At 37.9% G+C, this 144,179-nt stretch overlaps 1 protein-coding gene across 1 annotated transcript; it reads right to left on the reverse strand.

Moving 5' to 3' along the window:
* Positions 1–12,939: 12,939 nt before the first annotated feature.
* LOC309867508 (myocyte-specific enhancer factor 2A-like) lies at positions 12,940–111,638 on the reverse strand (the record flags this gene model as incomplete). Its single annotated transcript, XM_082736425.1, is given in 8 exon segments — positions 12,940–13,850; positions 13,852–13,989; positions 14,991–15,117; positions 37,202–37,261; positions 37,953–38,172; positions 40,583–40,717; positions 75,231–75,434; positions 111,585–111,638. Coding segments are annotated over 8 exon segments (1,155 nt in total). The 3' UTR covers positions 12,940–13,633.
* Positions 111,639–144,179: the final 32,541 nt, after the last annotated feature.

Consider the following 144,179-nt stretch of genomic DNA (forward strand, 5'->3'; position numbering starts at 1 on the left):
ATTTATTTATTTTTGAAAGATTTTATTTACCTGAGAGAGTGCATGTGCACAAGCAGGGAGAGGGGCAGAGGGAGAAGCAGGGTCCCCACTGAACACAGAGCCTGACACTGGGCTTGATCCCAACACCCTGAGCCAAAGTGAGCAGCTTAACTGACTGAGCCACCAAGGTGCCCCTCATGTTGCTTTTTAAATGAGCAAAGAAGCTTCCCTCTCCTGGCCTGTCTTCTACCATTCCTTGAAAGCCTTTTCCTGACATAAGCCAGGAGTTCTTAGCGGAAATGTGTGTCTTAAAAAGTTACAACCATTTGTATATGAGATGGGGTTTTAAAGTGTTTGCTTTCCCTAGCAGGAGATCAGGGTATCTGTCCCTGTGCTTTGGCAGGTTCCCCACTTCCCCATACCTGGTGCCTAGAGGGAGTGGCAGAGAAGACGATGGGATGACCTCCTAGTAGACTAATGTATCCATTTATTGAAGCAGTGTACTTGGAGCCCTGCACCAGCTGGGTGCTGGCTGGGGTGGTGCTGAGAGTTGAGGAAGGTTTGTCTGGAAGATATCAGCTGGGGGATGGTCACAGCTCCATGTAAGGCCTAGGCTGCCATGGCTGGAGTGTGGAGGGGAGAAGTGGAAGAAGAACTCAAGTTCCTGAACTGAGACAGTAGCCACTTGGGTTGGCAAGGCAGGAACCTGAGCTTGGCTATAGGAAGGACCCAAACAGATGTGAAGATTTCTCTTTGGGAAAAGACTGGGATGCAGTGCAGAATAAAAATAATCCTCATTTAAACCATGACACTTCCGAGATGCTAGATGATGCTCTAAGAGCTTTATCACCAACTCACTTCCTTACGGTGTCCTCGGGAGGTTGGCACTTACTCTTCCTGTTTTGTTAACGGAAAAATGAAGCTAAGATCATGTAACTTGCAAATGGGGATGTGGGAGTCCCACCCAGGCTAACTGGCTTGGGAACCTGGGGTCTTGAACCCCTTTGCTTGGGACTTTGCTGCTCTTTCCCTCCCAAAACAGGGTTTTAGGAGGAGGCAGAATTGAGAGAAGAGAAGCAAGAGAAGAACTGAGAAAATATCTTCTGGTCCCCAATGTGCTACTGGCCACACCTGTTAAGACATTAGATCCCTGCCTTCACCTGAGGGAGAACTGTGGAATCAGAATTTACCTGCCTATTTCCTGGGTGGTGCCAGTGAGCCAGGCTCCTTGACTCTGAGAAATAAACCTCATTTGTGTCAGTAAAGGAAACTTCCCCGAAACTTAGCCATTTCCCTGAAATACTTAACATCTTAGGACAAGGTTCCTCGAAGCTTATTTTCAGAGAGGAGGGCCAGTAAGGGCATAGGGAGTGGTGAGAGGGGGAAGGTACAGGATCCATTTTTGTCTGTTCTCCAGGAGCCACCTGGGTACGACAGCTTCTGAGGAGAGATGGGCCACTCTCCCTGCCCCCTGCGTGGTCAGGCCCCACAGCCCTGGGAAGGATTGGCATGGCGGTGATGTGCAGAACCTTCCTGGGCTCTGGGCCCTCTTCCATCCCTCCCTTTTTTCTGTAGGATTCCCAAGGGACAACTACAGCAGTGCTCTGGGGAGGGGCTCTGATCACAGGGAGACCTTCCCAGAACTTTAGGAAATACTGTTATTTTGAATCCCACTGGCCACCCCGAGTAAGGAACATGTGTTACCATTCATTCATTCATTCACAAACTTTCAGAGCACCTATTATATGCCAAAAGGCTATGTGAAAGCAAGGCATTGGCCCTGCCCTCAAGGTGCTTCTAATCTGGGGGGAAAGGTAAAATTTATATTAAGGGCGCTGATGTGGTAAAACGTGCTGGGCCTTGTGAGAAGGTAATAGATAAGAAGATTCATGGTGGATAAAACAAGAAAGATTTTCTAGAGAAGATGGCATTTCCTTAGGTGACACCTGAAGTCGGAGGCGGGGGAGCTATCTTTCGATATCCTGTCTTCATTTTCTTTTGATATACACTTAGAAATGGGATTGCCTGGTCATATGGTAGTTTTATTTTTAATTTTTCGAGGAACGTCCATGCCATTTTCCATAATGACTGAAACAACTTATGCTCCCACCAACAGAGCACAAGGGTTCTCTTTTCTCCACACCCTTACCCTTGTTCCCTCTTTTTGCTGAAGGTGAGATGATACCTCATTTTGGTTTTGATTTACGTTTTCCTGATGAGTAGTGATGTTGAGCATCTTTTCATGTACCCGTTTGTCATCCTTATGTCTTCTTTAGGAAAATGTCTACTTAGATCCTCTGCCCATTTTTAAATCAGATGGTTTGTTTTTATACTATTGAACTGTATGTGTTTTTATGTATTTTGGTTATTAACCCCTTATCAGCGATGTGGTTTGCGAATATCTTCTCCCATCCGTATTCCCATTTCTTCTCCCATTCCCATTCCCATTTCATTTTGTTGTTTCTTTTGCTTTTTAGTTTGATGTTGTCCCACTTGTTGATTGTGGCTTTTGATGTTTGTGCTTTATGTGTCAAATCCAAAAACTCATTGCCAAGACCAATTTTAAGGAGCTTTTTCCCTGTGTTTATTTGTAGAAGTTTTATGGTATCAGGTCTTATGTGTAAGTCTGATCCATTTTGAGTCAATTTTTGTGAACATGTAAGATAGAGACACACTGTCATTCTTCCACATGTGGTCATCCAGTTTTCCCCACAGATCTTCTTTCTGTCCTTTCCCCAGTATTCCTGGCTCCCTTGTCAATAGTTGTTGACTCTATATGCAGGAGGTTTTTGTTTTGTTTTGTTTTTTCCTTCGTCTGGGCTCTCAATTCTGTTCTGTTGACCTATGTGCCTATTATTTTGACTATGATGGCTTGGAGAATAGGTTGAAATCAGGAAATGTGATGCCTGCAGGTTTGTTCTTTCTCAGAATTGGTTTGGCTGTTCAAGGTCTTTTGTGGATCCATATAGACTTCAGGACTGTTTTTTCTATTTCTTTGAAAATGTCATGGGGATGTTTTTTTACAGTTTACACTGGATTTATAAATGGCTTTGGGTCGTATGGACATTTTAACAATGTCCTTTCCATCCGTGAACACAGGTTACTGTTACATTTCCTTGTGTCTTCTTCAGTTTCTTGCATCAAAGTCATAGTTTTCACCATATAAAAGTTTTACCTTTCTGGTTAGATTTATTCCTAAGTATTGTTTTAAATGCTAATATAAATAGGATTATTTTGCTTCTTTTTCAGATATTTTGTTGTTAATGCTAAAAACTGTTTTCTGTATGTTTATTTTGTATCCTGCAACTTTACTGAATTTGTCCATTCTGGCAGTTTTTTGGTTGTGTCTTTAGAATTTTGTGTATATAAGATCATATCATTCATAAGCAAAGGCAGTTTCCCTTCTTTTCTTATTTGGATGCCTTTTACTTTTTTTTTTTTTAAGATTTTATTTATTTATTTGACAGAGAGAGATTTCAAGTAGGCAGAGAGAGAGAGAGGAGGAAGCAGGCACCCTGCTGAGCCGAGAGCCCGATGCAGAGCTCGATCCCAGGACCTTGAGATCATGACCTGAGCCGAAGGCAGCGGCTTAACCCACTGAGCCACCCAGGTGCCCTGCCTTTTACTTTTTTTAACTGATTGGCTATGAGTGGTGACAGTAGGTATCATTGTGTTGTTCCTGACCTTAGAGGAAAAGCTTCCAGCTTTCACCATTACGATGTTGGCTATGGGTTTGTCATATGTGGCCTTTGTTGTGTTGAGGTGTCTTTCTCCTATACTTAATTAGTTGACCATTTTTATCATGAAAGGTTGTTGTATTTATAAAATGCCGTTTTTCCACCTGTTGATATGTCAGATGATTTTTTTTTCTCTTTCTGTTACTGTGTCTCACAGTCACCCATTGATTTGTGTGTGTCGAACTGCCTTGCATTCCAGGGACAGATCCCACTGGATGGTGAGTGGTTCTTTAATGTGTTGTGTGCTAATTAATTTGGTTTGCTAATATTTTGATGAGGATTTTTGCATCTATATTAATCAAGTATATTTGTTTGTAATTTTCTTGTCTTATAGGCTCCTTATCTGGCTTTGGTATCAGGCAATGCTGGCCATGTAAAATAAGTTTGGGAGTTCCTTCTCTTTAATTTTTGGATAGTTTGAGAAAGACCGTCACTGACTCTTCTTTAAATATTTGGTAGAATTTGCGACAATGTGGATGGAACTAGAGAGTATTATGCTTAGTGAAATAAGTCAATTGGAGAAAGACAACTATCACATGATCTCCCTGTTATGAGGAAGTGGTGATGCAACGTGAAGGGGTTTGGGAGGTAGGAAAAGAATAAATGAAACAAGATGGGATCAGGAGGGAGACAAACCATAAGAGACTCTTAATGTCACAAAACAAACTAAGGGTTGCTGTGGGTGAGGGAGGGAGAGGATGGTGGGGTTATGGACATTGGGGAGGGTATGTGCTATGGTGAGTGCTGTGAAGTGTGTAAACCTGGCAATTCACAGGCCTGTACCCCTGGGGCTAATAATATATCATATGTTTATAAAAAAATAAAAAAAATTATAATAAATATTTGGTAGAATTCATTAGTGAAAGTATCTGGTCCTATACGTTTCTGTGTTGGGAGGTAGGAAGTGTGTGTGTGTGTGTGTGTGTGTGTGTGTGTGTGTGTGTGTGTTGGGACGTTTTGATTACTGATTCAATCTCCTTACGTGATACTTGTCTGCTCAGATTTTCAAATTCTTCACATTTTTTTGAACAGCTCTTAGTTTCATTGATCTTTTTAGTTATTTTTCTTGTCTCTATTTCATCTATTTTTAAATTTGGGCTTAGTTCTTTCTCTAGTGCCTTGACCTGTAAATTGAGGTGGTTGATGTTTTCTTGTGTTTTGATGTAGGTATTTGTGAATTTTTCCTGTAGCAGTACCCTTTGATTCCCTTCTCATCTTATGTGTATCTGTTGCAGATTTTTTGTTTTTATAAACTTCCCTCTTAGAACTACTCTTGCAGCGTCCCATAGCTTTTTTTTTAAAAGATTTTATTTATTTGACACTCAGAGATCACAAGTAGGCAGAGAGGTAAGCAGAGAGAGAGGAGGAAGCAGGCTCCCCGCTGAGCAGAGAGCCTGATGCGGGACTCGATCCCAGGACCCTGAGACCATGACCTGAGCCGAAGGCAGAGGCTTTAACCCACTGAGCCACTCAGGCGCCCCAACGTCCCATAGCTTTTGATATGTTGTGCTTCTATTCCTATTTGTTTCAAGATACTTCTTGATTTTTCTTTTGATTTCTTCTTGGTCTATATTCAGGAGCATGTTTTGTAGTCTCCATATATTTGTTGTATTTCTAGCTTTCCTCCTGTTATTTATTAATTTCTGGTTCCATACCACTATAGTCAGAAAAGATACTTGGGTTTTTTTCAATCTTTTAAAATTTGCTAAGACTTTTTTTTTTTTTTTTTAATGACCTACATGTGATGTATTCTGGAAAATGTTCTGTATGGACTTGAGAAGAATGTGTATTCTGCTGCTGTTAGTTGGCCTGTTTATACGTGTTAGGTCCATTTGGTCTAAAGTATAGTTCAAGTGCAGTGCTTTCTCACCGGTTTTCTATCTAGATGATCTTGTGTTGGTAGGTAGGGTACTGAATTTCCTTTCTATTATTGTGTTATCTGTTTTTTCCTTCAAATCTGTTAGAATTTGCTTAATGTAATTCAGGTGCTCTAAAGTTGGGTGCATATAGTTGATGATTTTTGTATCTTGATGAATTGACCCCCTTATCATTCACTATGCAGTGACCATCTTTGTCACTTTAACTGTTTTTTGGCTTAATGTCAGTTTTGTCTGGTATTAGTATAACTACCCATGTTCTTTTGGCTTCTGTTTGCATGGGGTAGCTTTTGCCATTCCTTTGATTTTATGTGTGTCCTTAGAGCTGAGGTGAGTCCCTGGTAGCATATAATAGGGTATTATTTTTTTTAATCTTGGCAGTAAGTCTGCCTTTTGATTGGAGAATTTGGTCCCTTAACATTTACAGTAATTATTGGCGGTTAAGGACTTATGAATGCCACTTTATTATCTTCTGGCTGTATATAGTTCCATTTTCCTTTTCCTCTTGTTGCCTCCCTGTGTAAATAAGAGATTTTGGTATCAGTATACTTTGATTACCTTCTTATCTTATGTGTATCTGTTGTAGCTTTTTGTTTTGGAGTTCCCATGAGGTTTACATAACAAATCTTATAGCTATCAGTGTATTTTATGCTAATAATAATTTGATTGCATATTTTAAAAATCTATCCTTTTCTCCCCCATTTTATATTTTTGATGACACTATTTACATTGTTAATGGTGTATCCATTAACAAACTGTCAAAGCTATACCTAGGTTTCATACCTTTGGCTTTTAATCTTTAGGTGAATCTTTACCTAGCACAATGCCATATTAACAGTGTTAAGGTATTCTAAGTCTGACTCTACACCAGTGTGTCATATATTTCTATGTTTTCAAGCTACTAATTAGTGTCCTTTTGTTTCAGCTTGAGGAAATCCTTTTAGCATTTTTTTAATTTTTAAAAAAATTCTACTTAAAGTGGGCTCATTACTATTTTATGATCCAATATAAAATAAATACTATTTATTTTAACTTGGAAAGGAGCTCAACATAGGGCTTGAACTCACAACACTGAGATCAAGGCCCAAGCTGAGATCAAGTCAAACACTTAATCGACTAAGCCACCCAGGCACCCCCCACTTTGAGCATTTCTTGTGTAGTTTAGTGGCAAAAGCTTAGCAGCTTTTATTAGGGGAAGATTTTATTATTTATTTTTATATGTGTATTATTATTATTGTATGTTTATTGTTATTTAGCATTTCTTATAATGTAGTTTACTGGCAAGAGTTTAGCAGGTTTTGTTTTTTAGGGAAAAATTTTATTATTTCACTTTCATTTCTGATGGACAGCTTTGCTGGGTAAAGTATTTCGGCTGGCAGTTTTTCTCTCAGCACTTTAAATTTATCATCCCACTCTCTCTTTGCCTGTAAGTTGTCGGATGAGAAATCCTCTAAGAGCCTTATGGGGGTTTCCTTGTGTGAGAGAATTTTTTTTTTTCTCTTCTAGCTTTTAAAATTCTGTCTTTGATTTTTAGACCATTTCATTATTATATATCTTGGAGAACATTTTGGGTTGAAGGTTTATGGTGACCAAGCTTCATGAACTTGGATATCTAGTTCTCTTCCCATGTCTGAGAAATTCCCAGTCATTATTTCTTTAAATAAGCTTTTCATTCCTTTCTCCCTCTCTTCTGGGACTTTAGTAATATGTACATTGTTTCTTTTGATTGTGCCTTTTCATTATTTTTTTCTAATTGTTTAAATTCAACTGATCTGCCTTCTTGCTCACTGCCTCTCTCTTCTGTTCAACTACGCTGTTGAAACTATTGAATTCTACAGTTCATTGTATTCTTCAGCCCCCAAATTTGGTTCTTTTCTCTTTGTTTAGCTGCTCCTTTTGTTCTTGTATGGTTTCCCTCATACTGTTGAATCACTTATGTGTTCTCTTGTAGCTCTGAGCATTTGTACTACAATTATTTTGAATCCTGTGATGGGCAATACCTGCATCTCTGTTTCTTTGGGTCCCGTTACTGGACTCCCCTTTGGTAGAGACATGTTTCCCTCACGTCTTCCAGACTTTATGGATTGCTTTTGGTTAGAGAAGACTTTCACTTGCAGATGGGGGAGCGCGGATCGCCTCGTGACCAGGTCTAGTGGTGCGGGGCAACAGGTGCAGGAGTGTGCAGTAGCAGTAGGTTCAGTTGGGGCATGATGGCTCTCTGGCTCAAGCCACTGGGGTCCACACTGTTGGTAACAGTGTTCTTGGTGATCACTGCAGGTGTCTGCAGCACCTGTAAGGGCTATTGGGCTTCTCAGCCTCTAGAACCAGTTAGTAGCTAGGGACCAGAGCAGGCAGCATTAGTGGCTAGGGCCAGTGGTGTTCACACTTGACTGTGAGGGGCCAGCTATAGGCCCCTTGGTAGTGGCAGAGGTCACTTGCTGATAAAGTTGTCGTGATGGGGGCAGGGCAGGTAGCAAGGGCTAGGGCCAACTGGGGGCTCCCTGGCATTGGCAGAGGACCCGAGTGTCTGTGTGCTGCCCTAGAACTTGACCCTCTACCCCTGGGTGTGCATATTGCAGTGGAGGTCGGGGACAGGTGTCAGGCTGCAGAAAAGGAGGTGGAGGGCATGCAGGCCCTTGGCCAGAGGGACTCATTCTAGCTGCAAGTGGGCATGGTGGTGCTGGCCAGTAACGGAAGGCAGGGCTCCCCGGGGGCTGTGCTGGGGGCATGCACACTGGAGGAGCTAGTTACAGGTGGCCGTGCTGATGCTGGCCTGGACCGGAAGGCGGGCTTAGTAGTCCTGGAAGAGCGTCAGCTTCCTGGTTCTGATAGTGGAATGACAGTTATGTCAATGTTAACTGTCGGGAAGGTGGGTGCAGGATATATGGAAACGATGATTTCTGCAGCTTTTCTGTAAGTTAGAAGTAAGTTCAAAGTAAAGTTTAAAAAAAGCTTAAAAGGGGGAGTGGGGCGGGGTGGGGGGTAGTTTACAGTGAAACCAATTAGTACAACTGTGATTTTGATTTTCTTCCCCAGCTGCCTTCAGCTGCTTTGGTAGAGAGTGAGCAGGCAGATGATGTCAGGAAGTGACTGAAGTCTAAGCATTCTCTAAAGCTGCATGAGCTCCTGTCAGTCTGGGTCGTCTGGAAGCAGAAGCAGATGGGAGTTGGGAGTGCAGATGATTCCTTGCAGGAGGGAAGGGGCGTAGCCCAGCTGTGTGCAGTCATTGGCTGGGGGCTGGCTGAGAAGAGCGTGTCCTCAGCTCACACCCTGTGACAGCTGGGGCCCAGGGCTCACCTCTCCCACACTGGGCTCAGCGGTGTCTGCGGTGTGATGGCGCGAGTCCACGGGTCCCTGAGGAGCCCCTCTCCTTAATGTTCCAGGCACCTCTCCGGAACCCCCTTTCTGTGGAGGACAGGAAAACACAACCGGTTTCCTGGGTCCCATGCCTAGGTGGTGCTTTGACCCCTGCCGAGCGACTGGCCGGGCACATGAGAGCAGGCCGGGGCCACCGGGCTGGCGGAGAGATCCAAACGAAAACTCCTCTTCGAGGCAGGTGCCAGGCAGCATCAGCTTAAAAGCAGGCTCCAGGCTAGCGGAGGGCGCCCGTGGGAGCGAGCCTGGACATCGCGATGAATTGATTGTAAGCAGCTGCAGCTGTGATCAGACTATTTTTAGCCACGGGACTCAAGCAGCTTTCAAAACCTGCTAATAGGAGCCTCACTGGAGCCAGCGAGTAAAACCAGCACAAAAATTTAGCTTTTAATCTAACTGACAGCAGGAATGTGCTCCGTTACGAGCTGGCTTAAAAGGCAAATCCAAGGAAGAGAGCGCTTGCCACTGCCAAGTTTAAGATAAGTTTTCACACCTGTCATTTTTGAAATGAACTCATTCAGTAAATCTGTCCTCTGCTGCGGCTCGCTCAGTATTGGGTGTGCATTTTGGGTAGACCGAGTCGCTATCCTCAGAGCCTGTTTAGCAGTAACTCGCCCTCTGCCCCCGCCGGTATATCCTGCGGGCCCTGCGGCAGCGCCTGCGAGGGCCGGCCCCATCCACGCCGGCTGCAGTGACGGGCCAGGCTGGCCGAGCTGGGCCCTGGATCGCCCCCTGCCTCCTGCAGGGACCCGGGCAGCCCAGGAAGGGAAGCCTCAGGAGCAGCTGTGGGCGAGGCTGGTGAGCTGTGGCCGCAGCTTCCTTGACCAAGCCTCAAAGTAGGTAAAGGGGATCTCGGGCAGGAAGAGGCCTGTGAGGGGAAGGGACAGGAGTCGCATCTGGGGGCGGGGCCAGGGGACGACTGGCGGCAAACATGACAGAGTCTGGAGTACACAGCAAAAGCCAGTCTGTCTTTACTGTAGTGAGTGCAGGATACAAATAGTTTACAACAACCTCTAGCATTTTCTTAACCATTTGATAAAAAGTTCACTATAATATTTATTGTATAATGAAGAAAGAACAACACATTCAGGGAAAAATTGAGATTAACTTATTTTTCTTAAAAGGTTCATCTCAAGGATGGCAACAAAGTCCAGCTTGTGCCGCCAAACGGTTTTACATGATCAAACCGTGTACAGCTTCTTGTGTGAACTGTTGACTACAAACATTTACCAAATACATAAATCTCTTTTTAAAAAAGCCATTTTAAATATAGCAAAGCAGTGTCTTCTTGCACAGCAAAGTGAAGAAAGTTTCTACAGAGAAATAAAAGTTTTACATTTGTAAAATCTTTTTCACATTCTAATCATCTAGCTTCTTATGATCCAATGCCAGGAGTTTTCTGGTTCCTTATTTACTATGTATTTCTTGTGCGCATGATGGTTAATACAGAAAATAGGTTAATGCTTTATTAGTTGTCCTTACAGTTAAACGAAATGGTAAAACATATATTGTTCTTTTCGAACAAACCCGATTTAGTCTTTAACACAGTGGACATAATTAGGGCTCAAAAGATGGACCATCTGCAGACATACAATGGTGACTCTCACTCAAAGCAGGACGGTTTGCGCACTGAGGGAAGGGGAAGGACAGCTGTTGGAAACTGTACTTGAGCCAGTGCGGCGTCCTCTAAGCCTTTTTTTTTTTTTTTTTGTCTTTTAGTAATAAAATACTTCATCTGAAGGATAAAATTTTCTGGTAATGGTGTCATACAAAACACACGAGTCTAAAACGGTAAGAAAACTCAGTTCTAAAGAAACACCATTCGTGTCTTCCCCACTCTGAGTTGGTTTCCACCAGGAGATGTGCATGTGTATGTGGTGTTTGTATATGGAGTCTGGGTGAGGGTGTCTGTCAAGTCCACACGCTCCAGGTCACACTGGGCAGACAGGAAAAGGGTTAACAGTCAAATATTCACTTTCTGAAAACGGAATACATTGTTACTTGGTCAGTGTAATTGAAATACAAACTCCGAGCCTCGTGTAATAGTATTTTAGAAAACAGTAGTTGTACTGATTATAAACCTGCATAGAAAGAAAGACTATTGAGATACAGTCAGAAAAGCCATCTCATAAGGCACACAAGAAAATAGTAAATGCGAATGTGGTAACTCCTATTCCAATGTACAGCAGAAGTTCATGAACGTGCATGAAGAGTAAGGGAAGAATCACTTAACACTTTCAAAGCTATAAATGGTTTACAAAGTGGTAAGGATTATCTTGGAAATTCAGTGTCGGGAGACTGTCTTGTCTCAATCAGGTGTGACCTTAGGAAGAAACGTCCTGGTATGCAGTTCAGTAAAGTAAGTACGTTTGAAAGAGAAACTAATCCTTTCTGAACAAGAGCCCAAGGGCCATCCTGCTGAGAGGAGACAGCATGTCACCGTCCCTTTTTTTGGCCTCTCAAAATTTACTACCTGAACTGTTACTAAAACCGAATTCCATTTTGTAGCTGTGAACACCACAGGTTTCCCCTGTACCTAATACCTATGTGTCAGTCAGGAAGTCTGGCTGATGATTTGTCACAAATAGCATATGAGGAAAATGTCAGAAGCAAGGCAATTTAGGGGGAAAAGCAAAACCTAAGTAAAAAATTGTAGGTAGCTGCTCAACATTAAGTTTAAAATACAAAATAGCAGCAGTTTTTAAACCCTTATTTTGAGTTTCTCAGGAAAGGGAGTATTTAAAAATCTACGATGAAAGATATACAGGACTTTGAATTTTGTTTGTGGCACAAGCCCAGGAAACGGACGAACCTGCCCTCCAGCCCCGCTGTCTCGGTAAGAGGGAGGCCGCGCTCGGAGGCGGAGCGGGGCGCGGCCCGGGTTTCAGGAGGACGGCGCGCCGTGCCAGCCAGCGGTGTGCCCGTGAGAGAATTTCTCCCCACACCGAAGTGCCATTTCGATGCACAGAGAGCTCAGAATGGTAGTATTTTGTAACCAGCTGCATCATTCTATTTTAGAGGGGCCAGGAAGAAAGATCCCTTTCCCCACAAGTATTTTTCCCTAATCATTTACCACTTATAAAACCTTTGTGCTGGTCTCCTATTTTGCCATGTTCTCTAATATTAAATTAAGTCAGCTTTTTCTACTATATTTTTTTCCTCACAAAAGGCAAGTTTTAAATAATGCCTTAAATCTGTTACAACACATTTTATATTTATGCAAGATGAACTTAACACCAGTTTTTTTTTGCCACTTTGCTATTTATGTACACATATAAAATATATTATGGTATTCAACCCATACAGCACAAAGATTACAACGTAACATCACACATTCACCACGAGTGAGAGGAGAAACCCCTTTATATAATCTTCTGAAAAGACTGGGCTAATAATTAAAATCCAAAGTACAGTATATTTAACAAAATAGTAAATATTAAACAGTGAATACTTAATAAAGATCTCACCTTTTCCCCCCAAATTGGCGGCAATCCACAAAAATATACTTTTTAATCTGGTGACCATACAATACATAGGTACTTACATCAAAGGTGATAATATATTTAAGATGCTATATACACAAAAGAGTTTGGCTCGACTTTTAATTTACATATAGAATAATAAGTGTTCATGGCTTTTTTTCCCAAGGTTCTGCTTGCAAGATATTTTTGTTTTTTTCCCCTCTTAACATAAATCTAAAAAGTTAAAACAAGATAAAGCTATTCTCTTTAAAAAAAAGTTACAACATACAGCTTTGGCTTATATAAATAATTCATAGCAGAATGTGTTCAAAAGTAGTGAATACAATTTTATATATAGTCATCAATTCATAAGGGTGTTTTCTTTCATATAAAATATACATGAGCTAAAATCAGTTTCTTTAAGATATGAATGTAAAAAGAAACTTCTGACATAGTCCAATTATAGCTTAATATATTAATTTATTTTGTTAATGCTCTATATTTCTAGGCTAGTATTTTCTGAATATCTCATGCGTGTTTTCTACTCTCTCTCTTTTTTATTAGCTAAAGATCACTTCTTTGACCCAATACATTTTTTGCACGTGCAAAACAGTTATGTGTGGGGCTTTTTTGTTTTGTTTTAAAATATCAACAGCCCTTCCCATGCACCCCTCTGCAACAGAGACCCATGCCAGGCTGGGTAATTAATATAAATGACATTTTATGTACAGTATTGCTTTCTTGGTTCCTGCTTTTCTACTGCTCTGTTCTACAAAGCATTTTTCTTAAGTAACTACAGTCACTGCACAGTTAAATAAAACAAGTAGGGGCCCTCTAGGTTTCTGCAAGCTAGTGTGGGAGAATTATATATGGGTACACGTTTCTCTGCAAAAACTGGTTATCTTATGAAACAAGTAGTCCAAGGAAGTGCCAGACTAGAATCTGCCTACAGGGCGCTTTGTTTGCCACGGGACGTACATCTGCAGATCTACGAGGCAGGTAAGTGCCCGATTCTGTATGTAACACACACCCACACACACACACACACACACACACTCACACCCACATACATATATATATATAAAGGGATATATATGTATGTATGTACATATAAATATAGTTAACTCATGTCCTTATTTACCGATGTAGATATGTAGGGCAGTTCGCTGCGGGATCACGAAGTAGGAATACCAGCCCAGGAGCCTTAGGTCACCCATGCGTCCATCCTCATTCGCTTGACGGAAGGGCTTTCTCTGTCCTCCGTGGTGGGGGGTCGGCCAAGCACGATTGGAGAATGGAAGTCGCCCCGTGGATCCTCCCGGTCACTCCCATCATAGGAGCTGCTCGAGCTGCTCAGACTGTCCACAGGGGAGCGCCCCATTTCCTGCCAGGGCTGGGGGGGCTGGGGGGGCTGTGGCGGCCGCCGGCGGTGGCTGCTGCTGCTGGAAGCCTGATGGGGTCATTCGATCCCGGGGAAGTGAAATTGGTTCTGACTTAATGTTGGTGTTTTGGTTGGTATTAATGGATAAATTCGAACCCTGAGATAACTGCCCTCCAGCACTGAAGGAAAGACAAGATGTTAGAGGGTTGGTGAGTGCATCTGTGTGACCGGAGTGATACTGCAGCCTCCACCCAACAGAGCCTGTCCAAATGCCCAGACTGGTTTTAATGACCTCTCCATGGGAGGAAAACAAAACCGGGGTGGCTAGTTCTCCTGCCCAAGCCCTTGGTCCTTCTGCAGATAAAGGAGCCGAAACTGTGTGTCCGCTGCTGTGCGTGGACCAGAACGGGAGAGGAAGCCTTTGGCTTCCCCTCTGCTCCAGCCCTGGGAGAGGCACCGCTCACTGCTTGCACAGTACCTGCAAGGCCGTCACCTGACCCTGTCTTCCAGGGGAGGGCACCGCCTCAGACAGGCCACTCAGAGTAGCAGAGCCTGCATACAGGCTTCTCCCCCGAGCTGAGCGACCCTTTCAGCTCATGGTGTGTTCATTTAGGATGAACAGACCCCCAAGGGCCAATGGGTGAAGAAATGCAAGGAAAACCACCTTGGCTTTCTCCACGGACAGGACGGGAGGAACAGTAGGGGGTGGGCATCTTGTGTGTGGAGCCAGCTAGCTACTGGGTTTCATGTGGATGATCCCAGCCCACTGCCCACACCGTCCCTCACCGAGAAGAGTTCAACGCAGAGAACATTCGTTCTGGGCAGGGTGAGGGGACAGGCGTGAGAAAAGCTTACGGTGGGGCCCAGGGGTATCCAAAAGCCCTAGTAGCAGGGAGAATGTGGGGGCCGCCTGTGCCTCAGTACCCCTTGGTCACCATCTCCAGAGAAGAGAAGCCTTGCCTCCTGAATCTCTTCAGGGAATGCCTAGTTTGAGCAGGACCCAAGCTATTATCCAGAAGCACGTAAAGGAAATATTTTCTCCAAACACTTGTACCACATAAAGAAGAAGTCGTCCTAGGACCGTCATGTGACAGTCAACAGCACCAAAGACTGTAACTGATAGAAAAATAAAGTGCAAGGGCCGGGAGGAGAGATTTGGAGACAATTTCCCGTTACTCACACCAGAGAGCAGAGGGTGGCTTGTCCTAAATGGTGCTGCTGCCAGGCTGACATCTGTCCCAGAGACAGCATGCCCGGGGAGTTGAAGCCCTGCAGGGCGGACAGGTCTGGGCAAGTCAGTGAGTAATCTAGAACAAAGAGAGAAGTATCACTCGTGTGAGAGAGAGAAGGCCCAAGCACAAGCCGGTTACCCCAGCTGCAAGAAGCCAGGTACTTCCTAACTAAAACACACACGTCCACACCGACAACAGTTTTTCTTTCGGCAGGTCCTAGCTGCATTTGCTTGTCTGGGATTATCTCGATAAAGTCAGCCTCAACTCTGTGCTACGTGTTTACAGTCTCCTGTCTCACAAAAGGTTGAGATCCTTTCTCCAGACTTGTAAATAGAAATAATGGCAGGGCCATTGCTAAGGGACGTGCGCACGCAGCGGTCGCCTGACACGTGCGCACCGCTACCCCCTGGGAAAAGCAGCGACAGACCGGATGGAGCCTAGAGCAGCAGCTCTTCTCTTCCCGAGAAGAGGGGAGCAGGAAGGACACAGCAGCCCTCCTCGTGTGGGGCCAGCTCGGCGGCCAAGTGAAGGACGCCGGCACACAGCGGGTGAGCAGTGGTCGCTCGCGGCCGGGGCTGTCTGAGATCGCTGACTGCGCGCAACACAGCTTCAAGTTCATGAAAAAACTTATGTGTGACAAGAGTGTAACAGAGAATGTGGCTCATTTCCTCAGAAAGGCTCAGTCATAATCACTCTGGCCAAGACCCAGGACATTAGGTATCGTTCACACGTCGAGCTATTTCAGTTCTTCATTAACACTTGTTTTTTCCATTTACTTTCAAAGAGAGGTGGCAAAAACCCTTCTACTTTTAACTGTTTTTTCCCGTCTCAAGGGAGGTATTTAAGGAAGCCCATCTTCCTAGTGCATTAACATTCATAAAAAAAGGGACTCAGAGGAAAGAACGTAGCTGCTGCTTGGGATCCTGCCGGCCTCCACACTCTGCTCCCGCCACGCTCTCCGACCGCCTCAGCCACTCCCCGCCGAGGTGCGCAGGGGTCCCGCATGCACACCGGTGCCCCCTGCAGCCCCCAGCTCTTGACCTCTAGGTCCACCCAGCTACCTCCTTGGTATGTTCATTTGGATGAACCAAATGAACCCAAGCTTGAACTCCAAACCCCTCAAATCTGACACCCGACTGGAATCTTCTCCTCCAAACCTGCTCCTTATCTTAATAAATGGCACCGATATTCACCTCGGTCGTGCCAGAAACCTGTGGGTGTTCTTGATACTTCTCTCCGACTTCCAGCGCCAACCACCAAGGCCCGTCAGTTCTCTGTGTTGTCTCTCAAACCTGCCTGTTTCACCAGCTTTCCTGCCACCGCTCTCCTCTGAGCCATCAGGATCCACTACCTGGGCCACCATGCGAGCCTCCGGACGGTCTCCTAGCCCGCAGCCTTGCCCCAGGAACACTAGCCAAAGTGATCTTAAAGTAACAAATGGGCTCACGATACCTCTCTGCCTACACTTTCTGGCTTCCCTGTGCTCTCAACATCCAAAATCTTCAACATGGCCTAGAAATTGTGACTTACCTCTACAGTTTCCACCCTTCACAACCTGCGCCATCCCGATCCCGCCGTGCTCCCTTCTCCCCGGAACAATCTCCCTGCCCCGCCCCGCTGAGTCACGGGTGCCCCTCTAGCGAGGTTTCTCGTAGCTCTTAACACGACTGTGGTACCTGATTCTCACAGCGGTCTGTCCCAAGTTCCGCTGTGAACCGTACACTCCCGCGTGCCCAGCCCCACAGCTGCCACCCAGCGAGTGTTCAGCAGGCGTGTGCTGAATGGACACACGAGCAGGGCTGCGGAGGGACCTTATGAGGGGCATGACAGGACAAAGCACCGGGGCTCTTCCACATAAAAACTTGCACTTTTGGAAATGTTGATCCCACCTTCATCCCTTTCCTGATCATTTGGCACGAGTCTGACTCTGCACAGAAAGGCAGCTGCCAAACTACAGAAAGATGAAGGTGGACGTGTTTAAAAAGGGCAACGAGACAGAGTAAAAATAATGTTTTTTAAGATTAAGCTTCACACATGCTCTGAAAATGAGCACAGAGACTGAGTCACAGTTAAAAGAAGGAATGAGACTGAGGCCAAGTCTCAGTTTTTATGTTTTGGTAATTCCTTCTGGATTTTTAAAAAACAACTTCATGCTAATCCAACAGCATTTCTTAAGCACGCACAGTGGCACAGGGACATATCCTGGAAAACCCGTCATGAAAGCTCAAGAAACTGCTCTCGCTCCGAACCAGTTCAAGTGCCACCTTCCCCGCTGGAGCGCTTCTGAACCTTTCTGGTCGTGCTTTCCCCCTTCTTTCCTCACGCTCTCAGGTCTCAGAGCACAAACTACTAACCTCAGCCGCTTTGACCTCAGCTCCGGCCTGTATCCCGAGCTGGCACGAACCTGGGACAAAAGCTCTGTCCCTGGCATATGGGCGTGCCTACAGCTGGCGATCACCACCAGGACACAGAATTTCTATGAACATGTTATCTCTCGCTTCACTCTAAATTTGCACTTAATAGGTTTGGGCATTTTTTTCATATTGATTGTTAGAAAAGGTAGTGGACATTCTCCTAAGAGGCTTTCTTTTTTCAACAAAACCTTTTAAAATTCTGTTTTAAATGAACTACACAGCATTAAAGTGACAAGCAAATGTATCAATGGCTGCAGGGAGCGTCAGACAGCAGTGTGAAAGCACCGTGTTAAAGCATTTACTCTGAAGGCTAAAATTAGATGGTTTTTATTACAGTCTGCTTATAAGAATCCTGAAAGGATGAATACCCTGCACTGCAGTCTGAAAGCTGACAAGGTATCGCTTAACTATTTCCTTCTTTCCTTCTTCCTTTGAAGCATCAGGTGTTTGGCTCAGCGGGTAAGAAGGCGAAACCACACCTGCCAACTTTCTGCCTCTCCCCAGAACGGCTGATCTGGAAGAAACCTGCCACGTGCCGGGCCTCTGTGGACAGCCTGCGTGGCCCACGGCACCTCTCCGGTCACTCAGCAGTGCTGACTTTGCCTTACAGACCCCCGCAATAGGTGTTGTAAGATGAAACGTCTAAGTAAACATAAATGAGTGAGAAGCTCCTCTCAGAAGGGAGGAATGACTGACTGGCTCTGAGGAGAAACAAGAAATGTCCTGGTTTTGCTCCTGAGGCACAAGGGACAGAAACTAAAAAAGGTAGGTACACAGAGGAATACACCAGCTGCCCGGCGCAGCCACGCACGTGTCCTCTTCCGGAGTCCCGAGTCCAGGCGGAGGCCGTGCTCCCCCCAGCAGGTCAACACCTGCCAGCCTGGAGGACTGCAGCGAGACGCACCAGAGAAAATGCCAAGCGGCGCTCTCGTCCTGTCTGGTCACAGATTCTGGGAACAGCTCTCTGTTTCTTTGTCAGGGTAAGTAAAAGCGGACACTGGGAAATCATTCCACAATGTATTTTTTTGTACGTTTTTCAAAGCTAACCTTTGTCTTTTAATATGCCCAAATGTGACTCTAAAGAACTGGAGATGATTGATTTCAATCAATATACTTGTAAAAAAAAGAAAATCACAAAAGCACATGGTGATCACCAAACAAAGAAGTACGAGCCACAGAAGGCAAGAGAGCAGGCTTAACCAGTGTTGTAGGCGGTCGGCATGGCTGAGTACACGAGTCCCTGCAGAGGCAAGCTCAGGGTGGTCACAGACACGACTGGGGTAGCTAGAGGCTGAGTGGTGTGAGAACTGCTTATCCTTTGGGTATTCTGTGAGAGACTAGAAAAAAGGGTCATTATTTGAGTATTTATATTCAGCCTTAGTATTTTAAAAATAACATTCAATTTAAAAGTGACATTTTTCACAGTTTTATGATGTGAACGTCATTATGTCTTAAAGCAGTGATGATGTGAAAAAAAAACCTTAGAAATACTAATGTGAACTAAATATTTAATTTCAAGGGACATAGTTTTACATTAATTATTCATTTTCCCTTGTCTTTCATAGTGTTTATCGGTGGCAAGGATATATCCTTAAAACAGAAACCTGCACTCTGGGTGAGAATGCTTTGATGTGTTACCATAAATGAGGACTTGCTGGCACTAAAATACCACCAGGCTGCCCCAAATCAAACATCTAGGTTTTCGAGCTGAGGAGAGCCAAAAGTCTTTTGTATCCTGAGAGTGTAAGTAAGTTTAGGGATCGAAACCACTTGCACCGGCAGCATTCCCATGTTAGCGTGCTGTGAGGTCCTGGCTTCCTATAGTACAGTTTGCTTCCAGTTTTCCTGCCCTGCGCTCCTACAGTTGCTACACCCACACCCCCACACCCCATGCCCCCCACACCCCCCGGTGCCCCACGCCCATACAAGCTCAGCCTCCCCTACTGTCACCCCCCCCCCCCCAGTGACCTATTTCTTGGCAGCAGGTTCCAATACACATCCCTGCTCAGGCTCCCGACACTTCTGAAAGGAGAGGCTTTGCGTGGAGAGCTTGTAACTAGCGCACTTCTCATGAGACGGCGAATGGGGCAACACTAAATGCTCGCTGACCGACTCCATCTACACCATATCCTATCTGCACCGGGAGTGAAAAAACCCAACTACTGAATAATCAAGTCAGCCTGACATGGCCACTCTACGTTTCGGGGGTGACAGCACTTTCTCACGACAGGGGCTTCCGGGAATGCTCCAAAAGCAGGCTCAGATAAAGAGAACAGACTCCATGATCCATGGGTTCAGCACCCAAGAAGGCCAAAGCACAACTAGCCCAGGGCTTTTAATATAGAGACATCACCTACGTTTTTCTCCCCAATTCCCGACTCCCTAAGGTTGGGGGGGGGGAATCATTTCACTTTTCTGAACCTCTCTGTTTGCACAGTAGGGAAGACAGTGATCTTTGTGCTGCCGGCCTTGGGTACTACTGGGAAGCTCTAATGAGCCAAGAGGTGGGAAGTGCTCTGGTGACTGGAGTACCACCCAGATGTAAGACAGTATCCTTAAATGACTCTCCTGAGAAACCCTGTGGCCCACATTTCTATGTCACTTCAGATCCACAGGTGAGACCCCTGGAGCTACCACAAAGCGAGGTTGTTTAGAACAGCAAGGCTTCTCAAGGCATCTCAGCAGCCCGGCTCTCACCATGAGAGTCTTTCTTCACCTTGTGGTTTTCAAAGATTTAGAAATTTATCTTTGAGATTCTGTAACTGGGGAGTGAACTTTAAGTGGGTGGAAGTCAGTGTATGGTAAGTGGGAACACATGTTCATCTCAGCATCAAGTTAATAATTTTAATGAGTTTTTGAGGTAGAGATATACTTTGGACTTAATCTGGAAACTCAGAGTCAGACAGTAGGCGAAAGAACACAGCATGACCCAGTTTGGCCTAACTCTATCCATGCCAGGGCTTCAACTCCATGGCAATCTCCGGGCATGACCTCAAGAAGAGGTGGTGTGTATGTGTGTGTGTGTGTGTGTGTGTGTAACAGTGAATGCCAATATATCGGCAGGATGCATCAAAGCTCCGAATCTCCAAGGCATTGATTTTTCTGAGTAAGAGACTTGTGGGACCACTAGAGGGCAACATACTGCTACAGAATTGAAAGGAAACACTTGTGACAACTAACTTCTTAAGAGTAAACAGTCGAAGACAAATCATTTTATCTTTAATTATAAACTTCCATTTTCTAATTATTACCATATCACTAAATAAAGTATTTCCCCAGAAGAAAGTCTAAATCTGCACATGATATAATCCAACACCACAGTTGATGGCACACTAGTATATTTTAGTTTACTGAATACAAAACCACATCTCAAACTGTGAGTGATCACGAAGTTAAAGAATGATCTCTTAGTTTAAGGACAGAACACAGACAACCTTATCTAAAAAGACAGAAACTGTGCAAAACACACCAGCATGCATATATATGTAATAATAAAATATAAATAAAACCAACAGATGCCTTCCCCCCATGCTCTGATGCAATCTGAACCCTTGTCCATGCTACAAACTAAACATTTTGAAGTTTTTCTCCCTTAAGGTCACTAATTAGCAACTGACAGAATTTATATGATTTCTGTGAATTTTGGGTTTTAGTTCCCAAAGAAGAGATAAAAGTTATTTTTAGTCAAATTTATTTTCTAGAAGAGAAGCCAATAGAAATCATTTATTTTAGAAAAAAGAAATCATTTATTTTAGAAAAACTTTTAACAACAGAGTATGTCCTGATACAAAAAGGTAAATTTGTGTATATTAAATTACAGACATTCCTTTTAGCAAACAGGGAATCCCCCTTATGGTTCAGATCATCTCATGCAGTATGAAATAATTCCAACTCTGAAAAAAGTGACCTCACCAAAAATGATGTAATCTTTTTGAAAGAAAGAGAAATAACACAAGACCATGTGTTACAATCTGAGGAACTTTGAGGGTGAAGTCATTTTCTAAAAATATGTTAATAATTTGGGGAACTATATAAGGTATTTTATATCCTTCCTTAAAAAAAAATCTTTAGCAAGTGTCTTGTGATCATTGACAGCTATTGTTTTTAAAGGCTCTGTTCCAATGTTCCCTCCAACAAACAAAATGGGTCAAGATATACAACTATAAGCAGAAAAACGGGATGGACTCAGTAGTACTAGATTGGTTCCGTTATTAAAAGTGCTTGGATAGTGTTTAATAACAGCAAGAAAAACTGTGTAACAAAGGGAACACTGGTTAGATATAAACACTTAAGAGAATTCGTACTTTCCAGATCTTTTGCAACTTCCTTCAAGCAGAAACGCACACTCACCAATTGGAGTCACCAACTCCAATTCTTCTTCCTCCGACTGCACTCCGCACATGAGAGGGATACGGGAGTTACTAAGACTGTTGATACTCAAAAATAAAATATTTCCTTAGAAAAACACGTTATTCGGACACTAGCAGTTGCTTGGAACTCTAAAGAGATGATAAAATATAAGCAGTGAATACAAATATAAATTATTTATCGTATCTCCACTAGTAGCTGCTTTCAGAAGAAAGATTCTTCGGATTCTTGCAGGCCAGGCTTTAAAGCTGCCCCCCTCCCTGGCTTCGTCCACTCCTGTGTCGGCCTCACCCACATACCGCCGGGCTACCGCCACTGTGTTTAAACAGAGTTCCTCATCATGACACCAGTTTATACTTGAAACCCTGAGAGTACTTCGTCCTCGCATCCGTAGCCCACCTGGTCACACACGTCCATTATTTATCTCCTAGTTGTATGCTTTTTGGTCAGCAGGAATTATTTTGTTTTCTAATTTCCCACCGCAGCTAGCATAGTGTTACAAAACAAGAAGAACTCCAACAGTAGTTCATAACAGTCTTGGATAACACGGATTTGGATGCAAATACAGCTTTCGTGTGTATAATTTCGCTGCGGAAAAACAGTAACATGTATGAAGCTAATGAGACTGGAAGAGAACTGAACTGATAAATCACGTCCAGAAAAGAGATGAAGGACACATATTTGCTCTTCTCCTAAGCATTCAGAAAATACTAACATGCTAGAAATAATCTGCTAGCTAGTGCTTTCTTATTTTACTTGAAGGAGTCAAGTTTCTCTGTCAATCTACGGAAGTCTTTGTAAGCATCAGTGATGGAGGAGACCCGGATCCAAAAGCCAGCCAACCTGCAAACAAACGGTAACACAGGCAGGCTGGTTGCCAACTCTGAAAAACAAGCGCCCAGCCTACAGCTGCTGTCTCAAATGTGGGCGAGAGGCCCTTCAGCGGCAGAGTTACACAGATCTTCACAGGCCTCCAACCACAGGACCCGCATGCAAATACCGCAGGTAAGTGCTGTGTGGTTTCCACTTGCACCTGCCAGGCCAAGGGTGTAAAATAGTTTATATGGCAAATTCTGAGTCTTCTAAGAGCTGCTTCATGATCTCTGAAAGAAAGCCCAGACAGAGATAGTTCTGACCAGCAGCTGAAGTCCTCCATGCAGGTCTGCCCTTACCTTCTGCAGTTGACTGAGCCTTAAATGAAACTTTCTGTAGCCTCTCTGAAAGACAGGGGCAGGTGTTCGACATCCTGTTCCTAAACGGTGAGCCAAATGACTACCCTGAATGCCCACATGTTTTTCTTTTCGGGGTTACCTGTTACACCTGTGTGTATCTTTAACTCGGTATCCTGCAATAATTTTACCCCTAGAGAGCGGCTGTGAAGAGAGCGCACCATCACAGCACACACCCCAGCACCACCCCACCCGGGTCTGCCTCTCAAAGAAGCACGAGACAACTGTCAAACTGACAGAGGAACCAGCAATAACTGAGGCTACAGGACTTCACCTGGATTTCACCCGTCTTTCATTGATGTCCTTTTTCTACTCCAGGACTGGATGCTGCATCCCACATGCCCTTACCGGTCACATACCCTTCGTCTCCTCTGGTCTGTGACCGCTCCCTCCATCTTTCCTCATTTTGCATGACCTTAAAAACTGCAGAGTAGGGGCGCCTGGGTGGCTCAGTGGGTTAAGCCGCTGCCTTTGGCTCAGGTCATGATCTCGGGGTCCTGGGATTGAGTCCCGCATCGGGCTCTCTGCCCAGCAGGGAGTCTGCTTCCCTCTCTTTCTCTCTGCCTGCCTCTCAGTCTACTTGTGATTTCTCTCTGTCAAATAAATAAATAAAATCTTTGGATAAAAAAAAAACTGCAGAGTACTGGGTGGATATCTCATGGAACGTCCTGTAATTTGGGTCTTAAATTTTCTTGGATAGAGAGCATGGATTTTTGGAAGAGTACCAAAGAGGTGATGTGACCCTCTTAGCACATACCAGAAGGTATGTCAGTTCATTATTGGTGATGTTAAACTCGATTGCTGGTGAAAGTCGCGTCTTTGAGGACTCCCTACTACAAAATTACTATTGTTCCCTTTGTCAGTTATTTGGGGAGAGACATTTTGAGGCTATGCAAACACCCTGTTTTTCCTTAAACTTTCACTCACTCATTTTAGCATCCATTGACCCTGTCTGGCCATGATCTCTGTACTGTGGTAATGACAGTGATGATTTGCTATTTCTCCCATTCTTTCTACATGTAATAATTAGAACTCTTCTCTAAGGAAGAGCTGTTTCTTTCATCATTTTTATCAATAACAGACTTGGTATTTTGTATTCCTTGGGTACTAATCCAATACTATTGTTACTTATTTTGTTGCTTAAATTGTTCTAGTTTGGGCCACTGGAGCTCTTCAGAGAGGCTGGTTCCTGTAAGCATTTCACCTGCACTTCCTTATCCTCTGGCACCTCCGACTCATCCTGTATTTTCATTGCTCCCACTCTATAATCAATCATTTCTCCAAGGAATCCTGATTCCTTTTATTGGAGAATGTTTAGAAACGAAGATCTGAGTACTAGGTGTGTTCAGTTATCAGGTGCCATTACCTGAAGGGTCTGTCGGTAGAGCTAGGAAATATATGAGGTACACTATTCACGTGTATATACATTGATATTTCTCTATCTATGTTAAGAAAGTAAGTTCATACTGAAACTTCCAACAATAGCCCAGAAACACAGTGTTCACTGTAGCCTTCCTTCCCCAACCCCAACCACCTTGCTTATTTGTAAGTCACCCCCCCCCAACAATGAAAAACCTGGCTTTATCTACAATGTATTCACTGTTTGAGTGTTGTCTAACAAATGTACCCTCTTGAGCACAACGACTTCCTCATTTTTTTGTTTTCTCTATCTAGAGTTAAAACCGTTTCCAAAGTTACTGAGAGCTCCTTCCCCGTCCCCTTCCGGATCATCCTGTCACAGACTTGTACTACAGCCATATTCATGTGTCACAGTCTGTATTCCATCTGCAGTTCCCCTGGAATCCTGGTTGATTTTTAACCGCATATAGTAAAACCACTCTTTGTACAGTTTTATGAGTTTTAACAGAGGCATAGACTCATATGTACACCCACCAGCACAGGATCACTGAAGAGTTCCATCGCCTCAAAAATTCACCTCACATACCCTTTGCAGTCAACTCCTCTCTCCATCCCTGGCAACTACTGATCTGTTTTGCATTTTGCAGAATGAAATATAAATAGAATCAAATGCTATGTAGTCTTTTGGATCCAGCTTCTTTCACTTAGCAAAACTCATTTAAGATCATCTATACTGCTGTGAATAAGTGGCTCGTCCCTTTTTTTTGCTGAGCAGTACTCTTTGGATGTACCACAGTGTGTATATGCATCGATTCTTCTGTTGGAAGGACATCTAGGTTGTTCTCAGTTTTTGGCAACTGTGAAAAATACAGATTTCTATAAGCACAGTTCTCCGAGAGGACTGTTGGGTTGTATGACAAGTATATATTTAACTTTGTAAGACGTTGTGTTCTGTTTTCCCAAGTGGTGTGTGACTTTGCTCTAAGCATGAATATACGAGAGTTCTTGTTGCTCTGCATCCTTGTCAGAACTTGGCATTTTAGAATGCTGGGTTTTTGTTTTGTTTTTAAGTAGCCCTCATCGGGCCTTGAACTCGCCTTGAACTCTGATATCAGCGGGTCTTGAACTCTGATATCAAAACCTGAGCTGAAATCAAGAGCTGGACACTTAACCGACTGAGCCAACCAGGCACCCGAGTAAAGCTGACCCATGATGTTACATTTTTTCAGGTGTGCAACACAGCAGTTCCCCAACTCCATACAGTATGCTGTGCTCACAAGTGTAGCTTTTCCATCTGTCCCCATACAATGCTATCACAGTACCACTGATTTTATTTTTTAAATCTTAGCCATCCTAATAGATGTACAGTTGTATTATCATAGAAGCAGGTAGGTCCTTTACGAGTATGTGATTTGCAAACAGTTTCTCCTCATCTGTAGGCTGTCTTTTTATTCTCTGGGTAGGACCTTTTACAGAGTAAAACTTTTTGATAGTGAAACTATTTTGATAGCATCAATATATCAGAATTTTCTTTATGGATCGTGTTTTTGGTGTATTGTTTCTTCCAAAATTTTCTTCTAAAAGTTTCAGAGTTTTGTATTTTATGCTTGAGTCTATGATGCGTTTTTAGTTAATTTTTGAATAAGGTATGATTTGTATTTTGAGGTTTTATTTTTGCATATGGATGGTGAACTGTTCCAGGAGAGTCAGTTGGACCAGCTATCCTTTCTCGGCTGAACTGCTTTACTGCCTTTGTCAAAATACAACAGAATATATCTGTGTAGGTCTATTTTCTGGGCTCTCTGTTTTGTCCACTGGCGCCCACCTTTCTGCCAGTACCTCTTTCATTCTTGATATTGATAACCTGTGCCTTCTCTTTTAATTTGGTCAGCTTGGCCAGAAGTTTAGCAATCAAAAAACTAGGCTTTGCTTGATTGCTTTTCTCTATTGCTTTCATTTTAAATTTCATTTATTTCTGAATTTTTTCTTTTGATTGCTTTGGGTTAAGTTTTTGCTCTTCTTTCTTGAGTTTATGAGTTTTAACAAAAGTTTACTGATTTAGTACCTTCTCTTTTCTAATATAAACATCAAATGCTGTAAGTTTCCCTCTCTCATATACATACATATACACACACATACACACATACATATTTTATAATTTCTCCTAAGATTTCCTCTTTGACCCAGAGATTATTTAAAAGTGTGTTAATTTCTCAATATATAAGGATTTTTCCTTTCTGTTATGATTTCATTATGATCAGAGAATATAATCTAGTTGATTTTAACTCTTTGATATTTGTTGAGATTTACTTTATGGCACAGGTAATGGTCTATCTTGGTGAATGTTCCAAGGGCCCTTAAGAAAAATGTTATGCTCTGCTGTTGTGAAGTGTCCCATAAAAGTCTATTAGAGTACTGGTGAGGCTGGTTGAGTATTGCTCAGGTTGTCCAGATCCATACAGATTTTTCTGCCTGCTTGTTCTGCCGATTACGGAGAGAAGAATGTTTAAGTTTCCAGCTACAGTTGTGGATTTTTCTATTTCACCTTTTAGTTCCATCAGTTTTTGGCTTACAAATTTTGAAGGCAGGCTGTTACATGTGTATACATTAAAGATACTTATTTCTTGGAAAATGGACTGTGTGAAGTCCTTCTTTATTCTTGATAATATTCCTTATTGTGAAGCCCATATTGTCTAAAATTAATATTGCTACACTAGCCTTTTTGTGGTTAACATTTGCATAGTATGTTTTCTCTATCTGCTAACTTCTGCCTTTATATTTAAAGTAGGGTTTCTATAGACTGTGTATAGTATGACCTTCCTTTTTTTAAAATTAATTAATTTTTAAAATAAACATATAAAGGGGGTGCCTGGGTGGCTCAGTGAGTTAAAGCCTCTGTCTTCGGCTCAGGTCATGATCTCAGCGACCTGGGATCAAGCCCCGCATCGGCTTCTCTGCTCAGCAGGGAGCCTGCTTCCTCCTCTCTGCCTGCCTCTTGGCCTACTTGTGATCTCTGTCTGTCAAATAAATAAATAAAATCTTTAAAAATAAATAAATAAATAAATACACATATGATGTGTTTTTATCCCCAGGGGTACAGGTCTATGAATCGCCATGACCTTCCTTTTCTTAAACAATCTGACATTTTGTCTTTTAACTGATGTTTACGACCACATTCAGTGTGATTACTTGTATGGTTGGATTACAATCTACAATGTTGTTAGCTGTATTTATTTGCCTCATTGTCTCTTTGTTGTATTTTCCTGTTTTCTCCCATATCTTGGGCTATTCGAGCATTTTTTAATAATTCCATTTTATCTCCTCTATTGACTTTTTATACCTCTTTCATAAATTGTTTTCTGTAGTTGCACTAGGTTTTATAACATACATCTTTAGTTAACTAGAGTTTACCGTCAAGTAGATATCATATTAGGTGTAGAGTAAGGGCTTCGAACAGTGTGTTTACAACTTTGCTTCCTGTCTTTTGTTGTCCTACACTTTATTTCTACATGTATTATAAGCACCAAATTCATTCCCGCTATTTTTGCTTTAGAAAGTAGTGATCTTTTAGAACAATGAAAAAGAGAGATGCCTGGATTCCGGTTTCTAATACCAGTCTCCAATAATAAGGAACCAGGTTCCTTAGAGAAATGACTGATTCTGGAACTGGGGCAGGGAATATACAAGATGAGCCTGGAACACTTCATCATAACTGAAAAATTTTAAAGTAACCTTCATTATCCCCTCCCTGCCAAAAATAACCCCACAAGGATGAGGGTGTATTTTCAGAGGAACTGGAACCAAGTGAAAAGTCCTCGACAGCTAAAGCTGGAATATGAGCAACAGAATGAAACAGTATTTGTAGAACTATATGTTCGCAGAATTTAGTAGTATAAATATCCATAAGTCTGTATAAAAGTAAATCATTAAATAATAAAAGCAAACAGATAAATCACCTGTTCAGAAGAACTCCAAATAATTTATGTAGATATTCTGCCCTCAAGGAGGTAGAGCCCAATTCCCCACTCCTTAAGTATGGACCTTGCATAGGACTTCTTTCCAAAGAGGACAGTACGCAAAGGAAGAAGTGTAACTTTGCAGCACAGAAACCCATGCAACACTGCATCAGCAAGGTGACCAAGGTTGACAACAACAGTAATTACTCATAATGATACTATGTACCCTTTGTATGAGGTGATCAAAATGGCACACTTGAGTTGTGGCCTTCCTCCCTGAAACCCATAACCCCAGTCTAATCATGAGTAAAACGTGGGGAAAAAAGTCCCAATGGAAGGACATTCTACAAGATACCTTACTAGTACTTCTCAAAACTGTCAAGGTCATTAAAGCAAGGAAAGACTTAGAAACTATCACAGCCAAGAGGAGTCTGAGGAAACAGCCTACTAAGTGGGAAACAGCCTACTAAGTGTAATGTGGTGTCTTGGATGGGGTCCCAGAACACAAGCTATGTGGTTTAAAAACTAAAGAAATCTGAATAACGTACAAAAGTTCTGTGAATAATAATGTATCAATACTGACCTTTTAGTACTATGCAGTACTACCAGTACTATTGTACTATACTAATGCAAGATGTTAATAATCGGAGAAACTGGTATGAAGCATTAGGAGAACTTTCTGTACTATCTTTGTAATCTAAAATAAAAGGTTTATAAAATTTAGGGGAAAATAAATTGTGTTTTATTTTATCTTCATTTATTTCATTTCCATTGTTCTTTATTTCTCTGTGTTCTATATTTCTCTGTGTAGATCCAAGTTTTCGCTGGCATCACAGTCCCTTTGCAGAAGGACTTCCTTCAGCATTTTTTGCAGAACAGATCTCCCAGCAATAAATTCCCCAGATTTTTTTGTTTGAGAAAGTTTTTATTTCTCTTTCATTTCTGAAAGACAACTTTGCTGGATACAGAATTCCAGGTTGAGGGTTTCTTGTTTTGAATTTCAGCACCGCAGGTTACTCCACGGTTTTATAGCTTGCATAGGTTCTGAAGAGAAGTATGGTATATATTTTCTTTTTCCTTCTCTTTCCTCTGGCTGCCTTTAAGATTTTCTCCTTGTTGTCCTTTGCTTTTAGTAACCTGAAATGTGTGTGTATTTGTCCTACTTGGTGTTACTGTTTCTTCAAATATTTCTTCTGCTCTGTTCTCTCTCCCCTCTTTTTGGAATTCCAATGACAAATATGTTAAACCACCTGATAGAAGTCCACAGCTCTTGGAAGATTTGTTCTGCTCTTTGTTTTGCAGTTTGGGTTAACTTCACTGACCTACAGACCAATAGGTCTTTAGCGCTTGGTTGGAGTTCATTTAGTTAGGAATTGGGCTGAGTTGGAGCTCATGGGTGCAGTCATCACCCTTGGTGCCGCCACCATGGGCCCCGAATCCCTGCAGCAGGAAGTGAGGCTGGTTTGCCGGAAGTCGGTTTTTCTCCAGTGTGTGATCCATTCTCAGTCTGCAGCCTTCCCCTCTTGGTGCTGCGCCCCGGGCTGGGGCCTCTTGGGCATCTGCCATGCTCTTGGCGTTCACATTGTTCCTGCACCTCCGCCCTGGCTTCAAATGTTTTTCCTTTTCCATTTCTCAAGATACAATGGGAGGTCGCCAAAGGGCCTGGAGGGTGACACTTTCTGTCGTTCATCCCCTCACAGATGAACACTTCTGGTCCATAGGACAGAAAGGGGAGAAGGGTCCAGGCAGCACATTTTGTCCCTATTACAGGGGCTGCTCTTCCCTTTTCTCAGCCGTACATCATAGGGGAGACATCTTCAGGATGTTCCCAATCTCTTCTGTGAGCACCCAGTGGGGTTTGTGAAGAAAAAGCCTCCAAAAGAACTTGGACTTCACCTACATCAGAGTAGGTCAACTTTCAGTAGAGAAATGTACCTCGTATGCCAAGTCAGAGTGCCACTCTGGAAAATGTATACAATTTACAGCATGTACAAAACTGGCAGGTTTTACTTGAACAATAAAAGACTGAAAACAAATTATGTTTCAAGGAAAAACAAATGAATGCTTTAATTTACTATAATAAAATGTTATGACTGTGGAGGTACCAACCATATCAATATAGAAAGTTTAGAAACTAGAAAAGGAGAGAGAAAATTCCTATATCCACCATCCCAACATAACTATGATAATCAGTTTGGATTTCCCCTCCTTTTTATTTTCCACATGCATATTTTTTTGCATAGTTTTAAATTACAACTAAAAAGAAGTTCAGATGAAAATTTTCATTTACATAACTTTCATACTGTTGAATACATTGGTTTCTTCCTATTATTCATACTATAAATAAAGTTGCAGTGAATCTTTGCAAGTTCTAGTTCATTTCGTTAGGAGAGATTCCCAGGAATGGGATTTGTGGGCTCAGAGGCATGAACATTTTTATGACTACTGGGACATCTTTGCAAAATCTTTTCAGAAAGCTCATTACTAACTTACAATGCCATCATCAGTTTCCTCACACCTGCACTGGTTCTCCAGATCACAACACAAAGTGGTAATAGTTGGCAATTAGTGAGTTTGTGGTTTTCTTTTGTCATTTTTATTTAAATCTCCTGATACATCCTTTCCATTTTTCAAATACTAGTTGGGTTTCTTTTTTGAATTGTACATTTAGGTACATTAAAAAACCCACCTACTTATTAAATATTCCCCTTCCTCTTGCTTGTATTTTATTTTACTTCTTTACGGAATGAGAAAATCTTTTTATCTCCCTTAAGACAACTGGAGAAAAGTGGTTGCAAGCTCAGTGGCTTTTGCAGCTCACTGTGGAGGAGCCAGAGCTTTCCAGCTTTCTGCTCTGCCATCCTAGGCTTTTGCTGGTCTGTCCCCTTGACACAGTCGTGCTTCCTGATCTCAAGATGGGACTGTACATCCCGCTGCCACATGCAGACAATAGTGCCCAATGAACGGAGTCTTTGCCCAAAGACTGTTAAGTCTTTCTGAGAGTATGAATGTGTAATGTTTTCTCTCTAGATTTCAGGATAGTATAACACCTATACAATATACACTACATTCTCTTATCATTTGATTGATTGATTGATTGATTTTTAATATTTTATTTATTTATTTGACAAACAGAGATCACAAGTAGGCAGAGAGGCAGGCAGAGAGAAAGGGGGAGGCAGGTCTCCCACTGAGCAGAGAGCCAGAGGCAGGGCTCCCAGGACCCTGGGATCATGACTTGAGCTGAAGGCAGAGGCTTTAACCCACTGAGCCACCCAGGCGCCCCTCTCTTAGCATTTTAAAAGTACCTCCACACTTTGGTTTAGAATTCCTTTTAAAAATCAAATGTATCTATTTTAAAACTCATATTAACATACCACATAATACAAAATGGTACATAAAATAAAAACTTAACAATCAAGGCTTTAGCATAAATTTAAAATCTCCATGTATCCATTACATCAGGAAAAACAATACTGCCAAAACCCTGAAAAGGCTCTATAATTGGGCCCCCCGAACATTCCTGTTGTCCCACCTACCCAAAATAACCAGTATTATGACTATTACAGTGACTTGTTTTTCTTTACAGTTTTATCATCTATCTACACGCAATCTTAGCACATAATATTGCTTGGCTATTTTTCCAGCTTTATTTAGATAGAATAGAATAATTTTGTATTTGCATCCATTGTCTTTCATACATCATAGTCTGATGAAATTCAGCCACCATGCTAATTACTGCTATAGTTTCTTCCTTTTCATTCCAGTATAGAACTCCTTCACATAGACATACTATCACTTATTTATTTGTTCTACTGTTGACAGAAATTTGGATTATTTCTAGATGTTGCCTGTAACAGGCAATGCCATGCGCATTCCTTTATTTCCTGATGCTCATGGTACACATATGCATTTCTCTACAGTATATAAGGATGAATAAAAATGGTGGGTTGTAGAACCCATATATCTACTACTTTAGGAGACAATGTCAAAACAGCTGCATCAATTTGCACTGTAATCCTCAGGGAATGAGAGTTTGGAACTCTCACAATGAGAGTTATCAACACCTGGTATTATCAGCCTATTCTGCTTTGGCCATTCTGGCTGTTGTATGATGCTTTCTGTGATTTTAATTTTGCATTGCCTTGGTTACTGAGACTGAGTATCTTGTCACAGGCTTACTGGATACCCGGTAACTTCTTTTGTAAAATGTTCTCATGCACATTTTCAAAAATCAGATTTTTTTCATGATGACTTGTAAGTATTCTTGATAAAAAAGACCTCTGTGTGCTGTATGTATACAATCTACATTTTCTCACTGTCTTGCCTTTTTGTTCTCTTCATGGTGATTTTGATCAATAAAGATTCTTAATTTTACACAACCAAATCAATCCTTCTTTTACAGTTATGCTTCCTCTGATTTCCTATTTAACATGTCTTTCCCTATTCTAAGTTTGTCTCATGCTTAAAAACCTCAAAGATGCTTCTGCTTGCCTTATTACATGGGCCTGAAGCATCCTGTATTTTGGGAAGCAGGAGACTCAACAAAAATTAAAATAAGAACGAGGAGAACAGAGGCTCATCTATAAAAACATTATACATTTGAAAATTACAGTATCAGTAAAAATGTTCCAGTTTAAAGGTTAATTGAAACTATATGGAAGTGGTTCATGGCAAGCCTTTAAGCCTGGACTGAAAAATTAAAGTTATTATACAGATTATGTATAAAAAATTGATTTATTATACATAAAAAATGGTTGCTGGCTGAAATACTCTGTCACCAGAGAGCTTACCTCTATGTGATTAAATTCTCCAAAATTTGTTGATACTTTTTTTGTGGCCCAGCATGTGGTCAATTTTCAGTTTTATGTACACAAAGAACTTTTTTTTTTTTTTTTTTAAGTATAGAAGAACATATGGGGCACCTGGGTGGCCAGTCAAGTTAAGCGTCTGCCTTCAGCTCAGGTCATGATCCCAGGGTCCCGGGACTGAGTCCCACACTGGGCTCCCTGCTCAGCAAGGACTCTGCTTCTCCCTCTGCCCTGTCTTTCCTCTTCCCTCATGCTCTGACAAATAAACAAGCAAAATCTTAAAAAAGAGAAAAAAGGAACACAGTGTAAAGAACGTTTACTCTGTACTTTAAATGTAGATAACAACACTCTAGTGTATGGAAAGCAGATGGCGCAGATGTAGCTACTAGAAGGGCCTGTTAATCTCTGATTCACTCTACTTCTATGGTCTTGCCTTTTGGGGGCTTAACACAAAGTGTTAAAATACCCATGACAGATCATTTATTTTAGGGACAAAGTGACAGGAGCACACTGGACCCTCCCAATTTTTAAGGGCCCTGAACTTTGACTTCCCTGTCCCCCTAGGTCTCTGAGGCATCCTGCTCCACTGTGGAAGTGGCAACTACCACCTGCGGAAAAGCAGTCACTAATGCCAGGCTCACCCTCTTTGAGGATCTGTCTCCAACATTCCCTGGATCTTGAGCCAGGAATTCTTCATTATTTTGTAGGTTCTCAAGTGCTTTCAAGCAGATTTAAAAAATATTTTGCCTAGCATTTGTAGGTGTCTTCAGTGGAAGGGTTGGTCCCAATAATCAGGTCTACTATTATCACAGCACAAGCTTAATTGTCTTGTCTTTTTTTAAACCTCAATTTTAATTTCATTTATGGAAGGTTTCATTATCCAAAAGCTCTTTTCTATATATCATCTTAAGACCAGAAAGAAGATTTCCCAAAATGTTTTATGATACTAATTATGAAAGATGCTTTTTCATGAGGAAAAAAATGAAGGTTTCTATTATGAAATCACTTTGTGTAACCATATGTTACATACTAAGTTTAATGACTCACAAACAAATTAGCATTTTAAAGGCTCCAGTAAGTCCTACAGTGAAGAAAATTGCTTAGTTTTATTTAACACAAGGTTTACCAAACATTGATAAATCCTTCTTCTCATACAGTTCCAAGAAACATATCTGGAAAAATAGATTAGAAATCATTCTTTACTTTTAAATATTTTTTCCCTCTAAATTTCCCTGGGAATCTTAACTGTTTAATCTTTTCATTCATAAAGAGTATATCTGGTATAATAATGAGTTTAAACTACTTTTTCCAAACTACTAAACCAAAATGGCATCATTGTTGAAAATGAGCTAAAACATATTATCTGGCTCTTCCTCACAAAAATAACATTTTAAAAATACCCATGGCAGATCATTTATTTTAGGGACAATTTATAGTAAAAACACTTTAAACCCATGTATGCTCTAAGTATTTCACATAAATACATGCTTCCAGTTGGTATCTTAGTTGACATAAAAAGTCTACTCAGATCTAATTCTGTTAAAAAGCAGATATATATATATATATATATATATATATATATATATAGATAGATATAGATATAGATATATACATATATGCCATTTAGAATACAAGCCACACAAGTGGAGTAAGTAGCGTTACACACAGTCTAGGTAAAATTGGCATGTACGAGTATGAGTTAATGAAGAATCAGGACATACAATCTTGATGCATTATGAGATGCTGAGGTGTACCCTAAGAAGCAGGATTTATCTCTGTTTATACGTAATAATATAAACAGACTTTTAAATAACTCACTAAAGGGGTGCCTGGGGGGCTCAGTTGGTAAAATGTCTGCCTGTGGGTCAGGTTGTGATGCGGTTCTGGGACTGAGCCCCATGTCCAGCTCCCCAGTCAGCAGGTCAGCAAGGAGGCTCCTTGTTTCTCTCCTTCTGTCTCCTCTCTCTCCCCCAGCCCCCCATTCATGCAATGCTCTCTCTCTCTCAAATAAATAAAATCTTTAAGTTTCTCACTAAGCACTTACAATATTTTAATACTTACTTGAATTTTAAGTTTTAATAGAAATACATGTTCCCTAATCATGATTATTAACACTATTAACACTAAACACATTAGTTACCTAAGATGGGGGGAGGAAGGGCATGGGAATGGAACAGAGGTATAAAAGGGATTAATACACAGCAGACTGAGATGCTTTGTATGAAGTAATGACGATGTTCCATGATCCCAGGAGTAGGATTATGTAGTCCTCTAAACATAAAGGTCATGACAGGGAGAGGAGGCTTATAAAAAAAGAAAAATGAATGAAAACAACAACAACAACAAAAGAAAATGTATTTTGATGATGACAAAGTCTGAGTTTCAAATTACCAAAGGGAGCACAGAAAAACCAAGCAGCAGAGACAGAGTTTAGATTTACAGTTGCATGGCAGATAAGAAAAAATATTGATAAAAGCTTTTAGAAAGTGTAAAAAGTACAAAAAAAATGGGAATTGAAACACTTGTTTGACAGGAGTTAGAACCGTGTTTACAATATGCCAGAAGGATGAAGAAAAAAAAAAGAAGGAAAGTCAAGGGGAAAACACATTAGAAATCTTCGAAGAGTTAAACTCCATGGGGGAGGGGGGAACTATTTCGGAAATAAACCAAGAGGTACTTACAATTAACATTAAATGAAATAGAAATTCTCGAGTCTAGCCTTAGCTAAGCTAGGAAGTAGAAGGCAAAGTAAGATGGGCAGTACTGGGGGAGTACAAGCATATGGGAAGGTTTAACACAAAAAGAGTATGTATATGGGCATGCAAATAACTCAAATGAAGTTTAAATAAACTATAAATATTTGGAAATACACATATAAGTAAAGCAGCCTAATGTATAACTATTAATACTGTTATGAATTTTCCACAATTATGTTAAAAAAGATCCTACATTGGTCTTATATAATATTCCATCCAAAGCACAATTAATATGTGGCAGAATTAGGCATTTAACCTACCACTATGTTTTATAACTTGTCTCAGCAATATGTTTCTTTCTCATCACCTTAAATTAAGTTATTCAATTATCTCTGCAAATCTCTTGAGGCAGAAGCTCCTTACATTTTAATAGAATGAATGGGCTGAATACATACAAGTGTAAATTTTTCTTAGAAGTGTCTGTGTTCAGAAGTCTCCAGGAACACACGATATCTAAATCAGGGAGGAAAGTTTTTTTTTCCAGATACAATGATGATACAATGATGACAACTATGTTTATCACAGATTAAGAGACCAAGACCACTTAATGTGATGATAATCCAAAGGAATACAGTTATTCTTACAACTCTTTGACATATATGCCATGTTTCTGTAATGTTCAGTTCATAGTGTATCTTTGCCGGCACTCGGAGGTTGGGCAGACATATTTAAACATGTGTTTAAACTTGCTAGTCATCTTTGGGATCCTAAAGTAAAAAACAAAACAAAACTAACCCAATTTGGCTACAACTGTGACAAAATGTGGATGTTCTACAGGTAGCCACCAAAACAATGCTTTGAAGACAAACTTCTTAATAATCTTTGTAGCTCTAGAAGCAGGCCCACCATTTCTTTGTTATTGCAACCTCTCCAAAAACATTTCATGCTATTATAAAATGTATCATCTGCTAATGATCTAACTTTTGGCAAGAATAGATGATACAGAAATCTTCTCCTTAAGAAACTAGCTTGATGTAAAAACTGTATGAAGGCAATTGCATCTTTAGCAAAGAACAGTATCTGAAAGCACTTGAGGAAGCACTCAAGGCCAAGGTATAAAGAACAGAGCAGGGATGTTATTTAAAAATGTTAGGTATTAGTAAAAACACCCCTCAGAAGAAAATTAAGTCTACGAAGGGACATGTCTGTTCTAGTCATATACCCATTTTTCCCTTATCTGGTATAAGGCCTCATTTGAGGGACAATATTCCCTTTATCTCATATAGGGCAGATGCCTAGAAAGACAAACAGGAGTAATTCACGCACCCACTGGACTGCTTCCAGCTCCATTTGGCACTGTGAGGTCTGAAGTGCTCAACATCCCACCTAAAAATTTTGGAGAGGGAACAGAGAGGGCAGAGAATGAACATGAATTGGTTTTCCTTATCTGAACGAAGTAAACTGCACTCCTTTCCTAAAAAGCAAAAATAAAAACTAGCCCTAGACTGAATCTGGCATAACTGTGTAATATGATATAGTTAAATATACATATAAAAGCTCACCTATCAAGCTCTGGATACAAATGCTTTCCTGTATCAATATCAAAAAGTACAAATTCCTAAGAATGGGGTCAGTGCTAACAGTACTATTAAATTTGGGACTTAAAGAAGAGGAAACACTGTATTACAAAGAATAAAGTCATAAATGCTGATTTTTGCTGAATTCATGAACTCTAACTCCAGTCAGGTACATCTACTCTCTTATTTTTGACATGAGTGACTCACACTCGAACTTTAAGTCTTTGCTCATGATACCCTAATTAAATTTTCTGCCTGTCAAAGTATGGTTTCCCGTGAAAAGGAAAGTTATAGATGGGAGATTCTGTATATGGGTCCACTGTACCCAAGAGGATGCCACAGCGCCGCAGTAAATCCTCAAAAATATTCCTTAAAATGGAATCAATTATGTGGCAGTGACTCTCGCACATCATAGAAAATTAAAGGTAGCGAAATAAGAAACTGCTTATGTCAGCAATTCTTTTTCTTAAAGAACCAGCAGAAGAGAGACCACTACACACCTGTACTGCCGGTACTCGGCGGTCTCTGAGGGACTCCAGGGGATACATTTCTGTGCAGCGTGGCTTGAGGTGGAGACAGCATGCTTGAATCTGCTAATGTTGAGCTGGCGGCCAAAGATGGCGACACAAGTGAACTCCCTGGGTTAGTGTAGGACAAAGCATTAGGGCTGGTCACAGGGACTGTGACAGACATTGAGAAGTTTTGAGGTGGCAAACCAGGCTGTAAATAAAGAACAAGGAAGAGAAAACTGTTAGTTTCATTTTCATCAATATTAAATAAATAACTTACGAATTTTAATTTGGATAAGGTAACTCCACAGTTATTAAAAGTTGAGGACAGGGATAGTTTCTTACTAATCAACTGGTAGATTTAAGTTGCTTTCTTCAGAATTACATTTGAACATGAGTATGTCTGACATAAACTTTTCAATTTCCGTTTTATATATGAATACATATACACCACTATAAAGTGTGTGTGTGTGTGTGTGTGTATATATATATATATATATATATATATATATATATATATATATTTAAAACAGTCCTAGAAATGAAAATTAGATGTCAGAACCTGATATTAAAGTAGTGTTGTCAGATTTAGACATTACAAAATATATTGTTACCAAGTAAGCATAAAATTTGCATTTTAATAATCCAAACCAGTTTAGTAACATTACATTTCTATTGAGAGATTACAAATTTAACAAAAGGAGAAAATATGTACACAAATTATAAATTTAATACACCAAATGTGGGACATTATAAATCAGCCCTGGTTTAACTGACTGACATTCTTAATGGACAAAACTTAAAAAAAAAATCAAGTCATATATACAACACAATGCAATCTGAGTGTGATGAAATGCAAAGAAACCATCTAAACAATAAAATTAACCGCTGAAAACCTATCTTTAAATTGTATGAAGATTAAGTTATAATTATAAATGCTATCTTACTTCCCTCCTAAGTATTCCACACCCCCTTAAAACAGTATTTGTCATTTCTTCTTGTATTTCCTTCGTAGACCATATATAATATACTTGTTAACCATGAATATAACAGTTCTCTTTATAAAATCTCCATTATAGAGAAAGAAGAAAGCTTTCTTCTCTCCATATTTTAAAAGTGATTGCAAAGAGTGGTAACACTGCTAATTCAAAGTTGGAAGAACATAATTTATGTTCTCTATTCAATAGATTATTTCAGAAAGAAAATTATCATTCATTAACTGACATAAAACAATGGCTACATGACAAAAAATTTTTTTTTCAAAGGTAAAGCAATTTTATTTACACAATATTTTGCAGTTTAACATTTACTACAAAGTCACCAGCATCCATGTGAGGTCAGAAGGGATTTTATTTTATTTATGTTTTTAAAGAATAATAACTGTATTAGCACAAAAATACTTCCTTAAATCTATTTTTCATGAGCTTCTTATAGTAAAGGACTCCTTTGAAGAGATAATCCATGATGTATACTTCAAGGCATAGTTTTTAAGAGAATTAACTCTGACAATAAGATAAATATCAGAATCAGAACCAATTTGTTCCCTGAAGCCTACACTACAGATGCAGCTTTAGAAAATCAGATCCAAAATAGCTGTTTTAAGCAGCTCTTGCCAATGAGCTCCCCGTAAGAACTCTTTGAAGAACTATCAAAGAAGGATAACTCAAAAAACTACTGGTTTTCATGATGGTTAGATGTATGAGCATAGGAAAATTTTAAACCAAGTATTTGATTTGCAACCAGTTTAAAAACTTTGCTTCCTTAAATTAGTATCAAGCCAAGCCTCTCTTCCTCAATACCTACAATAAAAGAAAAGAAAAGTTTGGAGGTATTTTGCCAAATAGTTTTCGGACATTTACAAAGAACCAAAGAGTAAGTTACTACTATTACAGCAACTATACAAAATAATTAAAAATAATCCTGAAACATCAAATTTTGTAATAAATCTAATCACTTTATATCTTATAGTCTCAAGATCTATTAATGTACATGTAATATTTTTTAAGTCATGAGAGGGAAAGGGAAATCTTATATGAACCCTTTATATTTACGATCATGGAAATTTAAGAGCTAGAAGGGACCTTAAAAATTACGTAAGCCAGCTCATTCACTTTACTGATGAGAAAATTGGCATCTGAGAGGGATTTATGCACCCTGTCCAAAGGTATAGGAGACAGTAAGTAGAACTTAGATTAGGATGCCTTCTCTTCACTTCCTTGTTTAAGACACTGAACATGTATTATTATAAGACTCCAACAAATTTATTTTGAAGTTCTGTAAAACAAACAACAACAAAAAAACCCTAACGAAATTTCTTCCCCTTCTACTTATTGGTATCATCACCCACTGCGAAAATAAACAGGATGCATAGCCAATATCTTCATGCACAAGATAAAAGCAGAAACCATACTTTAGTACTCACTGCGATTTTATGATTCCGCATCATATTATCAAATTCCTCATTAATTTTTTTATATTTTTCTTCTGTATGTGGAGTTAGCACATAGGAAGTATCAGGGTCTGGGCTGTCGCACCCTCTGTGTTCCTTCTTGTTCAGAGCCTATATAATGAAGTTAACAAAAAGGATCAACAAATAAAAAGTAGAGGTAAAGTAAAAGTACTTTCAGGGCCTCGTTTGAAATAAAATCACTATCTTCATTTAGTTTGCTGAATCTGTCCTCCGAGAGTGGACTGTGCTCAAAGTAATCGTCAGCATCAGGACTCTCACAACCATTCAGGCCTTTCTTTCTTAAAGTCTGAAATACAATTGGAAAATTCACACACAAATGATACTAACTTGCCATGAGTTTTGTAAAATTTATTAAGAGAGCACAGACTGAATGAATTATTACAAGAGCCACTGAAATGGTTTTTAAATGATCACAAATGTACTCTAATCCTCCAAATAATGTAAACCTTAGGTATAAGCAAAATTAATGTTCCCAGTGCACATTAAGAAAAAAAAGGAATGTTAATTTATTTGGATTCTTTCTTCCCAAACTTCCTAGAGATACTAAATTACTCACGGCTCTGACATTTACAATCTGAATCTGATTACAGCCTGATCAACACATCTGATAGGGCCAATGAGTGTGCAAACTGACACAGAAATGTATCAAAATGATGCTCTGAGAAGCTATCATAGTACCTTTACAAAATGAACATTTCAGCAACTTCATCTACTGAAACTGCTTTCCACCTGAGTTTATCCTAGCCACCAGAAAGAATTAGCATCCTATCTCAGTAACCTCATTCCTAATTTGTTCTTAAATACTATCATTTTCCTACAAAACTTAAAGGCAAAAAACTCAAATACTTATTTACATTTGACAGCTATGACTCTTTTCTATGTAGAGTATACATATTATTAGTGACTTTATTAGTGACACTGAACATCTATTGGTGTAAGATTGCAACAAATTTATTTTGAAGTTCTATAAAACAAAACAAAAAAAAAACCCACTAATGAAATTTTCCCCCTTCTACTTACTTTTAAAGTTTGTAATAATATGTTAAACAGCATGTATCTTTCACCCCCTTGGCTACCTCTTCGTACAGAGCTCCTTCAGGGGTTGACCTAATCCACTGAACTGACTTTCTGGAAAACTTTGTGTTATGAAAGTATCTCCTAGACAATATGTTCACTTTTCCTTCTTATTTTGAGGTAAAAATATAATGAACTATTTGTTTTCTGATTTTTAATTTTTTTCACTAAAATCACCATGAAATGACTTGTTCAATATTTAAAAGAGTAGCTTTACAACCAAGGGCTTGACAATTTGTGGAATACTAATTTATTTCCAGAATGTCTAAATTTTTAAAAACCCCAATGGGTGTTTTTTTAAAGTAGAATTAGAGTTCAACATTTTAAATAGCTTTGAGGCTGGCTGATTTTCTAATCAACCACTGTGAAGTTTTGGGAAGTTAAAATTTTCCAAGTAAACTAATGAAGTTTATTTAATTGGGAAACAAAGTTTGATCAATAAATTAGTACTATGTTTGCTAATTTATTCTTTAATGATTATTTAAATTAGATTTAAGATGCACTTAATTAATTCATAGTAATCTTGATATCCTTTAAAATATAATTTACAATTATGAATGCTTATTTTATAAGCACTGAAAGAATGTAAACACACAACAGGTTAAGATAGGAAATTTTTTTCTTAGTTTCCCTGAAGTCAAATTATTTTAAAATCCTTTAGTCAATTTGATTTTTTTCATGCTTACAGAATCATAAACAATCCTAAGTGCTGATACGTTAACTTCTCCAATTACTTAGCATGCACTAGGAATCCCACATATAGTCTCTGAAACCCCCACTGTAACACAATCACTAAACATAAGCATAGAGCAAACACTACCTGTACTTCCCTAACACTGGCCCCGTGGCTCTACGTTCTATGGATATAACTGATCACATGAACTTTTATGTGTACTTAGCCATAAAAGGTCCAGTTATTTAGAACTAAGGGATGGAGACATGTATTCTCCTCCGCTCACTGTAGCAAGTTCTGCTTGCCAAAGCTCTGCAAGTTGCTATCAGCAATGAAGACGTTAACATTCAGAATATTGGAACACAATGAACTCTTATAACCTACACAGCCCTAGAAACAAAACAAATATAGTAAGTGCCTACACAGATTTCATCATGAACTTGTTGACTTATTCTAGCCTGAAATCTCCAGATATTTTCCCATCATATTCACGCATCTTAAGACTAGGAAATTCATAGTCATGCTTTCACTAATAGCGACCACCAACTATGTGCCTCTTTGAAGTCCTTTCAAATTACTGAAGAAAAAGAATATGGACTTTTAAAGTAATTACACAGAAGTTTTATTCTACAACAACAGGGTTAACCCTACTTGCACTCATAAAGAATAGTGTTCTGGTATCTCCAGCTCTGCAAGCCTTCACTTCAGATGGGGTTCCTGTCATTGTGAGGGAATTCAAGAGGCTCTATCAGCTCTGGAGATAACAAGCTCATGTACCTCTACTGGATACCCAACTTGCGTCTTCTTATCACCAGAACATGAAGAGTTGTTGTGAGGACCCAACTACCATAAAAAGACTTTTTCTGTCTTCTTTATCATTACCACAGAGCTTAATAGTAAAAGTCTCTCCTGTGTCACAGGTACTAACACATGGAATGCTGTCATCTATTAACAAGCTTAGGTGAGGCATATAAGAAACAGGCTAGCTTCAATTTTTTCACGTGCTTCAGGTCAGCCACAATAAAAACACTTGGTTAACGAAGAAAACAGTGTGAAAGGCTACCATTTTGAGGAATCTGTTGTTGTGTATTCCTTAAGAGTACTAGCACGGTGCACAGTCTATGGCTATTACAGATGATTATTATGGTCCATTCTGAAGTAAATAGTACTTCATAAAAAGTACTTTGCTATTGTACATCAACAGACAGTTTTCAGTGACATTATGGCAAACTCATGGGGAAAGTTCAATTGTGCCAAAATAATTTCAAGTTTCACAGGTATGTATCATGTAAGTTGACTGAAGTTGCTTTTCTTAAATAATTAAGTTATTAATTTAAGCTAACTTGATACAACCTGTTAGGTGTTCTTTTGTACCAGTGTTCTAAACATGTCTAATGATTCCAACTGCAAAGATTACTTAAATGAAATCCTAAAATGAATGCCCATATAATTTTCATCAGTGTGTTTCTATAAAAGAAATTTTATTTTTGGAGGGTTAGCTAAACACCTTTAAAAAACAAACATTTCTACTCCTCACAATAGATGTAAACAATATTATGATTTTAATGGCACTTCTTCTTATATTTTGGGCCAATTCGGTCAGGTACTTTCTGCATACTTGAACATACATTATAAAATGCAGATTTTAAATAATCAACGTCCTTAGCTAATATTTACCTTAAGTATTAGTTATCTAAGGACAGATTCTGAAAGCTTTTTAAATGGATCAAAAAAAAAAAAAAAAACCCCTCCTAAGTGTCTTTATGGAAAACTATGTATTGTTTAGGGCACATCCTTCCATGTCATCCGATTCTATGGGGTTTGTGCCTTTGAGCTATTTAACAACTCTGTAGAGATAGAAGTTAATTTGTTGAAACTGGTAATAATGGAAATTAATGTTTGTAGACATGCAAATAAATTCTGTCTGATGGTGGTTCAATTGACTTCTGTCACTACTGTGGAAGAGGTCAGGTCTTTTATTTTTTTGCACCTACGAAGAAAATTTATTTTGCCTTCTTGATGGGCTTATGTATTTGTCTAATCTTAGGATTTATCTATTAACCACTTGTAATTTTTTCCAGTTTCCTCAGTCACTAATGAGTTAAAATCTTTTTTTTTTTTTTTAAAGAGTGTGTGTGAGTGGGAAAGAGGAGCAGAGGGACAGAATTCTCAAGTGGTCTCTGCACTGAATGCGGAGGCCAATGCAGGGTGATCGAAGGACCCCCACGATCTCGATGTGAACCCAAACCAAGAGCTGGATGCTTAATGGACTGAGCACTCAGGTGCCCACGAGTTAAAGTCTTTGATTCATGTTCATTTTAGATTTGAGAGTCATGATTTTACTTTTGAAGAGTACTGTTTAACAGTAGTATAAAACTACCCTTGACTTATGTTTCACAGTAAATGTAAACTCAAGGGAGCTTCCCAGTAATTCTTGTTAGGATTTAGTATGTACTAAGCATTGGTTTTTAAAAGAAAAAACTAATGTGCTGCTAAATTTTTTGAAAATATTTGGTTAACTGATTAGTGATTTGTGTTAATTTATTATAGTATCAAAAATTAAGGAGAGATGATCAGAGAAGGCTTGTAACCTTTCAGTATTCTTCTTCAAGAAATAAAAGAGTAATCCTTAATTCTTGTGGTAATTCATAAATTAAATGCTATTCCTATCACAGTATTAAGAGTACAACAGTCTACAACAACATACCCACAATCTTCTGAGGCAGGGTTCCTCTCCATCTGAAGTAAGTGAGTTCTAAGGTGAAATTTGAGCTGCTAGAAGACTGGGTGGTGTTTTACATATATGAATTTCCAAGGGAGGGGCACCTGGGTGGCTCAGTTGGTTAAGCGTCTGCCTTCGGCTCAAGTCATGATCCCAGTGTCCTGGGTCAAGCCCTGCATTGGGCTCCTTGTTCAGCAGAAAGCCTGCTTCTCCCCCTCTCGCTCTACCTGAGGCTTCCCCTGCTTGTGCTCTCTCAAATAAACAAATAAAATCTTAAAACAAAAAACCAAAAAACCAAAAACAAAACTTCCAAGGGACAAGGGATCCCTGTATCACATCCACAGTTTCTGAGCTGGAAATGCCCAAATTAAACTTAAAAGAGGTGGGTCGTTTTTTTTTTTTTTTGTATTAATTAAATGAGTTTTAACTAAATGAAGAGGAACTTAAAAACTTCTATTGATTAAAGACCCTACCAATAGGAAGGCTCTGAAATTTAAAACATTTCCATCAATTTATGGAAAAAACAATGAAAATTACATCCTGGCTAGAACTTTCATTCAGGTTTATCTACCTTTGTTCTTTGACAAAGCTATATTACAACTCTGTAGGGATGGATGTTAATTAACTTGCAGAAAATGAATAATAACTGCAAATAACTCCTGTTCATAGAAATTGTTTCCTGTGGGATGTCACTGATTATCACCTTGTGGATACTGACCCGTTTTCTTGCATTTGTAAATTCACTTCAGCATTCTTTAACCACTATTACATGGTATTTTGAGTTCTTTGAACTGGCTGTAACATCTTACTGGTGTACTCATTCGTTAAATAAAATCTTTGATGCCTGTTCATTCTATAGTTGTAAGAGTAATGATTATGCTTTCTTTCACACCTAACCTAACATTTGGAAGACCTATAGTCTCAACTGCCTGTTGCACATTTTCATTTGGATATCTGGCTACTCTATTTCAATGGAACTCACTACCTCTCATTAAACAGATCCCCTCTTCAGACTTACCCTTCTCCAGGCAACACAGAAAGCAATCTTGAGGTACATGCTTTGTTTTCTCCCCCACAATTCACAGGGAACACCAAGTTTTATAGATTATAGTTATTTCCACTGCCACCATATTCAACACAGGCCTGTGCTGCTTTATATCTAGATGCTTAGAATATACCCTTGTACTTTTTCTACTCTCTTTTCTAATCTGTCCCATAACTTGTTAGAGATTTGGGTCTCCTCAAAACCACTTTGTATTTATCACACCTGTTTTAAATCTTTGATGCTTCTCTAGAATCTAAAGCAGCAGTCTCTAAGACTTAGATTAGCTACTCCATCCAGACACATATTTTATGCACAGCCCCCAAAATATGCATACATTTTGCAATTTATATGCATAAATTAATCCTTTTAATATTAATAAGCACATTTTAGAGTAGAATTTCTAATATTTTCTTCCTAAACTGCAAGAGACTGTTTTACATATCTTACATCCCTCTTTGGAAATAACAGATACAGAATACAGAACCAAAATTCCTTAGCCTAACTGCAAGTCACCAACAGCCTAGCTCCTACTTATTGGCTCACTTGTTTAAAACCCTGCCCTCTTTTCTGTAGGACTGTTTTATAGCTCACTATGGCCTGTGGCCTTGTTTGAACCCCATCTTCCATGAAACTTTTCCCCTACTACTTCCCTACAATAAAATTCTAAGAGCACTTATTCAATAGAACATTCATTTATTTATACTACCTTGTATTTACCTATCTAATGTACCCTCAACTAATACGTGAACTTTCAAGTCAAAGACTGAAGTCTAGACTGCTTTACATTTTTCTGAATCTAGACAAACAAGGTGGTAGACAAGCATAAAATATTTATTTATTAATACTTGCAAGATAAAAAAAAGGCAAAGAACGAGATCAGGATGCTATGACAAGTTCCTTTAGAAGTCTTCTAAAACATAAAGTTATGAATTTGTAAAAATACATAATAAGGCAATCTAAAAATATTAGTTTGTACCAGATGGATCCACAGAAATTGTTGTATTTGGCTACTTTTGAACTATGAGAAAAAATATAATTTCATAGGTATAATTTCTTAAATTCATACATGTATTTAACTTTTATATTCTGAAAGCTGCTGGGAGATGCCCCAGTGGGCTTTTGGATAATAAAGAATAGAACTGGTAGTGCAAGAGGACATCTCTTACACTGTGTGTGTATAGTCTTTACCAAACAAAGGTTTTGATTCTGGATCTTATTTTGAGCCCAGCAGGTTGGAATACAAACTTGGTAACCTGAAAAACAAAAGTCATACTTTTCTAGAGTAGAAAAATTCATACCATCTATAGAGAACCAACCCAGTTTTTTAAAAAATCTTATTCGTACTAAGATAGAGGTCCCACAGCTCACCAACCCTTTTCTCCCACTGCGACAAAAGACAGTAAGATAAATAAAGCTTTTTTTAAATTTGGAAATTATACTCTGATTATAAAAATGGTTAACTGGAAAAGGACCCAGAACATCAATTATTTTTACATAAAGCCTTTGCCAGAGTCATCCAGCAAACCAGGGTTGGTGGCAGAGATAACACACCATGCAGACCTTGAGATGGAGCTCCTGGTGCCAAGCCTTTAGAACACCCGGTATTCCTATCTGCCTTGGGTGCCACGTGACTGTATTCTCTCAATAAATTCTCCTTTAGGGGTATCTGGGTGGCGCAGTTAATTAAACATCTGCCTTTGACTCAGGTAATGGTCTCCAGGTCCTAGGATCGAGCCCTGAAGCAGGCTCTCTGACCAACAGGGAGCCTTCTTCTCCCTCTCCTTCGGCCCCTCTTCCCTGCTTGTGCTCTCTCTTTCAAATAAATACAATCTTTTTAAAAAAATGATAAATTCTTCTTTAGCTTGAGTTACTTTAAATGGATTTCTAGTTCTTAGAATCAAAGAACCTTGATGAAAAAAACTATCATAATCCTTTAGGTCATATATTAGTGGTCTCTTATCTAAGTCCTATAATTCCCAAAACAAGTCTGGCTAGTGCCCCCACTACTCTGAGCTCAGAAAGGATCCCAAACCTGGAAGTAAGATGCCTGAGCAGTGCTTACTGTTTCTAGCCAAAGATAATTGATTCAAATAATGGTACATATACCAACAAAGATCCTTAAAGTGCTGTATTGTTCTACTTACAAAGCATCACCGACCCTATCTCTCAAGTTCAAGGAAGCAGATACAGAATTCTCGGTATATAGCACAGCTTGGCAGGTCCTATAATTCATTTTCTAGCCTATATTATTAAATCTGCTAGTGACAGTGGAGATGGAAAGGATAAGGAAATGGTGGAAAGGAGACAGGGAAAAGAAACTCAAGACAAAAACAATGCTGTTTACTTTTTTCCCTAAGTATATCCAAGTTTTCTTTTATACAATAAATTTAAAAAAGCAAACATATTTCAAAATGGGTTGTATACAAAAGGTGGTCAATTTTAAACAGCTTTTTTTTTTTTTTTAGCTTACATGCTCTTATCCCCAAAAAACAATGTATTTAAAATTTTAGATACGCTTATTCTCCATGGAAATTACATATATGCATGTGTATATATAGAGATATTATATAAATACATATACATAAAATCATGTTACCATAATATTTTGTTTTTTAATAAAGAAATCTAGTACTCATGATATTTTTCACTGTAAATAAGTTTAAATATTTAAACTCTAGGAAGTCTGAAATAAGAACTGATAAAAATCCCGACCGGCGGGGTGAGGGACGCCTGGGTGGCTCAGTCAGTTAAGCGGCTGCCTTCGGCTCAGGTCATCATCCCAGCGTTCTGGGATCGAGTCCCACATCGAGGCTCCTTGCTCAGTAGGGAGCCTGCTTCTCCCTCTTCCTGCCACTCTGTCAGCCTGTGCTCACTCGCTCCCTCGCTCTCTGACAAGTAAATAAATAAAATCTTAAAAAAAAAAAATCCCAGGGAGGAGTCAAGATGGTGGAGAAGTAGCAGGCTGAGACTACTTCAGCTAGCCGGAGATCAGCTAGATAGCTTATCTAAAGATTGCAAACACCTGCAAATCCATCAGCAGATCAAAGAGAAGAAGAACAGCAATTCTGGAAACAGAAAAACAACCACTTTCTGAAAGGTAGGACTGGCGGAGATGTGAATCCAAAGCGATGGGAAGATAGACCCCGGGGGGAGGGGCCAGCTCCCGGAAAACGGCGGAGCAACGGAGCACAAAATCAGGACTTTTAAAAGTCTGTTCCACTGAGGGACATCGCTCCAGAGGCTAAACCGGGGTGAAGCCCACGTGGGGTCAGCGTGGCCTCAGGTCCCGCAGGGTCACAGAAGGATCTGGGGTGTCTGACTGTCACAGAGCTTGCGGGTATTGGAACGGGAAAACCAGCTACAGAGACAGAGCGGACAGTAAGCTCACAGCTCGGTGTTACCTTGAACCAGCCACAGGCACGGTGAGCTCGGAGCGTGGCCGGAGGTCAGGCAGATGGGAGTAACTGGGCGCTGTTCTCTGAGGGCACACTGAGGAGTGGGGCCCCGGGCTCTCGGCTCCTCTGGTCCGGAGACCAGGAGGCCGCCATTTGTATTCCCGTCCTCCGGAACTCTACGGAAAGCGCCCAGGGAACAAAAGCTCCTGAAAGCAAACCCGAGCGGATTACTCAGCCTGGCCCCTGGTAAGGGCGGTGCAATTCCGCCTGGAGCAAAGACACTTGAGAATCACTACACCAGGCCCTTCCCCCAGAAGATCAACAAGAAATCCAGCCAAGACCAAGTTCACCTACCAAGGAGTGCAGTTTCAATACCAAGGAGAGTAGCAGAATTCCAGAGGAGGAGAAAGCAAAGCACAGAACTCATGGCATTATCCCTGTGATTTTTTTTAGTCTCGCCGTTAATTTAATTTTTTTTTTTCTCACCTTCTGGTAAAATTTTTTTTAACTTTTACCCTTTTTTTTTTAACGTTTTTAAACTAGTTTATCTAATATATATATATTTTCTTTTTTATATTTTTCTTTATTTGTTTTCTTTTCTAAAATTCTTTTCTTTTTTTTCTTTCTTCCTTTTTGAACCTCTTTTTATCCCCTTTCTCCCCCTTCACAATTTAGGATCTCTTCTGATTTGGTTTAAGCATATTTTCCTGGGGTTCTTGCCACCCTTTTAGTATTTTACTTGCTCCTTCATATACTCTTATCTGGACAAAATGACAAGGCGGAAAAATTCACCACAAAAAAAAGAGCCAAGAGGCAGTACCGAAGGCTAGGGACCTAATCAATACAGACATTGGTAATATGTCAGATCTAGAGTTCAGAATGACAATTCTCAAGGTTCTAGCCGGGCTCGAAAAAGGAATGGAAGATATTAGAGAAACCCTCTCGAGAGATATAAAAGCCCTTTCTGGAGAAATAAAAGAACTAAAATCTAACCAAGTTGAAATCAAAAAAGCTATTAATGAGGTACAATCAAAAATGGAGGCTCTCACTGCTAGGATAAATGAGACAGAAGAAAGAATTAGTGATATAGAAGACCAAATGACAGAGAATAAAGAAGCTGAACAAAAGAGGGACAAACAGCTACTGGACCACGAGGGGAGAATTCGAGAGATAAGTGACACCATAAGACGAAACAACATTAGAATAATTGGGATTCCAGAAGAAGAAGAAAGAGAGAGGGGAGCAGAAGGTATACTGGAGAGAATTATTGGGAAGAATTTCCCCAATATGGCAAAGGGAACGAGCATCAAAATTCAGGAGGTTGAGAGAACACTACTCAAAGTCAATAAGAATAGGCCCACACCCCGTCACCTAATAGTAAAATTTACAAGTCTCAGTGACAAAGAGAAAATTCTGAAAGCAGCCTGGGAAAAGAAGTCTGTAACATTCAATAGTAAAAGTATTAGATTGGCAGCTGACTTATCCACAGAGACCTGACAGGCCAGAAAGAGCTGGCATGATATTTTCAGAGCACTAAAGGAGAAAAACATGCAGCCAAGAATACTATATTCAGCTAGGCTATCATTGAAAATAGAAGGAGAGATTAAAAGCTTCCAGGACAAACAAAAACTGAAAGAATTTGCAAACACCAAACCAGCTCTACAGGAAATCTTGAAAGGGGTCCTCTAAGCAAAGAGCTACAAGTGGTAGATCAGAAAGGAACAGAGACCATATACTGTAACAGTCACCTTACAGGCAATACAATGGCACTAAATTCATATCTCTCAATAGTTACCCTGAATGTTAATGGGTTAAATGCCCCTGTCAAAAGACACAGGCTATCAGAATGGATAAAAAAACCCAAAACCCATCTATATGTTGCCTCCAAGAAACTCATTTTAAGCCCGAAGACACCTCCAGATTTAAAGTGAGGGGGCGGAAAAGAATTTACCATGGTAATGGGCATCAGAAGAAAGCAGGAGTGGCAATCCTTATATCAGATCAATTAGATTTTAAGCCAAAGAGTATAATAAGAGATGAGGAAGGACACTATATCATACTCAAAGGGTCTGTCCAACAAGAAGATCTAACAATTTTAAATATCTATGCCCCTAACATGGGATCAGCCAACTATATAAACCAATTAATAACAAAATCAAAGAAACACATCAACAATAATACAATAATAGTAGGGGACTTTAACACCCCCTCACTGAAATGGACAGATCATCCAAGCAAAACACCAGCAAGGAAATAAAGGCCTTAAACGACACACTGGACCAGATGGACATCACAGATATATTCAGATCATTTCATCCCAAAGCAACAGAATACACATTCTTCTCTAGTGCACATGGAACATTCTCCAGAATAGATCACATCCTCGGTCCTAAATCAGGACTCAACTGGTATCAAAACATTGGGATCATTCCCTGCATATTTTCAGACCACAATGCTCTAAAGCTAGAACTCAACCACAAAAGGAAGTTTGGAAAGAACCCAAATACATGGAGACTAAAGAGCATCCTTCTAAAGAATGAATGGGTCAACCGGGAAATTAAAGAAGAATTGAAAAAAAAATCATGGAAACAAATGATAATGAAAATACAACGGTTCAAAATCTGTGGGACACAACAAAGGCAGTCCTGAGAGGAAAATATATAGTGGTACAAGCCTTTCTCAAGAAACAAGAAAGGTCTCAAATACACAACCTAACCCTACACCTAAAGGAGCTGGAGAAAGAACAGGAAAGAAACCCTAAGCCCAGCAGGAGAAGAGAAATCATAAAGATCAGAGTAGAAATCAATGAAATAGAAACCAAAAAAACAATAGAACAAATCAACGAAACTAGGAGCTGGTTCTTTGAAATAATTAATAAAATTGATAAACCCCTGGCCCGACTTATCAAAAAGAAAAGAGAAAGGACCCAAATAAATAAAATCATGAATGAAAGAGGAGAGATCACAACTAACACCAAAGAAATACAAACTATTATAAGAACATACTATGAGCAACTCTACGCCAACAAATTTGACAATCTGGAAGAAATGGATGCATTCCTAGAAACATATAAACTACCACAACTGAATCAGGAAGAAATAGAAAGCCTGAACAGACCCATAACCAGTAAGGAGATTGAAACAGTCATTAAAAATCTCCAAACAAAAAAAAGCCCAGGGCCAGACGGCTTCCCAGGGGAGTTCTACCAAACATTTAAAGAAGAATTAATTCCTATTCTCCTGAAACTGTTCCAAAAAATAGAAATGGAAGGAAAACTTCCAAACTCATTTTATGAGGCCAGCATCACCTTGATCCCAAAACCAGACAAGGATCCCATAAAAAAAGAGCTATAGACCAATATCCTTGATGAACACAGATGCGAAAATACTCAACAAAATACTAGACAATAGGATTCAACAGTACCTTAAAAGGATTATTCACCACGACCAAGTGGGATTTATTCCAGGGCTGCAAGGTTGGTTCAACATCCGCAAATCAGTCAATGTGATACAACACATCAATAAAAGAAAGAACCGGAACCATATGATACTCTCAATAGATGCTGAAAAAGCATTTGACAAAGTACAGCATCCCTTCCTGATCAAAACTCTTCAAAGTGTAGGGATAGAGGGCACATACCTCAATATCATCAAAGCCATCTATGAAAAACCCACCACAAATATCATTCTCAATGGAGAAAAACTGAAAGCTTTTCCGCTAAGGTCAGGAACACGGCAGGGATGTCCATTATCAACATTGCTAATCAACATAGTACTAGAGGTCCTAGCCTCAGCAATTAGATAAGAAAAGGAAATTAAAGGCATACAAATTGGCAAAGAAGTAGTCAAATTATCACTCTTTGCAGATGATATGAAACTATATGTGGAAAACCCAAAAGACTCCACTCCAAAACTGCTAGAACTTGTACAGGAATTCAGTAAAGTGTCAGGATATAAAATCAATGCACAGAAATCAGTTGCATTTCTCTACACCAAAAACAAGACAGAGGAAAGAGAAATCAAGGAGTCAATCTCATTTACAATTGCACCCAAAACCATAAGATACCTAGGAATAAACCTAACCAAAGAGGCACAGAATCTATACTCAGAAAATTATAAAGTACTCATGAAAGTAATTGAGGAAGACATATGCTCCTGGATTGGAAGAATAAATATTGTGAAAATATCTATGCTACCTAAAGCAATCTACACATTTAATGCAATTCCTATCAAAGTACCATCCATCTTTTTCAAAGAAATGGAACAAATAATGCTAAAATTTATATGGAACCAGAAAAGACCTTGAATAGCCAAAGGGATATTGAAAAAGAAAGCCAATGTTGGTGGCATCGCAATTACAGACTTCAAGCTCTATTATAAAGCTGTCATCATCAAGACAGCATGGTACTGGCACAAAAACAGACACATAGATCAATGGAACAGAATAGAGAGCCCAGAAATAGACCCTTAACTCTATGGTCAAATAATCTTCGACAAAGCAGGAAAGAATGTCCAATGGAAAAAAGACAGCCTCTTCAATAAATGGTGCTGGGAAAATTGGGTAGCCACATGCAGAAAAATGAAATTGGACCATTTCCTTACACCACAAACGAAAATAGACTCAAAATGGATGAAGGACCTCAATGTGCAAAAGGAATCCATCAAAATCCTTGAGGAGAACACAGGCAGCAAACTCTTCGACCTCAGCCGCAACAACATCTTCCTAGGAACATCGCCAAAGGCAAGGGAAGCAAGGGCAAAAATGAACTATTGGGATTTCATCAAGATCAAAAGCTTTTGCACAGCAAAGGAAACAGTTAAAAAAATCAAAAGACAACTGACAGAATGGAAGAAGGTGTTTGCAGAAGACATATCAGATAAAGGACTAGTGTCCAAAATCTATAAAGAACTTAGCAAACTCAACACCCAAAGAACAAATAATCCAATCAAGAAATGGGCAGAGGACATGAACAGACATTTCTGTAAAGAAGACATCCAGATGGCCAACAGACACATGAAAAAGTGCTCCATATCACTCGGCATCAGGGAAATACAAATCAAAACCACAATGAGATATCACCTCACACCAGTCAGAATGGCTAAAATCAACAAGTCAGGAAATGACAGATGCTGGCGAGGATGTGGAGAAAGGGGAACCCTCCTACACTGTTGGTGGGAATGCAAGCTGGTGCAGCCACTCTGGAAAACAGCATGGAGGTTCCTCAAAATGTTGAAAATAAAACTGCCCTATGACCCAGCAATTGCACTATTGGGTATTTACCCTAAAGATACAAACGTACTGATCCAAAGGGGCACGTGCACCCGAATGTTTATAGCAGCAATGTTCACAATAGCCAAACTATGGAAAGAACCTAGATGTCCATCAACAGATGAATGGATCAAGAAGATGTGGTATATATACACAATGGAATACTATGCAGCCATCAAAAGAAATGAAATCTTGCCATTTGCGACAACATGGATGGAACTAGAGTGTATCATGTTTAGCAAAATAAGTCAAGCGGAGAAAGACAACTATCATATGATCCCCCTGATATGAGGAAGTGGTGATGAAATATGGGGGCTTAAGTGGGTAGAAGAAGAATCAATGAAACAAGATGGAATTGGGAGGGAGACAAACCATAAGTGAGTCTTAATCTCACAAAATAAACTGAGGGTTGCTGGGGGGAGGGGGTTTGGGGGAAGGGGGTGGGATTATGGACATTGGGGAGGGTGTGTGCTTTGGTGAGTGCTGTGAAGTGTGTAAACCTGGTGATTCACAGACCTGTACCCCTGGGGATAAAAATATATGTTTATAAAAAAAATAAAAAATTAAAAAAAAATCACAGGGGGCTGGCATTTTCTGCAATTTTTAGTTATGCTACAAAGTTTTCAACTCAGGAGTCTATACTGTCTGAGTGTTTACCAGAGCCCACACCTGACAAGACTGTTTAACAACTGCCTACAAAGAACTGAAATGTTCTTTAATGTATGCTCAATTCTGCTACTGCCAAATTCCATTACAAGCTAATAGAATCACAGTACTCAGAAGCAAAACTATGGAACTAAAATACTCAATAGGTATATATGCATGATTTTTTAAATGCACAAGGAGCTAATTAATCAATCTATAATATCACCACCCATCCTGAATCTCATTTCTGTCAAGCACCTGAGCAGTAAATGCTCCATAAATACTGGATGAATGGATAATCAGATCTAGCACAAGATATGACTACTTGTAAAATAAAGGAATAACATGTCTTAAGTTTCAAGGAACTCAAACCAAATAGGGCTATTTTAAATAGGCAAAGTTCTCTTTTTCCTCATTTTTAATAACTGTTGCTAATTAAAGACACTTCATATTCTTCCTAAACACTCTGAAAATGCATAAAAACATTTAATTTTTTAAAACTGAAAAATTCACAAAGAAAGGCCATCAAAATTTATTAAATTCAACAATTATAAAATGACTACTAGTAATCAAACCAAATCAAAACACAGACTAGAACTGGAACCTATATATCTCCCTCAATCACACACCTCTCCTCTCTGCCCTCTCCAGGAAAGACCACCCAACCTCTGTGATGACGAAGCTTTCTGGTTTACCACATGTATGCGTACCTGTAACTATATCCTTCGGCTTACTTTTTAATATTATGTGAATGAAGTATATGCGATGCATTCTTCTGTCTCGCCTCTTTTATTATACATTATGTTTATTAGATTCAGGGTTGCATACAGATCTAGTTTGTTCATTTTCACTGAATATTGTAACTCATTGTATAGGGGAAAAACTTTATTCATTCTACTGCAGATATTGGAGTTGCTTCAGTTTTTTGGCCATTATTGAAATGAAAATGGTGCTATGAACATTTTTGTAAACATAACCTACCCCATATCTACACACAATTCTCTAGAGTCTATTCTTGGGAATGGAACTGCAAAGTTCATAAAATATGTGGCTCTTATCTTTCTTATACTAGATAATGTCAAAACATTTTTTAAAGTACTTTTTTCTTTGAACAACACAGGTTTAAACTGTGCAGACCTACCAAAATCTCTTTCCTAATAAATACAGTATAATACAGTAAATGTATTTTTTCTTCCTTCGAGTTTTCTTAATAACATCTCTTCTCCAGCTGACTTTACTGTCAGGATACAGTATGTAACACATATAACTTGAAAAATGTGTGTTAACTGACTATGTTACTGGTAAGGCTTCTGGTAAGCAGCTAAGTTTAGGGGGAGTTAAAAGTCAAACATGGATTTTCAACTGCACAGGGTGCTGTTTTCCCAACTGTGGAGCTGTTCAAGGGTCAACTATAATTGTATCGAAGTACATTTCTACCTGAAATGAGAAGTTGATTTGCATTTCCCTGATTACTAAGGAAATGAAGCACATTTCATACCTATTGGCTCTCTGAATTTTTTTTTCTAAGTGTCTGGTCAAGTACTTTCCAAATTTTTAATTGGGTTGTTCATCTTTTTCTTATTTATTGTCATTTTTAAAATTTGAAATCAACATAAGTCCTTTACTAATTTTATGCATTATAAAAATCTTTTTCCATTCTGTGGTTTGAAAAAAAAAAAACTGCCTTCAGATAAAAACAAAGTCAAATTTACCAATTTTTCCTTTATAGTTTTTATGTCTTCAATAAATCCTTCCCTACCTCAAAATCATAAAAATAATCTCCTATATCTTCTAAAAGCTTTCAATTTTGCCTTCTGCATTTAAGTCTATAATCTTCCTGGAGATAGATTTTACGTAAGATATGAGGTAGACTCCCTTCATAGTTTCCTATGTATCTAATTGTCCCAGCACTATTAAAGAATTTTTTTCTTTCCCCTATGATTATAGATACCCCCACATTTATGCACACATGGTTCAGTTTCTAAGCTATTACTTCACTGCTATGTTTGGAAATCAGTATTTGTGCATTGTCATAGTATCTCCATTACTACAGCTTTAAAATAAGTCACAATATATTGTAGAGCAAACCCTCTCACACTGTTATTCTTCAGGAGGTCTTCTTTTCCCCCTCATTTTCCCTTTATTTCAGAATCAGTTGTTGAATTCTTTTGACTGGCATTACCTTGACTCTATAAAGATTATTATTATTTTATTTATTTATTTATTTGGTTGGTTGGTTTTTGGTGGCAGAGATATATACCTATTGAGAGTTCCATTCCACAATGATGGGATAACTGTTAAATCAACCCTACATTCCTGTGAGCAATCCAATGTAGTCATAATACACTGTCCCTTTTATATACTGCTGGATTTAATTTCTGTTTTAGTTAGCATAAGTAACACGAGATGCTTTAATGAACAAAACACTCTCAGTGGTCTAACACAATGAAGTTTCCTATTCATAAAAAGCCATATGAGGATGTTTCTTATCTCAGAGGCTTGCATGAGATTATTCAGAGCCCAGATTCATTTATCTTGTGCTTCCACACATAAGACCTCAAGAGTGCCCATCTGGATTCTCTGCACCTGGCAGGCAAAGAGGGAAGAGACAGTATAAAGTTCATGTGGGAGGTATTTGACAGATCAGCCCTGGAACCAGCATGTGTCACTTCTACTCAAATTCCATTGGCCAATTTAGTCACATGGCTACTCCCAAAGAGAGGCTGATAGAGTCTATATGCATGCCCAAGGAGTACAGAAAATGCATCAAAGTGAAAACAAGTTAAGTGTCTCCACTAAAAAAAATGTGAGCTCAAAGGAGTGGACTAATATTTTGTTTAGGAGTTCTGCATTTATGTTCAGTGGGGCTGACTTCTGATTTTTCTTCTTCGAACTCTGCTTGCTGGTTTTACTATCAAAGTTGGGCTAGCGCATATAATGGAGAAAAGAGTGTTTCTTCTTTTTCTGTTCTCTGAAAGAGTTTAGAAATACTGGCATTATTTCTTCCTTAAAAAATCTGTTAGTCCTTGCTTATGAAGCCATCTGGACTTGGAGTTCTTCTGTGGTAAACTTCACAATTAAGACTATTCAGGTTGTCTATAGTTTCATGATTCCATTTTGTTAAGTTTTATTTTTCTGAAAATTTGTCCACTGAGTCAAAATATTTGAGGCACAACAGGATCCTGAGATTTTACATACACAAAAAAAGTATACTAAGATAGCTGATGAAAAACAAATTAAATGGTACCATTGCAACCTAGGTTAACCTCCTATCTTTACAAAGGAGAATATGAAGCTTAGGAGAGACCCAAGTACTCCGCCTTCAACCCTACCACATCACACAGCTCTTAAGTAGCAGAACTAGGACTAGAATCTAAATCTTCTGATGTCCAATTCAGTGCTTTTTCCACCACACTGTACTAGTTCAGCTGGTTCAACAGACTGCATTAATCAGCTGATAAATGAAAGGGAGAACACAGAGAGGCTTGGGATCAGGAAACACTTCCACCTTGGGAAGACAGCACATTCCTTTTGCATATAGCTATAGGCAATGCCTTCTGGTTCCTTCTCCAGTTCCTCCATAATCTTATTCCTATCTTCCTCAGTAAGAAGTGTGTCGTGTTCAAAATATGGCTTCTTTAAATTTTAAAAGTTCTATGATACTCCTAGGATTGAGTGTAAAGATCCCAATAAATGACAATGATACTTCTTCCCTTAACCCTGAGCAATCCCAACAGTTTGAGGGGGCCCTTAACTCACAGAAACCCAGATATTGGGCATCAGCCTATCAACAGAGGATAATGTAATTCTGTTGCAAATCTTCACACATAAATATTTTGATAAACTTGGTTCTCAGTGCACCATGAAGTCAGGAAAGTGTATCTTCAAAAGCCTTGGCTATTGGTTTTCACCATCCCTTCTTAGTGTGTGTGTGTGTTTTAATTGTACAAATAATTTAATTTGCCTTCTTTTTTTCCAACAAAACTTACTGAGAGTACCTACTAGGTTCTAATGTTCACTGATGAAACAGAGACATGGGTCACTGTCTACTGGAAGCTTCTGAAGATCATTTGATCTTCCCATGAAGACTGCTTTCTTACCAAGACAGCCTGACTTGGGTTTTGGACCCCTTCTTCAAAAGCCTGACATGGTTTAGTTGCAAAACTGATACACAGTTTTTTGCTTTTTTTTTTTTTTTAAATGAATGAGCCAATTTATTAACCCAGCATTTGTTCTAATACTTCTGGTGGCAGTTGATACCTGTCTGGTGATTCTTTCCAGATTTCTCTGTCCCTGATGTGTCAGTGTGCAGGTTCCCTCTTGGTCCTTCTTCATAGTTTTCAGCTCCTAAGTTTTGGAGGACTTGTGGGCCATGCTCCTAGAACCTCTGCTGAAGTGGCTGGGCATGAACCCATTTCTCTGGTGTCCCCCGTAGATATTGGTTATGGAGCTGACCCCAGCACCACCCTGGAGAAACAGGTGCCGTGCTGTGGAAGCAGCCCATGTGTAGAACCAGTTCTCATCAGGGACTTCTGGGTGGTTTGGTCGGTTAAGCTGCTACCTTCGGCCTGGGTCATGATCCAAGGGTCCTGGGAGGGAGTCCTTGCTCAGTGGGGAGTCTGCTTTTCCCTCTGTCTGCTGTTTCCTCTGCTTGTGCTCTCTGTGACAAATAAATAAAATCTTTAAAAAACAAACAAACAAACAAACAAACAAACAAAACAATTCTCATCACAGGGAGCAAGCAAGCTCTTTCTGCTATAGTGTCTACCCATGCAGGGACTTTCAGCTCCCCAAATTTTTTCAGCAAAGACTGCCAGAGCGCTGATGAATTCCTGCTAGTTCATGTCTTTTACAGTACCTCCAGCTATAGTGTGGCCTCCCTGCTGCCAGCCAGAAGAAAGGAAGCAATGGGGTTTCCTGGGCATGTAAGTCAGGTGTCCTGCCTTCATTCTTTAAGACATTTTCTCTGAATATAGAATTCTAAATTGGATTACAAGTTCCGTCTTCTCAACACATTCAGGATATCATTTCATTGACTAGAGATTTTCATTTGCGGCTAGAGTCACTACTCCTTTGAAGATAAACTGCTCTGTATGTTTTTCTCTTTGTCTTTGTTTTCTGTAGTTTCACTCCATATATATATATATATTCTTTTTTCTTTTATTCTGCAAGGGATTTGTTGAATTCCTTAAACCAATCCTGGAAAATTGTCTTTATCTCTTCAAATATCACATCTGCCCCCATCATATTCATCCTCTCTTCCCCTCCTTCTAGAAAGCCAACAAAAATTCAGGCTAGAATTTCCAACCAATTTTCCTTTTCCTCAACATCTTATATTTTCTACCTTTTCATCTCTTTGTGGTGAGCCTCCAGATAACCTGTTTCAGTTCACAAATTCTTGTGAATTTTCATTGCTCTAAGTATTTCATTCAATTTTGCTATATTACTTCTTTCAGATTTTCCTGTTTCTTGCAGATATTTTCAAGCTTGTTTATTAAAACAGAGTGAAACTGTTTATAATCTATGTATAATAATGAGTATCTGAAGTATTTAGATGTTAGTTTCTGCTATTTCTTCTGCATTTTGCTTATGGTGTCTTATTTTCTTTTATGGTCAGTCATCTTTGTATGAGGTATGCTCTATGGTTTTGAAAGGTTATTTGAAAGAGATTTTTGATGCTTTGAATAAAGTGCCTTTCTTCAAAAAGTATATCAATTTGCTTCTTCCAGATACCTGAGGCAAAAGTTTTCCCGGGCTTCCTGTGTTAAATGATTTTGGACAATGAGTGGTCCCACACAATGCTGGTACTTGTTTTACAACCCACAGAGACAGGTTCTCTTTCTTACTTTTCTTATTCTCCTCTTCCCCCATCTGTTCAGGACAACAGATCTCCCCTTGCAATTTTTTCAAGTGAGAAAAGACTGTGGACTTTTTGTTCTTCCTGGTCCCAGTTTGATATGGGAGGCGATCTATTAGACTTGGAAACCTACATGTAATGAGTTGTTCTTTGCCTCTGGATCCAACAAAACCTGAAGCTCAGTTTTCAACTGTTTTATCCTGGTGGGCAAATGACTCAGGGTAGCCAGAATTTTAAATACTTCTTTACCTCTTAGGATCTTACCTTTCCTTAGATTTTGGTCTGGCATGTTCCTTAACAGCTCTTTGATACTATAAGGAAGTTTTTGTACAATTTTTCTAGTATTTTTAGTTGTCTTCAGCAGAAGGGTTGGTCCAGATAACCTGATCCAACATTACAGAAATAAAAAAAAAAACAACAACAACAATGTTTTAGGAAAAAATTAACCAAATATTTTCTAATGACATCTACAAAGTTTTTTGATGATGTTTCTGCTTTTCCTTGAATTGTGGAAAGGAGTCCCATCTTTTCTACAGAATTCCACTGTCAAGTTCCTCAAAAAGTTCAACACAGAGCTATCATACAAACTGGCCAATGCCACTCTTAGGTAGATACCTAAGAAAAATGAAAACATGTCCGTACAAAAACTTGTACACAAATTCAGAGCCACATTTTTGTAGCAATAAAACAGTGGAAATAACCCAATGTCCATCAATGAATGACTGGATAAACAAAATATGGTTTATCCATACAATGGAATATCATTTAACCATGGAATGATATATTGGTACATACTACAATATAAATGAACCTTGGAAGTATTATGCTGAATGGAAGAAGCTAGACACAAGACAGAACATTTATATGAAATATCCAGAATAGGCAAATTCATAGACACACAAAAAAGGTTAGTGTTTGCCAGGATGAGGAGGTAAGGGGAGCTGGGAAATGACTGTGAACGGTTGATGAAAATGTTCTGGAATTAGCGTGCACAGTTGCACAAACTTTTGAATACATTAAAAACTATAATTTTAAATGGTGAATTCTATGGTCTGAAAATTATATCTCAATAAAAAGAGAAAAAGTTAATCTCAAATGTGTCTACGTTGTGGTAGCCACTAGCTAAACTACGTTGCCTTGCTGAACATTCAATCATTCAATTTCACATGACAGTGAAGGATTTGGGGGGCAATAATTTATAAAGATATCAGGTAGTGTGAAAGCACTTTATGCAGGTTGCAGAAAACACTAGAAATCTTTACCATTATTACGAATAATCACACTGGAATTCACACCTATTGAGTCTTATACCCAGGTATATTAAGATTAGCACTGAACAGAACTATATGAAACAAAAGCCAATAGAATCTATGAAAACAGCTATTTTTTGTACCTTAAAAGAAACCAGTAATAATACAACTCCCCCCACACCCAGAATAATCTTTTACACAGCAGCCGCTTATTCAGATGAATATTAGCTGATAAATTTGCTTTAAAAAAAAAAAAAGCAAAACTCTTTCTATGATTAAACAATACAGTCTTCTCTACTATAATGTGTTTTGGAATGTAAATTAGGTGCCATGAAACTGACAAATAGGGAATGGTGTCAGTATAAAGAAGTCACTCTGGTTCACTGGGGATTTTTCCTAGGAAAGGGGAGCCAGGAAAGTGGCAACCTTTAGCAGGAAAGGAGAAAGGCCTCTTGAGAGCCAGAGCTTTTTAAAAAAAGAAAAAAAGAAATTGAAAACGAGGGCTTCAGAGGACTATTCCCAGCCTTGATGAAGGTTGTAATATTTCCCATGCTCACTTTAATGGCAAACCCCCCACCTTCCATTGCTCATTGCTACACAGTCATCTGCACTGTCCTAGACCCACTATCTCCATTCTAATTAAATGTTGCCAACACTTCTACTCAAGTAATCAATTCTGTGCATTTATAACACCTACTGTGGTAGCCACTAACTACATACTAAGCTGTCTCACTGAGCAGTTCAAATTCTCTTTTCAATTACTAATTATTTTTTAGTTTGTGTTGATCAAAACACAACGTTGCACAGGTTTTGGAGTTTATGAGATTTTTCAGGAATGCATTACAGCAGAAGCACTTGTATGTTTTTCTTTTTAAGTCTGTTTACTTTTCTAAAGGTTGGAAATAATATATCGTGGGAGTCAATGTGAAAGATGGGGGCAATACAGCAATCAAGGCAGTATTTCCAGTATTACAGTGTGAAGAGAATCACATTCTTTCATTCTTGAACTTTATTTCCATTTAAACATACTTCATTGCTTTTTGTCCTTAACACTTTTGGGTAACGTCTGATGTTTGTTTTTTGTTTTTTAATTTAAAGATTTATTTGAGACAGAGAGACAGTGTGTGAATGGGGCAGGGGAGCAGAGAATCTCAAGCAAGATTCCACACTGTGCAGGGCCTAACGTGGGGCTTGATCCTGTCACCATGAGACCGTGAACCTGACTTAAAATCAAGTTGGACACCCAACCAACTGAGCCACGCAGGCGTCCCTGATAAAGTTTTAAGAGTATAAATTAACTGAAGGAAGCAACACTGCTTTTAGTTCAACCGTACAGGTTATTATTAAGCTGTGTGCTGATTTTTGGGAATCCAGTGGGAAGAATATTGATGTTCTTTAGCAAAGACTTTCTGAGATAGACCCAGGGTCTTCAAGAAAACATTATTTAAGTCTTGGTTTTGTCACTGCAAACTCGTAAGATCTTGGACCAGTCCCTGGCTTTGTTTGGACTCCTGCTTTCTTATCATTTAAATGAAGTACAGAACTAGATCAGGGTTTTCCAAACCTTCTCATAATAAACTCCCTTTTACAGTAACTTTGGTCACTTTTTCATAATAAATAATGACTTTAAATAAAAATACTGTAAATTGTTACATTAAGGGAGATCACATTACAAAGCTTATTTATACTTATACTTGATCACATTCACATTATGGGTAAATTCTAAACATTTCCTTTTCTACAAATGATGCTCTCTTCAATTTTTTTATAGATCAATTAAGAAAAAGCATGACATGTCAATATTCCATAATCTTTAGGACACAGTCTAAACCACCATTTTAATCACCATTCGTCATTCAAACTAAGTGGAACAGCATTCTTCTTCATAAAATCTCAACATTACTAAAGACTATCATAATTAAAAGATGAGATCTGTAGTCTATTTTTAAAAGCTATAAACATGTTTAAAATGCTGGTAATCTGCTGCCAGATTAGTATTCTTGTAACAATTATTTGACTACCTAAACTTTTAAACACCTCTAAAGGCTGCCCACTGCCTGTAAGACAAAGGTCAAACACCACAGCCTGATATTCAAGGCACTGTATCAGCTACACCCAGTCTGTGTGTTCCTCACCTTTATTATTCACCCATACAAACTCTTTACTCCATAGATGTGTGTATGATGTGTAGTAATATTAAGGTTTATTTTTTCTTTATGTATATCCAGCTTTTCTAGCACCATTTATTGAAAAGACTTTCCTTTTCTCATTGATTAACCTTAGCACTTTTGTCAAACGTCCACTGACCATGAATGTATGGGTCAGACCCATACAGAGCTACAGGTCTATCCCCACCTATGCAAATAGAAACTTTCTGGATCAATGTAGCTTCATAGTACCTCTCAGAGGTGGAGTATCTAGCAAGAATAAGCCAATCAGCACTTTCCATTTTCTCCTCGCTACCATGATTAGTGTACTGCAGGGAGGAGTGTGGAAGCATGTTATCCAAGTCAGCATAATAGAGTTAATTTCAGAACATTTGGTGAAAACTCTAGGACAGAACAGATCTCTGATGCTTTATATTGGTACTTAACAATATGGTAGACAAGTTAAAAATACAGTTTCTCAATGGCACTATTACTATTTCAAGTGCTCAACAGCTACATATGACTAATGGCTACCACTACTGGACAGCACAAATAGAGAACATTTCCATCACCACAAGAAATTCTATTGGGTAATGCTGCTATAGATGATGCCATGTGCAGAGGTAAGATCGGGAGCTGCTACTGTCAATATGCACCAGCCAGCATAAGGACAAAGCTGATGCCTGAGAGAAGGCAGAAACCTGGAGCCCACTTCAACAGAGCAGAGCCTAATCTCTACCACACTGCTGCATTTTTTGTTATGTGATGTAACAAGTACCCCTATTTTATTTATTTTTTAATTTTCTAAAAAGATTTTAAAAGATCTTGGGAATCCAGTGGGAAGAATATTGATGTTCTTTAGCAAAGACTTTGCTAATAAATGTATTTATTTGACCGACACGAGCAGGCAGAGAGGCAGACAGAGAGAGGAGAAAGCAGGCTCCCTGCTGAGCACAGAGCCCGATGTGGGGCTCAATCCTAGGACCCTGGAATCATGACCTGAGCCAAAGGCAGAGGCTTTAACCCACTGAGCCACCCAGGCGCCCCAACAAGTACCCTTATTTTAAAGGTGAGTTTCAGTCAGGTCTTTGTTGCTTGTAATCAGAAACAATCTAATACAAAAGAGTTTTCAAAATGCTTTCATGGGGTGCCTGGCTGAGTTAGTCCGTAGAGCATACAACTCTTGATCTTGGGCTTGTGAGTATGAGCCCCATGCTGCATGTAGAGATTACTTAAAAATAAAAAATCTTTTTTAAAAAATGCTTATGCATATATTATTTTAATTGATACTGAATACCCACAAGATTTAGAACTTTTTTTTTAAAGATTTATTTATCTATTTGATAGGGAGAGATCACAAGTAGGCAGAGAGGCAGGCAGAGAGAGAGGAGGAAGCAGGCTCCCCACTGAGCAGAGAGCCTGATGTGGGGCTCAATCCCAGGGCTCTAGGCTCATGATCCAAGCTGAAGGCAGAGGCTTTAACCCACTGAGCCACCTAGGCGCCCCAGGATTTAGAACTTTAATTCTACTTTCTGTTCCTATTAAATAGGTACCATAAATATTCAATAAATAACAGATCAGTATAGCAAAGAAATGCTAATTATAAATACTAAATATAGAAACTTACTTTAGATCATAATCAGTGAAGTCTCAAATAACAGAATTTGAGAATTATTACCACCTTTCACAAAATCCCTAAATCTTCATCTAAAACCCTTCCTTTCTGTTGTTGTACAGAACATAACTGATAGATTTTTTTATACCTCAAACTAACAGAACAATTTTTAAAAACTTAATCCAACTATAACACATATGGAAAATAGCACTAAAAATATTTTAATTATACAATGGAACAATCCTATAAGACCACTGGTAGCATGAAAAAGCAAACTGATTTTTTAAAAATTCCTTTACAAATACTAGTTACTATTTCTAAGGGTTTTTTGCAGAACATAAGCTTTTTGAGATTTTCAAGAGACTTTGGAAATAACAACTCAAGCCCAGAAATTACCACAAAATAACAAAGCAGTTATATGGAATGAAAATTTCTTTAAAAACAAGGCAGCACAGAACAATACTTCCTGTCAAATTACAAGAGGTAAATTCCAATATGAATTCAAGCTTTGGTTTATTCTCTAAGACTCAGACTTGTAGTTTACATAACAAGTTGCAAGAATCATTAACATTTCAAAAACAATCTTAAAAGCGTACTTCTGATCTTTTACTGCCCATCAATTAAAATCAAAATTTTAGGAACTATTCTTTGAGTAAGAAATAAAATCAAATATCAGTGTGCCTACACATACAATAAGATTCTTCACAGAATATCCCTAGGACACACAAGTATCAAAGCACATATCCAAAATTGATTTGATTCACAAATCAACACACCAAACAAAACCTACAAAATTATAAGGTATGCTTACTTTTCCAAAATAAGGGAAGTTCATACTACCATTTGGAAGGATTTATTTGGTCAAGCACTGAATGTGTAATTGTAAATTTAAAAAGTAGGATTATGACTAATCTATGATAAGAAGATACCTCTCAGGGTCCCTGGTCAGCTCAGTTGGTTGTGTCTGCTTTTGGCTTAGGTCACGATCCTGGGGTCCTGGGATCAAGCCCTGCATCAGGCTCCCTACTCAGCGGGAAGCCTGCTTCTCTCCCTCTCCCTTTGCTGCTCCCCCTGCTTATGCACACATTCTCTCTCTCTCTCTCTCTCTCTCTCAAATAAACAAAGAAAATCTTAAAAAAAAAGATACCTTTCTTTAGACTCTAGATCTCTAGAGCTTCTCTCAAAGCTGAGCTACAAAAATAACATCAGAATAAATATAAAAACTATACAAATTGTCTCCTTAATTTTAAGAAGAGCTATGTGTTTCAATGGCCATTTTTTTTTTTAAAACTGCATGTCTGCACTTGCTACAACTTTATAAGAGATATATCACTTACACTCTATCTATCTCTCACTCTATAGGCATACACAGAACATCCTTAAACATGGTAAGTACCCTGCATCTTTTGCACTGAATTAGCTTATAACTCTAATAGTAAGATAGTATTTATATGCTGAATGATTACTCTTTGATGGGAAACATCAAAACCTTGAGATTCTAAGTGTCTTGAATCTGTACTGAAATTTATCTAACAAAAGAACTTCTGTAGAAAGATAATAAAATAGCTTTTAGGAAAACGGCAGAGATATGGCCACTTATTCCCAGTGTGTGGCACAATGCCTTGCACATGGTATGGTAAGTATCAGTACAATAAATTAAAAATGTAAAAATAATGCATTATAGTCAACATTTTTACCCTTTTCCTCCTCCCTTTTCAACCCCTTTCAAAAGCAAACAAACAAACAAAATTACAGTGTGATTTGAACACAAGGTACTGCTTGGAAAGAGAAGAGAGTCCATAAAACCTAGACACAGCTCTTTCAATAGCTACCCAAGCCTTCAGGAGAAAGTCAAGGGCCTTATACACCTCCCTGGGATCTGGTTTCCTTTCCAGGTCTTGGCCATTTCCACTCTTCACACTATACTACTACAGCTATGCTTGGCTGACTTTAACTCCATAAAATAACTGTGCTAGGTTTCATTTCCCAATTTCCACATAAGCTGCCCCTTTGAGCTAGAACACCGTTCTTCTACCCTTTTTGCTCTCCAACCCTGTCCTTTAAAAAACTAAGATGATGGTGTTACCTCGAGAGGAAGTTTGCTCTGATCACTCCCCCAATCCTCTGTACCCTTTTTCTCACTGGCCAAAAATGTGGCTAATGTAGCAAAGAACTTCAGAGGAAAAAGAACAACTTACTGATGCTAACTACTAAAACACTCAATCTGTGACCCAAAGAGACATGAAAAAGATACATAGGTATCCATCGATGAACACAAGAAATGCAGTAGAGAAATGTAAGCTGTATTATAAAGTGATCCCTCATCCCTTTCCCACATGAACTCCTGTTCATATATCAGCAACATCAATCTTCGTTGGGAGAAAAATCTGACCTCAAGAAAATAAAAATCACAAGCAGAGATGCACAGTTCCTTAAAAAGCACATACGTGAGAACCAATAATTATATGATAAATAATAATATTCAAATACATAGTAAAAATAAAAAGAGTCATACTGAAATTGCGAGAGCTATGGTGACTGCTGTGTGAGGTGATGGTGCAGGACAAGTGAGAAGAGGAGGAGGGCCATGAGGATTTCGTGCCTCGCCCTGTGAATCACCATCCTGCTGCATCAGGCTCTGTTAGGAATAAAAGAGCAGGGCAGGGGGCTGGAGGTGGAGGGAAGCTTTGTCTTGTCTTCAGTTGTCTCATTATTTTTCCCCTTTCCCTGCCGCTCCACTGCAGCGCTGTAAAACATTAGGCAAGCCTCTTAAACACTCCCTGTCTGTTCCATTCCTCATCTGTAACATGGGGAGAAAAAAAAAAAAAAACTTATTGGCTCAGAAAGATTCTCTGAGAACATTGTAATACTGTCAGAAAACCGAAGTATAATGATGCTTCTGATTCTATAAGGTCAGTACTAGATGATCTCAGGAGACAAAAATCATTTTTATCTTTCTGTTTTGTTCAACTGAGGAACTGTAATCCATGGTCCACACATCCGCACCAGGCCCTCTATATACATTCAAAGAAGCACTTATAACCATGCAGAAGTGAATTGAAAGTAACCCGTTAGAAGGTAACCCACTGGAAACGTGTCCCCTAGTTTGTAATTCACACCGAAATTGGCATGCTATTTTGGATTGCTTCCTTAGAAGGTCTTACAAGTTACACTTTGTTCTTGCTCATTGCTTAAAATGATTTCAGGGATATTCTTGGGAATAAAAATGTTTAAGAAGCTGGATAACCACTGCCCAGGGACTGCATGTTACCTTGAAGCTTTTGGGCTCACACCACTTAGGACAAGTTAATTCGAGTTCATACAAGATTGCTCAGACCTCCCCTCAGCGTTTCTGCTTCAGTAACCTCAGATCTCTAAAAGTTCTCTTATGATGCTGCTCCTGGTGGTCAAGGTACTATACTCTGAGAGCCACGGATTTTCAAATAATGTATCCCTGCCATGGTCAACTTTCACTACCAGCTCTTTTTATTTAATAATTGGTAGATGCATCTTATATTGATTCCCTATCTTCCTCTTTTTTAAGATATTGGTAATTTCTAAATTCTTTGTGATCTGAAAGTCGGAGGAATGAGTAAGACTCTGAAAAAGCAGATTTTCTCTTTCTTTAGAATCCGAATTATTGTCATCCTATTTTATCACTGTGTCTCAAATTCCTCATCTGTGAAATAAGGACAGTAAGAGGGTTCAATCAGATGAAATAAGTAAAAGCCCCAGAAGGTACCAGGCTAAATTAGCAACTAGATAAAAGTTATCTACTATTCTTACTACAATTATCCCCACTCATTTTCTGTTATTTTTGAGGAAAACTCATTCATGTTTGCTACATGTTATGTATACATCACTGACTTATATAAAAAAACCTTCATCCATTTATGGCGAAATATTCCAAAGCTCCAATGGATTCAATAAACTGGGGAGCAAAGGGAGGCTATAATGTCAATGCCAGATTCTAATCCTATTTCTGCTGTTAAATTGCTACATGACTCTGGGCAAATGGAGTCTCAATCCCCACTTCTGAAAAAGCATACCTTGGATATGAAGATCAAATAAGATAGTACAAGAGAAATTTTTCTTTTAAGTACTACAGTATTCCTGTCATGAGGAAGATACCTCTATCTGGGAACAGTTTACAAGATACTAACTAAAGAGGTAAATGGCCATGGTCTCTTACATTCTTAAATAACAGCACAGTGATCAGAATCACCACATAAGCTATTTGCTGAATATTCTCCAATATCACCAAGTCATAACTATTTTTAAAATATTTATACACTGGAATATATCATATTTCAAATATTCCTGCAAAGCGAAGCAAAGAGAAAAGTAGATACAAAACTATTCTCAGGCATTTACTAGCAGCTGCTAAAATCCTCGCTTTGTGGCTTTAGCATCATTTTTATTTTGATACAGAAATGTTTTATTGGCCCTAGGCTTTTGTTTAGTGTAAACACAATGTACACACACGTGTATGAATAACGGTAACCAACTGATTTTCATTGCTAGTTTCTCTAATACTCTAAGACAAATCCAATGTTCTTATCAAATTGCATACTACAGTTCATAAGCTTTTAAATCTTAATTTATTGAAAAGAGAAAGATGGGGGATTATAACATTGCCTTTGTACATTTCAACTAAATTACCAAACAAAAAGCCACATATTTTTGTTATCAATGCTTAATAACATGGAGAGGTACAATGCATATTTCTGATGACATTCTTTACAGAATGTCTCCTAATGAAATATAGTAAATATAGTAAAACTCATTTTTTAAAGGAATAAGCTCCTAAAAAGCAGTGTATAAGCATTTTCAAATAAAATCCCATTAACACTGCAGCAATACTCTCCATTATAAAGAAATCCAGTTATGAAGTCTCTTATAAAGTTTATCTTAATGACACTATCTAATTGACTAATGTGTAAGTTTCCATTTTCATTTATTTAAGCTTTCTGAATGTAGGGGGTATTTACATCCTACAAGACATTACAGACTTTAAAATATCTAAATGCAATTTAAAATATGGAAATGCTGTTGATTTTTTTTAAAAGCCATAGAGAAATTATTTTTTATCAATTATAATTGTTAAAATTTTAAGAAACTAGTTTCAAAATATAGGTAATGTGAAACAAGGGACAGCAAAGATAGAACACCATTCTGTATATGGGTTTCTTAAATTTGAGGTTAAAGTCAAAAGATAGATAAAATGTGAGAACCACATCTTTCTTTTTATCTGTTTATCATCATAATATTTAAATACCAACTACTTTAAATATATTTTTTTCACTGTGTTCCCAAAAAACATACTAGATCTAGTTCCATAGGCCTAATACACGTACATCCTTGCAGGTATAGCTTTTTAGCAATATGGGAGAAAGTAAAATCCTACTGATCTTAAAGAGTAACTTGATGAGGGAGCAGGAGGCTGGTTGAGGACAAAGCAAAAGCTGGCGCCTTGCACCCCCTCTTCACCCGCTCCCCTCCATATGTGTAGCATTCCTCAGGCACCCCTGACTGCCCAAAACGATAAATAGTTAACTTGCAGAGATCACAGTCCTGCAAGGCAGGAGTCTCCCTTGGTTTGCAAATGTCCTTGAGATTTACAACAAAGAAGTTACCTTATCAATTTCCCAATTTCCAAAGACACAGAACACAGTTCCTCAATCCCTAAGGTCACCCTCCCCTCCATAAAAAACCGAAGGAGGCAGAGGTAGAAGGAAAAGTAAATAAAGTTAAATTTCTTCTAAACCTAAATCTCATTAACAGGGATGCTTGATAGCAGGAATGTAACATTCCACCAGGAGACTCCCAATTGTCTTTACTTGATAGCAACTAAGCCTTCAATATCCTGATAGTATTCTTTGCCCCAATAGCCCTTCTGAACACCCCTTTGTCCTCACCTACCCAACTCCTGTGTATATAACCAGCCACTCCTCACAACCCGGGGCAGCAGCTCTTCCTGCCCACGGGTCCTGTCCCCGTGCTTTAATAAACCACCATTTTGCACCAAAGATGTCTTAAGAATTCTTTCCTTAGTTGTCAGCTCCGAACCTCACCCCACCGAACCTGACTTAGGTTCTGGAACTTCATCAACTTACATGCAATAGGAAATAAATGAATTCATGTTAGAGGCCTTATGAAGGTTGTTCTCAAAGTTTTCAGTTAGTCTCACTGACAACCATATTGCATTAGGAAACACTCTAAAGTGAGTCACTTATGCTTCCATTTACTGTAGCTGATGAACTCAGTCACAGGAGATGGCTTTTCGGCCACCCAGAACATTACACCAATTTGTTAGACGTTCACAGATAAAAAATCTTCAGTTGGTACAAGTGTATCTCACTGGTTTACAAAACTATGTGTAGAAAGAATAGTCTTGGCGCCTGAGTCAGAAATCACTAAATAACATCACTCTGCAGACTCCATGGCACACAGGAACCCCTTGAATATTTCTGTTAAATGGACAAAAATGTGCTTCCAATGACTACAACTGTTTGAAAGGAAACTATATGAAACACTATATGAAAAAAATACTTACAATGGTATTCTAAAAGTATCTTTAAATGAGATATTTGTAAAGCACTTGGAAATGCCTGTCCCATAGGAAGTTCTATATGTATCTGTCATTACTCTTATCCTATAATCTTAGTTTGGTTCACAATAATCTTCATAGCTCCCTTAGTATTAGCCATCACCACCACTGATAAAAGGAACTCAGACACATGCACAACACTAGTGAGGCTGCAGTTCCATTACCTTTATATGTGGAAGAAAGAGTATCTAGGATAACCACCATCGTTTTATAATGAAGGTTAATTCAGTCAGCTTCACATACAAAGTAAATTCAGCCTTATAATTTATCCTACCAACAAATTTATCCCTTATAAGCCAATATGTCTTCTACCCACTGTATTTATATAATTCAGAACTCCACATAATATTCATGTTCACTTGTATCTAAGAAATTCACTTAAAAAGAAAACATTCAACTCCCAATTGATAATTGACCTGCGAAGTTTCCCTTCACACTAAAGTAAACTGTAATATAGGAGACTGCTAAAACATGTTTGGGATTTACTCTCTTACACTTTGATTGCTGACCACAACAGAGATGAAGACTGAGGCAGTTTGAAAATTCTGTGAGGATTAAATCAGACTATATTCTTCATGTTCTCTAAGGAAGTAAACTTTAGGCTGTGCGAAGTACCCTCAACTTCCAGGGGCCAAGAACAACAACTGCTGCAATGAAAGAGCAGAGTAGTTAGGGTTAAGGAGGTGGTTGCCTTCTACAATGAAACTAGCTTGAATTATCTATTTGTTGACATTATTAAAGTCAACTCTATTTCTTTGACTTAGGCAGTGGAGCGTTTGATAAGATACAAAGATTTTTAAAATAAGATGTCATTTTAAATTAAACGCACCAGGGATATTCTCCATTTCAAGGGAATCCAGTTATGAAGTCTCTGATAAAAGATTACCTGAATAATGATCTCATAATTTACAAAATCATAATTCAAAGTGAATTATGGTTTAATAGGGAAAGGGTCTAATTTATACCGCACATAAGTGATTAAGATATACCATAAATGCTAATATAAAGTAACTTAAAATTGATACAATCACAACTGCATTAAGGGGTTTGGCTACGTAACCATGTTGTTTAACTGAAGTGAACCACAAAAGCAAAATCGAACACTTCATACACATTTCAGGGGATGTTCATAGCAAAGAGCCATTTAAATAAAACTGTGGGGAACAAGCAACAGAGATGAGTTGTAGCTGTAATAGAAGATGCTTTTACTTCTCACTGCAAACAACTGATTAACTGCTAAAAAGTAACAGAGGTTTTTTTTAACTATAAGTAGCAGATTTTTTTTCCCCCGCAGTAACAAACTAAATCAATTACTGTCCAAAAATGAATGGTTGCAGTAGAGTAATAGGGTATAGAGGAAATTTAAAATGCATTTCATCAGTGGAGACAGGTAAATTAGCTTCCTGTACACTACAATAGTTAAAGAATCTTTATCTTAATTTTAATTACTCATATAAAATCTACATTAGGATTTCATTTCTTCCTTTGTGGTTAATTCCGCATCGTTTCACACGGTTTTAGTATTTTCACAAGGAAATCCCTAATTTACTGAAATAGTCTTCTAATATAAAAACTAAGCCAAAGTATGTAACTTTTGAAGTAGTAGGGGAAAAAATTTCCTTTTTTGAATAAAAATGAAACAGAATCTCTAAATGTAAACAAAAAAGACAAAAGTATTAAGCTAATTTAAAATGTCATTAGAAATATAAATGGAAAATTATCTTTTATAAAAATATTTTACAGCAGAAAAGAATTATAGGGGAAGGCATACAGATTCTCCTTTTTGAAGGTTTTGCTTTAAAACCTATTTCTGAGTAAGATGGAAATAATTCCAAATAAATTCCTTTTATTTTCACTTTAATTAGGTTGGCAGAATTATTAGAAATACTGAAGGACAACAGATAAGGAGGGGAAAAAAAGTGAAGAATCTCTCCCCACCCCACAACTAAAATAATATTCACAAAATAGAAGTATTATTTTTGTCATTTTCTTCCATTTCATTAGTGTTTAAAATGGTGGGTAGTCACTGATGCAACGAAATGATTAAAGCATATTAACAGTGTAACTTCATACTATCCCAAGTGATATAGATTCTTATAATATTAACTTTAAAATGCATACAAAATAATCATAGATAAAATGCTGTATTATACTGCTCTACACAGTACAATAGCCTAATTTTGTCTCAATAAACAGGATATGTATATAGCCTAAGTGGGTCAGGACAGAGCAATAATCAGATCCCTGTAACAAATGATTGGGATAAAAAATATATATACATTATTATACAATAATCAGATCATCCCAGGAAATGATTTGGAGAAAAAAAAATTTTATATATATATAATAAAATATATGTTTTTAAATATTTTTATGTATTTTATATATATATACAACGGATTTGAAATGTGGATGTGAAGCAATCTGACAGTTAAAAGTTACTAAAGGGAAGAAATAATCATGTCTGCAATTCAGGCATTACTAGATATATGTGTTACCTCAACAATATCCGAGTTGGTTCTGCTTTCATGAGGTTCATTATATTCTGTATACTTGAGAAGAACTTTGTCCATGTCAGTGCTGGCATACTGAAACATTTTGTTAGAGCTGTTGAAAATGATGAATGCTATTTCACAGTCACAGAGCACACTAAGTTCATAGGCTTTCTTCATTAATCCAAACTTTCTCTTTGTAAAAGTAACCTAGACGATCAAAGAAAAAAAAGGTATATTTTTAGTAAAAGCATTAGCAGTACTTGAATACAGGCTACCTAAAGATGAGGCCTCTTTTAATCCTGAGTCAGATTCCACAGCTGAAAAAGGTTGGTAGCCTCACGTTCCACATGAGCCTCTTACTCCCCCATCTGCCGCAAGACTAGTGTTCCACGTTTAACTTCTAATTCCTCAGAAAGCACTCTCCTGAGGAAGTTTTCCTTTATCCCTGGCTGCCAGTCTGCTGCAGAACGCAAAAAACAAGAGGACACAGTTGACCACTGGGCCCTTATCATCCAGTGTAAAATTCACAGTCTAGGGTCAACAAATTCCCCAGTGTCCTCAAATTTTTCTTTGAATATTCTTCCAGTTTCCAACTGAAACCTGTCACCTGAAGTCCTCTCAAACAGAGACCAATATTTGTTGGTCTATTTTAAATATTACATCTATGCTCAAGAGCGGGAAAGATAAATAAGTCCTTTTTGCTCCGTATTCTATCTTACAAGTTATTTTTCCTTCCTTCCCCTTCAAAAGCCCCAGGTATTTTGAAGCTCACACCATGAAACTTAAACCACTCAATAACTGTCCTCTTGAAGGGCACCATGTGACCCCCTCATGTACTGATATCTTTCACCTGGTACTTCCCTTTCCAGCCCTACTTGTATAACTGGTGATTTCAGTATCCCAGTTAAAAAAAAAAAAATCGTTGCAAAAACATCCCCAACCTCCAAATGATCCACATCCACCCTATGTTAAACACCCACTCCTACTGTCACACCTTTAACTCTGCCACCACCAATAATCACATTGATGAGGGAGCATGAGGCTGGCTGAAGACAAAGCAAAAGCTGGCGCCTTGCACCCCCCTCTCCATCTGCTCCCGCTCAGTATATGTGTAGCATCCCTCAGGCAGCCCTGACTGCATGAACAATAAGCAAATGGTTAATTTGCAGAGCTCACAATCCTGCTAGACAGGAGTCTCCCTTGGCTTCCAAATGTCCTAAATCTCACTAACAAAGACGATTGAGAGCAGGATTGTGACACCCCACCAAAAAGTCTCCCAACTATCTTAATGTTAATGGCTGGTCTAAAGACAACATTGATCAAGTCGCCAGGGCAAGGCCTCAGGTAGGCCTGGGACATCCTGGCACCTTATAGGCCCTCCTTAGCATATGAAAACTCCATTGAAACCTTCCTCCCCCTCACCTTCCCCCAACCACAGGGTATATAACCTGCCATCCCCACAACCCAGGGCAGCAGCTCTTCCTGCCCACAGGTCCTGTCCTTGTGCTTTAATAAACCACCATTCTGCACCAAAGATGTCTCAAGAATTCTTTCTTGGTCATCGGCACCAGACCTCAGCCCACCGAACCTCATCTAGGTTCTAGAACTTCATCAACATCACCTCCAAAATCTCAATTTCTTGTATTCCACTTTGCCTCCTATCTAGCTCTCCTGCTTTGTATCCTCTCTCCAGAAATTCTTTAACCTGCATCCAGTCCTGCAGTCCCCTTACCTCACCCCTTTGTTACAGTCTATTCTCAGGTCCTTTCTTCCCTCACTGAGATGCATGTGCCCTTCAAATGACTATGCTCGTATCCTTTGGATAACCAAGTGATATTTTTAAAACATACATCCAATTATTTAAGTAGAAGTTTAGAGCTTTTTTTCTGCACTGGAAGTAATATCCAAACTCATTAAGTAAACAAAATAAATTATCTGGCTTCAAACTATCTCTCTGAAGTTATTTCCCATCACTCTCCTTTACATCCAGTAAGCCTCATTCATGTGTTTGTGTGTGTGCTTATGTGCATGTGTGTGTGTCTTCCTTAACCACCAGCTACTTTCCTCCCTGGGAACTTTTCTATTTTCCCTCCTTGTGGAACACTCTTAACACTACATGTGTCTAATGGTTGCTTTCCTCACCTTGTGAAAGTAAATCTATTATTAATTAATCTTTAAAAAAAATCCTTACAATATAAATACACAAATATATATTTTATATAAGTGCATATATATATGGAAATAGTGTTTTATACTTGCCTCCCTACTTTCCACTGAACCAAAATAAACCCCTTAACCAGTGTTTTTCACTTAGTATTTTTCATTCCACATTTTTATGCAAGATCATATAACCATATTCATATATACATGTATACATAATAAGGGATTTTGTCAGCATTTGATAAAACAGGGACTCTATCAATACTCTTTATTTTATTTTAGTCATTCAACCACACCTTGTGGATATGCCTCTATGTCAAATGGTATACTAATGGACTCTTTCATAATTTTTTCATATAAATGTTACAACTGTTTTGTTCGTATGATAGATGTAAAATAAAAATCTCATTTCTTTAATATGCATTTCCTAACTAGTAATTGTTAGATATATTTTTCTTATATTTGTTGTCATTTGGGATTTGCTTTCTCTATATTGCCCATCTTTTGGCCATTTCATACTTTGTGATTTTTTTTTTTTTTTTTTACTTATCTAAGTAAAAGCTCCTTAGCTATAATAACTAACTAACTTGCACCCCCCTCTCCATCCAATCTTTATTATTGGAAGCACAATGAGCTCATTCATTTTATTCAGAGTTTTATCTTTTTTTTTAAATTTTTTATTTTTTATAAACATATATTTTTATCCCCAGGGGTACAGGTCTGTGAATCACCAGGTTTACACACTTCACAGCACTCACCAAAGCACATACCCTCCCCAATGTCCATAATCCCACCCCCTTCTCCCAAGCCCCCTCCGCCCAGCAACCCTCAGTTTGTTTTGTGAGATTAAGAGTCACTTATGGTTTGTCTCCCTCCCAATCCCATCTTGTTTCATTTATTCTTCTCCTACCCACTTAAGCCTCCATGTTGCATCACCACTTCCTCATATCAGGGAGATCATATGATAGTTGTCTTTCTCTGCTTGACTTATTTCGCTAAGCATGATACGCTCTAGTTCCATCCATGTTGTTGCAAATGGCAAGATTTCATTTCTTTTGATGGCTGCATAGTATTCCATTGTGTTTATATACCACATCTTCTTGATCCATTCATCTGTTGATGGACATCTAGGTTCTTTCCATAGTTTGGCTATTGTGGACATTGCTGCTATAAACATTCGGGTGCATGTGCCCCTTTGGATCACTACATTTGTATCTTTAGGGTAAATACCCAATAGTGCAATTGCTGGGTCATAGGGCAGTTCTATTTTCAACATTTTGAGGAACCTCCATGCTGTTTTCCAGAGTGGCTGCACCAGCTTGCATTCCCACCAACAGTGTAGGAGGGTTTCCCCTTTCTCCGCATCCTCGCCAGCATCTGTCATTTCCTGACTTGTTGATTTTAGCCATTCTGACTGGTGTGAGGTGATATCTCATTGTGGTTTTGATTTGTATTTCCCTGATGCCGAGTGATATGGAGCACTTTTTCATGTGTCTGTTGGCCATCTGGATGTCTTCTTTACAGAAATGTCTGTTCATGTCCTCTGCCCATTTCTTGATTGGATTATTTGTTCTTTGGGTGTTGAGTTTGCTAAGTTCTTTATAGATTCTGGACACTAGTCCTTTATCTGATATGTCGTTTGCAAATATCTTCTCCCATTCTGTCAGTTGTCTTTTGATTTTGTTAACTGTTTCCTTTGCTGTGCAAAAGATTTTGATCTTGATGAAATCCCAATAGTTCATTTTTTCCCTTGCTTCCCTTGCCTTTTGCATTGTTCCTAGGAAGATGTTGCTGCGGCAGAGGTCAAAGAGGTTGCTGCCCATGTTCTCCTCAAGGATTTTGATGGATTCCTTTCGCACATTGAGGTCCTTCATCCATTTTGAGTCTATTTTTGTGTGTGGTGTAAGGAAATGGTCCACTTTCATTTTTCTGCATGTGGCTGTCCAATTTTCCCAGCACCATAAGATAACTAGGAATAAACCTAACCAAAGAGACACAGAATCTATACTCAGAAAACTATAAAGTACTCATGAAAGAAATTGAGGAAGACACAAAGAAATGGAAAAATGTTCCATGCTCCTGGATTGGAAGAATAAATATTGTGAAAATGTCTATGCTACCTAAAGCAATCTACAGATTTAATGCAATTCCTATCAAAGTACCATCCATCTTTTTCAAAGAAATGGAACAAATAATGCTAAAATTTATATGGAACCAGAAAAGACCTCGAATAGCCAAAGGGATATTGAAAAAGAAAGCCAAAGTTGGTGGCATCACAATTCCGGACTTCAAGCTCTATTACAAAGCTGTCATCATCAAGACAGCATGGTACTGGCACAAAAACAGACACATAGATCAATGGAACAGAATAGAGAGCCCAGAAATAGACCCTCAAATCTATGGTCAACTAATCTTCGACAAAGCAGGAAAGAATGTCCAATGGAAAAAAGACAGCCTCTTGCTGTTTGCATCCTGTGGCAGTGTTGAATTCTTGGGTAAGGGGATCCGTGGGTCTTTCAACTACAGGTCTAAAAGAGCTTTCCCAGTAATTAGAAAAATGTGTACAAGAACACACTTATATTTCAAGGATGACCCCAAAGACATAACATTGAAAACTAGAAATATTAATATTTCGCTTTCAACTTTCATAAATAAAGTCTTTTTTCATTTTATCTATAGCATTTAGTCTAAAACACTGGTTTACTGCTAGCAGCTTATATGAAATTAGTAACATAAAATTAACTTTATATTCCACATTTTTCATTTATCTTCAACCAAACTCCCCAACTGTTAACATTTTACCATGACTGCCTTCCCTAAATAAAAGACACACACACACACACTTTTTTTCCTGACTCCTTTGGACAAACTAAAGTAGAAGTTATACGGTCCCTTTGCCCCTAAATATTTTCTTAAAAACAAAGAAAAACACAATTATCAAAATCAGAAAACAAGGATATAGCACTATAATCTACAAACCTTATTCAAATTTCTCAATTATTCCCAATTTCCTTTTTCCCCCTGCTAGTGCAGGATCCAATCCAGAATTAGCTGTTGCTTTCTGAAAACTGCAACCTCTTTAATCTGAAATATTTCCTCAGTCTTTGTCTTTCAGGACCTTCGTACTTGTGCAGAATACAGGCTATATTTATATTGTCATATATCTCTCAATTTGACTTTGTCTAATGTTTCTTTCTGATTACCTTTAGACTATGTTTTTGGTAGGAACAACTTAGAAGTGATGTTCTGTCCACAATCTCTCTCATGAAAATCCACATGACATCTATTTGTCCCAACTGGTAGTGTTAACTTGGTTAAGATAGAGTCTGTCAAGATTTTTCCCTTATAAAGTTACTATTTTCCCCCTTGTAATTAGTAAGTATTTGATAAAATTTCTATGTAAATATCATATTTATCAAAGTTTAACTGATCCATTAATCCATTCATGATTCTTGCCTAAAAATTACTATGGTGGTTGTCAAATAGGGATTTTCTAATTTCATAATACATTATATCTACATTTACTACTAATTGCATTTTATAAGACAGTTTGCTTTTCCTCCATGTATGCATTTACTCATTCATGTCCATATCAACTTATAGGCTACCTTATTCAATGCATTATAATCATTACCTTTTTTCTTTTGATGTTTAAATTGTTTTTGATTTTACCAATGAGAGATCCACTATGCTATCTTCTGTGTCCATCTGACATGTTCCCAATATTCTCTGAACTTGCAGGCACAGTGAGATGCTCCAAGGAATTATATGTAAGCTGGACCTCTCTAATCTACCTCCCTTTTCAAACACCTTCTCCCTAACCCCCTGAACAATCTTATCTCATTTCCATTCACTTAGTTATCTCCTGCTATCCTTCAGTAATCTTTTTAAGATTTCACTTGAATCTAGTCTTCTGTGGTCACTGTGTAATTTAACCTTTGTTTTGATATAATGTTATCTTTTTATTTTTCTTTATGCAATTTAATCACTTTGTTTCATCTATACCTTTGGAAAAAATCGAAATCTATTCTTAGTATTTCCAAATTCTGAATAATGATTTTTTTCATCGGTCACATTTCTAAACACTTATTTATGGAGAATGGTTTCAGCTTGGAGTTATCATTTTACAGGTTTTTTTCCACTTTTCCATTGTTTGGGGACAACAACTTCATCACCTGAACAGCTATATATCATCTGTTTTCTTCTTTATAGTAGATTGTATACATGAAAATTACTGGCCTCAATGAATTGCAATGGAAAGTACTGGCAGTGGGAGGATGGATCATTCAGTATGGTCTCTTTAATGGAAGCTTTTTTTTAAGGGAGCAGCAGGAGGGAGAGGAGTTCTGATATCATTCAATATCTTTTTTTGTACTTTTTAAAAAAATTTATCTTGAAGGATTTCATTATCTCTTCCCTTCTTTTCCATTCAAAAAACATTTTCCAAATGATTACCTCTGTCTTCCTTTATAAAAGCCCCCAAACAGTTACCCTCCCAAGACCACTTCCTTAAATATCACATAAATTTTAAGTCCTTTACCGCTGGTCTGTTTGACCTACAAGTAGTATTTTTCAGAATTTTTGTACTTATTAGAATAGACTTCCCTTTTTTAGTAATGATTTCAAATCAACTTTAGATATTCACAAAGTCTCTTCTCCCTTCCACACTGTTTTTCCTTAAGTATGCTTGCTCATGTGAAAGACCTGCAGAAGTTAAAGAAAAAATAGCACACTGTAAGTTGGTAATATTTCCCTAAAGCTAAAACAAATTTGGACATCATTTGCTTTCTAGTTGCACCAAAGTTGTAGGTTTCATACAATTGTATTTGTTCTTCATGCTTTTCTGTGTGGATTATTTTTGGAAATTATGTTGAGTGAATCAGGATTTATGCAGCCCTCATTACCTTGATTACTAAGAATTCCCCCCATCCTTTCTTATCCTCTCTCACTTTTGGTCTCTCTTTTGCACTTAAGAGTACCTTTTAATATTTCTTGCAGGGCTGGTTTAGGGGGGTCATGAATCTTCACTTTTGTCTGGGAAACTCTTCCCACTTAAAGGTAAAATGGTATCTTGAATGATAATCTTTTTCTTTTAAAATTTTATTTATTTGACAGACAGAGATCACAAGGAGGCAGAGAGGCAGACAGAGCAAGAGAGGAGGAAGCAGGCTCCCTGCTGAGCAGAGAGCCCAATGCGAGACTCAATCCCAGGACCCTGAGATCATGACCAGAGCCGAAGGCAGAGGCTTAACCCCCTGAGCCACCCAGGTGCCCTTGAATGATAGTCTTGATGGATAAAGTATTCTTGGCTGTAGATTCTTCCCCTTCAGTATTTTGAATACATCATGAAATGGGTTTATAAATTACATCAAACACATTAGATATTTTATTCTAACTATTGTCAAATTTTAATAATCCTTAAAGTATCACTATTTCAGTGATATGTAGCCAAAATAAACACAAATTTTAAATCATTTTACTGCTGTACTACCATCACTATAAAGAAAAACAAAATAGGACTAAAAGCCTAACCTAAAAAACACTCATTACCTTTATAAATTGAGACAAATTTGTTTTACCCTAAATAGTTTTCTGGATTTTGTTATCAAATCTGGGACTCATATAATTCTCTGAATTTAACAAGGGTGGCACACCATATCTCAAAGACCATCTATATTTAAGATCCCAAGTGCCTGCAAAGATTCTTACATGCTATGTATTTCGGTCTATCTTTACTGTTGAATTTTTTTTTTAATTTAACAGTCCTAAATATTACTCCGTGTTCATCAGTATAAGTATACTCTCAATCCCCTTCATCTATTTCCTACCCACCTCACCTGCCTCCTGGCATCCACCAGTTTGTTCTCTGTATTTGTCTATTTTGTCTCTTATTCATTTGTTTTGTTTTTCAAATTCCACATATGAGTGAAATCATATAGTATTTATGTTTCTGTATGCCTTATTTCACTTAGCATTTTTCCCTTTAGGTCCATCTACATTCTTTTTTATGGCTGAATAATATTCCACTGCATGTATGTATGTGTGTATATATATACTATATATAATTTTTTAAATATCTTCTTTATCTTTATCTCAATATCTTCTTTATCTTTACCTTCTTTATCCACTCTTCAGTCAATGGACACTTGATTTGCTTCCTTATCTTGGCTACTATAAATAATGCTGCAATAAACATAGGGATATATAAATTTTTTTTGTGAATTAGTGGTTTTGTTTTCCTTGGGCAAATTATCCAGCAGTGTGATTCCTGGATCATAAAGTAGTTCATTTTTAATTTTTTGAGAAGTTTCCACACTATTTTCCATAGTGGCTGCACCAATCTGCATTCCCACCAACAGTGCACAAGGGTTCCTTTTTCTTCACATCCTCACTAACACTTGTTATTTCTTGTCTCTTTGATTCTAGCCATTCTGACAGATTATTAAGGTGATCTCTCATTGTGGTTTTGATTTGCATTATCCTGATAATTAGCGATGTTGTTCATGTGTCTGCTGGCCATCTGGAGGTCTTCTTTGGAAAAATGTCTATTCAGGTCCTTTGCCTCATGTTCTGATCAGATTGTTTGGTTTTTTATAGTATAGATCTAAGTCCTTTATATATTTTGGATATGAACCCCCTGTTGGATATATCATTTACAAATATATTCATTTTTAAGTATATGAATATTTATTTAAATATTTATTTGTAAATAAATGGGAGAAGTCCCATTCAGTGGGTTGCCTTGTTTTGTTCATAGTTTCCTTTGCTATGCAAAAGCTTTTTATTCTGATACAGTCCCAATTGTTTATTTTTACTTTTGTTTCCCTTCCCTTAGGAGACATCTAGAAAACTGTTTCTACAATTGATTTCAAAGAAATTAGTGCCTGTGTTTTCTTTTAGGAATTTTATGGTTTTGAGTCTCACATTTAGATCTTTAATCCATTTAAATTTTGTGTATGTTTTCAGACAGTGGCCCAGCCTTATTCTTTTGCATGTAGCTGTCCAGTTTTCCCAGCACCATCTGTTGAAGAGACTGTCTTCTCCCCATCGTCGATTCTTGCCTCTCTTATTGCACATTGACCATATAAGCATGGGTTTCTTTCTGGACTCTCTATTCTGTTCCATTATCTATACGTCTATTTTAGTGCCAATAGCACAGTTTTTTATTACCACAGCTTTGCAGTATATCTTGAAATCTGGAATATCTGGATATTCCAGATTTGGATATCTCCAGCTTTGCTGTTTTTTCTCAAGACTGCTTAGGCTATTTGGAGAATTTTGTGGCTCCATACAAATTACAAGATTATTTGTTCTGGTCTGTGAAAAATGTTGGTATTTTGAAAAGGATTGCATTAAATCTCTAGATTACTTTTGGTAGTATGAACATTTGAAAAATTTTTGTTCTTCCAATCCATAAACAAGAAGTATCTTTACATTTGTTTGGGTAACTTTTAAATTTCTTTCATCAGTGTTTTATGGTTTTCAAAGTAGAAGTCTTTCCCTTCCTTGGTTGAATTTATTCCTAAGTATTTTATTATTTTTGGTGTAATTTAAAGTGTGACTGTATTCTAGTAGTTTCTACTACTTCATTATTGTGTATACAAATATAACAGGTTTCTGTATATTAATCTTGTATCCTAGGACTGACTGAATTTATCAGTTCTTGGAGTTTCTTTAGTGGAGTCTTTAGGGTTTTTTACATACAGTACACCATGCCATCTGCAAAGAGTGACAGCTTTACCTCTTCCTTACCAATTTAGATGTCTTTTTGAATAAAAGTAGTGAGAATGGACATTCCTGTCTTATTCCTGGTCTTAGAGGAAAAACTCTGGTTCTCACCATTGAGTAAGAGGTTAGGTATGAGTTTTTCATATACTGCTTTTATTATGTTGAGGTATGATCCCTCTAGACCTAGTTCGTTGAATGTTTGTATCATGAATGGATGTTGTACTTTGCCAAATGCTTTTTCTGCATCTATTGAGATAATCAGATGGTTTCCACCATTCTCTTATTAATGTGGTATGTCACAGTAATTGATTTGTGAATAATGACCCATACAAACCCCTCTTGCATCCCTGAAATAAATCTCACTTCATCATGGTAAATGATTTTTTAAAATGTATTGTTGGATTCAGTTTGCTAATATCTTCTTGTTGAGGAATTTTTGCATCGATGTTCATTCAGAGATATTGGCCTGTTATTTTTCTTTCTTTGTAGTGCCTTTATTTTGTTTTGGTTATCAGGGTAATGTCGACTTCATAGCATGAATTTGGAAGCCTTCTCTCCCCTTCTAGTTTTAAAAAATACTCTGAAAATGATAAGTATTAACTCTTTAAATCTTTTGTAGAATTCACCTGTGAAGCCATCTGATCCTGTGTTTTTATTTGTCAAGAGTTTCTGATTACTGATTTAATTTCATTGCTAATAATCATTCTGTTCAGTTTTTGTTTTTGTTTTTCTTCCTGTTCCAGTTTGGGTAGGTTGTATGTTTCTAGAAATTTAATTATTTCTTACGGGTTGTCCAATTTTGTTGGCATACCATTTTTCACAATATTCTCTTATAATCTTTTACATTTTTGAGGTGTCAGTTGTTATTTCTCTTCCTTTATTTATGATTTCATTTATTTGATTATTCTTTTTTCTTCATGAGTCTGGCTAAAGGGTTATCAATTTTGTTGCTCTCTTCAAAGAGCCAGCTATTAGTTTCATTAATCTTTCTTGGTTGTTGTTGTTGTTGCTTTTTGAAGTCTCTATTTTATTTCTTTTTGTGATAGATTATTTCCTTCCTTCTACTGGCTTTGTTCTTTTATTTTCCCCCTACCTCTTTTAGGGGTAAGGCTAGGTTGTTTATTTGGCATTTTTCTTGTTTCTTCAGGTAGTCCTGCACTGCTACAAACTTCCCTCTCAGAACAGCTTTCGCTGAATCCTAAAGATTTTGGACCATTGTGCTTTCATTTTCATTTATTTCCATGTATTTTTTCATTTCCTCTTTGATTTCCTGGTTGACCCAGCATGTTATTTACCCTCCATGTTATGTGTGTAAACAAACTGAGCAATCTGAACATCAACAACTCTTTTAGATCCCCCACTACTGAGGTCGCAGAGTAATTTCTGCTCTCCAAATTGGACACAGATGTGCAGATACAGAAAATCATAAAATACCAGAGCCACAGCAGAAACTATCACAAAAAGAAATACCAAGGTAAAAAAAACCTAAACTGTAATTGAGGAATTCCTGAAGTCTCAGAGAAGACAAATATAAAAGTTAAAAACTCTTGGGGGGGGGGAGGGTTTGGGCTTTGGGGTGCATGTATACACTTTTTTGAGTTTTATGCCTCTCACGTTCTCACAGTAAAGATCAGTGAAAAATCCCTCTGTGCTTCTAAGCAGGGAATATGGGAAAAGTGATCATTTTGAAATACACCAGAACATTCTGTTCTTTACAATGCCTGCCTTCAAGACAAACTATTCTATGACAGCAGAGCCCAAGTAACCTAGGGAAAAGGAAATATCCAGCTCCAGCTCCCTCAAGCCTTTAACATGAGCAAAGGGAAATATTCACCTTTAAACCCCTCTATCCATTCTGTCCCACCTAAAGATGGGGGGCAGGGATTGAGAAACAGGTTTAAAGTTTACAGGCCACAGGCACAGGTTCACTAAAACACTGAGAACTAATCAGAAGACTACAGAACACTTCCCCTCTCCCCATACCATACCACCACATTACTAAAGGTCTTTTTATTGCAGTTCCTTTTCCCAGGACATCATGCCTGGTTCCAAAAAAATTTACAAGGCAAACTTCATGGCAAAAAAACACAGTTTGAAGAGAAAAGGGAAGCATCAAAACTACTCATATTTAACAAAAATGTTGATCAGACCAGCAATACATGCTAATTAACATGCTAAGGGAGTCTAATGGAGGAAAAGCAGACAATATATGTGAGTAACATAACTAAAAAGACAGAACTTCTAAAAAACTTTTTTTTTTTGTTTTTAATGCTCATGATAAAAAATACTCTAAGAGAAATGAAGAAAGTCTTTGATGGGATCATTAGCAGGCTGCAAACTGATAAGGACCTCTAAGCTAAGGTATATGTCAACAGAAACTTCCAAAATTGAAAATCAAAAAGACCAAAGACTGAAAAAAATAGAATGAAATATCCAAGAACTGTGGGACAACTAAAAAAGTATAACATATGCATAACATGAATACCAGAAGGGGAAGAAAATGAAAGTAAGAAACATTTGAAGCAATAACATCTGAGAATTTTCCCCAAATTAATGTCAGACAGCAAACCACAGATCAAGGAAGAAATGCAACAACCCTGCCCCGCCCCCTGCAAAAAACAAAAAACTACATCTAAGTATAGTCGATATAAAGTATAGAAAATAAAAAATCTTGAAAGAAGCCGGGAGAGTGGGGGAAACACCGTACCTACAGAAGTACAAATATAAGAATTATAAGCAATTTCTCCTCAGAAACAATATAAGAAATAAGACAGTGGAGTGATATATACAGTATTAAGGGGGGAAAATCCACCAATCCAAAATTCTGTATCTTGAGAAATTACACTTTAAAAGAAACAAAGACCCTCTCAGACAAACAAAATTGAGGGAATTCATGGTCTATAGATATGCCTTGCAAGAAATGTCAAAAGAAATTATTCAAAAAGAAGGTAACTCCTACAGAACAAAAACTCATGTAGTTAAAGAATATCAAAAAAGTAATAAGGGAAGATAAAAGCTTTTCTTTTTTTCTTAATTGACATAACAGATAACAGTCTATTCAAATAATAATAGCAACAAAATACTAATGGAATGAATTACAGTAATGACATGGAATGGATAGAAGGGAGGAATTGGGAATACTTGTTATTATACGGTTATTGTACTACCTGTAAATCTATAACTGTGAAGTGTTTATCTGAAAGTAGATTTATACTGCAAACTCTAGGGCAAACACTAAAAAAATAAAAATAAAAAGTGAACTATAACTGATCTGCTAAGGAAGGAGAGAAAATGGAATCATATACTCAACTAAACCCACAGAAAGCAGAAAAAGACCATAAACAAAAAAAGGAACAAAGAATTAGAGCAACCATTAGAACACAAATATGGCAGTTATTAATCTAACTGTATCACCAATCACTGTAAAAGTCTATGGTCTAAATACACCAATTAAAAACCAGATTGTCCATATATCAAAACCAATACTCAATTATATTCTGTCTACAAAAAAAAAAAAACCACTTAAAGGACACATAAATGATTAAAAGTAGAGAAAGATATACTTTGCTATAACACCAATCAAAACTAACATAGCTACATTAATTTCCAGCAGAGCAATCTTCAGAGCAAGGAGAATTATCTCAAATGAAGAAGGGCATTAAAAATTGATAAAGGAGTCAATTCTTGTGAAGACATAACAGTCCTTAAAGCATATAAACCTAATAACAAAGCATCATAATATATGAGACAAAGTCTTAAAACCTCAAGGAAATACAGAGAAATTTACTATTATAGGAGGAGACTTCAACATAGGACAAATAGATATTAAAGGGATTTGATGTTACCAAAAAGAAGAAAACAGACATCTTGAGTAAATTTAGTGAAAGCTATTAAATTAGACTGCATTTTATTTACTACATTTCTATCAGAAATGTTGAATATTGGTTCCAACAGGCAGAAAAATCAGTAAGGGCATAACTGAACTCAACAGCATCATCAAGCAATTTAATATAACTGACATCAAATTCACCAAATAACAGAAGAATATACATTACTGTCAAGCTCACATGAAATATTCAATAAGACAGACCACATTCTGGGCCATAAAATACCTCAACAAAGTTATAAGAATAGAAATCACAAAGTATAGGTTTTCAGATGACAATGAAATTAAATAAATCAGTAACAGAAAATTGGCTGGAAAATATCAAAATACTTAAACAACATACTTTTATTTTGTGTGTGTGCTTTTATTTTTTAATTTATTTTTCATTTAAATTTAAAGAGCCAACTTATAGTACATCATTAGTTGAATATAACACCCAGCAGCATACTTCTAAATAACATAGAGGTCAGAGAAGAAATCTCAAGAGAAATGAAAAACTATTTTGAACTAGATCAAAGTACTCAGGTACTGAGAGTGAAAGCAATGCTTAGAGGGAAAATAGTATTAGATGCATAAACTAAGAAGAAGAAAGATCTAAAATCAAAAATCTAAGCTTAAATTAGATTAAAATTAAATCCAAAGGAAGGAGAAGAAACAATAAGAATTAGAACAGCAAACACTTAAGTTGAAAATAGGGAATCAAAAGGGGAAAATGTTATGACCAAATACTAATTCTCTGGGGGTGGGGAGTGATTCATAAGCCTCTAGTCAGGCTAACTAGGAACAAAGATAGACATTACTAATACTAGAAATGAAAAACTGACATTACAACTCAACTACAAATCCCACTGACATTAAAAAGATAACAGAGGAATATGAACAGCTCTATGCCTGCAAATTTGATGAGCTAGATAAAATAGGCCAGTACCTTGGAAGCCACAATGTGCCAAATCTCAAACAAGGAGAAATCAATACAAGCCTATTCAGATCATCTATTAATCAATAGTAAACAACCTTTGAAAACTGAAAGCATCAGCCCCAGATGGATTCACTGGTGAATTCTACCAAACATTTAAGGAATTATATCAACATTTTACAACCTCTTCTAGAAGACAGAAGCGGAGGGAATACTTCCTAACTTATCCTATGAGGATATAACTTATCCAATGGTACCTATAAGGGACTAAGACTACCCTAAATACCAAAACCACATAGATGAACAAGAAAATAAAACTACAGGCCAATATTTCTTATGAACATAGATGTAAAAACACTCAACATAATATCAACAGAACCCAATAAATATGTATGTACCTTCAGTAGGTGAATGGATAAACTGTGATACATCCAGACAATGGAATATTATTCAACTCTAAGAAGCCATAAACGATCACGCCATGAAATGACATGTAGGAACCTTAAATGTATTATTACTAATGGAAGAAAACAATTTGAAAAGGCTACATACTATATGATTTAATTTGGGAAAATTTAATTTGCAAAAATCCCAGGAAATTCAGAAAAGTCAAAACTAAGGAGTCAATAAAGAGGTAAGTGGTTTTCAGGGGTTAGCAGGAGGGATTATTTTTAGGGCAGTGAAACTATTCTGCATGATATTATAATGATGACTACATGTCATTATACAACTGTCAAAACCACAGAGACTGTACAACACTGAGGATGAACCCCGAAGTAAACCATGGACCTTGGGCGATGATGTTGTTCAATGTAGCTTTAACAGTTTAAAAAAAGGTACCATACTCTGATGTAGGATATGGTAGTCAGGGAACTGTGCATCTGTGGGAGCACAAAGTATACGCAAACTTTCTCCTTGATATTGCTGTGAATCTAAAACTGTTCTAAAAATAAAGTCTATTTTTTTTAAATGGGTTAAAAAAAAAAGGGGGGGGGTTGCCTGGGTGGCCCAGTGGGTTGAGCCTCTGCCTTCGGCTCAGGTCATCATCTCAGGGTCCTGGGATCCAGCCCTGCATTGAGCTCTCTGCTCAGCGGGGAGCCTGCTTCCTCCTCTCTCTCTCTGCCTGCCTCTCCATCTACTTGTGATCTCTCTCTCTGTCAAATAAATAAATAAATAAGATCTTTTAAAAAAATGGGTTTTAAAAAAAAAGTCCATAAATGTACCTTTAAATAGTCTTTAGAACTGGAAACAGTGTTAACTGCAGCATTTTCTCTCCTCACCAACAACTACGATATGCTTTTCCTTCCATGAACTTTGTCTCATTACCGACCTACATTTATAATCAATCATTACAGTAGTTATTGAAGAAGCTGAGAATCTTTAATATGATTAAGGTAATTGTTTCTACTACAAAGATGTTCCCACAGGTATAAAATTGACTATACTATTATATTACAAATATAATCTACACATGTAAAAGAGAAGCAACAATTAAAATGCATTTCACTGTACAAATGAAAGATATTCCTTATTTTTCAATAAATTTCCTATGTAGCATGATAAAATTAAAATGTAACATGATTTAATAGTTTTCAGTAAATTTAGGCAAGATGTATGTGTTCTTCCTTTTGGTAACATCAGATGCATTTAACATCTATACCTCTTAGCACTTGATTACTTTATTCTCCTAACTTTATAGAGATCGATCTCCTTAAGTTCTTAAGGCCTTGTATTTTTTTTATATTTCACAGTACACCAAGTATAAAGTGCCACATATTATATAACCAGAAAAATAAGCCACATTTTTGTGGACTGACTGAAAATAGGGTTAAAAGTTCTTTTTTTTTAATTAAACTTTCACGTGACGAGAAAAGTTAATGAGCCAAAGCAATGCAGCCTGCTTATGGCACTTACTTATATGAAAGGTGTCCACACATCCAAAATACTTTTTATGAAGTATTTTTGAATACTGGCCTATAGCTGATATTTTAATTCTCAGTATGAAACACAAATTACAAGTTACGTTAAAACAAAACAAAACAAATAACAAAAAAACCCCTCAACATCTGCTGAAATATTTGTTTTCGTTTTTAAGGAAATGGAATTCAGGTGGGGGGTACAACAACAGAGAGAATAAAAAGATAACGATGACCGTTTAAGGTAAAAAACATTCTGCCCAAGATGCTAGATTGTAACAAAATAATAAGATACAAAGGAAAAAAATAAGCCTTCAGAGTCTCTACATTTTGCCTCTACTTCAGAGTTTGCAGTTAAGAAATTTTTGGATGGCATATAGAGATTTCCTTCTAGACATCAGTTTTCCATCTAAAAGTGGGTATTAGTCAGTCTCCTAATTGGTATACTGTTAATTAGTAATGTTGCAATCCAGCTACATTTCAGTTCATGTATTTCATGTGAAGCAGATAACATAACATAAAATTAGGCTAGAGAATACCTTGGTAGGGAGTTGGCTTGTCCTTCTCCCCTCCCTCTGGCTCTTGCTCTTTCTCTCTCAAATAAATAAATAAAATCTTTAGGGGCGGAAAAAATCATCCCTTGTTTACTTGTACCTAATGCCATTACCAAAGACATAATATAATGACCTAAAAAGTGAGCTAGTATCACACAGACAAGAACCAGGAAGAAAAGAAATCGTAACAGAGATTAAAGCCACAATAAGGAAATTCAAAGGATCAAAACAAACAAACAAAAAATTAGTATGAATAAAAACATCAAAAGAAAGTATATTAAAAAAGCACACAACTGGAAAGAAAAAATATTTGTTTAAAAATAAAACATCAGAGAAATTTCTGGCTGTGTTTTTCTCTGGGATTTTTTTTGGTTTCACATCTCACATTTTAGATCCATAATCCATTTGAGTTTATTCTTGTGTATAGTCTAAGAAAGTGGTCTAGTTTCATTCTTGCGCATGTAGCCTTTTCTGACACTGGTCATAGCAATATTCTTCTAGACATGTCTTCTGAGGCAAGAGAAATAAAAGCAAAATGCAAACTCTTGTGACTACATTGAAAACAGCAAAGGAAACAAGTGACAAAACTAAAAAACAAGCTAGGGAATGGGAAAAGATATTTGCAAATGACATATCCAATCGAGGGGAATTATCTAAAGTATATAAAGAACTTATACAACTCAATACCCCAAAAAAACAAATAACCCAAATAAAAAATAGGAAGACGATATGAACAGACATTTCTCCAAAAAACACTTTCAGACGGCCGACAGACACATGAAAACACTCATCATCACAGGAATATGAATCAAAACCACAATAAGATAATCATGTCACACCTATCAGAATGGCTTAAATAAAAAAATGCAAGAAACAACAAGCATTGGAGAAGATATGGGAAAAAAAGAACCCTTGTGCACTCTTAGTGGGAATGCAAACTGGTGCAGCCACTGTGGAAGACTATGAAGAGTCCTCAAAAAACTAAAAATAGAACTACCCTACAATCCAGTAATCACAATACCGGGTATTTACCCAAAGAATACAAAAACACTAATTCAAAGGGATATATGTACCCTTATATTTACTGCAGCATTTGTTACAAGATATGGAAGCACTCCAAGTGTCTACAGATTGCAGAATAAAGGAGATGTGTTATATATCATTAGAATATTATTGAACCATAAAAAAGAATGGAATCTTGCCATTTGCACCAAAATGGATGGATCTAGAGAGTATACTGCTAAATAAAATAAGCCAGTCAGGCAAAGACAAATACCATATGCTTTCACTCATGTGTGGAATTTAAGAAACAAAACGAATGAATAAAGAAAAAAAGAGAAACCAAAAAAACCAGATTATCAACTTAGAGAACAGTAGATTACCAGAGGGGAGGTGGAGTGGGGGATGCGTGAAATAGGTGAAGGGGATTAAGAGTACACTTACCTTGATGCACTCTGAGTAATATATTGGACTCTGAATCACTATACTGTACACCTGAAACTAATACAACATGTTAACTGCACTGGAATTAAAATTAAAAAAAAAAAAAAAGAAAGAAAGCAAAGTATAGCCATACCAAATGAAAAAAATTAAAAATTAAAAAAATAAAACAATACTGAAAGGTCACAAACTTCAGACACACACACACACACACACACACACACACACACACACACTTTAAGTAATCAAACTCATGTCATATTCTGCATAAGTTACTGAATGTTAAATCACTTGTTGGTGAAAAGAAAAATATACTCAGTCTGATGCTGGCAAAACTGAAAGCCAGAACGCCTTGAACTAACCTTTGCAATGTTCTAGGGAAAAGGAATGGGGTCCTAGACCAAGCCATAGTGCAAGTACAAAGTAACAAACATTTTCAAACATAAAAATACTAAGGAGGGTCGCCTGGGTGGCCCAGTGGGTTAAAGCCTCTGCCTTCAGCTTGGGTCATGGTCTCAGGGTCCTGGAATCAAGCCCCATGGCAGGCTCTCTGCTTGGCGGGGAGCCTGCTTCCCCCTCTCTCTCTCTGCCTGCCTCTCTGCCTACCTGTGACTCTGACAAATAAATAAATAAATAAAATCTTTAAAAAAAATACTAAGGAAATATAGCACCCAGAAACTCTTCTTGGAAGAAAAACAAAACAAAACTACTAGCTGGAAAAAACCTAGTCATCTAAGTAAAATGTAAATTGGGAAAGACTGGGATTTTTTTCAGTTTTGTTCAATGCTGCATATTCAGTCAGCTTCTAAAATGCCACATGGCACTGAGTGGTGCTAAAGAATTCTCTAAATTAATCCATAAAGCACGAAACAGATTACAACAACAAAAGGAAGCAAGAACCACAGTAAAGAATAACTGACAACTAATGAATCCTTTCAATTGAGAACTATGACTAAAATACTGGAAATTTAGATCACAGAATAGAATAGGACTATTAATTTTAACAAAATCAAAAAATAGCAAATTGAGATTTCTGACAAGATGTTGACACAGGATCTACCTCCCTTAGAATTAAACCAGTGGTGGGGCACCTGGCGTCTGCTGTCAGCCCAGGTCATGATCTTGGGTCCTGGATAGAGTCTTGCATCTCGGTCCTTGCTCAGTGGAGAGCTTACTCCACTCACGGCCTGCTGTTCCCCTTGCTTGTGTGTGCTCACTCGCTTGCTCTCTCTTTCTCTCTGGCAAATAAATAAGATCTTTTAAAAAATTAAAAATTTAAAAATGATAAAAAGCAGTTTTGGGGTGCCTGTGTGCTCAGTTGGTTAAGCATCTAACTCTGAATGTGAGGGATGTCTTGAGCTCAGGTTATGAATTCAAGTCCCACATTGGGATCCCTAATGGACACGGAAGTTTACTTAAGAAATAAAATAAAACAAAATAAAATAATATAATATAAAATAAAAGGAGCAGTTTCAGTTCAGCTTATGCCTCTCATCTTCATTTCTGGGACACCTACTACCTGCCACCTCATAAGAGGGATTAATATCAGAGCATCACAGAAGCAATGGTTTGTATAAGAGTCTGAAAAAAATGGGTAGGGACTGACTAACCTCTGGCATTGGCTACCTAACCATTCTTAATCAAAACCTCCAAGGTTGGGGCACCTGGGTGGCTCAGCTGGTTGAGCATCTGACTCATGGTTTTGGTTCAGGTCCTGATCTCAAGGGTTGTGGGATTGAACCCTGCATTGGGCTCCTCACTCAGAGAGGAGTCTGCTTGAAAGATTCTCTCCCTCTGCCCCTTCCCCGACTCAAGCCTTCTCTCTAAATAAATCTTAAAACAAAACAAAACAAACAAACAAATCCAAAAACAAAACAAAACAAAATACAAACCAACCCCCCCCCCCATTGGTAGATTTCCATCTAGATAGAGTATCTTCTTCCAGTGCTCTTTTCTGTAGGGGACTCTGTGTAAAGCTGAATCTGAAGAGTTCTTCCCCCCCCCCCATTTTATTTTATTTCTTTTCAGTGTTCCAAAATTCATTGTTTATGCACCACACCCCATGCTCTGTGCAGTACGTGCCCTCCTTAATACCCACCACCCATCCCCATACCCCCACCCTCCTGCCCTCCAAAACCTTCAGTTTGTTTCTCAGAGTTCACAGTCTCTCATGGTGTGCTTCCCCCTCTGATATCCCCTTTAAGGACACAAGGAGTGATATGATTATGTCATTTTTTAATGCCTGAGGCCCTTAAACAAATTGAAATCAATAAGATGTTATAAAATAGTGCAAATATACAAACAAAACAAAGAATAAAATCCAAGTAAACTGGCAAGTCAAGAGATACTATCAGACTACATTAAAAAGAAAAATCCAGCCATATACTATATATAAAACATATACTTAAAGCATTAAGTACATAGTAAGGTTGAAAGTAAATGTAGAGAGCTAGACCTACTGAGAAAACACTAGCTGTAAGAAAGGTACAACTATGTTAAAGTAAGATGAAATAGACTTAAAATTGGAAGTCTCACTGAAAACAGAGAAGATCAATATATATTGAAAAATTCATCAAGAAGGTAAAATAATTCTAAATATGTATGAGCCTAATGGTATGTAGTCTCAAAATATATAAAATAGCATGTATTATATTAATAAAATGTTGAAAGAAATTGACAAACCTGCTTCTAGGTAAGATGAAGTAACTGATAGAAGACTAAATAACCCACTGACATCAACCAGAAAAACAAGATAAAATACAACAAAAGACACTGGAAAGTTCCTGCAGGAAAAAGGACTTGAGTTGCCAAGACTCTAGAGGGGTGAAAACCTGACAGATGTGAATTGGTCTTCTGCAACTGTTTTTTCCTTGTAGCCCTTTACAGGATCTGTAAAGGGAGATGAAGGATCTGTGTATAGGGAGATGAAGAATCTAACCTTTGTATGGGCAATGGGTTGCTGCTAATTAATCGCTCTTGTCCTAGGAGCTGAACACTGAAAACTCCAGGGGTTGATAAACTAGTGAGAAGGGAGGAGCAGAAACTGAGGTGGTCACTCTGAGGCTGTGTTCAGTAATATTCCGTAACTCCCTAGATTCACAAATTGGGTTTCCTAGGTCCCATTTTCCTACACTCTAGATCCCATGATATGGTTTCTATTTACCTTGTACACACAGACTACTGAATGTGCGCTTTGCTAAAATAATTGGAAGTATTCACTGTATTATGTTCTCATTTATAAAAGAAAATTGTCAGAGGGTCAGTGATCTGCGTTGCCGTAAAATATGTTTGTATTCAAATACATGTATGCTTGTAGCTTTCACTGTCTTTTAAAGGTAATAATGAAATGAAAATAATGAACATAAGATTGTCAAAGTGAGCATAAAACTGATGTCAATAATTCATATTTAAAAAAGGAACATTGGTGAATACTAAGCAAGGATCAGTACATAAAGAATAATCCAGTTTGGCATTTAGGTGTAAAGGAAAGATGGTAAAAGCCCCTTCCCTCAGTCCCCACCTTGCTCACCCAGACTGGCCAGGACCAATTATGGTGTTGTTCATCCAATAATTTAGAAATGCATGACTGGATGACTCTACCACCTCCCAAGTAAATCTGCTACATCAAATAAAAATGGTAATTTCTCCATGGAAAGAAATACCAGTCTTTAGAATCTGATTCAGCAATATTAATTACTGTGATACTATAATTTTATTTCCATTTCAAATCAACCCCTTCTCTAGAGGGGGAAAAATACAAATTGCCAAATATTCTTTTTGTATTAATAAATTAAATATTAAAAGCCTGAACTTTTAAGACATATAGACACACAAATAAGCTTTTTTTGGCAAGGTTAAAAAGAGCTTGCTTTAAAAAGCCAATTTTAGGGCGCCTGGGTGGCTCAGTGGGTTAAGCCGCTGCCTTCGGCTCAGGTCATGATCTCAGGATCCTGAGATCCAGTCCCCCATCAGGCTCTGTGCTCAGCGGGGAGCCTGCTTCCTCCTCTCTCTCTGCCTTCCTTTCTGCCTACTTGTGATCTCTCTCTGTCGGATAAATAAATAAAATCTTTAATAAAAAAAGCCAATTTTAGCTTTTAAACTAATTACACTGAAATGAAAAAAAAGAAAAAAAGCTCCTTAAAAAGTTTCATCACCAACTTCTAAAATCAAGTAATTCAAAGTGGAGCTCTTTTTTTTATGGGTTCTCAAATTAAAGTTTAGCAATTTGACCCATTAAATAACCAATTAAACACAAATCGGAGCGGCACCTGATTGGCTCAGTTGGTTTAAGCATCTGCCTTGGGCTCAGATCATGATTCTAGGATCCTAGGATTGAGTCCCATATCCAGCTCCTTGCTCAGCAGGGAGCCAGCCTACTTTTCCCGATGTGTGCTATTTCCCCAGCTGATATGCACACTCTTGTGGTCTCTACTGTCTCACTCTTTCTCTGACAAATAAACAATAATCTTTAAAAATAAATAAATAAATAAATAAATAATGAATTGTTATTGGAAATTTGTGTTTTGTACATAGTTCTCAATTTCTAAAAGGAAATATTTTTAAAAATCAAATTCTTTTATAATGTTCTATAATGAAACATACTCTTACCTTCAAAATAAAACCTGAACGAAAATGTTAGTGCTACATCCAATTATCATTAAATTTCATATATTAAATCTCCAAATCTCATTGCTTCTGTCCAGGCAAGGGCTAGACAACCTGCATCTCCAATTGCTATTACTCCCAAATCTGATTCCGTGATCCCCACCAACCTCCTAGCTAGACACTCTACCTTTTTTTTTTTTTTTTTTTTTTTGAGAGGGAGCGGCTTGCATTCATATAAGCAAGCAGGTTGGGGAGAGGGGTTTAGCAAAGGGAAAGGGAGACAGAGACTCCTAAGCAGGCTCCATACCAAGCATGGAACCAACTGCAGAACCCTGAGATCATGACCTGAGCCAAATCCAGTCAGACACCCAACTGAGTCACCCAGTCCCTCCTATTCTAATCAGCCTACATTGTTGTTAACCTGGACTTCAAGCTCTGTAATTCCGCTCAAATTTTCACCTCTGCTAAAAAACAGTGTGCCCCCATATCTTAAACAATCTTCCCCAGTTTAACGGCACCTTCTGTGACAGCAACTTCAGGAATACTCTTACCATCACAATCACTTCTGGGAGGTGGGGGGGAGTAAAATCATACTGAGTTTTGTTTAAGTATGAGCCTCTTCTATTCTATACTTTATGTTTTTTTTAGAGAAAGAACTTCATGCATTTTTATATCCCCAATATCTAGTTAGTATTTGGAATAGAATTCAATATAGTCCATTCAGAAAATATTTACTGAGTATCCAATATACTCCAGACACCTTTCTTGTTCTAGTGAAAAATCTCTACATCTCTACGACTGATCTCACAGAGCTTGCATTCTAGTTGGGGAAGCCTACATCACAGAATGAATGAGGAATATGTAATATACAGCAGTTATATGAAGTCCTTAATAAAAAAAAAAAAAGAGAGTGAGAGAGAGAGAGAGAGAAAGCAAGGAAGTAAGTACTATCATATGGGATTAAGATTTGAGAAAGACTTAATGAGATGATGACAATAACAGCAACTGCAACAGCAGTATTTATCATATGCTAACCAATATCCTAACTGCTTTAGATGCAGTTAGGAACAGCAACAAAGGCAAGCCAACAATAATCTCATTATTATCCTCAAAAGGAAACTGACAGACTAAGAAGGTACCTACCAAGGTCACATAGCAAAGTCAGTCAAGTTGTCTAACCCGGGCATGCTTTTAACAGTTATGCACAACCACAGTTCAGCTCACTTTTTTTTTTAAGGTTTTATATATTTATTTGTGAGAGAGAGAGCGAGTACGAGCAGGGGGAGAGGAAGAAGGAGAGGACGAAGCAGACTCCTTGCTGAGCAGGGAGCCCAACTCTGCTGGAGCTCAATCCCAGGACTCTGAGAACATGACCTGAGCCCTGAACCAAAGGCAGATGGCAAACCACTGAGTGACCGAGCCACTCATGTCATGAGATACCATGACAACAGGTGAGTGCTTGCTGTGAACAAAAATGATAAACACTGACAACTTCTCAAACTTATTCTTAAAATAAGTTTTAAGTTTCTATAGGATAATTACCAGAGCAGAAATTACACAAGACAATATCACAAAATCACATGGATACATCTTGTAAAGAAGTAATCTGAAACAAATAAAAACAGTGTAGACACTATCATTCCAATAATAGTTGAATGTCAAATATCACAGTTTATATAGTGAAACAAGTTACTACAACTTCCAATTTTCCATATTAACAAGAAGGGTTAAATGAAATGACTGATTCAAACTCCTCTTTTCAAATATCTCAACTACATTTTACAAAGCAAATAGATAACACTTAATACAATTGCTGATGATAACTGAAGACCTGAATGACCCAAGAAAAACCACTCCCTAATGCCTTCTCCTGTTATACTAGCTTGTTAATTATGTGCTTAATCAGTGAATGCCAACAAATTAGAAAGCAAAATGAAACAAAGTGCTCCTGACAGGGTATTAACATTCCCTGTATCAAGTCTTAAGGGCCTAAAATTCTAAGCATCTCCTCAAGTCTTGATTAAAAAAAAAATCAACCTAATTATGAAGAAAATTTCTACTTTATGTTTGAACTTACCAAATTTCACTGGATACCTCTGCCCTGAGTATAATGCAGTGTGAAAGAAAAGAGGTTTGTATATGCAAACAGCTTTTAAAATCAATCCTGATTAAGGGGAAAGTTAAACAGGCAATAACCAAAAATAAGTCTATAAACACAATAAATGGTGCATATTTGCTCAAATATTAATTTCATTTTGTAATGACTGAACGTTAACAGTCTTCAGGACCCCCAGCATGGCCTGGTACAACCTGTTTTGCTGGTAAACCTGTTTGGATTACAAAATGGGGAAGTGTTTTGAGATTCCAGGAGGACGGGGCTCCTGGGTGGTTCAATCAGTTAAGTGTCTGTCTTAGGTTCAAGTCATGATTCCAGGGTCCTAGGATGGAGCCCCACATAGGACTCCTTGCTCAGTAGGAAGGCTGTTTCTTCCTCTTTCTCTGCCTGTTGTTCCTTTGTTCCTCCTGCTTGTTGCTTTCTCTGTTAAAAAAAAAAAAAAAAGAGAGGAGTGATATGACTGGGTTTAATCACCAGCTACATTTGAGATAGGAAGAACTACCTGAGAAATGTTCTCTAGGTAGAATCATCTTTCTCTTTTAAAAAGATTTTATTTATTTATTTATTTATTTATTAGAGAAAGAGAGAGAGAGAGCGAGCGTGCAAGTGGGGGAGGAGGAGTGCGAGGGACAAGCTCAGATGCAGGGCTCAATCCCAGACCCTGAGATCATGACCTGAACCCAAAGCAAGAACTGGATTCCTCATGCACTGAGCCACCCAGGCGCCTTTGGATTAATCTCTATCTTGAGGTTATATCTAGGATATTCTCCAGAGGTATATAATCAGGGAACCCAACCATCATAGAGTAATAGGAAAATAAGACACCAGCTTCCTCCTCATTGGCTAACTCCCTAACTTCTGATTTGATTCTGGGGTATAGGAAGGACACATTTGTTCTCACGCGAGTTTGAGTTTGCTGTTTTGTATTACTAACTAAATTCACATAATTGTGCAACGATTGCTAGAAATTTTAATCTTGCAAATCTGAAACTCTATGCACAGGGAAGAACAACCCCGTTCCTTCCACCCCTCAGCCCTGGGAGCCATGGTTCCAATTTCTGTTTGTAGAAATTTGACTGCTTTATTTTTTATTTTATTTTTATTATTATTTTAAGATTTTGTTCATTTATTTGACAGACAGAGATCACAAGTAGGCAGAGAGGAAAAAGCAGGCTCCCCGCCGAGCAGAAAGCCCAGAGTGGGGCTCGATCCCAGGACCCTGGGATCATGACCTGAGCCGAAGGCAGAGGCTTTAACCTACTCAGGAACCTAGGTGTCCCTATTTTATATTATTTTCAACCCCTTTAGAGATCTCATATAAGGGAACTCAGAAAATTTGGTGTGTGTGTGTGTGTGTGTGTGTGACTGGCTTATTTTGTGTAACGCAATATCCTTAAGTTTCATTCATATTGTAACGTGTGACAGAATTTCCTTCTTTTTAAAGAATAATATTACATTTTCTTTACTCATTCACACCACATTCTCTCAGCCCATCCATCCATCCATGGGCTCCTGGGAATAGTGCCCTATGAACCTAGAAATGCAGAAACCCCGTTCAGATCCTGATTTCAGTTTTCCGCAATACAGAAGTGGGATTACTGGATCATAGAGTATTTTTTAATTTTTGGAGGAAACTTCGCACCATGTTCCACAGCAGTTGCACTGTTTCACATTCCCAACCATCTGCGCTCCAATTTGTTCACGTCCCTCCACAGCCCTGCCCGCTACCAGAAGTCTTCGTGACAGGAAGGGTAGGCTGATGCGGCAACCTTGGTAGTCGTCGTCTTTGAAGAAATTGTGACAGTTTTCTATCAACCACCACCCTGATCAATGTGCATCAATAGTGAAACGAGACCCTCCTCCCAGCTAAGATTACAGCTTGCTAAATGCACAGATGACGGTTATCAGTTTTCAGCAAGAAAATATTTTTTAATTTGGGTGCCTGGGGGACTCCGTTGGCAAAGCAACGGCCTTCAGCTCGGGTCATGATCCCAGAGTCCTGGGATCGAGTCCCACATGGGGCTCTCTGATCCACAAGCAGTCCGCCTCTCCCTCTGTTCTTCTCCCCTCTCATGCTCTCTCTCACTCTCACTCTCTCTCTCAAATAAATAAATAAAATAACAAAAATATTTTTTAAACAAGGCTTTTTTTATTTGATTTCAATAAAAAATATTAATTAATGAATTATGTGCTTTATGGTGACATTTGCATTATTGCGGTGGCCTGGAACTAAATCTGCCTTCCCTAGGGCCCTGATGGCACCACGTTCCCCCTCCTCCCTCCAGGCAGGCCCAAGAGTGGGAACACGCCCCCTGTTGTTAGCTTCTGGGAGTCTCCCTCTGCTTTTTGCCTTGCTTTCTGCTTCCACAGCTCCAAGAAACAGAGGGCAAGCATCTATCTGATACATTGGGCAATTCTCCTTTTGTGTATATACGAGCTAGGTATATTTTGCATATTATACAAATTTTGTGAACATCATTTCTTTCTCTCTTTAAAATTGTTTTAAAAATTGGCAGCTTTCTTTACTGTTCTATTACTCTCTGTGACCGCCAAACTGACTAAAAGTGCCTTGTAAACTGCATGGGGGAGGTCTGTTTGCTTGCCATCTCTGAAAAACTTTTATTTTCGCTACATAAATTGAGAAATGTCGAAACATTTAGCAAACAATAACTTAAAGAAAAGGAAAAAAGTTTTAAATGTTAACAAAGGGAGAAAAAATTGTAACTAAACTCTGCTAAGATAATCAAAATTTTATGAAGTTGGAATAGGAAATTGTTGTTTTAGGGTTTTCTTTTCCCCAGTTTTTCAAATCAAAATTTGTTCAGATACATATTAATTGACTTGTGCAGATGTCTAATACAAGCTTATGTGTATGAAAACAGCACACAAATATGTTCATGCCATAGAAAAACGTTCTTAAAAAAATGTTGATTATTTTAAATGTTTGTATCCATGCCAAATTTTGATAATTGTTAAAGTAACTGGAGATCTTTAACTGAAATCTTTAACTTAATATTTTCTAGTTCTAGAGGGTCTGGTGAAAATAATACATCTTTAAGAATTATAGGAAATGACACTTTAATGGAAACATACTATCTGAAAACTATAATGCTAAATCTACTTGAATAAAAGCAATTGTACTATCAATTAAATAACTATCTAACTATCTATCTAAATAATACCTAAACTAAAAAGAGATAAGTCAAAATAACTTTAAAGACAGAAAACACATGCAGATGTTATGCTGTGGTTGTGGGAATTCAGGACCGGCCTGCGGTGAGCTCAGTCAAATCCTCAGGGGGCTCTGGTGGTGTGGCCCAGCTGCCTGGGCCCTCAAGTCCTGGCTCTTCTCCTTCCTGGGGGTGCTGATGATCCAGGGGTTCTCTGACACTTCTGGGCCTCTGTGGGCAGCTGGTGGAGGAGCAGGAGTAAAAGGGCCACTTGGGAAAAGCTGGAAGTTGGACTCTGCTTTGGCCAACATTTGCCTGTTGTAATCACTTTCTTTCTTTAGCTCCTTGAGGCTTCTCTCGGTCAGCACAGCTGCCATCCAGTTTTCCTGAGCTCTCTTTGCATGGAAGAGGATCCCCTTTTGATAGTGTATGGCATTTTCCTCCAATTGTCTTCTGGTGTCTTCAGCGATGTCCTTGTAGAAGTCTCGAGTCTGAGACATGGCCTTGATGTTTCTACGTGTGCAGGAAAGATTCCACTTAATGTCTGCACACTGCTCTTCTGCCTCCGACCATTTTCTCTCAACGGGGCTGATGCATTCTTGATATAATTGAGGCAGAGTTTGAAGCTTCTGTTTCAGCTGCTGAATCTCCTCTTCAAGCTGTGAATTTTCACGCTGCAAAGAGGCCTCCTTGGCTTGAAGATCTGTTATTTGTGCCATAAGCTCCTCATTCATTTGCTTTCCTTCCTGCAATTGTCTGGCTAGTTCCTGCTTTTTCACTTCAGCACTTTGAAGGGACACATTGGAATCAGCATCATCAGTGACACCCTTCAGATCACCCTCTGACCCGTGGATGGGGCCATCGTCATTTTCTGTTTGCCTCTTTTCCTCGACCTCACAGTTGACATGACCCAAATGATCTCCAAGGTGTGTGGGCCCGGGGAAGGTCTTCAGCAGGTTTTCACCCACGGGTATTAACTGGCTGACTTTCTCGTTCAGGGCCTGTTGGAATCCTGCGTTTGACTGTTCAAGCCTTTCTTTCTCCTGCTCCATTTCTTGGAGTCTCTGCTTCCATCTCGCAGTTTCTTGGGCGAGCCGTTCTGGACTCTGGAGATCAGGAGGGTTTTTAGTCACATCACCCAGTGTTTTCTCCCCAAGGTCTTCTCCCTTCTCTTCTGAGGCTTTGAAGATGGGTCTGTGACCAGTCTCTTGAGATGATTTAGAAGGCTGGCCCTTCAGCAACTTTTTCAGAAAGTGAAGAGTATTCTTAAGAGACAGCCTACAGTGGTTTGTATTTATTGCTGATAAGCACGAGGATGTTAAGTTGGGAAGACTGGCCTCCGCCCCGGGCAGACCTCGGGCATCATCAGCTTGTGTCAGCGGTTCCATATTCTCACTGCCTTTTCCACAGACTTCAGCGTGGGCGAAACACCTTTTGCCTGACACCTTCACACTTCTCTAAAATGTGTTGTTTCTTCACTGGTAAAACCAGTATCACAGTTTATACCAGGATCTCCCAGGGAAATCCACGGAGACCTGAAACGTGTCTCCAGCTTTCAGAAATCACCAGCAGAGGACCGCACAGGTGGTCTAGGACCAAGTGGAAAGTGGATCTATGGTAGGCAGGAGGCCATCCAGGGCTATGGAGAGCTCCCCAGCTCTGCCTCCAAAGGCCAGTGTTCTCTGGGTCTCAACTGAAGGCTCAGAACCTTGGGGGGCGCTCTACCTCTAAGGTAAACAGTTGCCTGACAACCAGAGCACAGCAGTTGCATTGGGGGATGGGGAGGCCAGCCAGCTTCTAGGAGATAGTTGCTCTAACTTTGCCCTGAAATAAAAAGTGATCTCACTTCTACAGGCATGGGGGGAGGTGGAAAGACTGATTGTAGCCAGGTGTCCAGCCACTGAAGGCCCACATGACCCGACAGGAAACCTACGGGTCAAAGCAGGGCCAGACCTTGACCATTCTCTCAGGACCCCCACCTGTAAGTGAGGCTCATTCTCCTGATTTAAAGCTTCCTTCTGCTTCAGAGAAGCCTGGCCCTGTCCTCCAAGGTCTCAGGGATCTGTCTCTTTTGAGGTCCCCTCAGCCACTCTGGGCAGGCAGCTTCCCAGGAGTGAAAGGGTCTCCCCAAAGATATTAATTAAGACAATGGATTCTAGTTCTAGCAAGTCAGAAGAAATCAGCTGGAGCTGGCAGAGTCTAATGAATTCATGAATTTTCTGTGGAGCCAGCATGTCCAAGAATATTTGGAAGGGATTAACTCTGTTCTAGGGGTAACTGCAGTGGTCCATGTGGTTCTCCATCTTTAGCCCATCACCCCCAAGATGGCCCCCAGGAGGGTCCCTGGTCCACAAAGTCATTTCCAGAAGCAGACCTGTGGGGAGAGGGCAGGTCCTTTTTTGGGCTCACCTTTTATTTCATTAAACCCTGTCTCACTCCCCAGGCATCTCTCTGGCAGACACAGCTCAGAACCCGTGAGCTAAAATGTTCATTCTTAGAAAGGGTTAATAATTATGGTGACTAACATAACACAATAAAAAAAGGAAGAAAAGAAAGGTTAATAAAACTGACATAATCTCAGTGATCAAGGGAAAGAAAGACACGAAGTAACAATATAAGGAATGGAAGACAAAATATAAAAGAGAATATGAGCAATATGAAGAAAATTAGAGCATATGCACATTGAATATCAATAATATTAACAATTTAAATAAAATAGAGAATTTCTTGAAAAACCCAACTTACCCAACTGGCAGAAAAAGTAGAAGAGTAGGAATCAGTCTATCTCTTACAGAAATTAAATATTTATTTTAAAAAACTCTCACACAGTAAACTCCAAGGACAAACAGATTTACTGGTAAACTTTTCCAAGTATTCAAAGAAGAAATATATTACTATTACACAAACTTCTCCAGAGAACAAGAAACAAGACTTCCCAACTCATTTTATAAGGCCAGCATAACTTGTCATAACCTAAGAATGACATTACAAGAAAAAAAAATTTCAGAATAAACTCACACACACACACAAATACTCGCAAAAATAAAAAATGGGGTAAGAACAATCAAATCAAGTGATATATATAAAGGTGTATTTCAAGAAATACATTTTTAAAGCATTCAAATGCTTTAACATTTGAAAATCAACCAACATAGGATACTACATTAAAGAAAAAAGGGGAGAAAAATACCATAGAATCATCTACATAAACTCAGAAAAAGCTTTTGATAAAATTCAATACTGATTCAGGATAAAAACAGTGGCATTAGTAATAGCAGAAAACTTTTCTATTCTGATAAAAGGGATCTTTTAGAAAAACTCTCAGTAAATACCATAATCAATGATCACATATTGAATGTGTTTTCCTAAAGTTGAGAATGAGACAAAGGATGCCCACTACCTTCACATTTATTCATTATTCTAGAGGTCCTAGCTGGTACAATGAAACAAGATAATGTAATAAAGGATTTCAAAAAGAGTAAATCACTGTTCACAGACAACACAACTGTTTACATAGGAAATCCAAAATAGTGTACAACTTATACTATTAGAAATAAGTAAATTTTGAAAGTGAATTTTGCAAGATTGCTAGACACAAAGTCAACATTAAAAAAATAAACTAAGCTTTTATAGGCTTAGCAACAAGCATCGAGACTAATGAAATCTGAGGAAAAACACAATGACACTAAAAAAAATCCAATACCTATAAATAAACAAAATAAAAAATGTTTAGACCTGTACATTAATGAAAAACAAATGTAAGGTAACCATATCTATTTATGGATTACAAGACTTAATACTGTAAAGATTTCAGTTCTCCTAAATCAATCCATACATCTGAATTCCAGTAAGTTTATTTTCTTGATTCTCTTAAGTGAATATTTTTTTTTAAAGATTTTTTTTATTTATTTGACAGAGAGAGATCACAAGTAGGCAGAGAGGCAGGCAGAGAGAGAGAGAGAGAGAAGGAAGCAGGCTTCCTGCTGAGCAGAGAGCCCGATGCGGGACTCGATCCCAGGACCCTGAGATCATGACCTGAGCCGAAGGCAGCGGCCTAACCCACTGAGCCACCCCAGCGCCCATCTCTTAAGTGAATATTGACACTTGGTTTCACTTGGAAAGAAAAATGACAAGAACAACCACTCAGTCATGCAGAATACCATGGTAGAGAATTTCTACTACCAAATATTAAACTACAGTAATTAAAATAGTACAGAATTGAGCAAGGATATAAAATACACAAATGGAACAAAACGGAGTTCAGAAACAGCCCCACATGTGTATGATTCCTTGATTCACAGCAAAGGCAACCCCTGTCATGCAATGGAGGAAGGATGGTTCTTAAAACAAACTGTACTGGGTGAACTGAGTATTTATCAGGAAAACAAATCTTAACCCAACACCTCAAACCATACACAAAACTCAATTCAAAATGGATAACAGATCTAAAACATGAAAGGTAAAAAGCAGAAGAAAGCATAAAAAAAATCTTTATGGACTTATGATAGGTAAGTATTTCTCCAACAAAACACAGAGCAATAGCCATAAAGGAAAAAAAAAAAAAGAAGAAGAGAAACTGGACAACATTAAAAAAAAAAAAAAGGATTGAAAAAGTGAAAAGGCAAGCCATGATATGAGGGAAGTTATTTGAAATGCACACAATGAACAAAACACTCAGAATATATTATATACAGAATGTATACTAATAATTACTAAGAAAAAAGCAGTCAAGGAGACTGCCTAAGAAAAGGTAGTGAGGTACGACTTAACAGGTAAGTCATAAAAGAAGGTATCTAAAGGGCCAGGAAAGATATGAAAAGGTGATCAACTTCATCAAACATCACAGAAACTTAAAATTAAAATGTTACTTTTGCTCACCCACCAGAACAGCTAAAATGAAAGGGATAAAAACTAGTAATGGTGAATATTTAGAGCAGCTGAGCAGCTGGAACTTTCACACCCTGTTAGCAGAGCAAAAATTATAAATCAGTACAACCACTTTAGAAAACTATTGTTATTAAAGCTATCACAGGTATATTCTCTGACTTAGCAACTGTACCCCTCGGCATATACCCAAGCATTCATAGGTACCAAAGACACACACGGGAGTATTCAAAATAGCACTCTTTATAATAGTCTCAAAGTAGAAAACAACCCAAAATTCTATATACAGTAGAAAAAATAAGTGTACACATTGTGTTCTATCCACTCAATGGGATATCATACATCAATGAAAACATATATGAATATGTAGATTTATAAAATACATCTACATATATACCCACATGCAACACTAACATTAATTTCACAAACATAATGTTGCCCAAACGAACACATGCTTTTCACATAAATTCAAAACCAGGGGTAATTAACCTATGTGTTAGAAAGTTCAGTTAATGATTTTCCTTCCCTGGAGCAGGGAGATAATGCCTGGGAGACAAGACAGAGAGTTTCTGGGGTGGTGCACTGGGATATGCTGGTTACGTGGCCATGTACTTTTTGCAATAACTCTCTTAGCCACACTTAGGATTTGTGTGCTTTTCTTTTATGTTATACTTTAATACAAAATTTACTTTCTAAATAGAAATACATTATGCCAAGAAGGACCAACACAAGGTTTCACTAGAAGCTCCCAAATAGAAGTCAAGTGAAAGCTTCCAAGTAGAATTGAAGTGAGGTGAAGCAGCTCTTAAGTGCATGGTAGTGTCAACCCCAAGAGTTTTAACTCACTCTTCTAATGACTTGAAGTGTGATTTTATCTTAGTAGCTCCAAAAATCCATCATTAAAAACTCTATTCGCTTTTACCTCCTTCAGTACTGCTCGCTAAACAACCCCAGAGGTTGGTAGTTCCTTCCATAAACCCTCCCAGCACCTAAACTTAGCATCTATTTGCCACATAGTTAAATTTCTTCTGTAGGCTATATGTTTTGAATGAGTCTCCAGTGCTTCACAGTCTCTCTCTGATATGGTAAATATTCAAATTTGGATGAATAAGTGACACATATTCTCTTCAGCACAGAAACCTTTTTCCCCCATTTTAATGCAAGAATAATGAAACTTTTAACTCAAAATCCACAAGTTAAAAATGACAAATTACGTCTGTGCCTAATCAAACCTGAAAACCAAATTGTCTAACTACCTCCACAGTATGGTTTCTGCATTCTTTGCCAAAATCTCCTGAGAAGAAATTCAGACACCCTTACCCTTGCCCCATCTGGCAGCTTAGTAAGAAAATGACTTAGGTAAACTCAGCATATTAATTATTAATTCAGGCTAATTCTAGTTGCTGAGTATAGTGGCAAGCTTCATCTTTTAATAATATCATTTCCTTAGCTTAAAAAGCTCCATTACACAGTCACTTACATATGCCTAGCTCCTTTTTCTCTCTAAAGTTGGGATGTCTTTTCCACTGGTAGATCCAGTGTATCTATGCTGAATTTAAACATGACTCTCTATGGGATAATGAGAGTTCAGGGAATGTTACGTCCTTTGCCAGTTCTCTGCTTTTATGTTATTCCCCGAATAAACCCTATTTTACATTAATATTGCATGTGTTCATGAAGCAGGTCCCCCATGTTCCCTCTATGTGACATAGTCCTCAGATTTATGAAGGGACATTTACTTGCAAGCTTGCTTAGAATCATGATGGAATAGTTATTTTCTCACTCTCCCCTGTTTTATCAACCTTCATAAAGAATCATACTGTGTGAGCCCTACATTTTATCAGAAGAATTTTCATGAGATGAATCAGGAGTTCTCATCATTTAGGTCCAGTGACAACTCTAATCACTTCCACTAACTTCTCTATCAGCTATTCAGCTGAGTTTTGTCTCCAATTATATCCATATTACCAGATGAATTATTACTCAGACTCGGCAGATTTTATCTTTAGTGCTGTTCTGTTCCTCGTAAGCTTCCAGAAACCAGCTTTTCTGGAAACTTCTCCTGAGAGGTAAACTTTCCAGAGCAGAATCTACCCCTCCTGCATATGCTGTGAATACTAGATTATTTACAATATTCTATGAAACTATTTTTCCTTCTTTCCTGTAAACCAAGAGCATGGCAAACTTCTTAAAAGGCCAGGAGTAAAGATTTTAGGCCTATGGGCAACTACTCAATTATGCTGTTACAATGTGAAATCAGGCACAGACAATATGTAAACAAATGCACATGGCAGTTTTCTAACAATGATTTGTTTGTCAAATGAGCCAGCTTGCCCATGAACCACAGTTTGCCAATACCTGCTCTAAACTCTTACAATTTCTGGTCTTCATATATCAGTACCATAATTATCTTGAACTTATAAGGGTTTATTGACACTGGTGCTAAAAATTAAGTTCAATATATTTTATCAATTAAAACTGAGATCAATATAATGACTGTTCTGGGAATATTTGTGATAATATGAGTTATAAAAAAATTCTCTTTATTTGTTGGTTAACCAGAAAATTTAAGTGACTAAAGCACATTCACTGATAACCATAGTTAACTTAGGTATTCCCTAATTATGAAAATAGAGGTGATAATTTATAATAATAATTAACCTATTAAAAACAAACATGATCAAATGAACAAAAGACTAAGTATATTACAATAAATCTACACAATGGACAGTAACGGTAGGACTACAGTGATCTCTTCTTTTCCCCTATATTTTCTAGAACCAACATCTATGATTTTTGCAATAAGAAAACGTTTCTTTAAAGCACATGATGACAAGCTAAAAGTGTTTAAATTTTTTATTTAGTTTGAAAACAAAAATAGACTTGGAATTAAATTTAGAAAAACTCAACCATTCTATCCTATGCTCCTCTTTAAAAAAAAATATTTACATCAAGAATAAATAAGTTAAAATTTTCATTTACCTGTCGATTCCTCTCATCCATTATGCGTGTGATTTGAATTTTCTTCCGCCCCATTTTCAATCACCTTTCCTTCCTTATATTCCAAACATTTAATTCAAAATGTATTTTCTTCAATACCCTAATGCATCGTACACAGCTTCTATTATTTCAGCTTCTGGTGCAATGGCTACAGCTGGAATTTTCTAGAAGATCCAAAAGAAAACACAAATTAGAAAATTTAAGTTCTATAAGTTTGTAAATCATGGAAGTGTTATACAAATTTCAAACTTACCTCTACGCTGCACATAGGCACATATTGGTTGAAATTCCTGGTTACATATTAGTAGTTAACTTGAAGCTTTGTTAACTTCACCCCTAAGAAATCCCTTGAATCTTTTTGTGCCTCTAGCTCTGGCTGAAAATAAGCTTTGAGTTTTTCTCAATGCATATAGTAAAAGTAACAAGAGCCAATACTTATTGGGATTTTTCTATGTGCCAAGAATTTTTCCATGTACCTGATATATCTTAACTCATTCAATCCAAACAGCATCTTTTTGGTTTAATTATCGTCACCATTTTATAAATAAGGATACTGAGGCAGAGAGATCCTAAATAAATATGTCCAAGGTAACACACACAGTAAAGGGCAGGGCTTGGAATATGAACTCAGGGACTCTGGCTCCAGAATTTCTCTGCTTGGAAAATATCCTTGGAAATATCCTTGGAAAGTTTCTGATGTCCTCCATGTCAAAGGATGAACTAATAATCTGGGTAGCCCCAATCTGCCCTTACAAATGATTCTTGCAAACTGCCCTCGCTACCACCCAAATTACTGTCAATCCATAAAGGCACCATATGATTTCATAATAATGTCCACTTATTAAATGAAATATTGTTCCTTTTAGCCATTTAATAAAATTCTCCTAATTTATCAAGATTCAGTTCCCCCGGATAGAGTAAACCATAGCACCTTATACTCTGTGGCTATTTGTATAATAAATTCTAAGTCCGTATTTCTGAGAGCATGAATCCTTCAAGAACAGGATTTTTTTTTTTAATTATTCCATTTATCCCTGTAATTCAATGACTGGCAATGATATCATCTGTCATGTTCCGAATGACAGTTGTGTCAAAGACCTAGTGTTTTCAAAACTTACATAATAAAATATTTATAAGGGAATAAAAGACAAATACTAAAATACAATAATAAATTCCCAGGGGAATTTTATTCAAGTATTTCTAATATTGTGCATATACAGCCATAAAACTTTAAAAGTACTGTGCAAATCCATGTTTGATTAAATCTGGCTTTTGCTCAAAAGCAGTGAATTTTTCATTTCTTAACACTACCATCATAACTATAAGCATGGCATGTCTTACGTATCTTCCCTTGTATTCTTTCATTTCTTCATTCATACAAACATTAACTGAACATCTATTAACAATTGATAACCTATTAACTGATCACCAACTTGCAAAAGTATTCTACTTCCAAACACTGAAGTAGGCACATAGAGTAAAATATTTAAAAAGAAAAAAGGCATGATTTCTGATCTCACTGAGTTCATAGTTTAGAGGGGAAAACAGACATTAATCAAACTACCATATAAATGAGTCCAGAAATTAAAATTAGGATGTTAGTTTATTTGACCTAAATTCACAAGTTAGGTAAGGCTTCCTTTGGAATGTGCCTCAAACCTGAGTATGAAGGTATACATTCTAAGCAGAGAGAATACCATGTGCACGGAAGCAGGAAACATTAGAAAAACTGAAGGATGGCTAGTCAACTGGTGGGAACCAAACAAACAACTGTGCTGTAGAATGTTTTTGCTTCCTCATGAGACTGCAATATAAACCAATAAAAGTCAGTTTATTCAAATCATGTTCCTTTACAGATCACACTGCATTCAATTCCCATTATAAAAATTTGAACTGTAGTAGACAAGATAAATGTTCGTGCATTTCAATTCTAATGCCTCTAATGCCTCTAAGGTGTATGTACTGCACTCTCTTTTAGAATCTGAAAAATTCTGAATTCTATTAGACCATATCTAAGCATTTTGCTTTTGACAATAGTTGAATAGGTTACTTCAACCTTCTCTCTTAAGATTTATTTATTTCAGAGGGAGGGTGAGAGAACATAAGCAAGCACAAATGGTGGGGGGTGAGGGGACAGAGGTAGAAAATCTTCAAGGAGACTCCGACCTGAGCGCGAAGCCTGACAGAGTGCTCAATCCCACAAACAATGAGATCACAACCTGAGCCAAAAGTAAGTCAGATGCTTAACTGACTAAGTCACCCAGGAGCCCCAAACCAACCTTCTAATAATGAGAAAACAACAAGAAAAGTAATCTGTTCAAAACCACTGGAGAACTTCCAAGACAGAATTGAAGGGCTGAGATCTGGAAGAAACGGATGAGAACGCACTTCAGATTAATTCTCCCCCTAGTCATTAGTAGATTCTTAAAATATTGCCTGAGCCCCATGTCAGGTTCCCTGCTCAGCAGGGAGTCTGCTTCTCCCTCTTCCTCTCCACTCTTGCTCTCTCTCTCACTTTTTCTCAAATAAATAAGAGTGTGTGTGTGTGTGTGTGTGTGTGTTTATTTTTAGACCCAACAACGTTGGCTGAGAGGCTGAGAAGCTAAACAGAGCTTTCAACAGATCTTCAGTAGGACACAAAAATAGATGCAAGGTCTGCCAAGGAATAGCCCAGCCCCAGTAAACACACCGGGAGTAGGGAGGGAATCCAAAAGCCTATACCCTAGGTATATACGTAAATTAGAAATAGACCAGACCAACAAGGAGGAAAGTATAGCTTCATATCATCTCAATCCCTGATTAGGTTAAGGAATCTGGGCTACCTAGTGTCATTAGCCTAGCTGCAGGCCAATAAAAGCTCCTGTAAAGATTTTAGCAAAAGTATATCTTACCAGCAAAAGTTAATATCATCTAGAAATTTAAATGATCTTATCATTATTATATAAAATGTCTAAAAATGAAAAATAACCAGTCAAGACCTGACTTGAGAACTCAGATTTTAAAATGGCAAGAAATCAGACCTATAGTAGATCCAAGTAATGGTGTTATCAGAAAAGAACTTTAAAATATGTGAATGTGTTCAAAGAATTAATAACGACTATTAGCAGATAATGCTAAAAGTATGGAAAACAACTGAAAAATACAATTCTGAAAACAGAAAATAAAAAAATAAATCATAATAGGTTAGAATACAGCTGAACAATCAATGATCCAGAAGCTAAGAAAGAGGAAAATACTCATACTGATGCCCAAAAAGACATAAATTGGGAAATACAGAAAAGAGTGTGAAAAACTTATGACACATGGATCCAAAATACATGTAACTGCAGTCCTTGAAAGAAAAGAGAGAAATGTTTAAAGACATATAGTTGAAAACTTTTTAAAAACTTACCAGTGACATCATGCCACAGAACCCAGATCTACAAACTCCCAAGCAAAACAAATCCAAAGAAAACCACAACAAAAAACATATCAAAGTAAAAAGAGTGGATGGAGGGAAAGAGAGAGACTCACGCAAAGAGACACAGCCACAGACAGAGAGATCTTAAAAGTAGTCAAAAAAGGAAAGATTTACAGTGGACTTTTTCACAGTAGTAATGGAAGTCAGAAGACATGGAATGATATTCTCAAAGTGCCAAGAGTGGGAGAAATGCCAAACTAGAATAGTCTATCTGGCAAGTAATACTCCTGAAGGGGGTGGGGGGGGGGGCAAAACACAGACATCTGTAATCAAATAGAAACAAAGAATTTAACACCAAAAACAATGAAGGGACTTCTTCAAGTAGAAAGAAAAAAGGATGTTTTCTTTGCAGAAATGTCGGTTCATGTCTTCTGCCCATTTCTTGATTGGATTATTTGTTCTTAGGGTGTTGAGTTTGCTAAGTTCTTTATAGATTTTGGACACTAGCCCTTTATCTGATATGTCATTTGCAAATATCTTCTCCCATTCTGTCAGTTGTCTTTTGGTTTTGTTAACTGTTTCCTTTGCTGTATAAAAGCTTTGGATCTTGACAAAAATCCCAATAGTTCATTTTTGCCCTTGCTTCCCTTGCCTATGGCAATGAAAGATGTTGCTGCGGCTGAGGTCCAAGAGGTTGCTGCCTGTGTTCTCCTCAAGGATTTTGATGGATTCCTTTCTCACATTGAGGTCCTTCGTCTATTTGGAGTCTATTTTCGTGTGTGGTGTAAGGAAATGGTCCAATTTCATTTTTATGCATGTGGCTGTCCAATTTTCCCAACACCATTTATTGAAGAGGCTGTCTTTTTTCCATTGGACATTCTTTCCTGCTCTGTCAAAGAATAGTTGACCATAGAGTTGAGGGTCTATTTCTGGGCTTTCTATTCTATTCCATTGATCTATGTGTGTGTTTTTGTGCCAGTACCATGCTGTCTTGATGATGACAGCGGTGTAATAGAGTTTGAAGTCCGGAATTGTGATGCCACCAACTCTAGCTTTCTTTTTCAATATTCCTTTGTGTATTGGAGGTCTTTTCTTGTTCCATGTAAATTATAGGATTCTTTGTTCCATTTCTTTGAAAAAGATGGATGGTACTTTGATAGGAATTGCATTAAATGTGTAGATTGCTTTAGGTAGAATAGACATTTTCACAATATTTATTCTTCCAATCCAGGAGCATGGAACATTTCTGCAAAGAAGACATCCAGATGGCCAACAGACACATGAAAAAGTGCTCCGTATCACTCGGCATCAGGGAAATACAAATCAAAACCACAATGAGATATCACCTCACACCAGTCAGGATGGCTAATATTAACAAGTCAGGAAATGACAGATGCTGGAGAGGATGCGGAGAAAGGGGAAACCCTCCTACACTGTTGGTCGGAATGCAAGCTGGTGCAACCACTCTGGAAAACAACATGGGGGTTCCTCAAAATGTTGAAAATAGAACTACCCTATGACCCAGCAATAGCTCTACTGGGTATTTACCCTAAAGATACAAACCTAGTGATCCAAAGGGGCACGTGCACCCGAATGTTTATAGCAGCAATGTCTATAATAGCCAAACTATGGAAAGAACCTAAATGTCCATCAATAGATGAATGGATAAAGAAGATGTGGTATATATACACAATGGAATACTATGCAGCCATCAAAAGAAATGAAATCTTGCCACTTGCAACGACGTGGATGGAACTAGAGGGTATCATGCTTAGCAAAATAAGTCAAGCGGAGAAAGACAACTATCATACGGTCTCCCTGATATGAGGAAGTGGAGATGCAACATGGGGGGTTAAGGGGGTCAGAGAAGAAAAAAATGAAACAAGATGGGACTGGGAGGGAGACAAACCATAAGTGATTCTTAATCTCACAAAACAAACTGAGGGTTGCTAGGGAGAGGGGGAGTGGGAGAAGGAAGGTGAGGTTATAGACATTGGGGAGGGTATGTGCTTTGATGAGTGCTGTGAAGTCTGTAAACCTGGCGATTCACAGACCTGTACCCCTGGGGATAAAAATATATGATATGTTTATAAAAAAAATAAAAAATTTTAAATAAAAAAAGAAGAATGAAAGAAAAAAGGATACCAGACACAGCTTGGATATTGCACCAAAAAGTACGTACATAAACAAACAAATAAGAATAAGGAAGAGGGTAAATATGTAACTCTGAGTAAATAGACTAAAGAAGATAATAATACACTGTAGAATTTAAAATATTAATAATACACAACAACAGTACAGTACAGGAGTAAATAAAGTTAAGGTGTTCTAAAACCCTTTCATTTAATGGGAAATAAAAAGAGTACTTTTTTACTTTTTGGACTTGAGTCAAAGATGCATGTAAGAGCAGTAAAAGTACAGAAAGCTAACAAGCTAATGGAAGGGGAAAATGAATTAATACCTGAATTGTATTAAAAAAAGATGTGATGACTACAAAAGTACATCTTAAATATGAGATAGAATGGAAGTAAAAGCATGGAGAACACACTGTGTAGAACACAAATCAAAAATAAAGATCTGGGGGCGCCTGGGTGGCTCAGTGGGTTAAGCCGCTGCCTTCGGCTCAGGTCATGATCTCAGGGTCCTGGGATCGAGTCCCGCATCGGGCTCTCTGCTCAGCAGGGAGCCTGCTTCCCTCTCTCTCTCTCTGCCTGCCTCTCCATCTACTTGTGATTTCTCTCTGTCAAATAAATAAATAAAATCTTTAAAAAAAAAAAAAAGATCTGTAGCTATACTTTATCACAGTACATTTTTTTATTTTTTTTGAAGATTTTATTTATTTATTTGACAGAGGGAGAGAGACACCGTGAGAGAGGAACACAAGCAGGGGGAGTGGGAGAGAGAGAAGCATGCTTCCCACGAAGCAGGGAGCCCGATGTAGGACTCAATTCCAGGACACAGTAAAAGCTCAATTCACTGGAAAGAGCTAGCAATTCTAAATCTGAATATACCTAGTAACACTTAAAGTCAGGAATCTGTTCCTTAAAATCAGATATCCTGTACAAAATCCTAACTAGGACTTTATTTTCCATGTTTTTAAATAGGAAAAATTATATTACATATAAACTCATAATCCCCAATCGTTTCTCTTTTAATACTTAACTGAAATACAGAAAATGTCCATTTATAATAGAAAATTACCATGGTTAGGATGTAAAATACTACATGACTTCAGATGCTATAGCTTTCTCACTGGCTTTATTTCCTTTTCCATGATTTAACACTTTCTGTGTTAAACACTTTTTGTGCTTTCTACAAAGCTAAGCAAAATTAAGGGACAAATACAACAGCAATTAGAAATTTATGCAAGACATACACATACAGCAGATAACAGCTCAAAGGCTTATAATATGGAAACCTCTTTCTTTTTGCCAGTAGCAACAGAGATGCACATTCCCTCTGTTGACAGAACATGACTCAAAAATGTCTACCTGTGATTCTAATGTTCTACAAATTGATTTGAAATTTAATTTGTGACTTTGCCCACATATCAGTTTGTTAAAATATTGTACTGAACTGTGCAGATGGAAAAACACTTTTGTTTTCAAAATTTATTTGAGAGAGAAAGCAGGGTTGGGAGAAGGCAGAGGCAGAAGGAATCTCAACCAGACCCTGCTGAGCACAGAGCCTGATGTCGGGCTCAATCTCACCACCCTGAGATCATGACCTGAGCAAAAATCAAGAGTCAGACACTTAACGACTGAGCCACCAAGGCACCCCAAAAACATACTTTCTCCAAATAAACTTCAGTCAGTACCAAGGGAACTAGTAAGTAAGACGACAAATCTAGCAAGTTGATTTTAACAAAGCTTTCTCAGAAACTAATGGAACAAGCACACCAAAACAAGGAATAGATTAGAAGAAACAAAAAGATTTGAATTTTACAATTACCAGCCTGACATACAGTACAGTATACCTAACAAGAGCAGAAGACACATTCCTTGTAAGTGAATAAAAACATTTGCCAAAAGTGACCACATGCTGGATCATAAACTGCTAACAAATTCCAAAGGACAGACATGTTTCTCTGACCTCCAATGAATTAAGCTATGAAGTAACAACAATATGATTAGAAATGCTTATAGAGTGAAATTAAGCAATAAACTTCTAATCAACTCATGGGTCAAAGAAGAAATCACAGCCACAATCAGAAAAGAATTGAACACTATACAATTCACATAACATCAAAAGTTATGGGATGCAGGTAACACCATGCTTAAGAGGGAAATTTATAGCTTTAGAACACATATATGGAGGAAAGGCCAAAAACCAATGTTCTAAGCAACCATCTGAAAGTGTTATAAAAAGAACAAATTAAACCCAAGACACTACAGATGAAGAAATAAAAGAGCATACCATAATGAAATAAAAAATATACAACAGAGATCAACAAAACTAAAAGTTAGTTCTTTGGAGGGAATAATAAAACTGGCAAGTTCCTGGAAAAAATAATAGAGGGGCTGAAAATAAAACAAATATCTGTCCCCAAAGGTTTTGGATTAAAAAATATGAACTTGTTTTTTATAACATGTGCTGCATTTACCACATGAAGATTAATACGAATAACCAACAAAAATCTGAAAGCAAATTATATCAAACTAAACTCATAAGTATAACTCTTTTTAACTACTACTTCCCATATTTCTGGCTCAAATGCTGTAGTAACATAATTTTAACACTCTTTAGATCCCATTAGGTGCTATAATTTAATTATACCTACCACCTTTTCACTGTTCCTCAGCCAGTTTATGTCTCTTTATCTAATTAAATTCTCATGCACCCTCACTCCCTCGGCTCTTGCTCTCCCTCTTCTCTCCTCCCTCCAGTCATTTCCTGGGAAAGAACCCGCTCTTGACTACCTGCTTACTTCCATGTAGCTGAATAGGCTGAGAATAAACAACCATACTCACCAGGCTAATTAATCTTTCCTTAAGTTCAGTAATTTTCCATTTCCCAGTTATGTGCTTGATTATTTGATGCCCTATTCTAACACTCTAACACTCATCACTCATCCTCACTTTCAGTTGATGACTTTGCTACCTATTCTACTTATGGAAAAAACAGTAATCAGAAGAGAATCTCCTCAAGTTCCTGCCATCATATCTATCAATCCATCAGCATCTGTCCGACTATACATGCCTTCTTTCCAATTTAGGTCTTGGCTACAGCAATTCCTCCTTTCTTTCCTTCAAAGTCAAAATTTTCTTCTATACTGAAGCAAGCACTCCCACGGGCAAAACATTAAATGAAAGATGCTATTATCTCAGTTATCCAAAACAAAACACAGAAAACAAAAATGCCTTGATCCTGAAATTTAAAATATACTAAAAGAAAAATCCATCTTTGCAGATTCTGAGATGTTTCAATTTCATAAAGATGTCAATTCTCCCCCAAATTAATCTAGAGATTCAATGCCATCCTAATCAAAATACCAGATTTCCTTTTATTACATGCAGAAACTAACAAGATTATTTTAAAATCCATTTGCGAATATAAAGAATAGTCAAAACTACCTTGAAGAAAAGACTCATACAGTTATTTAATAGACTTATTATAAAATGAATAGTAATTGAGATGGTGTGATTTTGCCTGTTGTGTGTTTTGCATGTTGAAAGGACTGTACACCATGACAAAGTGGGACTTATTCCTGGAAATGTAAGGATGATTTAACACACTAATAAAATTAATCAATGTGATAAACCACATTAAGAGAATGAAGGAAAAAAACACATGACCCTCTAAATTGATGCAAAAGCAGCATGTGACAAAGTACAATATTCTTTTATGATAAACAAAATCAACTAGAAATAGAAGGAAACTACCTCAACAAAATAAAAATCATATAGGAAAACCCCACCGCTCACACCACGTTCAAGTGGTGAAAGACTAAAAGCTTTTCCTCTAAGATCAGGAATAAGACAGGAATGACTGATTTTGCCCCATAAATTCAACAGGGGAAGTTCTAGTCAAAGCAATTAAGCAAGAAAAATGAATAAAAGGTATCCAAACTGGAAAGGAAAAAGTGTAAGTACCTCTGTTTGCAGATGATGTGATCTTATACATAGAATCCACTAAAAAGATTCCACAAAAACCTGTTGAACTAATAAGTTCATCAAAGTAGTAGGATACAAATGAACACAATAAAATCAGTTGCATTTCTACACTAACAATAAACAGTTTGAAAGAAGAAAATAATTCCATTTGCCATAGCATCAAAAAAATTTTTTTTAATATTTTAGAGAGCGTGTGTGCGTGCAAGAGTGGGGAGAAACAGAGGGAAAGGAAGAGAATCCTCAAGCATGCTCCCCGCACAGCACAGAGCCCAATGTGGGGCTCAATCTCAGGATCATAATCTGAGCCAAAATCAGGATGCAAGAGCCAAAGCCAAAATTTGGCTTAACTGACTTGAGCCACCTTAGGTGTCTCTACAATAGCATCAAATTTTTTTTAAATATTCAGGAATTACCTTAGTCAATGTGAAAAACTTGCACACTGAAAACTCAACAACACTGATAAAAGAAACTAAAGAATACAGAATAAATAAAAAGACACCCTATGTTCACAGACTGTAAGACTTATTGTTGTTAACATACAGATATTACCCAAAGTGAACCACAAATTCAATGCAATCCCTATCAAGATCCCAAATTTTGAAAAGCCACCCTAAATTAATATTGAATCTCAAAGGTCTCCAAATATCCAAAACAATTTTGAAAAAGAACAAATTTGGAGGACACACACTCCCTAATGTTGAAATTTTCTATAAAACTATAGTAATCAATACAATATGGCATTGGCATAAAGACAGACACATAGATCAATGGAACAGAAGAAAGAGCACAGACAAATCCAGGAATACATGGCCAAATGTCAAAAAGTGTCCATGGACACTATCAACAGAGTAAATGAGCAACCCACCAAATAGAAGAAAATAATTCTATGTCATATTATCTGAGATTAATATCCACAATATATAAAGAATCCCTAAAACTCAAAACCAAAAATAGGCAGAGGACTTGAATAGACATTTCTCCAAAGATGATATGCAAATGGTCAATAAGCACGTGAAATGATACTCAACATCACTAATCATTAGACAAATGCAAATCAAAACCACAATGACATACCACTTCACACAATTTGGACAACTATCATTAAAACCAACGAAAACCAAAAAAAAAAGTCATATTGTGAATGGGGGTAAATGTGAAACCTTGTGCGTTGCTTGGGGGAATGTAAAATGGTACTGTTGCTGTGAATGGTACTGTGAATGGTACTTTATGCTGGTTACTCAAAAGATTAAACAGCAAATAATCATTTGATCCAAAAATTCCACTTCTAGGTCTATATACAAGAGAACCGTAAGCAGGGACTTGAATAATATTTTTGTACATCTATGTTCATAGGAGCGTTATCCACACTTAAAAGGTAGAAAAATCCCAATGTCATTGGCAGATGAACAGAAAAACAAAACGTGTTATCTACATACAGTAGAGTATTTTTCAGCTTTACAGAAAATCCTATCTCTTAGGGTACCTGAGTAACTCTGCCAGTTAAGCATCTCCCTTCAGCTCAGGGTGTGATCTCAGTGTCCTGTCAGGCCTCCTGCTCAGTGGACAGCCTGCTTCCCCCTCCCTCTGACCCCTGCACCACTCATGAGTGCATGCACACATGTGCTCTTCTCAATCAACAAATAAAATCTTTTTTTTTTAAAGATTTTATTTATTTATTTGACACAGAGAGATCACAAGTAGGCAGAGAGGCAGGCAGAGAGGAGGAAGCAGGCTTCCTGTCCAGCAGAGAGCCCGATGTGGGGCTCGATCCCAGGACCCTGGGATCATGACCCGCACCGAAAGCAGAGGCTTAACCCACTGAGCCACCCAGGCGCCCCATCAATCAACAAATAAAACCTTAAAAAAAAAGAGATACCTTCACTGATAAAACGGTTATATAAAAAAAAAAATCCTAACATTTGTTATAACACGAATAAACCTTAAAAATATATGATAAGAGAAAGAGGTCAAAAAAGACACCTATTAGATAATTCCATTTATATAAGGTACAAAGAGTAGTCAAAATTCATAGAGAAAGTAAAATAGTTCCCAGCGATGACAGAGAGGGACAAATGGAAAATTATTGCTTAATGAGTGCACAGTTTTAAAATGGGATGATGAAAAAGTTCTGGAGATGGTGGTGATTATTGCACAGCGATAGAAGTTTGCTTAATACCACCATACTATACATTTAAAAATGATTAAAATGATAAATACTGTGTTATATACATTCTACCACACTTTCAAAAAATATAAATGCTAAACAAAAGTATGTACACACCTTTAAAACAACTGCAGGATTATGATTTTATTAAATGAAGCTAACCACTAACATATTCGGTCAACGGAGTGCTAATTCTATATGATAAAACTAAAGGAATTGTAAGAAATGGAAACATTTAAAACTAACCTTTGAGACTAATAGTCATCTTTAGCAAACACAGATGGCATTTTCCCCGCAAAGTAATATATCTTATTCTTCGGGGGAGGGGAAGGAATCTCACTAACTCCAAGGCCTATATCTGTGTTCAGGCAACATTAAAGTCAAAAATCAGTTTAAACTGAACTCTCAGTTAACTGAAATTCTTTTTAGTGGGTCATTTTCATAAAATCAGAAACCACATTTTTAGAAAGACTTCCAATATGGGTTCTGCTGTCTTAATTTAAGAAATACCAGGGCACCTGTGGTTCAGTCAGTAGAGCTTGTGACTCTAGATCTCAGGTTATGAGTTCAATCCCCACGAAGGGGGGTACAGTTCACTTAATTTAAAAAAAAAAAAAAGGGAAAGAGAAATAACATCGTCTAACACTCAAAATCATACTAATACTGATCACAGAATTTCAGTCTTTTCAAATCAATTTTGTTTACTGTTTTAAAGAACTCTGTTGCTTAAGTAACTAAATATTTTAAGAGCATGAACTTTAAACACATGGTGAACTTTACTTTCTAAGGTTAGCTCTTATTAAATAAACATCAATCTCTGAGTTCATCAGAACATCTCATTCTGATGATCCTGGTAAATCAATTCTTAATGTTTTTCAAAAACTTTTAGTAAAAAGTACTAACTTTTTAGTAAAAAGTACCTTTGTAGTAGAAGTAACTGTGTACAATCAACAACTGAGCTTTTTAAACAAATAAACAAGTACTTAACAAGAGAAAATCTTGAATGATTCATTACTGCTTTAAAAGAAGGGAACTTAGAGGACACCTGGGTGGTTCAGTTAGTTAAGCACTGGCTCTTGATTTCAGCTCAGGTCTGGATCTCAGGGTCCTAGGATTGAGCCTCTGTTGAGCTCCGTGCTCAGCAGGGAGTCCACGTGAAGATTCTCTCCCTCTGTTCCTGACCCAGCTTGTGTTGGCAGGCACATTCTCTCTCAAATAAATAAATTGTTAGAGGAAAGAAGAAGGAAGAAGGAGGAAGGAAGGAAGGAAGGAAAGAAGGAGAAGAAGAAGGAGGAAGAGTAGGAGGAGGAGGAGGAGGAGGGGACTTAATTCAATTTGGGACATATTAAACCTGAGATGGTCATGGATCATACAATTGAAAATGTCAAACAGGAACCTAGGCACAAGACTCAGAGATTAGAGCTAAAAATATGCCTTTGGGAATCTTGAGCATATAATTATTAATGTTGTGGGAAACACTGTGCTCATTTGGGATAACATAAAATGAAATCAGCACCAAAGTCCTAAGGAACACAATATATATTACTGTTGCAAATGAATACCCCAGAACTATCACCTAGACATGAGGTTTTTAAACAATGTGGTCAACAGTAAAGAATAAAAAGACTTTTAAGATTTTATCGACTTATTTGAAAGAAAGAGAGCAAGAGAGGGTGAGTCTGAGTCTGGACAGAGAGAGGGAGAGACTCCCCACTGAGCAGGGAGCCCGATGTGGGGCTTGAGCCAGGGACTCTGGGATCAAGACCCGAGTTGAAGGCAGATACTTAACCAACTGAGCCACCCAGGCACCTCTAAAGAAAAAGAATTTTTTAAATATTTTCCAAAAAGAAATCTTTCAGCTTCCCTTGAAAAAATGCATTCTACTTTGAAGTAGTAGAAAAGGAAGAAAGTTCCTATAAACAACACCACAATGGCTGCCTTTAAATTAAAGAAGAAAGACAAATCCTGAAGACCAAAAATCATGAACTTTAAACACCGCTGAAATCTTCCTTCTGCTTTAGCATTTTGCGCCATTTCCAATTACTCCTTCTTCACAACTTGCTTAGAATTTCAAAGCACTATCTGACTGAGAAGATCCATTACTATTTGAGTAAGAAAGGTGGATCCTAGCCACAAACATTTCACTGTTTGAGCTGCATAACCTTCAGTATCTCACAATTTCTAAAACTAACTTTTTATGAGAAAAATTGAAATTATACATATTATATGTACCACATGGGGCTAGAACAAAATGCTACACAATTGTAAATATTTGCGGGAGAGTGAATCATTATTACTACTAACAAATGTATTTCCAAGCATGATATTAGTATTTATGATCATAAAAAAATGAGTATTTACTGCATTCATGCTATTTCACATATTTACTTTCTTTGAAACATATTAATACCTTTTTTTGTACATACACTAGAAATCAGGAGAAAAACTTCAACGGAAAATATTCTCTTATAATTAATTTTCAAAAATTAAATGTCCAATTGGTATCTACGGTTATACCATAAAAAAAAAAGCAAACTAAAACATAAGAGTATATAATACATATATTACATACGTAGTTTCTACATAGTTTAAATTCTTTTGCTTAAGCTTAGTAGATACTCTGAATTCTTCCCTTTTCTTTAAATATTCATCAACAAAAAGAAGGGGAACTGCTGAGTGAATACTGTTCCAGGACCCATTTTAATCTATACATTTTTCTTTAGCAAACTTCAATCCAGGTGCTTGGAAAACAACAGAATCCTGTAATTTCCAGTTTATCTTAGAAATCACCAATTTATCTTAGAAACCTTGTATTGCACCTTACACACATTTATCTTCTTAAATTCAGTGGGTTAAAGCCTCTGCCTTTGGCCCAGGTCATGATGGGGTCTTGGGATAGAGCCCTGCATCAGGCTTTCTGCTCAGTGGGGAGCCCGCTTCCCCCCTCTTTGTTTGCCTCTCTGCCTACTTGTGATCTCTGCCTGTCAAATAAATAAATAAAATATTTAGAAAATTAAAAAATAAAAATAGGAATTTGACTCTATTTTTCCCATCCTGCCTGTGTGTATACAAGTTCTGGCCTGTAGGATACTTGGCTTCAATTGAAAAAATTATGCCTCTTCTCCTACTTCCCCAAACTGAAAGATATCATAAAATGGACGCTTCCTCTGTCAAAGTTTTAAAAGAAAAATATAGAAACATAAGAAACTGGTATCATGGGGTGCCTGACTGGCTCATTCTGTTAAGTGTCTGACTCTTATTCAGCTCAGATCATGATCTCAAGGTTGTGAGATAGTGCCCCACATTGGGCTCTGCACTGGGCATGGAACCTACTTAAGATTCTCTCTCTCCCTCTACCTCTGGCCTTCCCCCTCCCCTCCCTCCCTCCTCTCTACCACTCCCCATCCCTCTCTCTCTCAAAAAAATGAAATAAAAATTTAAAAATAAAAAATTTTTAAAAGGAAACTGGTATCACAATAAAGTACTTTAACAAAGGATTCATTTTATAAGTCATAAGGTTTGAATACCACTTAATACCCCCTAAATTTTACATTTTATATTAAATAAAACTGTTCTTAAAACAAGTACAAAAAATGTCAAGTTCCACTCCCTTTTCTTACTGAGATAATCATCAGGCACATCAATGAGGTCTAATATCTATTGAAAATGTTAATGTTAAAACACATCAAAAGCTATCCCCTACTAACATTTTTCAAAATTTTATTATTTCAATATGCTCTGGTATTAATGTAACTAACTTCTTTTCCATTTTGAATACAGGAGGAATTCAGATAAAGTTTCAGTCACGAAAACATTTTTTTTTATTTGATAGAGATCACAAGTAGGCAGAAAGGCAGGCAGAGAGAGCGGGGGAGGCGGGGGCGGGAAGCAGGCTCCCTGCAGAGCAGAGAGCCCCATGTGGGGCTCGATCCCAGGACCCTGAGATCATGACCTGAGCCAAAGGCAGAGGCTTTAACCCACTGAGCCACGGGGGCGCCCCCATGAAAACGTTCGAAGAGCACTATACATCTTACAATCTGGAACCATGAACCTAGACCACTGTAAATTTGTAAGTCAAACACCCTACTCAGAAGCTTTGCAAATATGCACCTATGATTTAAGGAGGCAAATTCAAGTTACAAATGTTAAGTTGACATTTTTAAAAAATCTCTTAACTCTGCTTAACTTTTTTCTTTGACCCTTCCTAAGATATTTTCAGGAAATATTTGTACACTTCATCTTTCATTTGAACATCTTTCTCAGCTTATATCTAACTCATGTCCTCAAATCCACACTTTCTTCTATTTATTGTCACAGAAAATATGGACTACTTCAGGTTTTTTTTTTCTTTTTTTAAATAAGGCTAAATGATATGGAAGATGAAGTGAGAACAATGAAAAAGTTAGGATTATCTCAGCGGTATTGCTAAATATATGAAAAACTGTCAGAGTACAACAGAATGCGCTTCAAATGGACAGTATAAATTCCCTTAATTAATCTACATTAAGCCACAAAATGAACTCCAAAAAGACTACTATTCAAGCTAAAAAGACCGTCTGATTTTAAGAAAGGAAATCATTTCCATTGTGTTTATTTACTTCATAACATAATGAAAAATATCTTACTAGAAATGATATATCAGCAAGAAAGTGCACTTCATATGATCCTCGCAGAAAATTCTTTGCTCCTTTTTCACAAAATGCAATTGCTATAGGAAAAAAAAAAATGAGATGGGTAAGTGTTCTTAACTCCAAAATTGAACTAAATATGTTTTGTCATTATACATTATACATTCCAACACTATGCCCGGCAGATAGCTCCAAAAATACTTGCTGAAAAAGAGGAAAATAAATATTTAAGTCATTTGTGGTATTTGCCTAATAAAAACATAATGTTAGCCAATGGGGAATTTCTAATGTCACTAACCTATTTTTTCAGTTAAGTATTATTTAGATGTTCAGTAATGTTCGATAACTCACTAGATTCACAAATTGGGTCTCCTAGGTCCCATTTTCCTACACTCTAGATCCAATGATATGCTTTCTATTTACCTTGTACACACAGCCTACTGAATGTGCGCTTTGCTAAAATAATTGGAAGTATTCACTATATTATGTTCTCATTTATAAAAGAAAATTGTCAGAGGGTCAGTGATCTGCGTTGCCGTAAAATATGTTTGTATTCAAATACATGTATGCTTGTAGCTTTCACTGTCTTTTAAAGGTAATAATGAAATGAAAATAATGAACATAAGATTGCCAAAGTGAACATAAAACTGATGTCAATAATTCATATTTAAAAAAGGAACACTGGTGAATACTAACCAAGGATCAGTACATAAAGAATAATCCAGTTCTTTGAATAACAGTAAGGCCTTTAGGTATAAAGGAAAGATGGTAAAAGCCCCTTCCCTCAGTCCCCACCTTGCTCACCCAGATGGGCCAGGACCAATTATGGTGTTGTTCATCCAATAATTTAGAAATGCATGACTGGATGACTCTACCAACTCCCAAGTAAATCTGCTACATCAAATAAAAATGGTAATTTCTCCATGAAAAGAAATACCAGTCTTTAGAATCTGATTCGGCAATATTAATTACTGTGATACTATAATTTTATTTCCATTTCAAATCAACCCCTTCTCTAGAGGGGAAAAAATACAAATTGCCAAATATTCTTTTTGTATTAATAAATTAAATATTAAAAGCCTGAACTTTTAAGACATATAGACACACAAATAAGCTTTTTTTGGCAAGGTTAAAAAGAGCTTGCTTTAAAAAGCCAATTTTAGGGCGCCTGGGTGGCTCAGTGGGTTAAGCCGCTGCCTTGGGCTCAGATCATGATTCTAGGATCCTAGGATTGAGTCCCATATCCAGCTCCTTGCTCAGCAGGGAGCCAGCCTACTTTTCCCTATGTGTGCTATTTCCCCAGCTGATATGCACACTCTTATGGTCTCTACTCTCTCACTCTTTCTCTGACAAATAAACACAATCTTTAAAAATAAATAAATAATGAATTGTTATTGGAAATTTGTGTTTTGTACATAGTTCTCAATTTCTAAAAGGAAATATTTTAAAAAATCAAATTCTTTTATATTGTTCTATAATGAAACATACTCTTACCTTAAAAATAAAACCTGAACTAAATGTTAGTGCTACATCCAGTTATCATTAAATTTCATATATTAAATCTCCAAATCTCATTGCTTCTGTCCAGGCAAGGGCTAGACAACCTGCATCTCCAATTGCTATTACTCCCAAATCTGATTCCGTGATCCCCACCAACCTCCTAGCTAGACACTCTACCTTTTTTTTTTTTTTTTTTTTTGAGAGGGAGCGGCTTGCATTCATATAAGCAAGCAGGTTGGGGAGAGGGGTTTAGCAAAGGGAAAGGGAGACAGAGACTCCTAAGCAGGCTCCATACCAAGCATGGAACCAACTGCAGAACCCTGAGATCATGACCTGAGCCAAATCCAGTCAGACACCCAACTGAGTCACCCAGTCCCTCCATTTCTAATCAGCCTACATTGTTGTTAACCTGGACTTCAAGCTCTGTAATTCCGCTCAAATTTTCACCTCTGCTAGAAAACAGTGTGCCCCCATCTCTTAAACAATCTTCCCCAGTTTAACGGCACCTTCTGTGACAGCAACCTCAGGAATACTCTTACCATCACAATCACTTCTGGGAGGTGGGGGGGAGTAAAATCATACTGAGTTTTGTTTAAGTATGAGCCTCTTCTATTCTATACTTTATGTTTTTTTTAGAGAAAGAACTTCATGCATTTTTATATCCCCAATATCTAGTTAGTATTTGGAATAGAATTCAATATAGTCCATTCAGAAAATATTTACTGAGTATCCAATATACTCCAGACACCTTTCTTGTTCTAGTGAAAAATCTCTACATCTCTACGACTGATCTCATGGAGCTTGCATTCTAGTTGGGGAAGCCTACATCACAGAATGAATGAGGAATATGTAATATACAGCAGTTATATGAAGTCCTTAATAAAAAAAAAAAGAGAGTGAGAGAGAGAGAGAGAAAGCAAGGAAGTAAGTACTATCATATGGGATTAAGATTTGAGAAAGACTTAATGAGATGATGACAATAACAGCAACTGCAACAGCAGTATTTATCATATGCTAACCAATATCCTAACTGCTTTAGATGCAGTTAGGAACAGCAACAAAGGCAAGCCAACAATAATCTCATTATTATCCTCAAAAGGAAACTGACAGACTAAGAAGGTACCTACCAAGGTCACATAGCAAAGTCAGTCAAGTTGTCTAACCCGGGCATGCTTTTAACAGTTATGCACAACCACAGTTCAGCTCACTTTTTTTTTTTTTAAGGTTTTATATATTTATTTGTGAGAGAGAGAGCGAGTACGAGCAGGGGGAGAGGAAGAAGGAGAGGACGAAGCAGACTCCTTGCTGAGCAGGGAGCCCAACTCTGCTGGAGCTCAATCCCAGGACTCTGAGAACATGACCTGAGCCCTGAACCAAAGGCAGATGGCAAACCACTGAGTGACCGAGCCACTCATGTCATGAGATACCATGACAACAGGTGAGTGCTTGCTGTGAACAAAAATGATAAACACTGACAACTTCTCAAACTTATTCTTAAAATAAGTTTTAAGTTTCTATAGGATAATTACCAGAGCAGAAATTACACAAGACAATATCACAAAATCACATGGATACATCTTGTAAAGAAGTAATCTGAAACAAATAAAAACAGTGTAGACACTATCATTCCAATAAAAGTTGAATGTCAAATATCACAGTTTATATAGTGAAACAAGTTACTACAACTTCCAATTTTCCATATTAACAAGAAGGGTTAAATGAAATGACTGATTCAAACTCCTCTTTTCAAATATCTCAACTACATTTTACAAAGCAAATAGATAACACTTAATACAATTGCTGATGATAACTGAAGACCTGAATGACCCAAGAAAAACCACTCCCTAATGCCTTCTCCTGTTATACTAGCTTGTTAATTATGTGCTTAATCAGTGAATGCCAACAAATTAGAAAGCAAAATGAAACAAAGTGCTCCTGACAGGGTATTAACATTCCCTGTATCAAGTCTTAAGGGCCTAAAATTCTAAGCATCTCCTCAAGCGTTGATAAAAAAAAAAAAAAACCTCAACCTAATTATGAAGAAAATTTCTACTTTATGTTTGAACTTACCAAATTTCACTGGATACCTCTGCCCTGAGTATAATGCAGTGTGAAAGAAAAGAGGTTTGTATATGCAAACAGCTTTTAAAATCAATTCTGATTAAGGGGAAAATTAAACAGGCAATAACCAAAAATAAGTCTATAAACACAATAAATGGTGCATATTTGCTCAAATATTAATTTCATTTTGTAATGACTGAACGTTAACAGTCTTCAGGACCCCCAGCATGGCCTGGTACAACCTGTTTTGCTGGTAAACCTGTTTGGATTACAAAATGGGGAAGTGTTTTGAGATTCCAGGAGGACGGGGCTCCTAGGTGGTTCAATCAGTTAAGTGTCTGTCTTAGGCTCAAGTCATGATTCCAGGGTCCTAGGATGGAGCCCCACATAGGACTCCTTGCTCACTAGGAAGGCTGTTTCTTCCTCTTTCTCTGCCTGTTGTTCCTTTGTTCCTCCTGCTTGCTGCTTTCTCTGTTAAAAAAAAAAAAAAAGAGGGGAGTGATATGACTGGGTTTAATCACCAGCTTCATTTGAGATAGGAAGAACTACCTGAGAAATGTTCTCTAGGTAGAATCATCTCTTTTTAAAAAGATTTTATTTATTTATTTATTTATTTATTTATTTGAGAGAGAAAGAGAGCGCGTACGTGGGGGAGGAGGAGTGCGAGGGACAAGCTCAGATGCAGGGCTCAATACCAGACCCTGAGATCATCACCTGAACCCAAAGCAAGAACTGGATTCCTCAGGCACTGAGCCACCCAGGCGCCTTTGGATTAATCTCTATCTTGAGGTTATATCTAGGATATTCTCCAGAGGTATATAATCAGGGCACCCAAACATCATAGAATAATAGGAAAATAAGACACCAGCTTCCTCCTCATTGGCTAACTCCCTAAGTTCTGATTTGATTCTGGGGGGATAGAAAGGACACATTTGTTCTCATGCGAGTTTGAGTTTGCTGTTTTGTATTACTAACTAAATTCACATAATTGTGCAAGGGTTGCTAGAAATTTTAATCTTGCAAATCTGAAACTCTATGCACAGGGAAGAACAACCCCGTTCCTTCCACCCCTCAGCCCTGGGAGCCATGGTTCCAATTTCTGTTTGTAGAAATTTGACTGCTTTATTTTTTATTTTATTTTTATTATTATTTTAAGATTTTATTCATTTATTTGACAGACAGAGATCACAAGTAGGCAGAGAGGAGGAAGCAGGCTCCCCGCCGAGCAGAAAGCCCAGAGTGGGGCTCGATCCCAGGACTCTGGGATCATGACCTGAGCTGAAGGCAGAGGCTTTAACCTACTGAGCCACCCAGCTGTCCCTATTTTATATTATTTTCAACCATTTTAGAGATCTCATATAAGGGGACTCAGAAAATCTGGTGTCTGTGTGTGTATGTGAGACTGGCTTATTTTGTGTAACGCAATATCCTTAAGTTTCATTCATATGTAACGTGTGACAGAATTTCCTTCTTTTTAAAGAATAATATTACATTTTCTTTACTCATTCACACCACATTCTCTCAGCCCATCCATCCATCCATGGGCTCCTGGGAATAGTGCCCTATAAACCTAGAAATGCAGAAACCCCGTTCAGATCCTGATTTCAGTTTTCCGCAATACAGAAGTGGGATTACTGGATCATAGAGTATTTTTTAATTTTTGGAGGAAACTTCGCACCATGTTCCACAGCAGTTGCACTGCTTCACATTCCCAACCATCTGCGCTCCAATTTGTTCACGTCCCTCCACAGCCCTGCCCGCTACCAGAAGTCTTCGTGACAGGAAGGGTAGGCTGATGCGGCAACCTTGGTAGTCGTCGTCTTTGAAGAAATTGTGACAGTTTTCTATCAACCACCACCCTGATCAATGTGCATCAATAGTGAAACGAGACCCTCCTCCCAGCTAAGATTACAGCTTGCTAAATGCACAGATGACGGTTAGCAGTTTTCAGCAAGAAAATATTTTTTAATTTGGGTGCCTGGGGGACTCCGTTGGCAAAGCAACGGCCTTCAGCTCGGGTCATGACCCCAGAGTCCTGGGATCGAGTCCCACATGGGGCTCCCCGATCCACGAGCAATCCGCCTCTCCCTCTGTTCTTCTCCCCTCTCATGCTCTCTCTCACTCTCACTCTCTCCCTCAAATAAATAAATGAAATAATAACAAAAAATATTTTTTAAACAAGGCTTTTTTATTTGATTTCCATAAAAAATATTAATTAATGAATTATGTGCTTTATGGTGACATTTGCATTATTGCGGTGGCCTGGAACTAAATCTGCCTTCCCTAGGGCCCTGATGGCACCACGTTCCCCCTCCTCCCTCCAGGCAGGCCCAAGAGTGGGAACAGCTCCCCCTGTTGTTAGCATCTGGGAGTCTCCCTCTGCTTTTTGCCTTGCTTTCTGCTTCCACAGCTCCAAGAAACAAGAGGGCAAGCATCTATCTGATACATTGGGCAATTCTCCTTTTGTGTATATACGAGCTAGGTATATTTTGCATATTATACAAATTGTGTGAACATCATTTCTTTCTCTCTTTAAAATTGTTTTAAAAATTGGCAGCTTTCTTTACTGTTCTATTACTCTCTGTTACCGCCAAACTGACTGAAAGTGCCTTGTGAACTGCATGGGGGAGGTCTGTTTGCTTGCCATCTCTGAAAAACTTTTATTTTTGCTACATAAATTGAGAAATGTCGAAACATTTAGCAAACAATAACTAAAAGAAAAGGAAAAAAGTTTTAAATGTTAACAAAGGGAGAAAAAATTGTAACTAAACTCTGCTAAGATAATCAAAATTTTATGAAGTTGGAATAGGAAATTGTTGTTTTAGGGTTTTCTTTTCCCCAGTTTTTCAAGTCAAAATTTGTTCAGATACATATTAATTGACTTGTGCAGATGTCTCATACAAGCTTATGTGTATGAAAACAGCACACAAATATGTTCATGCCATAGAAAAACGTTCTTAAAAAAATGTTGATTATTTTAAATGTTTGTATGCATGCCAAATTTTGATAATTGTTAAAGTAACTGGAGATCTTTAACTGAAATCTTTAACTTAATATTTTCTAGTTCTAGAGGGTCTGGTGAAAATAATGCAACTGTAAGAATTATAGGAAATGAAACTTTAATGGAAAAATACTATCTGAAAACTATAATGCTAAATCTACTTGAATAAAAGCAATTGTACTATCAATTAAATAACTATCTAACTATCTATCTAAATAATACCTAAACTAAAAAGAGATAAGTCAAAATAACTTTAAAGACAGAAAACACATGCAGATGTTATGCTGTGGTTGTGGGAATTCAGGACCGGCCTGCGGTGAGCTCAGTCAAATCCTCAGGGGGCTCTGGTGGTGTGGCCCAGCTGCCTGGGCCCTCAAGTCCTGGCTCTTCTCCTTCCTGGGGGTGCTGATGATCCAGGGGTTCTCTGACACTTCTGGGCCTCTGTGGGCAGTTGGTGGAGGAGCAGGAGTAAAAGGGCCACTTCGGAAAAGCTGGAAGTTGGACTCTGCTTTGGCCAACATTTGCCTGTTGTAATCACTTTCTTTCTTTAGCTCCTTGAGGCTTCTCTCGGTCAGCACAGCTGCCATCCAGCTTTCCTGAGCTCTCTTTGCATGGAAGAGGATCCCCTTTTGATAGTGTATGGCATTTTCCTCCAATTTTCTTCTGGTGTCTTCAGCGATGTCCTTGTAGAAGTCTCGAGTCTGAGACATGGCCTTGATGTTTCTACGTGTGCAGGAAAGATTCCACTTAATGTCTGCACACTGCTCTTCTGCCTCCGACCATTTTCTCTCAACGGGGCTGATGCATTCTTGATATAATTGAGGCAGAGTTTGAAGCTTCTGTTTCAGCTGCTGAATCTCCTCTTCAAGCTGTGAATTTTCACGCTGCAAAGAGGCCTCCTTGGCTTGAAGATCTGTTATTTGTGCCATAAGCTCCTCATTCATTTGCTTTCCTTCCTGCAATTGTCTGGCTAGTTCCTGCTTTTTCACTTCAGCACTTTGAAGGGACACATTGGAATCAGCATCATCAGTGACACCCTTCAGATCACCCTCTGACCCGTGGATGGGGCCATCGTCATTTTCTGTTTGCCTCTTTTCCTCGACCTCACAGTTGACATGACCCAAATGATCTCCAAGGTGTGTGGGCCCGGGGAAGGTCTTCAGCAGGTTTTCACCCACGGGTACTAACTGGCTGACTTTCTCGTTCAGGGCCTGTTGGAATCCTGCGTTTGACTGTTCAAGCCTTTCTTTCTCCTGCTCCATTTCTTGGAGTCTCTGCTTCCATCTCGCAATTTCTTGGGTGAGCCGTTCTGGACTCTGGAGATCAGGAGGGTTTTTATTCACATCACCCAGTGTTTTCTCCCCAAGATCTTCTCCCTTCTCTTCTGAGGCTTTGAAGATGGGTCTGTGACCAGACTCATGAGATGATTTAGGAGGCTGGCCCTTCAGCAACTTTTTCAGAAAGTCAAGAGTATTCTGAAGAGACAGCCTACAGAGGTTTGTATTTATTGCTGATAAGCACGAGGATGTTAAGTTGGGAAGACTGGCCTCCGCCCCGGGCAGACCTCGGGCATCATCAGCTTGTGTCAGCGGTTCCATATTCTCACTGCCTTTTCCACAGACTTCAGCGTGGGTGAAACACCTTTTGCCTGACACCTTCACACTTCTCTAAAATGTGTTGTTTCTTCACTGGTAAAACCAGTATCACAGTTTATACCAGGATCTCCCAGGGAAATCCACGGAGACCTGAAACGTGTCTCCAGCTTTCAGAAATCACCAGCAGAGGACCGCACAGGTGGTCTAGGACCAAGTGGAAAGTGGATCTATGGTAGGCAGGAGGCCATCCAGGGCTATGGAGAGCTCCCCAGCTCTGCCTCCAAAGGCCAGTGTTCTCTGGGTCTCAACTGAAGGCTCAGAACCTTGGGGGGCGCTCTACCTCTAAGGTAAACAGTTGCCTGACAACCAGAGCACAGCAGTTGCATTGGGGGATGGGGAGGCCAGCCAGCTTCTAGGAGATAGTTGCTCTAACTTTGCCCTGAAATAAAAAGTGATCTCACTTCTACAGGCATGGGGGGAGGTGGAAAGACTGATTGTAGCCAGGTGTCCAGCCACTGAAGGCCCACATGACCCGACAGGAAACCTACGGGTCAAAGCAGGGCCAGACCTTGACCATTCTCTCAGGACCCCCACCTGTAAGTGAGGCTCATTCTCCTGATTTAAAGCTTCCTTCTGCTTCAGAGAAGCCTGGCCCTGTCCTCCAAGGTCTCAGGGATCTGTCTCTTTTGAGGTCCCCTCAGCCACTCTGGGCAGGCAGCTTCCCAGGAGTGAAAGGGTCTCCCCAAAGGTATTAAGACAATGGATTCTAGTTCTAGCAAGTCAGAAGAAATCAGCTGGAGCTGGCAGAGTCTCATGAATTCATGAATTTTCTGTGGAGCCAGCATGTCCAAGAATATTTGGAAGGGATTAACTCTGTTCTAGGGGTAACTGCAGTGGTCCATGTGGTTCTCCATCTTTAGCCCATCACCCCCAAGATGGCCCCCAGGAGGGTCCCTGGTCCACAAAGTCATTTCCAGAAGCAGACCTGTGGGGAGAGGGCAGGTCCTTTTTTGGGCTCACCTTTTATTTCATTAAACCCTGTCTCACTCCCCAGGCATCTCTCTGGCAGACACAGCTCAGAACCCGTGAGCTAAAATGTTCATTCTTAGAAAGGGTTAATAATTATGGTGACTAACATAACACAATAAAAAAAAAAAGAAAAGAAAGGTTAATAAAACTGACATAATCTCAGTGATCAAGGGAAAGAAAGACACGAAGTAACAATATAAGGAATGGAAGACAAAATATAAAAGAGAATATGAGCAATATGAAGAAAATTAGAGCATATGCACTTTGAATATCAATAATATTAACAATTTAAATAAAATAGAGAATTTCTTGAAAAACCCAACTTACCCAACTGGCAGAAAAAGTAGAAGAGTAGGAATCATTCTATCTCTTACAGAAATTAAATATTTACTTTAAAAAAACTCTCACACAGTAAACTCCAAGGACAAACAGATTTACTGGTAAACTTTTCCAAGTATTCAAAGAAGAAATATATTACTATTACACAAACTTCTCCAGAGAACAAGAAACAAGACTTCCCAACTCATTTTATAAGGCCAGCATAACTTGTCATAACCTAAGAATGACATTACAAGAAAAAAAAAATTTCAGAATAAACTCACACACACACACACATACTCGCAAAAATAAAAAATGGGGTAAGAACAATCAAATCAAGTGATATATATAAAGGTGTATTTCAAGAAATACATTTTTAAAGCATTCAAATGCTTTAACATTTGAAAATCAACCAACATAGGATACTACATTAAAGAAAAAAGGGGAGAAAAATACCATAGAATCATCTACATAAACTCAGAAAAAGCTTTTGATAAAATTCAATACTGATTCAGGATAAAAACAGTGGCATTAGAAATAGCAGAAAACTTTTCTATTCTGATAAAAGGGATCTTTTAGAAAAACTCTCAGTAAATACCATAATCAATGATCACATATTGAATGTGTTTTCCTAAAGTTGAGAATGAGACAAAGGATGCCCACTACCTTCACATTTATTCATTATTCTAGAGGTCCTAGCTGGTACAATGAAACAAGATAATGTAATAAAGGATTTCAAAAAGAGTAAATCACTGTTCACAGACAACACAACTGTTTACATAGGAAATCCAAAATAGTGTACAACTTATACTATTAGAAATAAGTAAATTTTGAAAGTGAATTTTGCAAGATTGCTAGACACAAAGTCAACATTAAAAAAATAAACTAAGCTTTTATAGGCTTAGCAACAAGCATCGAGACTAATGAAATCTGGGGAAAAACATAATGACACTAAAAAAAATCCAATACCTATAAATAAACAAAATAAAAAATGTTTAGACCTGTACATTAATGAAAAACAAATGTAAGGTAACCATATCTATTTATGGATTACAAGACTTAATACTGTAAAGATTTCAGTTCTCCTAAATCAATCCATACATCTGAATTCCAGTAAGTTTATTTTGTTGATTCTCTTAAGTGAATATACTTTTTAAAGATTTTATTTATTTATTTCACAGAGAGAGATCACAAGTAGGCAGAGAGGCAGGCAGAGAGAGAGAGAAGGAAGCAGGCTTCCTGCTGAGCAAAGGGCCCGATGCAGGACTCGATCCCAGGACCCTGAGATCATGACCTGAGCTGAAGGCAGCGGCATAACCCACTGAGCCACCCCGGCGCCCATCTCTTAAGTGAATATTGACACTTGGTTTCACTTGGAAAGAAAAATGACAAGAACAACCACTCAGTCATGCAGAATACCATGGTAGAGAATTTCTACTACCAAATATTAAACTACAGTAATTAAAATAGTACAGAATTGAGCAAGGATATTAAATACACAAATGGAACAAAACGGAGTTCAGAAACAGCCCCACATGTGTATGATTCCTTGATTCACAGCAAAGGCAACCCCTGTCATGCAATGGAGGAAGGATGGATGGTTCTTAAAACAAACTGTCCTGGGTGAACTGAGTATTTATCAGGAAAACAAATCTTAACCCAACACCTCAAACCATACACAAAACTAAATTCAAAATGGATAACAGATCTAAAACATGAAAGGTAAAAAGCAGAAGAAAGCATAAAAACAATCTTTATGGACTTATGATAGGTAAGTAATTCTCCAACACAACATAGAGCATTAGCCATAAAGGAAAAAAAAAGGAAGAGAACCTGGACAACATTAAAAAAAAAAAAAAAAAGAATTGAAAAAGTGAAAAGGCAAGCCATGATATGAGGGAAGTTATTTGAAATGCACACAATGAACAAAACACTCAGAATATATTATATACAGAATGTATACTAATAATTACTAAGAAAAAAGCAGTCAAGGAGACTGCCTAAGAAAAGGTAGTGAGGTACGACTTAACAGGTAAGTCATAAAAGAAGGTATCTAAAGGGCCAGGAAAGATATGAAAAGGTGATCAACTTCATCAAACATCACAGAAACTTAAAATTAAAATGTTACTTTTGCTCACCCACCAGAACAGCTAAAATGAAAGGGATAAAAACTAGTAATGGTGAATATTTAGAGCAGCTGAGCAGCTGGAACTTTCACACCCTGTTAGCAGAGCAAAAATTATAAATCAGTACAACCACTTTAGAAAACTATTGTTATTAAAGCTATCACAGGTATATTCTCTGACTTAGCAACTGTACCCCTCGGTACATACCCAAGCATGCATAGGTACCAAAGACACACACGGGAGTAATCAAAATAGCACTCTTTATAATAGTCTCAAAGTAGAAAACAACCCAAAATTCTATTTACAGTAGAAAAAATAAGTGTACACATTGTGTTCTATCCACTCAATGGGATATCATACATCAATGAAAACATATATGAATATGTAGATTTATAAAATACATCTACATATATACCCACATGCAACACTAACATTAATTTCACAAACATAATGTTGCCCAAACGAACACATGCTGTTCACATAAATTCAAAACCAGGGGTAATTAACCTATGTGTTAGAAAGTTCAGTTAATGATTTTCCTTCCCTGGGGCAGGGAGATAATGCCTGGGAGACAAGACAGAGAGTTTCTGGGGTGGTGCACTGGGATATGCTGGTTACGTGGCCATGTACTTTTTGCAATAACTCTCTTAGCCACACTTAGGATTTGTGTGCTTTTCTTTTATGTTATACTTTAATACAAAATTTACTTTTTAAATAGAAACATATTATGCCAAGAAGGACCAACACAAGGTTTCACTAGAAGCTCCCAAATGGAAGTCAAGTGAAAGCTTCCAAGTAGAATTGAAGTGAGGTGAAGCAGCTCTTAAGTGCATGGTAGTGTCAACCCCAAGAGTTTTAACTCACTCTTCTAATGACTTGAAGTGTGATTTTATCTTAGTAGCTCCAAAAATCCATCATTAAAAACTCTATTCGCTGTTACCTCCTTCAGTACTGCTCGCTAAACAACCCCAGAGGTTGGTAGTTCCTTCCATAAACCCTCCCAACACCTAAGCTTAGCATCTATCTGCCACATAGTTAAATTTCTTCTGTAGGCTATATGTTTTGAATGAGTCTCCAGTGCTTAACAGTCTCTCTCTGATATGGTAAATATTCAAATTTGGATGAATAAGTGACACATATTCTCTTCAGCACAGAAACCTTTTTCCCCCATTTTAATGCAAGAATAATGAAACTTTTAACTCAAAATCCACAAGTTAAAAATGACAAATTACGTCTGTGCCTAATCAAACCTGAAAACCAAATTGTCTAACTACCTCCACAGTATGGTTTCTGCATTCTTTGCCAAAATCTCCTGAGAAGAAATTCAGACACCCTTACCCTTGCCCCATCTGGCAGCTTAGTAAGAAAATGACTTAGGTAAACTCAGCATATTAATTATTAATTCAGGCTAATTCTAGTTGCTGAGTATAGTGGCAAGCTTCATCTTTTAATAATATCATTTCCTTAGCTTAAAAAGCTCCATTACACAGTCACTTACATATGCCTAGCTCCTTTTTCTCTCTAAAGTTGGGATGTCTTTTCCACTGGTAGATCCAGTGTATCTATGCTGAATTTAAACATGACTCTCTATGGGATAATGAGAGTTCAGGGAATGTTACGTCCTTTGCCAGTTCTCTGCTTTTATGTTATTCCCCGAATAAACCCTATTTTACATTAATATTGCATGTGTTCATGAAGCAGGTCCCCCATGTTCCCTCTATGTGACATAGTCCTCAGATTTATGAAGGGACATTTACTTGCAAGCTTGCTTAGAATCATGATGGAATAGTTATTTTCTCACTCTCCCCTGTTTTATCAACCTTCATAAAGAATCATACTGTGTGAGCCCTACATTTTATCAGAAGAATTTTCATGAGATGAATCAGGAGTTCTCATCATTTAGGTCCAGTGACAACTCTAATCACTTCCACTAACTTCTCTATCAGCTATTCAGCTGAGTTTTGTCTCCAATTATATCCATATTACCAGATGAATTACTACTCAGACTCGGCAGATTTTATCTTTAGTGCTGTTCTGTTCCTCGTAAGCTTCCAGAAACCAGCTTTTCTGGAAACTTCTCCTGAGAGGTAAACTTTCCAGAGCAGAATCTACCCCTCCTGCATATGCTGTGAATACTAGATTATTTACAATATTCTATGAAACTATTTTTCCTTCTTTCCTGTAAACCAAGAGCATGGCAAACTTCTTAAAAGGCCAGGAGTAAAGATTTTAGGCCTATGGGCAACTACTCAATTGTGCTGTTACAATGTGAAATCAGGCACAGACAATATGTAAACAAATGCACATGGCAGTTTTCTAACAATGATTTGTTTGTCAAATGAGCCAGCTTGCCCATGAACCACAGTTTGCCAATACCTGCTCTAAACTCTTACAATTTCTAGTCTTCATATATCAGTACTATAATTATCTTGAACTTATAAGGGTTTATTGACACTGGTGCTAAAAATTAAGTTCACTATATTTTATCAATTAAAACTGAGATCAATATAATAACTGTTCTGGGAATATTTGTGATAATATGAGTCATAAAAAAATTCTCTTTATTTGTTGGTTAACCAGAAAATTTAAGTGACTAAAGCACATTCACTGATAACCATAGTTAACTTAGGTATTCCCTAATTATGAAAATAGAGGTGAGAATTTATAATAATAATTAACCTATTAAAAACAAACATAATCAAATGAACAAAAGACTAAGTATATTACAATAAATCTACACAATGGACAGTAACGGTAGGACTACAGTGATCTCTTCTTTTCCCCTATATTTTCTAGAACCAACATCTATGATTTTTGCAATAAGAAAACGTTTCTTTAAAGCACATGATGACAAGCTAAAAGTGTTTAAATTTTTTATTTAGTTTGAAAACAAAAATAGACTTGGAATTAAATTTAAGAAAAACTCAACCATTCTATCCTATGCTCCTCTTTAAAAAAAAAATATTTACATCAAGAATAAATAAGTTAAAATTTTCATTTACCTGTCGATTCCTCTCATCCATTATGCGTGTGATTTGAATTTTCTTCCGCCCCATTTTCAATCACCTTTCCTTCCTTATATTCCAAACATTTAATTCAAAATGTATTTTCTTCAATACCCTAATGCATCGTACACAGCTTCTATTATTTCAGCTTCTGGTGCAAGGGCTACAGCTGGAATTTTCTAGAAGATCCAAAAGAAAACACAAATTAGAAAATTTAAGTTCTATAAGTTTGTAAATCATGGAAGTGTTATACAAATTTCAAACTTACCTCTACGCTGCACATAGGCACATATTAGTTGAAATTCCTGGTTACATATTGGTAGTTAACTTGAAGCTTTGTTAACTTCACCCCTAAGAAATCCCTTGAATCTTTTTGTGCCTCTAGCTCTGGCTGAAAATAAGCTTTGAGTTTTTCTCAATGCATATAGTAAAAGCAACAAGAGCCAATACTTATTGGGATTTTTCTATGTGCCAAGAATTTTTCCATGTACCTGATATATCTTAACTCATTCAATCTAAACAGCATTCTTTTTGGTTTAATTATCATCACCATTTTATAAATAAGGATACTGAGGCAGAGAGATCCTAAATAAATATGTCCAAGGTAACACACACAGTAAAGGGCAGGGCTTGGAATATGAACTCAGGGACTCTGGCTCCAGAATTTCTCTGCTTGGAAAATATCCTTGGAAATATCCTTGGAAAGTTTCTGATGTCCTCCATGTCAAAGGATGAACTAAAAATCTGGGTAGCCCCAATCTGCCCTTACAAATGATTCTTGCAAACTGCCCTCGCTACCACCCAAATTACTGTCAATCCATAAAGGCACCATATGATTTCATAATAATGTCCACTTATTAAATGAAATATTGTTCCTTTTAGCCATTTAATAAAATCCTCCTAATTTATCAAGATTCAGTTCCCCCGGATAGAGTAAACCATAGCACCTTATACTCTGTGGCTATTTGTATAATAAATTCTAAGTCCGTATTCCTGAGACCATGAATCCTTCAAGAACAGGATTTTTTTTTTATTATTATTCCATTTATCCCTGTAATTCAATGACTGGCAATGATATCATCTGTCATGTTCCGAATGACAGTTGTGTCAAAGACCTAGTGTTTTCAAAACTTACATAATAAAATATTTACAAGGGAATAAAAGACAAATACTAAAATACAATAATAAATTCTCAGGGGAATTTTATTCAAGTATTTCTAATATTGTGCATATACAGCCATAAAACTTTAAAAGTACTGTGCAAATCCATGTTTGATTAAATCTGGCTTTTGCTCAAAAGCAGTGAATTTTTCATTTCTTAACACTACCATCATAACTATAAGCATGGCATGTCTTACGTATCTTCCCTTGTATTCTTTCATTTCTTCATTCATACAAACATTAACTGAACATCTATTAACAATTGATAACCTATTAACTGATCACCAACTTGCAAAAGTATTCTACTTCCAAACACTGAAGTAGGCACATAGAGTAAAATATTTAAAAAGAAAAAAGGCATGATTTCTGATCTCACTGAGTTCATAGTTTAGAGGGGAAAACAGACATTAATCAAACTACCATATAAATGAGTCCAGAAATTAAAATTAGGATGTTAGTTTATTTGACCTAAATTC

This window comes from Mustela nivalis (assembly GCF_964662115.1).
Source record: "Mustela nivalis genome assembly, chromosome: 6".
NCBI lineage: Eukaryota > Metazoa > Chordata > Mammalia > Carnivora > Mustelidae > Mustela > Mustela nivalis.